Source organism: Cetorhinus maximus, chromosome 15, assembly GCF_964194155.1.
Source record: "Cetorhinus maximus chromosome 15, sCetMax3.hap1.1, whole genome shotgun sequence".
NCBI classification, from domain to species: domain Eukaryota; kingdom Metazoa; phylum Chordata; class Chondrichthyes; order Lamniformes; family Cetorhinidae; genus Cetorhinus; species Cetorhinus maximus.
The window spans coordinates 23,104,549-23,248,727 of NC_135893.1; the positions used below are offsets into that span (position 1 = coordinate 23,104,549).

At 45.2% G+C, this 144,179-nt stretch overlaps 3 protein-coding genes across 5 annotated transcripts in view; 2 read left to right on the top strand and 1 right to left on the bottom strand.

Annotated features, from left to right (window-relative positions):
* Positions 1–12,477: 12,477 nt before the first annotated feature.
* Positions 12,478–61,382, top strand: fam131c (family with sequence similarity 131 member C). 3 transcript variants are annotated; one of them, XM_078558096.1, is made up of 7 exons: positions 12,478–12,785; positions 35,700–35,815; positions 38,146–38,184; positions 41,204–41,297; positions 48,749–48,931; positions 57,323–57,433; positions 60,945–61,382. In XM_078558096.1, exons 1-7 carry the CDS (start codon positions 12,767–12,769, stop codon positions 61,286–61,288), a joined length of 906 nt encoding a protein of 301 aa, XP_078414222.1. In that variant the 5' UTR covers positions 12,478–12,766; the 3' UTR covers positions 61,289–61,382. The 3 variants fall into 3 exon arrangements, with proteins under 3 accessions (XP_078414222.1, XP_078414223.1, XP_078414221.1); XM_078558097.1 differs by lacking the exon at positions 12,478–12,785 and adding an exon at positions 13,163–13,280; XM_078558095.1 differs by lacking the exon at positions 12,478–12,785 and adding an exon at positions 27,253–27,341.
* Positions 61,383–63,506: 2,124 nt separating this feature from the next.
* On the bottom strand, positions 63,507–119,650 carry clcnk (chloride channel K). The gene is made up of 19 exons (XM_078558099.1): positions 119,539–119,650; positions 115,557–115,685; positions 110,832–110,960; positions 104,152–104,291; positions 103,358–103,435; positions 101,546–101,624; positions 93,758–93,883; positions 92,384–92,468; positions 90,725–90,826; positions 86,189–86,273; positions 84,651–84,824; positions 84,371–84,440; positions 82,749–82,859; positions 82,079–82,292; positions 80,716–80,849; positions 76,426–76,523; positions 71,701–71,784; positions 67,322–67,408; positions 63,507–63,816 (listed from the first exon to the last, which is right to left on the bottom strand). The coding sequence occupies exons 1-19, from the start codon at positions 119,648–119,650 to the stop codon at positions 63,763–63,765; spliced, it is 2,091 nt and encodes a 696-aa protein (XP_078414225.1). The 3' UTR covers positions 63,507–63,762.
* Positions 119,651–134,930: 15,280 nt separating this feature from the next.
* hspb7 (heat shock protein family, member 7 (cardiovascular)) overlaps positions 134,931–144,179 on the top strand; it is a 17,559-nt gene continuing 8,310 nt past the window's right edge. The window contains exons 1-2 of the mRNA XM_078558117.1: positions 134,931–135,287; positions 138,520–138,653. Coding sequence (XP_078414243.1) covers positions 135,089–135,287; positions 138,520–138,653 — 333 coding nt within the window. The 5' untranslated portion in view covers positions 134,931–135,088. The remainder of the gene's footprint in view (positions 135,288–138,519; positions 138,654–144,179) is intronic.

Here is a 144,179-nt window from a genome sequence, read left to right on the forward strand (position 1 = left end):
AGTCCATGACCCAGAGCCTCCAAGCAAGCTCCGAAGGAACCTCTGAAGAGGAATCTGATGGCATCCTTCCTGAAGTCCCGTCACAGCGCTCACCCACACCCTCTACCAGCGCAGAGACTCACATCTCGGTGGGTGTGTGCTAGCTTTAGAGTGGCCTCGGGATCATAACCCGATGAGCACATTGCAATTTTGGATCCACAGCAGACGGAGGCAGAGACTTCCCAGGTCCCCAGCACTTGGACCGGCCCATCTGACTCCCCTCTTCCTGTGACCTCCAAAGATCCAGCTTCACAGGCTGAGGAGGGTGCCACTGTCAAAAAACAAGACTCCGAAAGCAGGCCGGGGCCCTCCAAGTCCCGGCCCTCCAGAGGGCTCCCACCAAAGTAATCACAGACAGGACGTCACAGTCAGCAGGCTGCCTTCACATCCACTGTGGATGTCTGGGGAGCACCAAGACACAGCGGCAGGATTAGGAAAGTTAAGGAGAATTAGTTGCACAGCCTGGGCACGGGTGTTAATCACTTGTACATAATGTTCACTATTGTCAATAAACTCCCAAGAATGTCTCCCTGCCTATGGCTCCTTGTTCTGATGAGCAGTGTTCGTGTCATCAGATGTGAAACCTTTCTGCCCAAGATAAAGGCAAGTGTTTCAGTCCAGGGCCTCTTCCCTGTGCTCTGCATGGCCTTCAGACCAAAGTGATGGTCCAGCCTCACATTACTGATGTCTGCACCTCGGTTGGTCTTTGCTGCCAGAATGCAGTGGGCAGGCGCCACAAAGTTCTGTCATTCTCTGAGTGCTCTCAACACCTTTAAGGTGGGGCTGACCCCCATCACACCAGCAACTGCAGCCAGTGATGCTGTGCACCAGCTCCTGAAGGGCTGAGGTGCTGAAGGCGGACACAGCATCAGATGCGTCTAAAGTTTCATGGCTGCATCTCTATGATATGACCCTGATCACAGGGCACAAGTGAGCTGCCCTCGGCCAGACAGGAGTCAGACATTCTCAGAGGCCATGTGAAGATCTATGGAGTGTCCTCACTGCATGTCATCATCATTCTCCTGCAATCAAGCAACTATTAGGGCCTCCACTGCGTCTCCATGACAGAAGCATTCTCACAGAGGGTTTTGGTGCTGCAATAAGCCAGATTGGAGTCAAACGTTCACAACTGCGATGTGAGGATCTATGGGGACAGCTCACTGCGTGTCATCACAACCCTCCACAAATCTGGCAGCTATGAGGGCCTCCCAAGTGCACCTGCCTCATCTAGCCAGTGCGAGAGCCTCATCCCTGTCGTTGTCATCACCGAAGACCTCCTCACCCTCATCCCCGTCAGCGTCCTCCTCATCGGAGGAGACATGCAGCTCCTCCATCCCCTCCTCAGCTAGCCCCTCATCCCGTTGCAGCGCCAGGTTGTAAAGGGCACAGCACACCACGACGACGATGATGCGTGACCCTCTGTGGACTGTATTGCAGGCTCCACCAGACTGGTCCAGGCGCCGGAACCGCATCTTCAGCATCCCGATGGTCTGCTCCACCAAGTTGTGAGCTGCTGCATAAGCCTCATTATAGCGTCGCTCTGCTGCAGTCTGAGGCTGCCGCACGGGTGTCATCAGCCACGTCTTCTGCGGGTAGCCCTTGTCCCCGAGGAGCCAAACCTGCATCCTCCATGGACCCTGGAAGACTCCAGGGATCTGCAATCAACTCAGGATGTAGGCGTTGTGCACACTCCCTGGAAACCGTGAGCAGACCTGCAGGATGCGTTTCTGGTGGTCGCATACCAGCTGCATGTTCAGTGAGTGGAAGCCCTTGCGGTTGATGAAGTCCACCGAATATAGCGATGGAGGCCTGAGCGCCACATGGGTGCAGTCAATCACACCCTGCACCTGTGGGAATCCCAAGATCAGGGCGAATCCAATGCCCCTTGCATCCTGGCTGTCCCGGTCCTGGGTGAAATGCACCAACCAGCCATGGCTCACTGTCGCTCCTGGGCAGTGTGTGCAGGAGCTCCTGCTGCCCCTTCTTCATGAGGTTGCTGCTCCTGCCTTTGTGCGGCCAGGAGCCTCAGTCGCTCTCTCCTCTGTCTTCTACGGTCTCTGTAGGCCATTAGGCACACAGCTAGGTCACCAGGATCCATGATCCTGATGTGGTCCTCCTGCAGCATGAAAGAGTGAGAGAGACGTGGTTATCATGGCTGTACTTAGCACCTTTCCTGGCCCTGTGTGACTGCCCCTTAATACTTCCTGGAGACTGTTGGTCACCCTTCGGATGGGCAGAGATGAGTGCTCTGCATGGTTGCCCTGTTAACCTGCGACATGGGGGACACCGGTCCAAACCAGGATGTTGAGATTGCAAGGGGCTGTGAGCACCTCCAGCAGTGACTGCTACATGGCAGCATTGGCGAGGGGATTGTACAACGTGCGCAGTCCAACTGCTCTGCGGTCCAATAAAGGGGGGTGGCGGACTTGAAGTCTGTGCCAGATGGTGGAGGGGGGGGTGGGGGGGGTGGAGTGGCGGGGTGGAGTGGGGCTGGGTGGGGGGGTAAGATATAGAGCGCTTGGTTGGCCTTGCATGGGTGGGCAGGCTAGGAGCCTGACCCCGATCATATCACTGCGCATGATCTGTCTTATTCGCAGAGGCCTGGTCAGTTTATACAGGTGCCTCTAATGCGTGGCCACTTCCCTCACTTATCCTGCCTCCCACCTGCACTTGGGATGCAGCACCAGGGCAGCACTTGATCCCCCCCACCTCCCCTCAGCAGTCGCTTCCAAGGCTGGCCAGCACTTGCCTCTGGACACCATCCCCCTCCTCAGCAGTCGCCTGTGGGCCCAGGCATCAGTTTCCACCCCCCTCCCCCCACACTCAGTGTCCCTGAGGCCTGTAAACAATGGGTGAGCTGTGGAGAACGCCGCTGCTTACTCACCTCAGTTCCCCCAAAGTGAAGGCCCCCAAGTGCATGTCGCATGCGTGCTGTTGTGAAACACGTTGGCGTGCGTTCCCACTGACGTGGATGGATGGTACGGCGGGGTTCCAAGAGCCTGGCGGGATGGCCTTTCAACTGAATGCTAATGTATTACAATTAGCTCCCCGAATACCGATGGCGGGAAATGTAGTCTGCCGTTGGAGGGCTGAGCAGAAGGTCATGACCTGCCTTCACGCCGTCGTGAAGCGGGTCCCGGAATATTTTCCGCTCGCGCCACCTATCACGCCCGCTGCCAGCGGGCTCAGAAAGTTCCGCCCAGGGGCCTTGGGGTGGTAATAGGGAATAGGTAATTAAAATGCTCAGGTGAGGCAGCATTTGTAGAGAAACCGCGTTAAAAGTTTCAGGCCAATGGCCTGTTTTGCTACACTATGGCCAATTGAGATGTAAATCTGGTGGGTTGTAAATCGGACAGCCAATCATTCTCACCCATTTTATGCCACTGATGAACACCAGTTTCACCCACATTGGGTATCTGAAAAACCACTGGGATGTTACATGTTTTATACTGAAATCTGATTACTACAGCCTTGCCAGTCATGGAGGGAACAACGACAAAGTCCGGCCTGCCATGGGTTAAATGTTAGAGCACAGAAACAGGCCATTCAATCCAACAAATCTCTGCCTGTGTTTTTCTCCACATGAGTCATATAATTCCCTCTCAATGTCCTACTTGTCTCCCAAATTCTTTAAGCAGCCATCTCATTCTCTTTTAAAGGAATTTATGGACTGTGTTTCAACAGGAGTTTTTGGAGAATTCCACATTCCAACCATTCCCTGTGTAAAGATATTTTTACAACCCCCCCTTCAATTTACTTTGCGGTTGACTTAAATTTGTGTCTCTTGACGCTGTCTCCCTGAGCCATGGGAACAATCCATCACGATTTGCCTTATCTCAAACTATTAAAACCTTCATCAGGTCATCCCTTAAACATCTTGGTTACATCGAATGATCACAAAGCGAGGCCTTTAACACATGGAATAACCGGATTTTATGATATTAGGAGGAAGGCAGTGAGGATTTTCACTGCAGAAACCCTCATTGCTGATACTTGTGGATGAGCATGCACTGCTGTTATTTATCGGAGACAACTGGCATTGAATTTTCTCCAGACTTTTTCTGATGATGGAAATCCATTGGAATTGCAGTGAAAAATCCATCGGGATTACAGTGAAAGCTCCATCTCCATACATAAACAATGTACACTGTTGCGTTGTTATACTGATATAAAAGCACCCATCACTCATAAGGAATTGGATAAACACATTGTGGGTTCATTTATTTAGACTAGGCATGTGAGAATAGATAGAAAGCTTAAAGAAATCAGCAGCAGAGTTGTGTGCCTGTGCTCTGCTCAAAGGCAAAAGTGAAACTAAGACTGGATCGCATGACACACTTCCCTTCTAGTGATGGCATGCTGCTATCCCTTAAAGACATATTACAGCATCCCTTTCTTTTTAAAGGTGCTTCCCCCCTTCCAAAGAAGTATAACTATTTACAATACATGTACATGTGTAGTTATCATTACATAAGTGTATAGAACTGATACATCTATGAGCCTCTAAAGTGTAGAGGTAATCTACTGGTGTGCCTAGATCTTGTAATGGTAGCCTTGCTTGGAGATTTCTTTAATTGCTCACAGTGATCTGTGGGATTGTCGTTCTCAGATATTGTTCTTGATTGAATTTGGGATCTAATCATCGATGCAATAGGACTGCATGGTGGTTGAGGAGCAGGAATGGATCAGATTTGCCCTTGTTTACACCTCACCATTGTGCCTTTGTGTGTAATGACTTCATAGGACCATGGTTCTGAACAAACCCTTGCCACTTCAATTGGTTTCCACATACCTCCTGTGGGATCCTGGATGCAAACTGGTTGTCCCAACTCTAAACTTGGCAATTCTGTACCTTCATTTTTATCACACAAGTTGGTCATCTTCTCTTGCAGTTTTAAAAGTTGCTGTCTAATTTCTGAGAGAGTACAGTGGGTAAGAGTAGGTAAATTGGTATGCACTGGTCTGCCAAACATGAGATCTGCTGGTGTTGGAATAGTTGCACTTAAAAATGTTGCTCTCAGGTGTAACATTGCAATGTATAGATCTTGCTTGGTCTGTCTACATTTGGGAATTAGGAATTTCATTGGTTCTAATAGGCTGTTAGATTTGGGGTAATGAGGAGAAGAAGTAGTGTGATCGATATTCCACTTCTCACACATATCCTGAAACCCCTTACAAATAAATTTCAGACTGTTGTCTGTAATGATATCTCTAGGCACACCAAATAAACTGCAAATAGCACTTAGAGTATGCGCCACAGTTGTGCTTGATGTATTGTGCAATTGTCGAATAATGGGGTACTTGGTAAGGTAGTTGATGATGAAGTCAGTGCTGTGGACATGAATGAGGTCAGTTGTGATTTTGGAACTTCATGTGGTATCAATGGTTCTTTGTGCTGACTTGGCATGTGATCTTGACATGCCTCACACTTCTTGACGACAACTTCAATGTCACTGTTCATATTCAGTCAATAGACTGTCTCTCTTGTGAGTCTCTCATCCCATCTATGCCTATGTGTGAGTGATGAAGTTGTTGAAGAATATCAGGTCTCAAAGATTCCAGTACGATGACCTGCCTGTCTTTAAAAATGACTCCCCGGAAGATGCCTACCTCATCCTAATGAGGCCAAGATGCTCGCATGTGTTCGTGGGCATGCTGAATTGAATCAGGCCACCCTTCAATGATGGTTTTCCACAGTTTCTGTAATGTAGAATCTTTCACCGCTTCTTCTTGTAGCTGCTGGCATTTGTTTTGTGCAAAATGTACTGGACCAGTTGACGGATTTGCATTCTCTTGCAAGCGTAATGTTGCAGCTCCCTATCAACAGCCAATTTTGTTGAAACATTCTGGATATTTTGATGTTAGGTCGTGAACTGAGGCGATAGGAATAAATTCTGAGTTTGGTCAGCCACGTGATGTCTCACTCACTGATTCCATGGATTGTTACTAGTGTGAGGTCAGGGCATGCTGGTAGACCTATAATTGCTAGGTCTTTAGTTTCCACGATGTGAAACATCTGTGACACCCAGGAGGACTGATTATATTTGCACTCCATGTCTATGGATCCTGCATGCTGTACGCCAAAGGTTGTGCAGTAGTAGGTTTCACAATAGCCTTCCATGTCTATGGATACATGTTTTTTAGAATTCACAGAGGTAGTATGTTGGCACTTGCCCCTGTGTCAATCTTAGCCAATAATGAATAGTTGCCAACTTTCTTAGGGCAGATAATTTTAATCTTGGCAAACACTTTGGACACTGTGACAGCATCTATGTTTCCTATGAGATTGACGGCATGAAGCATGTGCTCACTGCTCTGTCTCATCATACACAACATCGTCATTTTCTGAAATAACAACAAAAAGTGCTAGAAGAGCTCAGTAGGTCTATCAACATCTGTGGAGAGAGAAACAGAGTTAACGTTTCGAGTCCGTATGACTCTTCTTCAGAGTTCTGACTGACTTGAAATGTTAACACTGTTTCTCTCTCCACAGGTGAGGCCAGACCTGCTGAGTTTTTCCAGCACTTTTTGTTTGTATTTCAGATTTCCAGCATCCACAGTACTTTGCTTGTATTGTCACTTTGTGGCTTGTCAATCACCTCACGTATATATTTCTGACGGGATACCAGGTCGTCATTCCTATTGCTTGAAGGGGTTGTGCGTGGTTTGTTTGGATCAGTCCATGGCTTTTTGTAGCTGTATGAGCCTTTGCTCTAGTGCACTGCTGCTGCCAATGGCCATTTCCGCCACATGCTTTACAGAATTGGTGATAAGCTGGGCATTTCCTTAGTGCATATAGAAGGCCACACCTTCTGCATGTCTTGCTAGGTTTGGTGTTCTAGTGAGTGCACCAACAATTGGGGTTGTACTTAAGTTTCGTCGACCTGCAAGGATTACTTTGTACTTACTTCCATCCTTGAGCAGCTCTTCGATGCTATATGTTTTGGGCTTGTCTAGCAGATCTTTCTGGAATGCTTCCATGACAGTGGATGTGATCACCAACGCAACAATTCTGTCTGCTAGCTCTGAAACTGAAAGATCACAGCACATACCTTTTCCTCTTCATCTGCTGACAAAGTGGTCTATGGATTTTGTAGGCTGTTGTTGAGATGACATCAACTCTGACTGATAAATACAGAAGTTTAACTTGATTCTGAACTGGTCCTCCAATGTAGTCCATAGCTTTTGGGGTTTTTTCAACGATTCTTATGTTAATCCTGACATGTTCAGCTTGTGTAGACCTTCATTCCCAATTGCTAGATGAATTTTTATAGCTTGCTTGTCTGGTTCAGATATATCTGAAACAAGAAACCATAGCTCTGCTCGCCGTTTAAACGCTTGTGAATTTGGATAGTAGGTCAGCTACATCCCAAGTTAAACTGGGATTTTGTGGACATTTTGAGAACATGCCTTTGACCTCCTTCTCCTATTGTTCCTGGGACGTGGGTTGCTGTAGCCACTTTCATACACTTCTCTGAAGCTCTGCCCACTATAATGACAGACTTCTCTGGCTTGATTTTCATGATGGTTTTGTTTGTTTTCTTTTGTTTGACTCTCCCTCACTCACTTTTGATCCAGCCCACACCCTGGTCACATGCTAACCCAATGCTGGTCCTCTCAGTGTGCTGTCCTACTCAGTGAACTGACAGGGTACGCACTGCAACCACACCATGAGGGAACTATCTTGTCACGATGATGGGAAATTGTGACTGATGGGGATCTACCTATTACTTCGCCAGCTAACCAAAAACATACTGAACTGTTTAAAGAGGATCTGCTTTTAAAAAAATGCAAGAAAAGACATTGACCTAAAAGGCTGCCATGAGTCACCTGAAGCTTGGGATTGTAAGTTGACCTTTTCTGGAAAGTTACTATTTGGATTGCACTGCTGACCTGTTGCTCATGGAATTCCACACCTGGGGGTGTCAAGGTCCGTTTCAAGAAGGGACTATTGAATGGAAAGCTTTAAAAATACAAAGTGCTGGACTTTAACCAGCTGTAATTCTGTCAAGACAATGAGAACTGCTAATCAGCCAGATAACCAACAGACGTTCATACCCCCCATGGAGGACAAAATAACCCATCTCATGTTAGTTTCAAACATCATGAAATGTGTCAAAAGTTTCTGAGATAAAAAATCAAAAATGTGATTACTTGTTCTGCAACAATGACAGCAAGACATGTTAATCAAATTCCTTCTTGGGATATACAGACAGGAGGTTTAATAATTGATTTTACCAGGCTAAAAACAGAGAGAGAGAGAAATCAAAGTCATCCGGAAACACTGCTGAAGGAGGCATTAAGAAATCTCTTCCTCTCTCTCTCTTTCTGAAGCTAAGGCTGTCTTCAGCAAAGTGGAATTGAACTTCAGTTCAATTCCAGGATTTTAAAGGAAGCCAACTAACTTCAAACGGGTGCAATATTGAATGATCTACACCTCAAAGCCAAGCAAAAGACTTAATCATATATTCTTTTAACTTTCATTTGGACTCTAATTTTTCTTACTTCTGAGAACTGTGTGCGTGTGTGTGTGTGTGTGTTTGTGTTTTTTATTATTTTTCTCAGGTTTAGTAACTAATAAACATACTCTTTCTTTGACTGGAGAAAACATGGTTTGGTTGGCTGTTTATTAAAAAGTAAATATATTTGGTTTGGAAAAGGCAATTACGGGGAAAAGAAATTTGAAAAATCCTTTACTGTGGCCAACCAAGGGGGCTGAATAAAGGGCAGCCAGGTCTCTCCTCCGCACCCGGTCATAACAATCTGCTTACCAGCTCTTTATTTGAGCACCAGCTTGGCATTGTGTCTTCTTTTCTGTGCAGTCACTATGCTGTGATTTCAACACTCTCCGACGCTGTGACTCCATTTCTGTCTGACCAGAACTTTGAGGGTTGTAGCACGATCTAAGGCTGTACCTGTACTTAATCAGGCTGTTTGGCCACCACTGAGCACCATGTCGTGTTGATATAATGATATAAAGGCACCAATCACTCGTAAGGAATTGGGTAAACACATTGCGGGTTCATCTATTTAGACTAGGCACATGAGAACATTTATACATAGGTAAGAAGCTTGAAGACACTAGCAGCAGAGCTGTGTATGTGTGTGTGTGTGTGTGCTGTGCTCAAAGGCAAAAGTGAAATGAAGATTGGATCACATGACACCCTTCCCTTCTAGTCATGTCATGCTGCTATCCCTTAAAGGCACATTACAACATACGCCGCACCTCCAGTGCAGCAGAAGGTCCGAGGGAATTCAGGAACCTTAACTCATTTGAACTGGGTTAATGCTTGCATTAAAACCATAGACAAAAGAACTTTCCTTGAGGAGTGCATTAGACAGATTCCTGCGATGAGGGGATTATTGTATAGGGAGAGATTGAGTAGACTGGACATATATTCCCTCAAGGTTAGAAGAGTGAGAGGTGATCTCATTGAAACATATAAAAATTTTAAGGGACTTGTCAGGGTAGATGCTGCAAGGCTGTTTCCTCTAGCTGGGAAGTCTAGAACTAGGGGTCACAGTCTTGGGCTAAGTGGTCGGACATTTAGAACTGAGATGAAGAGAATTTGGATATTTGGAATTCTCTACGCTAGAGAGTTATGGATGCTTCGTCATTGAGTATATTCAAGTCAGAGATTGATAGATTTTTGGCTACTAAAGTAAACCAAGGGATATGGAGATCGTGTGGGAAGATGTAGCTGAGGCATAAGATCAGCCATGGTCTTATTGAATGGCAAAGCAGGCTCGAGGGGATGAATGGCCCATCCTGCTCCCATTTCTTATGTTCTTATGCTCTAACTTAATGTAAATATGTTTGGTGTTCATCCGTTGATATCAACTGTAACAGAATCCAATCTGTTTGATGCCTTTGTTACATTTGCCTTCAGCAGATTGCTACTTTGACATGGAATATACAAAAAAACCTCAGAGAGAAGAAAGGCTCTTTAAAATTAATTAATTAAAATTTACTTCTACACATCATATTGAACCCTCTTATTTGAAATAGAAGGTGGGTGTGTGCACCTGGCACCTAACTTACTCCTGGCTGGTGTCCCACATTCCAAACCTCTGCTGCTCAGGCCTTAACTCACAGAAAGTCCTGTTCCCTTATCACCCCTGTGCTCACTGGCCTTCATTGGCTCTTGGTCAAGCAATGTCTATACTTTAATTTCTCATCCTTGTTTTCAAATCCCACCGTTGCCTTGTCCCTCCTTGTTGTAATATGCCTTTAAAGGATAGCATCATGACATCACTAGGAGGGAAGTGTGTCATGTGACCCAGTCTTAGTTTCACTTTTGCTATTGAGCAGAGCATAGGGGCACAGCTCTGCTGCTGATGTCTTCAAGATTTGTATCCATGTATAGCTGTTCTTATGTGCCTAGTCTAAATAAATGAAACCACAATGTTAACCCACAACCTTATGAGTGATTGGTGCCTTTCTATCAGTATAACAACACAACATAGTGGTTCAGTGGTGGTCAAACAGCATGGCAGCAAGATTAAATACAGGTACAGCATGGTGAACAGCCTTAAATCATGCTACATGGCATGAGATGACCCTTGACATTCTGGTCATACCCCACAGAGTCGCAGCATCGGAGAGTGTTGAAATCACAGTGTGGTGACTGCACAGGAAAGCTCTGAAGACGCAGTTCAGAGATAAAATAAAGGGCTGGTAAATAGATAGATCCCTTGAGGTGAGATTGCAGTGTATAGCCTGTCAGTAGGACAGTGCATTGAGAGGACCAGCACCAGATTAGCTCAGGACAGGTAAGTGACCAGGGTTTGGGCCAGATCAATAGTGAGAATCAAAAAGATACTGTCAGAATGTCCACATAATTCCCCACTTTGAATTGGGATGCAGCTGACCTACAGTCAGAGTTCAAAATGTTTAAACAGCATACAGAGCTAAGGTTCCTTGATTCAGGTGCGTCTTAACCAGACAAGCAAGCCATAAAAATTAACCTAGCAATTGGGTTTAAACCAAAGTTGTGCCAGTTTTCAATTCCAAACGTTTTGATAATGTTCTGTGATTGGACAACATTTGCTAAATAATCCTCATTGTGCTAAAAATAATGCTGACAACCAATTTAAGATTGTCAGTCGGTCTTGCAGAATGGTGCATTTGCGTGTACTGGAAGCTACATATATTAATACACAGGGGCCTGTTTTTGCAGACAGAAAGAACATGAACACGCATTGCACCTGTTCCAGCTAAACAAAATGTGATAGCCATTTGCTGGTTAATTCCTCAGGGCAATGTCTTGACAAATCAGAGTCAAGCTACCTGGTTTAGATTTCAAACAATGCTTGGCAGTTAACTGTCACTCACCATTAACTGGTGCATTCTCAATGGCAACTCATCTACCAATCAGTGTCCACTTGCTAACCAATCAGCATTCTCTTCTCATACAGTATAAAGGTGTTGCTTCCCCTGACATTGGTATTCTTGCGATTGTCCTGATGAGTGTAAGACGAAAAACTTCAAAAAAATGTCTTTTATCAGCAATACCCCATTATTCAACAATTGCACAACATGTCAAGCAGAAGTGACAAGGATTTGTTCAGAACCAAGGTCCTATGAAGTCATTACACACAAAGGCGCAATGGTGAGGTGTAACCAAGGACAAATCAGTTCCATTCCACCTCCTCAACAACTGTGCAGTCCTATTACATCTAGGACAAGATCCCAAATGGAACCAGGAACAACATCCAAGAATGACAACCCCACAGATCACTGTGAGCAATTAAAGACAGATCCAGCGAGGTTACCATTACAAGATCTGGGGATACCAGCAGATTACCTCTATGTTTCAGAGACCCATAGATTCACCAGTCCTATACACATGTAAACATGAACATGTATTGCAAATATTTATACTTCTTTGGAAGGGGAGAAGTATCTTTAAAATGAAAGGGGGATGTTGTAATATGTCTTTAAGGGATAGCAGCATGACATAACCAGCAAGGAAGTTGTCATGTGATCCCATCTTAGTTTCACTTTTGCTTTAAGTATAAATGTTCATATGTGCCTAGCCTTAATAAATGAACCCGCAGGTGTTTACCCAATCCCTTATGAGTGATTGGTGCCTTAATATCAGTGTAACAACACAACACTCCCTATCTCTGAAATCTTCTCCAGCCCCACAACAACCACACCGTCCCCCGCCCCACCCCATCCCCAACGATATCTGCGCCCCTCTAATTCTGGCCCCTGGTGTATCCTCAATTATAATTGCTTCACAATTGATGGTCATACCTTCAGTTACCTAGGCCCCAAGCTCTGGAATTCTCTCCCCACACCTCTCCTCCTCTCTACCTCTCTCTCTCCTCCTTTAAGACTTTATTTAAAATCTGCCTCTTTGACGAAGATTTTGGTCATCTGATCTAATATCTCCTTATATGGCTTGGTGACGTACTTTGTTTTATAATGCTCCTGTGAAGCACTATTTAAATAAAAGCTGCTATGGTTGATGTTGTTATTCTAGCTCTGCCAGCTATGGTGAGTGAGTTGCACATCCCTGCTTTGTACAGAATTAGCTGATCTGGATCAGTAGCAGGAGCAATGCAGTTGGTTTCAATGCCCCAGGCCTAAGGCGGAAGGAAATCAGGCAGGGCTCCTGATTACCCTTGGAGCTGCAAGATGGATGTGGATGTTAAATACGGACAGGATGGGCCTCAATAATCGAATGCCGTGCTGACAGTCCCCATCCTGGCTGACAAAATGAAGAATTGCCACTCCGGTGAGGTACCTGAGGGCTGATGGCACTGTTGGAACTGAACCTCAACTCAGAGTCCATAATCCTGAGGAGTCGAGGGAGGAAATAGAACGGGTATAAAAATAAATGATGGTTTGGAGATCCCCCTTGTTATTTGCTTGACAGAAATATTCACTGAATGTGTATGTGCTTTGACGAAGAGTATGTAAATCAATTTGGTTCACTTATCTATGAGGGTTGGAATGTTACAATGGATCTTTTAATGTCATGAATCACACTAGCAGAGCCACAATAATAAGCAGCCTGGTTAACTCCTGAGTGACTCAGATATTCCCATTTCACTGGCAGCCTAAAGCTCCTGTGGCACACGGACAGTTAAACTCACAGTTCATTATGCCAGGCTCGCTTTACTGACATCTTTCTTCTTCCAAAGCTGATGGGATGAAGGTCTTTGCCAGAAGCTGATCTCATCTCATTCTGCCGCAGCTTGTCTGATCGGAGTTGCTATGACCAATGAAGGTTTTTTAAAAAACATTTTCTGTAATCCTGTCTATTTGTAGCATGTGTGGGAATTGTTGCACATCAGGCAAGTGTGTCAGGGAAAGCCTTTGATACAGGCAGTGTAAATGGACTAATTTCAATGTGTTTCTGGAGGGAGAAGGAATTGGGGAATATAACTATAGGGGGGTGGGGGGGATAACCATTGACAAATGGACAGGCTTGTTAGGCCCAATGGCCTTTGCCTGTTCCTAAAAATACTTATGTTTGTGTACTGTTGAAACAGCACATGCCGCACACCAATGTAGCATGAGATAACACAGTGGGCGGAATCGTCCCCGCTTTGCACAATGTGTGGTAGCGGGCAAGAAAAAGGACGTTTAACCCGCTAGCCGCAATGGCAGGTTTTCGCACCATATCGTACCATTCTCGGCGTGTCCCACCTCATTAATAATGCATTCCTGGGAAACACGCCGGATCGCTGGCAGGATGACCTCTGATTCGCCCGCCCTGCAGTCACCTCAGGCCTTCAGTAATCCGGGTGGCATATTTAAAGGGTGCCCCCGCACAGGGCTGGCTCTCTCTAAGGGATTGGAAGCTGCTGCAAAGTCATGGCTGCCAAAGGGAGGAAGCATGCTGCCCCCAAATTTAACAACGCCTCCCTTGGTCGCCTATTAGATGCAAAGGAGGCCCGTCATGAAGTTGTCCACCCCTGCACTGCACAAAAGCCAGCAAGCAAGGTCACCAATCCAGCATGGTGGCAGCGGTGGACAGTGCCAATGCCCTGGAAAAGAGCACAATCACCCAGTGCCGAAAGAAAATGAATGATCTCCGTTCTGTCAGAGTAAGTCACCCCTCTCTTCACTCAACTCATACACTCACGAACCCATCACACATCCACAGGGATCTCACTTGCTGCCAGTTCAAGGGACATCACCATTCACTCTCTCACACACACCTCCATCTACCCTGTGGATCGTGTCTTCAACCCATCCATGGCACCACTCACCACTCACACATGCCAGGCATCCTTCTCATCTGGCCTGGCAGGCATCCTGTTTACATTCTCTCCACCTGTCTTTATGCAGGACAAGCTGGCACACAACAAAAGGAAGAGGTTGCAGACTGGTGTAGGAATGCCTGACATTAAGGTGCTCACAGTCTTTGAAAATAGAGTCATCCAGCTGGCCAGCAACGATCTGGACAGTTCCTGTGCTGATGGAGAGGTTGGTGGTGCTCAGCCAGGTGAGGATCCAGCAGTGTAACATCTGTCAGACAACCATACTGTGAGTGAGTCCCCCTGTTCCGCAGTCCCCTGCCATGCACTAATTATCTCTCCTTGCTTTCGCAGGCACATCTGGGGAGCAGCTGAGGGGGCCCACAAGCCAGGTCCTCGACTCAAGTCCCGAAGATACCTCGGAAGAAGAATTTCATGACACCCTAATTGAAGATCCATCACATTACTCACCCACACCTTCCACCAGCGCAGAGACTCACTCCTCAGTGGAACCTAGTTCTAGAGTAGCCTCAGGGGTCACAACCTGGTGAGCACATAGCACAGTCTGATCCACAGCAGGCAGCGGCAGGGACTTCCCAGGTATCTGGCACTCTGAGCACTGCTAGAGGCCAGAGATTTGCTGAGTCCGAGTCAGATGACGAGCCTCTGGACTCGGTCATGTCACAGTTGCTGGAGCTGCAAAGGCAAGCTCAGGAACATCAGGAAGGGATGTCCGCTGCACTCCTCAAATTGTAAGGCATGATGGAGGAGTCGGTCAGCCTTCAGTCAGAGGTGATAGGGCCGGCATACCAACGCACCAAAGTCAACACTGGTAGGATGACGGCCACCATGGAGACCTTGGTCCAGGGCATTGGTCCGGGACTACTCTGTGGGCTGAACTCTATCGCTAATGCCATAGTTGGCCTCCAACAGTGTGCGGGGCAGCTTGATCTCACTCCAGCTGCCCCTTCTCCTCAAGAAGTCAGCCAGGGGCCTTGGGGCATCCAGAGGGAGGAGGATCAGCAGGTGCACCCCTGAGGCCATCCACCCAGGTGACTCCAGGGGTGTCTGGCCAACCTGAATTCCCTCTTCTTGTGACCCCCGCAGCTCCAGCTCCATAGGTTGAGGAGGGTGCCACTGGCACAAAGCAGGACCCCGAAAGCAGGCTGGGGCCCTCCAGTTCTCAGCCCTGCAGAGGGTACCTGCCAGGGTCATCACATTCAGGGCGTAGCAGTAAACAGGCTGTCTTCACCTCCGCTGTGGATGTCAGGGGAGCACCAAGACGTAGAGGCAGGGTTAGGAAGATTAAGAAAAAGTAGTTGCACAGCCTGGGCACGGGTGTTAATCACTTGTACATAATGTTCATTATTGTAAATAAACTCTCAACAATGTCTCCCTGCCTATGGCTCCTTGTTATGATAAGCAGTGTTCTTGTCACTCAGATGTGAAACCTTGGTTCCTGCACAAGATAAAGGCAGGTGTCTCAGTCCAGGGCCTCTTCCCCGTGCAGTCTTTAACCTTCAGAGCAAAGTGATGGTCCAGCTTCACACTCACTGGACACGCCAGAGATGTCTGCACCTCGATGGTGCTGGTCATTGCTGCCAGAGTGTGATGGACAGGCATCACCGAGTTCCGTCATTCTCTCTGTGTGCTCTCAGCACCTTAGAGGTGGGGCTGGCCCCCCATCTCTTCAATATCTGTGATCCTGAAGAGCTCAGGAGCTGAAGGCTGCCAAAGGATCAGGTGCATTTAAAGTTTCATGGCTGCAGCTCTATGATATGACGCTGATCACAGAGAGCAAGCGAGCTGCCCTCGGCAGACAGGAGTCAGACATTCTCAGAGGCTATGTGAAGATCCAGGAGTGTCCTCACTGCATCTCGTCATCATCCTCCTGCAATCTAGTGACTATTAGGGCCTCTGCTGCGTCTCCATGACATGAGCCTGAGCACTGAGAGTATGTGCGCTGCCATCAGCCACACAGGAATCAAATGTTCACAGATGCAAGGTGAGGATGTCAGGACTGTCCTCGCTGCATCTCGTCATCATCCTCCACAAACTTTACGGCTGTGTGAGCCTCCTGAGCACACCTGCCCCATCTGTGCAATGGCCTTACTGCCGGTGTCCTCGCCTTTGAGGACCTTGTGATTGCCATCCCCTTCAACATCCCCCTCATTGGAAGTAATTTTTAAAAAACGCCGAATTATTTATTGTATCGTGTCTGTAATTTTTAAAAAAAGTTGAACACAGTGAATGTCCTCACTCTGACATTTAGGCTGGAATTTTCCAGTTCCCCCTGCGGCAGACTCCCCCCGCCCCCCCACCCTCAACCCCGGCGAGCCATTGAAATCTCCGTTCACATCCGGCCGGTGTGAGGGGCTGGAAAATTCTGGTCTTAAAGTTTTCTCCAGTTAGGGTGTGGGGTGTGTTAGTAAAAATGTTCTAATGGAATCCCTTAGAGATCATGGATTTCTCCATCACAAAAGGAGAGCCAACAATTATGCTCAGCCATGGAAGTAAGGTGTAGTTTTACTTGCGGCACAGTTATCACAGTCAATAGTGCAGTACGGCCTTGTAACCGAGTGCCCAGTAGGTGGGATGCTGCTGGTGCTTCTCTTCACACACACGCTGAGAGGCCCAGCCTTCAGAGGAAACCTGTATAAAAATGTTACGGGGGCCCATACAGTGTGATTTTCCCCAGGCCCCGCACCCTCCTAGGGACGTCCCTGTGTGGATGTACTAAGAACATCTCTTGGTTAAGTCTGAAAGCCCCTTCACGCATGCAGGGGAGTGCTAGCCACCACTTGGAAGGCCAGTGTCCTCATTGGCTGTCCGAAATCCCACCCATCTCCGCCCCACTGCACTTGGCCGACTGGCAGCAACTTTGCCCACTGGACCGATGCTGTGCTCCCAGCTCAGGCGCAGGCATTCTCCTAACCCACACTGCGTGGCTGTTAGCTTGAACCATGGGGGATATGGCCCAAACTTTATAAAAAACATCCTGTGAGCGCCTCCATCAGTGTGACCACCTTTTGCAAGGGGATCGTATAACTTGCCTAGTCGGTCAATTGTTCCGCAGCCCCCTAAAACGCACATTAATTTGCAGTCTGCGCCTTTGGGGTGAAGAATTCTGGAGTATTTGGTAGCACTTCCGTGCTTTTGCATTGCTTGAGTGGGCAGGAAAGCTTCAGAGCCCTGACTCCAAGCGTGTCAATGGAGCTGCTGCTGAACGGACTCAGCTGTGGATGAATGCTCGCTTTTGACAAACTTTTCCAAGTGCGTGGCTACTTCCCTCACCCTCCCCACCCTCCCTCACCCTCCCTCACCCCAGCACGTGCTTGTGTACTTCCTTCAGTCTGTGCTGTCTTGCCACCCCACCCCCGATCCCCTGGCCTGACCCACACTGGAGCCCCTGCCCCGGCATCGCACTGAAAGCCAGCCGGGGAAAAGCGACTTACCTGTGCTTCCCCCCACCCCGAATGTGCGGCGCCTCTTCCTTGATGTCCTACGGGCAATCCTCGTGAGCGCTGCGCAAGGTTGTGTGCGCTCACCTCCGAGTTCCCCTCGAAGTTCAGGTCATCAGGTGCATGCCTTTTACAGGTAAAGTTGTTCTGAAGCCAGGCTGACATGGGGGGTAAATTTGACATGGGGGGGATGATTCCGGCAAGCAGGGCTTATAATGAGATGCTAAAGTAATGAAATTAGGTTCCTGACGTGTGGCGGCATGAAAGGCAGCCCATTGTCAGGTGGAGCAGACAATCGCAAACTAGTTTCACAGCAGCGTAAAACCGGACTTTGGCCTTCTCGCCATTTTGTCCCCCTTCTCACCCCTCCACCTGCCCGCCATGACACCCAACACCAATGGGGGCCATAAAATTTCGGCCCATGTCACACAGGCAGCACAATGTCACCCACCAACATGGCCTCTGGCAGCCATCCATCTCGTGAGGCGATGGGTTGCACCTTGTTGTCAACCCTGTGTTCAGTGGGACTGGAGTGTCCTTTCCACAGCGCGAGCCTGGACAAGCTTTATGGAGGATCTGGGCTGCCCAAACACCAGGGTGCCCCTCTCAATATCCTCGGTCGAGTCCAAAGAAGGAATGCAGAGCGCTACGCTTGGCACCGGCTTGGTTGCAGGAGTTGCCAGAAAGATGGCAGAGTTAGGCATCGTGCCACTTCAGGACTCCACTCTACATTTCCTATCGGGAATTACAGCCTTTGCCTTCAACTGTCCCGAAGTATTCATGAGGCAGTGGAGCCATTTGCCCAAACTGGGAGTTTGGTTCATGAGAGCCAGGGTGTGTCCACATGCAGGTGGGCCTGCACACTGCATGTCTCTGGGGCTCAAACCTCCTCTGAGTTCCTCCGAAGCCTCGGGGGCCTCGAGGGACCCAGTTTCCATTTGTCATATGAACATACGAATTAGGAGCAGGAATAGGACACTCAGCCATTCAATAAGGTCATGGCTGATATGATTTTAACCTCATATTCCTGCCTACCCCCGATAACCTTACTTATTATTATTGCTTATCAAGAGTCTATCTGCCTTAAAGATATTCAAGAACTCTGTCTCAACCTCCTTTTGAGGAAGAGAACTCCGAAGTCTCGCAACCCACTGAGAGAAATAAGTTTCCTCATCTCTGTCCTAAACAGTGACCCCGAGTTCTAGATTCTTCCACAAGAGGAAGCATCCTCTCCGCATCCACCCTGTCAAGTCCCCTCAGGATCTTACATGTCTCAATCAAGTCACCTCTTCCTCTTCTAAACTCCAGCGGATACAAGCCTAGCCTGTCCAACCTTTCCTCATCAGATAACCCGAGGAAGCACAGCTGAGGACTTGCCGATGCAGAGGCTGAGCACTGACAGGGAGAGACTTACACATTTGGGTCTCCTTTGCGCATTGCCCCTAGTCAGCAGTGTAGGCTGGAAGTGAGAAGCACACTAGCACACAAAAAGCACAAGCATGCTAACCTCTCTTTGCCCACACACTACGTGCATCCCATTGATGTGCTGGGCACACAGACAATGCAATATCACTCAACAGTGCAGGACGAGATAACACAATGTTACACAACATAGTGTGAGGTAACACAATGCCAATGGGAAAATAATCACTGATCATTGCCTGAAGTGAGGGTGTAGTGACTGAAGCTGAACTAATAATTATTATCATGTTCAGAACTCTTGGCCCACATGATGCGTAGATAGTTATCACATTGTTCCAGGTCGAGAGTCACTCTTGAAACGAGTGGTGTAAACAGTCAGAAACTATGATCAAACGATAAAAGAAATTGCCAAGTAGCAGGCAGCAAAGTTTCTGAAGATCATTTCAATGGTGAGGATGCGATGCTGGCACAGTTCAATGTTTACTACATTTGTTTTGGCAAATAACACCATTCAGTCTTCCTTTCAGCACAACCAGTGTCACACATGAGGACAACCACAGTGTAAAGCAGGGTAATGTCACTTCCTGAACAGACCTGTCAATCACAGCACAACTCAGGGAGTTTCTGATTCTTTCAAAACATTCACTGTGAAGACCAGTTCATATCCCCGGCCACTCTTATTATTTTGTGGTCCGCAGTAGTTCAGGTCAATTTGTGCATACCATATATAGCATTCAAAACCGTCACAGGATTTTACCAGTGCACGTGTGGCCAATGAAGGCCACGTACAATGTTTTTAATCTCCGGCTATTGTTGGCAGGGTCAGCGTTTATTGCCCACCCCTGGTTACCCTTGAAAAAGCTGTGGTAAGCTGCTTTCTCGAATCTCTCAGTGTGAGGAACACTCACATTGCCGTCAGGGAGAGAGTTCTAGGATTTTGATCCAGTGACAGTGAAGGAACAGTGATAAAGTTCCAATTCAGGATGGTGTGTGAATTGGAGGGAAGCTCAGAGGAGTTGGTGTTCCCATGTGTCTGCTGTCCTTGTCTTTCCAGGTGGTAGAGATTCTGGGTTTGGGAGGTACTGTCGAAGGAGCCATGGCAACTTGCTGTATTGCCTCCTCTGTATAGTACACACTGCAGACATGGTGCACCAGTGGTACAGGGTGTAGATGTTTAAGGTGTGGATGGGATGCCAACCAGCGAACTGCTTTGTCCTGGTTGGCATTGAGCTTCCATCTCGACTTGTGCCTTTTAGGTGGCAGAGAGACACTGAGGAGTCAGGAGGTGAACCACTCACTGCAGAATGTCCAGCCTCTGAATAAACAGTAAAAGGCTGGTAAAAGGAGGAGTAGGGCCAATTAAGGACCAAAAAGGGGATTTATACATGGAGGCAGGGGGCATGGCTGAGGTATTAAATGAATACTTTGCATCTGTCTTCACAAAGGAACCAGATGCTACCCAGGCTATGGTGTCAGAGGAGGAAACCCTGTACTAGAAAGGTTCAAAATTGATAAGGAGGAAGTGTTGAATAAACTGTCGGTACTTAAAGTTGACAAGTCGCCAGGATCGGATGAGATGCATCCAAGGGTGTTGAAAGAAGTAAGGTTGGAAATTGCAGGGGCACTGGCCATAATCTTTCAGTTTTTCCTAGACTCAGGGGAGGTGCCAGAGGCCTGGAGAATTGCAAACATTACACCCTTGTTCTAAAATGGTTGTAAGGATAAGCCCAGCAATTACAGACCAGTCAGTTTAACTCAGTGGTGGGGAAGCTTCTAGAAACAATTATTCAAGATAGAATCAATAGTCACATGGAAAAACGTAGGTTGATTAAGGAGAGCCAGCATGGATTTCTTAAGGGAAAACTGTGTTTAACTAACTTGCTGAGGTTTTTTGAAGTGGTGACAGAAAGGGTTGATGTGGGCAATGCTGTTGATGTGGTGAAAATAGACTTTCAAAAGGCATTTGATACAGTGCCACACAACAGACTTGTGAGAAAAGTTATAGCTCATGGAAAAAAAGGAGCAATCGCAACGTGGATACAAAATTGGCTGAGTAATAGGAAACAGTGAGTAATGGTCAATCGATATTTTTCGGACTGGAGGAAGGTTTGCAGTGGAGTTCCCCAGGGGTCGGTATTGGGACCCTTACTTTTCCAGATATATATTAATGATCTAGATCTAGGTGTGCAGGGAACAATTTCAAAGCTTGTGGATGATGCAAAACTTGGAAGCATTGTAAACTGTGAGGAGGACAGTGTAGAACTTCAAAAGGACATAAACAGTTGGTGGAGTGGGCAGATAGGTGGCAGATGAAGTTCAATGTAGAGAAGTGTGAGGTGATGCATTTTGGTAGGAAGAACATGGAGAGACAATAAAAAATATGGTGCACAATTCTTAAGGGGGTGCAGGAGCAGAGGGGCCTGGGTGTATATGTGCATAGATCATTGAAGGTAGCAGGACAGGTGGAGAGAGCGGTTAATAAAGCATATAGTATCCTGGGCTTTATTAATAGGGTCATAGAGTACAAGAGCAAGGAGGTTATGCTGAACTAATATAAGATACTCATTAGACCTCAGCTGGAATATTGGGTACAATTCTGGGAACCACACTTTAGGAAGGATGTGAATGCATTGGAGAGAGAGCAGGAGAGGTTTACAAGAATGGTTCCGGGATGAGAAACTTCAGTTATGAAGATAGATTGGAGAGTTTGGGACTGTTCTCCTTGGAGAGGAGAAGGCTAAGAGGAGATATTCAAAATCACGATGAAGCTGGACAGAGTAGATAGGGAGAAACTGGTCCCGCTCGTAAAAGGATCGAGAATGAGAGGGCACAGGTTTAAAGTATTTGCAAAAGAAGCAAATGTGATGTGAGAAAAAACTTTTTCACACAGCGAGTGGTTCGAGTCTGGAATGCACTGCCTGGAAGTGTGGCAGAGGCAGGTTCAACTGAAGCATTCAAGAGGGCATTAGATGATTACTTGAATAGAAATAATGTGCAAGGGTACAGGGAAAAGGCAGGAGAATGGAACTGAGTCATAATGCTCATTTAGAGAGCTGGTGCAGACATGATGGGCTGAATGGCCTCCTTCAGCGGCATAACAATTCTGTAATTCTGTGACCTACACTAGTCGCCACTGCATTTATATGGCCGGGCCAGTTGAATTTCTGGTCAATTGCGACCTCCCCCCTCCCGCCCAGGGAGCTGATGCTGGGGGCCTGACAATGGTAATGCCATTGAAGGTCACTGAAGGTGGTTAGGAGGAGATGGTCGATGTTTAGTACTTGATTACCCTGCAACACAAGACACATGCAACTCAATGCATGTAATACAAGGTAATGCAAATATGAGACTCTTCAACAACATTACAATACAATGCTGCAGACGCTGGAAAATGGAAGGAAAAGCAAAAAGTGCTGAAAATAATCGGCGGGTCCGGCTGCAGGAAAGGGAAACGGAGTTACCAGCTGGGATTTTCCTGCTCTGTTCGCTGGTGGGACCGGCCCCTGCAGCGTGTCCCACCACAACAGGCCCGGAAATCCCCGGCCAACGTTTCAGCTCTGTGACCTTTCATCAGAATCGGCATTTTCTTGTTCAAAGGACAATGACTAGCTCCAAAAACAAAACAGGTGCAGCCCACACATAATGGATGTCGATCGTTCCCGTTGTCTGAGACACCAGCTGCAGGTAACTTCATGCACAGGAATGTCGTCTGTTCGGAAAAATGCACTCTTCCTTTTTTTAATTAATTCACCGGATGTGGGCATCGTCTGCTAGCCTGTCATTTATTCCCCATCCCTAGTTGCCCTTGAGAAGGTGGTGGTGAGCTGCCTCTTGAGCCGCTGCAGTCCATGTGGTGTAGGTACACCCACAGTGCTGTTAGGGAGGGAGTTCCAGGATGTTGACCCAGCGACAGTGAAGGAACGGTGATATATTTCCAAGTCAGGAAGGTGAGTGACTTGGAGGGGAACTTCCAGGTGGTGGTGTTCCCATCTATTTGCTGCCCTTATCCTTCTAGATGGTAGAGGTCATGGGTTTGGATGGTGCTGTCTAAGGAGCCTCGGTGAATTCCTGCAGTGCACCTTGTAGATGGTACGCACTGCTGCTACTGTGTGTCAGTGGTGGAGGGAGTGAATGTTTGTGGAAATGGTGCCAATCAAGCAGGCTGCTTTTTCCTGGATGGTGACAAGCTTCTTGAGTGTTGTTGGAGCTGCACTCATCCAGGCAAGTGGGGAGTATTCCATCACACTCCTGACTTGTGCCTTGTAGATGATGGACAGACTTTGGGGAGTCAGGAGGTGAGTTACTCGCTGTGGGATTCCTAGCCACTGACCTGCTCTTGTTGCCACAGTCAGAGCCGTCCCTAGGGTACAGCGAATTGGGGCAACCGCTCCAGGCCCCACACTTTGGGGGTCTCGCATTTCGACATCACGGTGTCAGATGTAATCCCGTTCCAAACTAATTAGCCTCTTTAAAGTGGGCATATAGCACATGGCTTCCGAGCTGCAGGGCAAATCACTCACTTGCCGGCCGGAATTTTATGGCCCCGTCACATCGGGAGGACGGGGCTGGGGCTGTAAAATGCAGAGAGGGATTCTAAACTCCATTGACTTTGGTGGGAAAGTAAAATCCCACTGTCATAAAATTCCACCTCCGGAGTTCAGAGAGTCTGTGCAAAGTCCGGCACTCGCTTCTGACCGATTCCCACAGGGTCCGTTCAAAACCCCCTCCCCCACCCCCATTCCACTCCCAGTAGCAGCTATGACACGTGACACTGTGGACATCCAACTCCATACGGCAATTGGAGAGCGGGAGAAGAGGCAGCGCAGGATAGAAGTACAGAGAATTAGACATTGCTCAGTTAGGATAGAACCCACCAGGTTTAACCCCCAAAGAATATCCAGGCAGCACAGTCCATATACGGACATCTCTGCAATATCGACATCCTGCAAAACTGCACCGGACCAGCTATATAAATACTGTGGCTAGGGACGTCCCTAGGAGGGTGCAGGGCCTGGGGCAAATCACACTGTGTGGGCCCCCGTAACATTTTTATACAGGTTTCCTCTGAAGGCTGGGCCTCTCAGCGTGTGTGTGAAGAGAAGCACCAGCAGCATCCCACCTACTGGGCACTCGGTTACAAGGCCGTACTGCACTATTGACTGTGATAACTGTGCCGCAAGTAAAACTACACCTTACTTCCATGGCTGAGCATAATTGTTGGCTCTCCTTTTGTGATGGAGAAATCCATGATCCCTAAGGGATTCCATTAGAACATTTTTACTAACACACCCCACACCCTAACTGGAGAAAACTTTAAGGCCGGAATTTTCCAGCCCCTCACACCGGCCGGATGTGAACGGAGATTTCAATGGCTCGCCAGCCAGGAAAATTCCAGCCCTGTAACTTTTAAGAAAAGAATTCTCTACAAAGTTTCCACACTCTTCAAGTTCACAGATTACAATTTGTATTTAGCACTTATAACATAACATCCCAAGGCTCCTCACAGGAGCATTAACAAACCAAATCTGACACTGAGCCACATAAGGAGGTATATTTGGGCAGATGACCTAAAGGTTGGTCAAGTAGGAAGAAAATTTGAGCATCTGAAGAAGGAAAGAGAGGCGGAGAGGCTGAGGGAGGGAATTCAAGAGCTTAGGGCCTAGGCAGCTGAAAGTACAGCCTAGGGGAGCCAGTGTAGGTCACCAAGTACAGAGATGACGAGTGAATGGGACTGGGTGTGAGTAACGGCTGAAGAGTTTTGGGTGTCCTCAGTCTTTTGGCAGGGAGAAGATGTGTGTGACAGTCAGTTAGAAAGATCAGAGTAATACCCTGTTGTGCCTTAGGATGGTGCTGCTGTATAGCGGGTGCCTCAACTCACAGCAATGGTCATGGAGACACTTGCTACTGCAGGAGGTGTAACCTCAGCCTCCGGTCCACAGGGTCAGGAACTTATATAGATTCCAGTGATCCCAGATGAGAGACTATGAACAGTTGATTCTTCAGATCCCTCTGCCTCCCTTCCAAAGCCCAATTTACATGAATGAGACTCTGAAATTCCTGTATGGCTGGTGTTGGAATGGAACCCTATGTGTACACAACAGGCCTAGACCCTATCCTTAGCTCAGTGGTAGCACTCTCACCTCTCAGGCAGAAGGTCGTGACCTCAAGTGCTCACTGCAAAGAATTGAGCACATAATCTAGACTAGCAAACTCACTCCGGGCCTGAGGGAGGTCGGAACTGGCATTCCTTACAGATGAGATGCTAAGCTGAGGCTCTGGTTCAGTGAAATATCCCATGGCATTATACCATGAAGGGCACTGGAGTTCACTGGGTATCCTGGCCAATTCTGATCCTTTAACTAACATTTCTTTAAAAAGTTATCAACAGGTTGTCTGGTTATTTATCTCATGGCTGTTTGTGGGGTCTTGCTGAATATAAATTGTCACATTTCCCTACAGTCACAAAATCGACCAAACTCAGAATATTTGATTGGCTGTGATGACATTTGCCTTGAGGTCAGGATAGGTGCTATACAGATGCAATTTCTGTCTTTCCCAAATCTCAAGGTCTAAGTCATTCCCATAGCCAGAGTGGGCACCCCTTAATCCACCAAATGAATTTCATGAACTGCCCTGTGCTACTCCAACAGTAAACATTAAAACTTTTTAACAAAAACAGACCATCTAGTCGTTATCACATTGCTGTTTGGAAGAGCTTGCTGTGTGAAAATTGGCTGCCACATTTCCTGCATAATAACTGTGACTGCCCTTCAAAAGTATCTCATTGGCTATGAAGTGATTTGAGATTGTGAAAGGTGCTATATAAATGCAAATCTTTTTTCCGTTTATCACCGTTTCATGCTCTCACAGGACTTGGGCATCAAAAGCTAGGCCAGCATTTACTGCCCATCCCTAATCACCCTTGAGAAGGTGGTGGTGAGCTGCCTTCTTGAGTCGCTGCAGTCCATGTGGTGTAGGTACACCCACAGTGCTGTTAGGGAGGGAGTTCCAGGATTTTGACCCAGTGACAGTGAAGAAATGGCGGTATTGTTCCAAATCAGGATGGTGCATTGTTTGGAGAGGAACTTGCAGGTGGTGGTGTTCCCACTTGTGCCTGCTGCCCTGGTCCTTCTGGGTGGTAGAGGCTGCAGGTTTGGGGGAAGCCTTGGTGAGTTGCTGAAGTGCATCTTGTAAATGGTACAAGCTGCTGCCAGTGTGCACCAATGATGGAGGAAGTAATGTTTAAGGTAGTGGATGGGGTGCCGATCAAGCGGGCTGCTTTGCCTTGGATGGTGTCAAGCTTCTTGAGTGCTGTTGGAGCCACACTCATCCAGGCAAGTGGATAGTATTCCATCACACTCCTGACCTGTGCCTTGTTGATGGTGGAGAGGCTTTGGGGATGCAGAAGGCGAGCCACAAGCTGCAGAATTCCCAGGCTCTGAATTGCTCTTGTAACCAAAGTATTCACAAGGCTAGTTCAGTTAACTTTCTGGTCAATGGTAACCCCCAGGATGTTGGGTGGAGGATTCAGCAATGGGAATGCTGTTGAGTGTCAAGGGGAGGCGATTAGATTCTTTCCTGTTGGAGGTGGAGCAAGTGGGGCCCAAGGCATTTGATCCCCAGGAATTGATGGACGAATTTTCTTCTGCTTCTGCCTTTTCTTCAAATCTTTTTGAGGGGCAATGGGACAAATTTCAAAAGCAGTTATTGAGGTGATGGTGATGGTTCCTTCAGCCACGAGATTAAGACGAGTTTTTCGATTGTGCCATTCCTTTCATTATCACCTTTGGGGGACGTCAGGACAACAGTTAAAAATGCACTTTTTGTGCTGCAACAGGTTGCACAATAGATCAGTGAGGATGGTAATCAATACACACAAGAGGTACATCGAAGCAAGGGCCTGGTGGTGAAGGAGTTAACGCCTAGATGCAGTGAGAGTGACAGCTCGGTGTCCCTGTCCCTGTGTGTTTGTGGCTGTCTGTTTCTCTGGTTTCAGTTCAGCTCAGGAGTGTGGACCAGGGGCACAGAGCCTGATAACACAGACGCCAAAAGCAGCTGCCTCAGCAAGCAGTGTGTTCAGGTACTCTGAGGAGGACCGTAAAATTATTAAACAAGAGATATGGTACGTTTTTTCGAAAGCTAACAGAGGATAGCCTGTGTTTCTCCTTCCGTTGCTCATTATGGGTGGCTGCATCTCCAGAGGTGAGTCTAGATTACGATAAATAATCACTTACTCCCAAATCAGACTGCACCCCTTGTTGTCTGGTTAAATTGAAACCCCCCCCACCCCTGGCCCTCGCTGTGGTGTTAAATGGCTGTTCTGGAACTGCAAAGAGACACTGTGCTATATGGTGGATTAAAACAATCTGGTTTGTTGTTGCTATGGTTACATGTACCAATGGAACAGGACCTCACTGCCAGTGTTAGCTCTTTGTCTGAGAGAGTTGCACTGAGCGCAGAAAAAAACACAAGGATGCCCAAAGCTACATTCTGCACAGGTTTGTTGGAATATTCTAGAATGCGCAGACACATTTTCTGTGCTCGGCTTTTGAAATCTGCAGTAATTTAATCTCCTGTCATTGTGGTCAAAGAGTGTGCCATGCTGAGAAGCCAAGGGAGTGTAACCAGTGGACACCATCACCAGCCTCGTGTGCCTGGCATTTATTGCACATCCCTAATTCCCCTAAATAAAACTGCTTGATACGGTTGAGTGGCCTGGACCCATTCAGAGGTCTGTGTGGGGCTGGAGTCACAAGGGCAACAGGTTTGTTTCCCCCAGGGGATATGGATGAACCAGTTGGATTTTTACGAGGGTCCAACTGCTTTGAGCTCACCTTTAGCTGGTATTTAGTTCCAGACTTTCAAAATCTGAATTCAGCTTCCCAAAATTGCCTCAATGACACTTGAACTCACGGTCTCTGTATAACTCATCTGCTTACATAGCAACCAAAGGGCTAGAAATTGGAAGGGAGAAATCTCAACGCTGCAAGACTCAGCATGCAAAGAGATCAAGGAAAATTAATCTGCGGCTGTAATGAGTTGAAGAGAGCAAAGGTGGAGATAGTGAAGGACGGGGAGAGTGAGCGAGCAAAGGGGAGTGAGAAGAGAGAGAGGAATGAGTATGGAGCGAGATGGGGAGAATGGGTGGAAAGTGAAGGGAGGAGGGAGTAAAGGGAGTGAGGGGAGGTTTGGGGAGTGAGCAAATGGGATGAAGTTAAGGGATTGAGTGAACTGAGGGGGGTGGGTAGGTCCAGGGGGTGTGACAAGAAGTTGAGTGAGGATGACATGAGTTACCACAAAATGGTGAACCATCTTGGGGAGATAATTGGACATGGGAAGGTGCATGAACAGATGATATTGCAAGGGTCAACTGTTTTAGGCCTCGCTCTCGGTGTTATTCCCGGGATTTTCTGGTTCCGCCCATGGCGGGAATCGTCACGGACAGGAGGGAAAATTTGATGGGCCAGGCAAAGGTCCATTGACTTCGGACAGGGATTTACGGTCACACGCGGGCGGGATTGGAAAATCCCGGACATTGGCTTTAAAAGAACTGAATGCTGCCCGCTTTGCATCCTACCCTAGTCCAATTTCACACAGGAGCTAAGTGATGTGTTCTCAGACATACCATCTGCTGAATTTTTGGGCTGCGCCGAGGTGGGGAATGGAGGTGGACAGAGCTCAGAAGCAGCAGCACCATTGGCATGCTGGTTTCCCAACTCTGTTCCTGTGCCAGCCATTTGTGCCAAGGCGGGTTCAGGACTGGCGGGGCTATCCACCCCCATGACCTGGACAGGACTCCTGGTACTCGCTGTTTGCAAAGATCCACCACACCCAGCCCTGTAGATGTCAGCATCTTTGCAACTACAGCAGGTCATGACACTGAACAGTAAGTTAAATGAACATGGCACCTAAGGGGCTGGTATCAGGATCCCACATGGAGATCCTTCATGTCCAGCCACAGGCCATGCTGCCTCTCACATTTTCAAATGTGGGTATACAGAAGTGCCTCGCCCATAACTGTGACGTCAGCACATTGTCCTCACCAGCATGTGTGACTTCAAGGGAGCATTCCAGCAGGGTCCTCTAGGCTGCAGACCATGCCATGACATTCTGGGGTGCTCACACACAAGCACAGTACACACAACCTACCAACAGACCCCCCGCCCTCCAACAACATAAGTCTATGCACTACTCGAGAAGAAGGTTCCAGCAGGTGGTTGCTCATGGGCATTGAGTAGCGCAGCATAAAGAGAGAATCATGATTCATCCATGTGCTTTATTCATTGTTGTGGCAGAATGTCCCAGGGGAGCAGCCTGAGTCTCATGGATTAAATGCACCCAGGTTCTGTGACCAAGACATGGAGATCCTGGTGCAGGAGATCAAAGGCCCTGTATCCAGCAGGTTGAAGAAACACTCTGGCAGTCACAAAGAGAGCTTGGCAGACAATTGCTGCAGCAGTGAGCACATCAGGAGACTATGGCCGAACGTGGATTCAGTGTTGCATGCAGTCCCACGACCTGCTGCACTCAGGTGAGATGTTTGACTGAAGCACACATTTGCCTCTGGTTTGGGTATCAGATGACTGAGACATCAGATGGGACACAATTGCCGCATATGTCACCAGCAACAAGAATGACAGAATGGAAATGACACTCTTGTGCGTTCAAGTGTAAATAGGGTGACACCTGAATGGCCACTTTGATACCTAGCCACATAGATGATGGTCATACATGGATTCATTGTCCCTAAATTTGTCTTTATTGTTCACCTGCAGAAGAAAAGAGCTCTAAATGCTAAGGCGATGGCCCCTACATGGGGTGAGGCATGCAAACTTCAGGGTGATTTGTCCAGTGGAGGAGATGGCCATACAGATAGCATGTGTGCCTTCCCAGGCCAGTGTAGGAGATGACAAATCACCCGTAGCAGGTTCCAAAGACGGTGTTAACGGCACCTTGAATCATGGCTTCACTGGTGGTGGTGATGGTTGTTCAGCACGGGGGAGGTGGATTAGGCATAATGGACACTTGCACATGATAGAGCATAAAGGAAGGGCTCCACGCCAAGGCTTCTGCTCATATGGCTTTTGATAATGACCTGTAACTGCATGTGTGCTGTCACTGAGCAAGGATTACACTAATTAACTCCTGTTGTGTCTCACACAGATCCCATCACCGCACGCCCAGCCCACAGAGCCAGAACCTCTTTCGGGCATCAGGAGGAGGATGAAGAGATGCCTGAGGAAGCACTGTCCCATCTGACCAATCAACAGTTCACCAACACAGATACTAACACTGCGGAGGGAAGTAGCTTGTGTTTAGAGTCAGTTGCACATGGTGAAGGTCACCACACCAGAGTGCAGGGGAAGGTGTCAGAGTCAGACATATCAGTGCACAGCTCCCCTCGGAGGAGAAAGGGCAGTGACGATGATGCTGCAGCTGGCATAGAGGTTGGGCCTCAGGAGTCACCTTATGGGGCACAGCACTTGAATCAGCAGCAGCACCAGATGTGCGGACATCTGGTAGAGTTCGCTGAGGCAATGTGAGCACATGCACTGCAAGTGGAGGAGTCCATCGCAGTAATGAGCTCGACCTTGTCTTGGGATCTCAATCACATGAGCTCCAACCATTAGAGACTGACCAATCTCATGCAGCCACACTCCCAGTGGATGCAAGAGCAGTATGAATTCCTGTAAAGGGATCAAGGCTCATCCAGTAGTCTGGAGCAATCCGTTTAGAGTATGAGCACTGTCCTCCATGGAATACATGAGGATCTGTGCACCCATAACAAGACCTTCTTGCTGGTGGCACAATGGATGCTGGAATGGATGACTGCTGCGTCCCAGCAGCCTACACCATCCAACCCTCCAGAAAGCCAACCCAGGGTTGAGGAGGTTATAGAGCAAGATGAGTTTGCTAGTCTGCTGCGAGCAGTTCTGCACACACGTCTTCCACAGCTTCCCAGGCCTCTCTGCCAGAGCCCTCACCTGTGGTACAAGCTCCAGTGACCACAGCTGCCCCTGTAGAATTGCAGGTCCCGCAGTCTCAGGTAGGTCCCCAACGGGTACCTGCATGAAGAGGCCGGCCACAAAGCTCCTCAAAGCCTTACAGACAGATTTCCTCCAACTCCTCTGAGGCAACACCGAGGGGGCACCATGTAAGACTGTTTGACCTCAAAAGGCACTGTGGTGTTTCCATCACTGATGGGTTCTCGTCGGCCATTGTATCTCACATTGTTGAGTATGTCTTTTCCATTTTCTGCAAAAACACTATATAAATCAAAGAATGGATGTGATGTATTGGTCTATATTTGCTCAGTGGTGCATATAATAACCATGTAAACATACAACTGCATGATTTTACCAGTGTCACTGAAGATTGCAGTCCACCCCTCAGTCACCAGGCAGTTGTGAAGGGTGAAGCCATGCATGTCCATCATTGGTCAAGTCGGGTGCTCAGTGAAACGTCCACTGCTGATAGAGGTTGATCATGAGCTGTGCGCCTCGCTGGCCAGGTCAGCATTTATTGCCCTTCCCCAATTCCCCTTTAGAAGATAGTGGTGAGGCGCCATCTTGAACAGTTGGTGTTGTAGGTACACCCACAGTGCTCTTAGGAAGGGAATTCAGGATTTTGACCCAGCGACAGTGAATAATCAGCGGTATAGTATTTGGAGGGGACTTTTCAGGTGGTGATGTCCCCATACATCTATTGCCCTTGTCCTTCTAGGTAGTGGATGTCCAAGGTTTGGAAGGTGCTGTTGAAGGAGCCTTGGTGAGTTGATGCAGTGCATCTTGTAGATGGAATACACTGTTGCCAATGTGCATCGGAGGGAGTGAATATTTAATATGGGGGATGGGGTGCCATTCTTGTGGACTGCTTTGTCCTGGATCGTGTCAAGCTTCTTGAGTATTGTTGGAGCTGAACTCATCCAAACAAGTGGAGAGTATTTCATCACACTCCTGACTTGAACCTTGTAAATAGTGGACAGGCTTTGGGGAGTCAGGAGGTGAGCTACTTGCTGCAGAATTCCCAGCCTCTGACCTGCTCTTACACCCATCGTATTTATATGGCTAGTCCAGTTCAGTTTCTGGTCAATGGTAACCCCCAGGATGTTGATAGTAGGGGATTCAGCAATGGTAATGCTATTGAATGTCAAGGAGCGATGGTTAGATTCTCTCATGTTGGAGAATGGCCATTGCGTGACCTTGTCATGCGATAAGTTTACTTTATGCTGCCCGGTCTCGAGTTGCAGCATTTTTCTTGGTGTATCCAAGATATCTGCACCTTCTGAGCCTCGACACAGGAGCACTCTTTAGATAGTGGTCAGGCCTTGGCTAGTGACTAGGTGACTTCTTCACTATCTGTGTGACAGCCTCCAAGAAACACTTGCAGGCCCTCTGTCACAGGGCATCTCATGGTCAGTCCCTCAAGACGGCTGAATGCTGACTTATCTCAGAAGCAAATTCAGCTTTAAACCTGATACCTCTCACAGCTTAGAATTCTTAACCTCAGGCCTTCAGAGCTGTCCACGTCTCCAGTAGCAAGCCGTGGAACATGCACAGTGATTTTTGCACCTTTAGATAGTGAAAATCATGACTTCCTGTTCTCGCCTAGCTTCTTAAATGGCCCAGCTGATTCGTAAATGCCACCTGTGCCCCCTTTCTTTACGCCCCACTCCCTTTCACACAGCCTTCAATATCAGAAATGCCTAGATTGGGGGCCGGACTTCCGGATCCAGGTCCCGCCTGCCATTTTGAACCCTCCACAGAGTCTTCCTGGCTCCATGAAAATCCAGGCCGCCACAACCCCAGCTATGGAGGGGCACAGTGGACCAGGGTTTGTATTCATCTGATGACCCCTGTTGGAAAGTGTTTAGGGTGGGAGAAGGAACAGATTTATCTGTGATCTTCCTCTGTTGAATGGCTTGCTGACAGTCACAGGTGCCAACTTTAAAGATTGGGCGAGCAGGACAAAGGTGCCCTGATTAACACTCATCTCGACAAGCTGTAAACAACTGATGGTGAAAGCTTACCAGGAAATCCCCAGTTATGGTAAAAGACAAAAACATTATTAATCTCCTAAGTCTAAGTAAGAGCTCAGCAGAATTAACCTCTATTAGTATCACCAATAAAGGGCATCAGTATCTTACCCCGAATCTTATGCCACAAAGAAAGATTCAAAGCCAAGTCCCTCTATGTCCAACAGGTAATTGTAGCACCAAACCCTATTTCCTTCTTGGAAGCTTTCAGGTGTGTGGTTGAAGGTATGTGAATCTAGGGTTGGTCTGTGCAGGAACAGGGGAGATTATATGATGCTGTGTCTGGGCTTCCTTTATTTCTTGGAGTGTGTGGCCACTATAATTCAGCAGATGAAACAGATTTTGAAAGAAAAATAATGAAAACAGGCTCATAGAGTAGAGGGAAAGCAACATATTCATGGGGAAGAATGTGTGCTGCATTGATCAAACACCAAACAATGGCATTCTACTTCTTAAATTGGGTCTTCAAAACATTTGAACTACAGCATCAAAATTCTTTCCGGCTGGTCTGTGTGACAGGGAAGACGTTTTAACATTGGAGGAATCAATGCCAACAACATGTTTTTTTAAATTCTTTCAGGGGACACAAGCATTGCTGGCTAGGCCAGCATTTATTGCCCATCCCTAGTTGCCCATGAGAAGGTGGTGGTGAGCTGCCAGGATGGTGAGTGGCTTGAAGAGGAGCTTGCAGGTGGTGGTAGGAACATAGGAACAGGGATAGACTATGTGGCCCCTTGAGCCTGCTAGATCATGGCCGATCTTTTACCTCAACGCCATGCTCCCACACTATCCCCATATTTTTTTATTCATTGGATTTGGGCATTGCTGGCTAGGCCAGCATTTATTACCCACTCCTCATTGCTCTTGTTCAGACAGCAGCTAAGAGTCAACCACATTGCTGTGGGTGGATCTGGAGCCAGACCAGGTAAGGACATCAGATTTCCTTCTGAAGGCGTTAGTGAACCAGATGGGTTTTTACAACATTCGACAATGGTTTCATGGTCATCATTAGACTTTTTTTACGAACCCGGGTCCCCCAGAGCATTACCCTGTATATCTGGATTATTAGCCTAGAGACAATACCACTACGCCATCACTTCCCCATATCCCTTAATGTCCTTGGTATCTAGAAATGTATCAACCTTTGCTTTGAACATACTCAATGACAGGGCCTCCACAGCCCCTTGAAGTAGAGAATTCCAAAGATTCAACACCTGTGGGTTGAAGAAATTCCTCCTTAGCTAAGTCCTAAATGGCTTACCTCTTATTCTGAGACTGTGTCCTCTGGTTTGAGGTGGTGGATAGGGTGCCAATCAGGATTGCTTTGTTCTGGATGGTGTCAAGCTCTTTGAGTGTTGTTAGAGTTGCACTCATCCAAGCAAGTGGAGAGTATTCCATCACACTCCTGACTTGTGCCTTATGGATGATGAACAGGCTTAGGGGGAATCAGGAGGTGAGTTACTCTCTGCAGAATTCCTGGTCACTGACCTGCTGTTGTAGCCACAGTATTGATATGGCTGGTCCAGTTCAGTTTCTGGTCAGTGGTAACCCCCAGACTATTGATAATGGGGGATTCAGCGATGGTAATGCCATTGAATATCAATGTTTGTATTCTCCCTTGTTGGACATAGTCATTGCCTGGTACTTGTGTGGCACGAATGTTACTTGCCACTCATCATCCCAAGCCTGAATATTGTCCAGGTCTGTGCCAATACATGAAGGTGGAAAGACAAGATACCACATGTGGATCATAATAAGATCATAAGAAATAGGAGCAGGAGTAGACCATTCGGCCCATCGAGCCTGCTTTGTCATTCAGTAAGATCATGGCTTATCTGATTGTAGTCTTAACTCCACTCTCCTGCCTGATTCCCACAAATCTTTGACTCCCTTGTAGATTAACAATCTGTCTAGCCACGCTCCATTCAGGTAAGTGAGGATAGCATGAAAAATTAATAATTATTTTTACAAAATAAAAAAAAGTTTGCATTCTTCATCCGCCATCTCCTCTCCAATATTTGATATCAATTACTTTTTTGATGAAACAGTAGGACAGTAAAAGCCATGGTCAGAGATGAAGTCATGCATGAGATGTGACTGACCTGGTATAACAGTGCAAGGTGATGCTGGATACACAATACCACAGCAGCAACTGTCAGCACTTCACATCACTGACCAAGGCAAATGCCAGCGATGGTTTCTTCATCTGAGATACCAATGTCAAGGTCACAGTCTATCCTGACCCATGGCTCCCAATGTCGAAGAGAGTGGGAGAGATTTAATAAATCAGGAAGTGGCAATTAGGTGACTCCACACTCTGGTTTTAAAAGCCGATTGATTCTGAAAGGTTGGGAATTTAGAACATGGTGGGGAAGTTCCTTGGTTTTGAAATCCTGGGAAAGAATGAATTGGAAGAGGAGGTGATGTAATGAGTCAGATGATAATTCTTTTGTTGCATAAATTTATGTCTGATACATGCATTGCTTACACTTATATTAATAATTTTAATTATTTAATCTATTCAGAAATCCTCACAAATACTTGTGAAAATCCCTCAAAAGCCAGTGATGTCCCTCAGATTCCAGTTGCTCAGGAGAAGAGAGAACCTCCACCAAAAGCTGAAGACCGTGAATTCAGTAAGGTAATGATTCCCTGTGACATCTCTGTATACGAGCACAAAATAATCAGTTAAAGGCAACAAAAAAACTACCCTTAACCTTCCATTCTACCTGTTGTACCAGTTACAAAATGGCTGTTCTCTAACGTTGCTATATAGCTCCCTACTTAAAATCCTTCAGTCAGTCCTTCCGTCTAGCCCACAACACTGAAACCGCCCTGGTCAAAGTCCCAACAACCTGAGTATTTGTGACTGTAGTGTATTCTAGTTCTCTTCAACCTTGCCACAGCTTTCACCACAATCATGCATCCAATTATCCTCTACCTCCTTCCCTGAGATCCACCCCCACAACATTTTTCTCTCTCATCTAGTTTCATTCTTTAATGTCCCATTGGAGCCTGCACCTCTCCAATGGTGGTTTCATCACACTTCAGTGTTATCTATAAGAATGAGATCAGTTTTCATCCGTATGTTGACTGGAGCCAACTTCATCTCTCCATCATCTCTCTGGAGATTTTGCTGTTCTGTTTGTTCAATATCAAACCGAGGATGAGCCAGAAATATTGCAGTTCACCCTCTTGTTTGAGCCCGGTGAGAATCTTGGTTTGTTGACCCCAATCTATCCCCTTTCCTGGATGCCTGCTGAAACTCAGCGTGGTTATCTTACTAGACTCTAAGCTGATCTTCAAATGCTGCATTTAGTCCACCACTAAAACCGCCAACTTCCACATTGAAATCATAGCAACATCCCTACTTCATCCCCATTACCACAGAAACCTCTATTCATACCACTGTCACTACCAGACTTGAATCTACAAACACCCTCCACACCAACAACCCAAGTTACACCCTCCATACACCTCAATTCACCCAGAGCTCTGCTTGCATCATATTCTATGTAAAATTCCATTCACCAATCACCCTGTCCTCTTTGGCCTGGCTTCCCAATTCATTACATCCAAAATCCTTCTCCTCATTTAATAACCTTTCTCATGCCATGCTGCACACTACCTTTGTTACCTCCTCCAGCCTTGGGTATTCTTGTACTCTGCGGCCTTCCAGCTCTGGTTTACAATCTCTCCTATTTCTCTGCTCTACTGTTGCCTGAAGTGAGACGGAAACACCATTTAGGTGAACAAGCACGGTCTCCGCCACACTTCCAATAAAATAGCAACAGCGAAAATGCGAGCAGCTCCGTGGAATTTTCTGGACCCACCTGGATGTCAGATGTGAAATATTTCCATTATCCTGAAAACGTTGTCAGCTCAAAGCTGGCTCCCTGGTTTCTGTAATTCATCCACGGTTGTAGACAAGAGGATACAATTTTACAAACCAGGAAGTTGAGAAACAATCACCGGTCCATATTGTTTGTCAGTCTTAGCTGGCACGTAAAATTGCACTCTACGGGGAGAATTTTTAGCCCCAGCGGGGGCAAGTGTGGAGGTGGGCAGTTACAAAAAAATCATGTCGTCAGCCAGCATACCAATACTCTGCCCTGGGCCAGTTTCCTGGAGCAGGATGAGGAGGCACAGGGTTGCCCACCCATGTGGCTGGTAGCCAACTGAGCCACTTCAAGGCCTACTAAGGCCTATTGTCAGAGGTGGACTGGAATTTTTCAGTTCACCTCCAGGCCTCTCGAGATGTCGGGAAACAGCCCCAGCTGCCTGGAGCTGGCCTCCCGGCAGCAGCCTGGGGGCCAGTGCTCCAGGCAGGCTTTGAGGCCCTCCCCGCCTCCCTGGCGTCAGCTGCAGTTGTCGGCCATCCAATGGTCCCATTGTTAAGGGCAGTTTTTATTTTGAAGTTAAAAGTGTTGCTGAGAGGACACTTTCATCTTGGGGTGTCCTCTCTCTCCCCTACCTACTACGGAATCCTGCTGCTTCTTGAGTGCTCGATGTATTCCGGCTTTGACAGCACAACCTGCCATAAAATTGGACATCAAGTCTGTCCTCTGGCCATTAATTGGCCAATTTGGGGAAAATCACAGCCAGGTGACTGTTACCCCCACAGTACGTGGTTGTGACCCCCATTTGACCCCTGCATTGGGGTCTAAAAGCCCATGGGATAAATCCTGCCCCACATTAGCCTCAGCACCTCTGGGAACCATTCCTTATCTGAATTACTATCCAGTGACTCCTGGTGGAAATTGGGAGCGTGCAGATATTGGGTAAGGAAATCTGACCCCATCCAGAGCCTCTGGGCTCACACATTAAAAATGCCTACTTGGCTGATGGAGAGAGAGTTTCTGATGCTGGTAGAATTACAGCAACGGTGAAGAGGGGAGCGGATTGCAAAAGGAGAATGAGACGTAATTCCACTGTTGAATTAATATTTTCTTTGGGCTTATTATGTTTCAGCAAGACAGGACGGATTTCTGCTGGGAGCCCATCCTACAGGTCAGCATCTCTTTCACCGCACGATACTGTCCTAAATGTGGTTAAATGCAGGACTACATTTAAAGAAAAGGAACAAACTGACCAGAACCCTCCTGATCCTAAATGCATTGTCTGGTGGAGTGCAGAGCTAGATAGTGCAGGAAGTTCCTGGGTTCAGCTCCAGCTTGTGCTTTTTAGCTATACCGGGAATGTAGGAGGCGTTAAGGCCTACAGCAGGAGACACTACCAAGGTAGACAAGAGGAGGAAAAACAAGATGAATGAATGAGTAATAGTTAGATGCCAAGCTTGAGCTTTGCCAGGTGCCGGCCATGGTTCAGTGGGTAGCACCCTTACTTCTGAGCCAGAGGGTTCAAGCCCAACCCCATAAAATCTAGGCTGCCACTCCAATGCAGAACTGAGGGAGTGCTGTACTGTCCGTGATGCTGCCTTTTAGATGAAGCATTAAACCAAGACCCTATCTGCTCTGCCAAGTGGGTTTAAAAGATCCCAAGGCACTATTCAAAACAAAGGAGTTCTCCCCCATGTCCTGGTCAATATTTATAGGAACATAGGACTTAAGAGCAGAAGTAGGCCACACAGCCCTTCAAGCCTGTTACGCCATTCAAAATGATCATGGCTGATGTGCTTGTGGTCTCAACTCCACCTTCCTGTCTGCCCCCCCCATAACCCTTGACTCCTTTGTCCATCAAAAAAGTAACTCCGCCTTGAATATATTCTGGGGAAGAGAATTCCACAGGCTAATGACCCTCTGAGAGGAAAAAAAATCTCCTCATCTCAGTCTTAAAAGGGAGACCTCTCATTCTTAAACTGTGTTCACTGGTTCTAGTCTCCCCCACAAGTGGAAACATCCTCCCAGTATCTACCCTGTTAAGTCCCCTCAGGATCTTATGTGATCATCCCTCATTCTTCTGAACTCCAAAGGGTATAGGCCCAACCTGTTCAAACTTTCTTCATAGGATAAACCCTTCATTCCAGGAATGAGTGAAGTGAACCTTCTCTGAACTGCTTCTAATGCAATTATATCCTTTTTCAAATAAGGGGACGACATTCCGGATGTGGCCTCACCAATGCTCTGTACAGCTGCAGTAAAGCTTTCCTACTTTTATATTCCATCCCTTTTGCAATAAATGCCAACATTCCATTTGCCTTCCTAATCATTTGATGTACCTGCACACTAACTTTTTGTGACTCACATACCAGAACACCTAGATTCCTCTGTACCACAGTGTTTTGCAATCTCGCTCCATTTAAACAGTAAACTGCATTTCTACTCTTCCTGCCAAAGTGGCCAAGTTCACATTTTCCCATATTATACTCCATCTGCCAAAATTTTGCCCACTCCCCCAAGCTACATCGCTAAACGCAGAAAGACCTGGACAATATCCAGGATTGGGCTGGCAAGTGGCAAGTAACATTTGCGTCACACAAGTGCCAGGCAATGACCATCTTCAACAAGAGAGAATCTAACCATCGCCCCTTGATATTCAATGGCGTTACCATCACTGAATCCCCCACTATCAAAATCCTGGGGTTACCATTGACCAGAAACAGAACTGGACTAGCCACATAAATACTGTGGCTACAACAGCAGGTCAGAGGCTAGGAATCCTGCGGTAAGTAACTCACCTCCTGACTTCCCAAAGCCTGTCCACCATCTACAAGGCACAAGTCAGAAAGTGTGATGGAATACTCTCCGTTTGCCTGGATGAGTGCAGCTCCCGCAACACTCAAGAAGCTTGACACCAACCAGGGCAAAGCAGCCCGCTTGATTGGCACCACAAACATTCACTCCCTCCACCACTGACGCATAGTAGCAGCAGTGTGTACCATCTATAAGATGCACTGCAGAAACTCACCAAGGCTCCTTAGGCAGAACCTTCCAAACCCATGACTGCTACTATCTAGAAAGACAAAGGCAGCAGATAGATGGGAGCACCACCACCTGCAAGTTCCCCTCCAAGTCACTCACCACCTTGTCCCTTCACTGTGGCTGGGTCAAAATCCTGGAACTCCCTCCCTAACAGCACTGTGGGTGTACCAACACCACAGGGACTGCAACAGTTCAAGAAGGCAGCTCACCACCACCTTCTGAAAGGCAATTTGGGATGGGCAATAAATGCTGCCCTAGCCAGTGAAGCCCACATCCCGTAAATGAATTTTAAAAAATTAACACATTGCTGTTGTGGGGTCTTGCTGCGCACAAATTGGTTGCTGTTTTTTGCATTACAGCAGTGACTACACTTCAAAAGTACTGTATTGGCTGTAAAGCACTTTAGGGCTGTGAAAAGCGCTATATAAATTAAAGCCTTTCTTTAAAAAAAGCCTGTAGTTTTTAAGAGAAAGAGGAGACTGATGGTGAGGAGTTATGTAGTTTGTACTGGAATCAGAATAGTGGACAGCTGAGCCTACAGTGAGGATGGGAGAGCTGACCTAAGTTAGGAAGGGGTGTTACAATAGGTTTCAACACCTCAGAGCAAAGCAGGGGAAGAAAAATTAAGCAAGATTTCCAGTCCTGATGGCCACCCAGTGACCCTGCTCAAATATGTGAATGTAGTATGAGAATAGAATTGGTCTCAGCTCTGAGATCCTCTTCTGTCTGGTCACACAAGCCATTTCGGCTCAGACTTGAAGAATGAATGAAGCACAGGAAAGGTAGCAGCTCCCTTGCGAAATTAGCCCAACCAACAAAGGGAGGAAAAGGGGAACGTTGCAAGGAATAAACCAATCTGAGCTCTTTCAGCCCCCAATCTTGACATTCTCAAAGCCTCCATGTCACTGAGGGATGCCAAAGATCATAAAATCTGTTGTCATGCATTCTAAGGCAGGTAGTTATGTGGTATTGCGAGGGGCGTGATACATTAGAATGGATATGTTTGGGGAATAACCTCACTGTATTAAACAGTCCATTAGTAATCTGTTTTAAGTTACATTGTTATGCGCTTCTGTAACGCACTTTTTACCTGAAATCTGATGATTATTCTGCAATTTTTTATAACTCTTCTTTCCTTTGGGATTTAGAATTGTTTTGGGAGCACAAGTGTAATTTTCTCTGGCTCTAAGCAAACTCTGAATGGCTACGACATCACTGCACTTGCGAGGTCATCACTGGTCGGTAGGTCATTATCAATTGTTTATAAGCCCTCCTGGGCGAAATTGATTCGAAACCCCTTCCACTCAGCCTTTACCATGTTGAATGTTACTTTGTCTGTGAGAAGTTTACCCTTCGCATGATCTTTACCACAGCCCAGGGGCCCCAGGGCTCACAGAGCCATCAAACCCATGGTGGGCCGAGTGTCCCTCTGGTTGGCATTCATGGGTAGATGCGTGCTACAGAATTACTTAGGAAGGTGTGGTGCTGGGTATGGCATGAATAGAGATGGCCCAAAAATTGTAACTGGTTTTCACATCAGGCCGGTTATCCCACTTTGATTGATGGTCTGTGATCTACTGTAGTCTTCCTCAACTTTGCTGCCTCCGATTCCAGGGACCAACAGGCATCCCTTCAGCCCAGCATTGCTAAGGCTATTAAAATAAGCTCATGGGCAGAATTTTGCCCTTGGTGGGCGGGCGGGCGGGCTCGGCGGGAGCGGTCATAAGCCGACCGCCACCCGCAATCGGCACCACACCGTGATTTCACGCTGGCGGGCCAATTAATGACCGCCCAGCGTGAAGCGCGAGCAGCAGTGCTCAGCGCTCAGCGCTCAGCGCTGCCTGTGCAGGGGGGGAGGGAGGGGGGGGAGGGGGCGGAGGGGGGAGGGCGAGCGGGCCGTGCACAAGCTTGGCGCATGCGCGCGAGTGAACGCTTCATAATCTCGCTGAGGCACGGAGCTGCCTCAGGGAGATGAAGAAATATATATATAAAAAAATGAAGAAAATAAAAATGTAATTAAACATGTCCCCTCATGTGACTCTGTCGCATGTAGCTAATGAGAAATTAAAGTTTTTATGTTATTTTTATTTGCTTTTAGGAACCTCATCCCATCTGTGGATGAGGTTTCCAAAAAAATACAAAGGCCGCTTGGCCTTTTCGCCTGCCTGCCTATGATTACTTAATGGCCTTAACAGGCCTATTAATTGTCGGCGGGCGCGCTGCTGTCTCCGGAGTGCGCCTGCCAACCGAATATCACGTGACTGCGCGTTGACATCGGCACGCTCAGCCCCGAAGTTAACGCACATCATTTCACACTCGAGCGAGTCGGGTGCGTGCCCGCCCGCTGAGCGAAATTTCTGCCTCATATGACATAATTCCTGTATTTGCATGCACCTGACTATGAATAGGTGGATGTACCATGCACCCACACATTGGCCCCAATATCGACAGAGGAGATCTGTGTCGGTGGAATCAGAGTTCCTGAGGGGAAATCCAGAAGTCAGTCTGATTGACAGGCTTGGCTTCCAGCCAGAAGGGGAACACTTCAGAGCAGGCTGCAGGACCAGGTAGGGAGCATGGATTGATGACCCTGGGAGTCTTTGTACAGGGGATAAGCTAAGGAGGTGGGGCACGAGGGAAACTCCTGCTCCTCCTGGCCCACATGCAGCGCTGTAAAAGTACTTACCTTCTCCCCAAAGCTGCCCACGCTTCATTAACTGGGTTCCCTGAGGCCTGGGAAGGCCAGCCACTGTTAAATCAGAGGCTACAGCCCTATTAAAATATTTAAACTACCAACCGCCTCCCGGGGGTGGCTATGAAATTTAAAAAATTTTAGCATCTGACCTGACCTCAGCCCACCCATTTTTGGGGGCTGAAATTCACCCCATCATTTTCGATGGGCCAAAAAAGGGGAAAAAACCCCCCCGGCATGAATGCTTCTCCCTCTTGTCTCCTGAAGATGCTGACTCTTGCTGAGGTTTAACTACACGGGGTTCAATGGCCTAATGCCTCAACCAAGTGACAATCCTTCACATATGAATCAGGATAGGGACTGTGGCAGGCTGTCCAGCTACAGCTGGTGTTACAGCTGAGAATGATCTCATTGTCAGCCAATATTCACACCCAGGCCCTTTCCAACAGGGTTCAGCAAAAAAACAGCCAGGAGCAAGATTCCTGGCTGCATTTTTGACCCTTCCTAGCCCAAGGACAGTTAAACACCTCAGCTGCTTTGGCCATGGTCACCCAGCTATCTACAGGTCAAGAAGCAAACCTGGAATCTTCTGATCACTACGGCTTGTAACAAATTGCCTTACCGAATGGCTCACTGAAGCACAGGTTTGTAATATGAAGTAACATCGAGGCTGTCTTATGTGTTTCCAACATAAAGACCAGGATTTTTATGATGGTGGGGTTTGCTTTCCCAAAGAGTCAGCGGAGAACATTTCCCCGCCGATACTGCCCGCCCCACAGCTCCAGCAAACGTTAAATGGCTGGAGGCAGGACTTCTGCCCCTCACTCAGGAGGCAGTCCCATCTTAAAAAGCTGCCGGCCACTCTGATTGGCTGGCAGCTCTCTAGTCCCTGCAGCGCCAGAAGCTGCAGTGGACAGAACTGGGACTGCAAGTAGCCCCCAAGAGCCTAAATCCCAGGAGTCCAGGACCAGGCAAGTTTTGGGGGGTCTCGGGATGGGGTGGGGCGGTGAGGCCCCGGGGGGATGGGTAGAAGGAGGTGAGGGTGTTGGTGGAGAGGTCAGGGAAAGGGGGACGGAGGACCTGAAATGGCCGGTCCTTTTAGGGGGGTGCCCGATGTTAAAAGGAGGCTGATGATGGAGATGCCCCTCCCCCATCCCTGCCCGGGGCCTGAACAGGGCTACTTTTTAGGCTTCCCCCACTGATCTTGAACTCCTCCCGCCAGCCTGAAAATTGAGGCTTGGCTGGAAACAGCCCTTAAGTGGTCAACAATTGGCCACTTAAGGACCTCTATTGGGGAAATGGAGGATGGGCCGGCCTAAGACCCACCCATCCCAGTGTAAAATTGCGGAGAGGTGGGGGCAGGCTGGAACCCGGTGGGAAGGCCGTCCAAGAAATTTTACGGCCGGCTGGGGGAACATAAAATGCTGTCCGAAATGACAAAAAGAATGAAATGAGAAAAATATTACTTTTTCTTATTCATTCATGGGGTGTGGGCATCACTGGCTAGGCCAGCATTTATTGCCCATCCCTAATTTCTCTTGTTTAGGGGGCATTTAGGAGTCAACCACATTGCTGTGGGTCTGGAGTCACGTGTAGGCCAGACGAGGTAAGGACTGCAAATTTCCTTCCCTAAAGGACATTAGTGAACCAGATGGGTTTTTAACAATGATCGATAATGGTTTCATGGTCATCATTAGACTTTTAATTCCAGATTTTTTTGCTGAATTCAAATTCCACCATCTGCCGTGGTGGGATTCCAACCTGAGTCCCCAGAGCATTACCCTGGGTCTCTGGATTACTAGTCTAGTGACAATACCACTGCGCCATCGCCTCCACTTAAAAGCATGTAGAAAGCCCAGAGCATCATTTGAGAAACAGGACAATGAAGTAGAATTACATTAGCTGTGATAAGTGTGGACAATCTATTGAGTGGGTCTGAACACAGAGTCCCCATACTGTTGCAGTGAGTGGTTATGATCTGGGAGGGACTGCTTGGAAGGGGAAGCGGAGGGCGGGGGGTGGGGGGGGAGGGGGTGGAAGCAGATTCTATAGTAACTTTCAAAAGGGAATTGGATAAGTATTTGAAATGGAATTTTTTGCAGGACTGTGGAGATTGGGCAAGGGAATGGAACTAATTGAATAGCTCTTTCAAAGAGCCAGCACAGGCATGGTGGGCTGAATGGCCTCCTTCCAGACTGTATCATTCTATGTCCACAGGTATAGGAGTGAGGGGAGCAAGGTTTTGTTAAATGCACCTTACAGGAGCAGTCTGTGTACTCTGTGTAATCACAAGCATATTCAAATAGTCACACAAATGACTGTAAATTCACCTATAAAGTTTTCTGTCACCTCCAGTTAGGAAGAATTACACACATACAGATGCCTGGCCACAGGTACGAGACATTGGCCTGGATTTTCTGGCTGCCATCTTGGCAGACCCCCCGCAGCGGGAGATTCGACGGCCCAGCCAAAAGCCCATTGACCTTCCGCAGGACCGGATGATCCCAGTGGCGGGCGGGGCTGAAAAATCCTGCTCATTGTCCCAGGAGAAAGAGATTGGGAGGGGAGCATACATGCAATAATTACATGCCCAACTAACCATGGCAGGACCTGCCAATCACCAGCATTTTTGAACAATCGCATGAGTTCCGGGAGCAATTATGCATGTAGTTCAGTCGGTTGCTTAGAGGTGTGTTCATGTTATGCAAAGCATTGAGGTGGAAGGGTTATAGGCCAACTGGCTGAGTAACTCAGTTGCCTTAGAGTTTCTTTGATTTAATATGCTGGAATTGTGACTCATTGGAGATTGACAGCATTGAGCAGCCCTGCAATTGAAAGCTGCAATTAAGGCAACAGTGGAATCCACGGGAAGTTAAATTGAAGCAATTTTATTCTCAAAGTACTCGGCTGTGGGTCTGACCATAAGGACAGAAGAACTAGAAGCAGGAGTAGGCCATTCAGCCCCTCGAGCCTGCTCCATCATTCAATACGCTCATGGGTGATAGTCCACTTCAATTCCAACTTCCTGCCCTATCCCATACCCCTCGATTCCTTTAATATCCACTAATCTATTGGCCTCGGTCTTGAATATACTCAACAACTGGGAATCATGGGTTTCTAGGGTAGAGAATTTCGAAGATCACAACCCTTTGACTGAGGAAATTTTCCTTCAGCTCTGTCCTAAATCCATTATTCGGAGTCTCTGACCCCTAGATTTAGACTCCTCGACATCCTCCCTGTTAAGCCTCATTAGAATTTTATAGGTTTCAATGAGATCACCTCTCAGTCTTCTAAATCCTAAGGAATAAAGGCCTAGTCTACTTGATTTCTCCTCATCGAATGCATTACTCCAGGTGTGGTCATACCAAGGCCATATGTAATTGCAGTTTACTTTTACGTTTGAATATTACCTGTTTTCCTAATTACTTGCCGTTCCTCCATGTTAAATTTCTGTGATTCGTGTACACGGACACCCTGAATACCAACTTTTCTCTCAGTCCCTCACCATTTCAAGGAAAATTGGCTTTTCTATTTTACCTACCAAAGTGGATAACTTCATACTGCGCCACATTATCTCCCACCTGTCACATCTGGCTCACACACTGAACCCGCCTATATCCCATTCCAGACTCAGGCCAGAGTTTTCAGGAATGAAAAAGACGGGGCCCGAAAATATTGGCACTGGCCAACATGTCAGTTTCCTGACGCTGTTCCCAGCCATTTGAGGGTAGGTGGGTTCGGGGCACAGCAAAGCTGCCCGTTTCCACGAGACAGGCATACAATTAGGTTCATTAAGATCCTTGTTGGGGGCATCAACAAGAGGCTGATTGGGATTTTCCAGTTGGTCTCCAGTTTCCAGGCCAGTTATAGCCTACCCGCCCAAAAATGACCCATTTATTCCTGCACTGTTTTCTGTCCATTATTTGAGTGATAATATTAACCTGTGTCAGCGTGTGCATTAAAACTTAAGCTAGGCAAGGAAGTCAGAGTGCAACTTTTGTGTGAGATTGGGAGATGATGGTGATGAAGTATGAGGGGTCTACATTGTACCATAACAAGGAATACTGGAGTCAGAAGTATGATGTGCCATTCCTTCGGTCTGGCTTGGAATCTCCCATCTTTCTGTTGAAGATTCCATGCAGGAAATTGTCTAGAATGAGGAGCATTGGATTTTCTTGACTGAAGAATAATTAACTGGGACTCGTGTAAAATGAATTGGTAATCGATTGACCCAGACATTTTAAACCTCAATTGCAAAAATGCAGGCCAAGTACAATCTCCTTATATTGACCCCCAGCAGTTGTAAATGCCATGAAATTCAGGAATCAGTGGCCAGGATAATAATAAATAGCAATAAAGCGCTGCGGGACGGGGCCTTGGGCCAGGAGGGTTCAGGTAGGTAAGGGGGCTGGGAGGGTGGGGGAGGGGGTAGGTTTTAGAGAGGGGGCCGGTAGGAAGGATGAGGGCCGTCCCGTGATCGTCAAAGTGCAGCCCCCCTCCCGCCTGTTAACAATCTTAGGGGAATAAATAGCTCTGTCTGCTCCCACCGGGTGCCCACGCCAACTGTTTTAAGGTGTGGGCAGCGTATTTTTAAGGTCAATTGACTTGATAACAAGCCTAATGGACCCTTAAGTACTTATTTAAGTATGGTGGGCAGGCTGCCAATTTTGGCACCCATCCACCCTTCGTTGTATGGGAGTGAGCTCGGGTGTGGGCGGGAAAGCAGTGGGGCATTTTACATGCCCCTCCACGGGAAATACCCCCATTGGGGGCGCAACAGCACCAGGAGTGGGGAAACCTTGAATTTTTAGGCCTGAGTTTAGTACTTTCTTCCTGTGTCTTTTTAGGTTTGCATTCTTTATACAGTTCAGCAGAGGAGGGGTGTGTCTAATTCCGATAACGATAGATATGTCCCTAATGGTCCAAAGCAAACTTTTCCTAAATCCAACGTGGATTCAAAATGCAAATCTATAAAAATGTTCCTCTCTTCTCTGAATGTTTAATTTCCAGCTGAGCTCAGAGCCTCAGGCCTGTGACTAACCTCACTGCATTCAGTCTGCTCATCTATTGCTTACATGACAATGAGGTCCAAATTCATACATGGCTCACTCAAAACAGCCAAGGGAAACACAAGTCATCCATCTGTATGTTACCAAGCAGAGCAAAGCATTGATACCAGTTGAGAGAATTGAATTCTCTCCGAGATTTATTTTTAGTGTGACACATGCCCATGTGATCTAGACTATTTGCCTGTGGTGTTGTTTCTGCTTGTGAGCAAAGTAACACCACACAAAATTGATTGTGGCACTTCAAGGGTAATTTTCTGACTGCACAGTGCCAAAGAACTGTGCCCGATGGCAATACATATCAGGCACATGTAGTACACTATTTTCCAATTACGATTTCCAATGACAGTAGGTTGTGGGTTCAAGCTCCGCTGCTGATTTAAGGGCATAATCTAGACCGACCCTTCAGTGCAACACTGAGCAAGTACAACATTGTCTGAACACAGCATGGCTGTTGAGAGAACCACAAGATGGTTTAATGCTTTATAACTGCAAGGCTTTCTCTTTTGCTGGTGTAAGTTTGACTCCTATTGGAATGTGCCACAATGCTCCCTGTCCTCTTCTGAGTTCAGCACCAAAGAAAATTAACCTGTTGGTGGCTAACCTTACTTTTGCCTGACAAATACTAATGAAAAGAAAAAGGTTAATCGAAACAGTTTTTGGTTAGTTTTATTAAAGAATGAGACAGCAAACAGAGTGGATGACAAGTGAAGGGAACTACAAATGGAGTTTTGTGCAAATCGAGAAGACTGTAATGAAGGGCCTGCGAATGAAGGGGTTGAGATTTACAGGACTGTAACAGGAGACCTTCCTTTTAACCTCATTTACAACGCTCGCCAATTAAAATTCAGATGGTCACTTCCTTTAGTATATAATGAAACATATAGATTGACTTTACCATTGCAATAAAGTGTGATATTGATTTTCTATTGCAGGTCTGGTTCAGACAGTAAAAGATCACATAACAAAGCCGACAGCTATGGCACGTGGGCGAGTGGCTCATCTAATTGAATGGAAGGGTTGGGGTGCGCATGGTGGAGGATGTAATCCATGCCCGATGGATGAAGCCCATTACTCCAGTCTCACTGATGAGCTGAAAGAGGCTCGTTTTGCAGCAGGTAAAATAAGTGAAATTGTTTTTGACACTGTGCCCCACTCAAGATGCACTGAGATGGGGGTGAAGCAGTCAGTTACACTGGCATTTCCAAGCCAAATGTCTACTCGATCAATATGGGGGGAGGTAGTCGATATTCCCCATCTTCTGTCTGACCCAATTTGATCCATTGTGATGCCGACTTTTCAAGTAGCTCAACACGGTCAAAGAATTTGAAACTGATGTAAATGCAAGATGTATGCATGAGCTGCTGTGCAGTTTCAACCCTTGATCCATTGATCTAAAATTGGACATATGTAAACCAGCGAGATGCTGTGCTGTGCTACAATGGGCCATAACTTCCGAGCTCTCCAGTGTTGGATTTGGGGGGTACCCCAAAGATGCACTGGGGAACCCCTCTCGGAACTTCAAAGATCAGGGTTTGCATAGCAATTGCCTAGAAGTGCAAACTTCCTCTGGGCAATTGCCCTGCTCTGGGAACCATCAGAAAATGTGATTTATATCGCAAACTTTGGATGGTTCTGGCTGTGTTACACAAATAGTTACTCACAAAAAGTTAGAAGAATTAAAACCTCTTCTAACTTCTGGGTAACTATTGTAAAGATACAGACTGGCCCCCACCATGAGCCGCCCGCCACACCCCCGATACCCCCAGGGGTCTCCCCCACCCTGCAGCTACATCCCCCCAACACGGTATACCCCACTGCAACCCTCCCTCGACTCCCCATGGAATTCTCCCAACCTGACCTGACTCGAACCCCCCCAGCCCCGCAGGCCCGACTCGACCCGACCCGACCAGGCACCCACCTCCCCCAGCCCCGCAGGCCTGAACCCCCCCGACCCGACCCAAACCCCCCAACAACGCTGTCCCAACTACCCCCACCCGACCCGACTGGACACCCACCTCGGCCTCCCACTGCAGGCTCTACCCCACCTCCCGACCCTACCGGACCTCACCCCAGACCTCTGAGACCCCCCCCAACCCCTCAAAGACCGACCCCAGCCCCAAACCCCAATATCTGAGCCCCACCACCCCCTCTGATGCCAGCACCCACCCCCCCAATGTCCAACACCTCCCCGCCTCCTAATGCCAGCAGCCCCCGTAACCCCCTAATGTCTGACCCCACCCACCCCCTACCTGATGTCCGACACCCCACCATCACCTCGATATCCAGACCCCACACCCCCTGATTCCGATAACCCCCCGCCCCCCATGTTCAAACCGCCCCCCACCACTGACTCTCAATGTCCAACCCCCCCATCCCCCTCTGATGATGGCACGCCCACACACACAGACACACTCATACACCCCGATGTCCGACCCCGCCCCACAACCCCCGCCCAGTGTCTGACCCCTCCTAACCTGGTGTCCCAACCCCACCCCCCACCCCCCCACCCAATGTCTAACCCCCGTCCCCCTCTGATCCTGGCACCCCAAATCCCACCACCCCCCGATGTCCGATCCCCCAATCTGATTCCCAACCCCCCCAACATCTGACACCCCACTTACCCCCGATGCCTGATAACCCCCACATCCCCCCAACCAATGTCCAACGCCCCCCCCCCCCGCCCCCCCAATGTCCTCCCCCCACCCAACCCCCACCCGACCTCCGATCCCCCACATCCCCCCCAAATCCTATCCACTTACCTTAGACACTCACCTCCTCCCCCTGGCCTGTCAATTACAATCCGACCATTAAATTTACCTGGCTTTACTGCAGCTAGTGCCGTAAAAAAGTGGACGTGTCCTTCTTCAATCCAGCTCTGCCGGACTGCGATGCTGGGCTTCGGAGATAGCCGTTCTGCCTGGATCTTGCCCGTCCTGAGTCGGAAGGTCGGGTGAGACAGGCACGGGAGAAATCTTGCGTAAGCAATGGGGCACAGAGTGGCAATCCAACACTGATTGTCACTGCCAGGAAGTTATGGCCTGATATTGATGTCCAGTCTCTCTCTATACCACTCGGAAGTGACCAGGGCCAGGGCTTCTGATCTTATGCTTTCCAGCTCCCACCGACTGCTTCGATGTGGCAAAATCTGCACTCAAAACAAAAGTGCAAAAGCCCAGCCCAGATTTTTTTTTAAACAGCCCGTCATATAAAAAGGAAATAATGATCGGCATCTTCCAGTCACACTCCATCAATTCCTGGGTGGAACTAGGACTGAAAATTGCGCAGAGGTGGAGTCTGTCATATCCCCACCCATTCCCGCACCTACCAGATTTCCTGCAGGAATTAACAGGAGAAGCCGAATTTCCGCCTAGGCTTGGGAAAACGTGGAAGCACGATCTGCACACTTGCGCAGCTCGCAAAATGCAGGCCCGACCCACCTGTCACTTTACGAGGGATTTTCCTCTTTTTTACACAGGGATTGTGCTCACAATGCATTTTGCAAATTGCGATGGAGTGTGTAAGGTGAGCTGGTTAGAAGGCCTGGCTCAGTTCCCCAGCACGGCAGCCCAGCTCCCAACATCATTTATAGGCCCCTAAAATTCACCCCATACCCCCACCCACCCACCCCATGCCACCCCACATTCCCCAGTGCCATCACATGACACCTCTATGTTACCATTTCACCCTATGCACCTCACATACCACATGCCACCTCTATGCCCCCATCCCACCCTGTACACCTCACATACCCCATGCCATCTCTATGCCCCATCCCACCCAATGCACCTCACATACCCCATGCCACATCACATCACATATGCCCCCACCACCCTTGCAATCTCTATGCCCCCATGCCACCCATCCAGCCTCAATTCCCCCATGGCACCTCACTTTCCCCATGCCACCTCTACCCCCCCATGTATCCTCCATAGCCACTCACCCAGTATGCACTATGCACAGTTCTCAGGAGCCATGCTATAGCAATGGGAATTATTTTAAAATCATTGGAAAGCCATTAAACCACTAACAATCTAAGAAAACCCTGAATTCAAACTCAATATGATTGATCTGGAGCAAATAATCCAAGGCAAAAATGTTGTAATCCTTCAAGAGCCTATTAGGTTAGTAAACAAACAAGAAACCACATGAAAGACTTGTTGTGTTATAGGCTCATAGAAGTTTCATATAGTTCTTGGATCAATAAGACCACCTATTGAGCTGAAGCTTTTGAAACCCAGCCAAACATTCATAATGGAACAGCTGTCACAATAAAAGCTTCTAGCTCCACTGCAGAATAGATATCCATTTCCATTTCAAAGCAGAGTGCCTGTCAATCAGTGGAGGGGTAAAGGTACAAACCATTTTTTAAACTTCAGAAGCATGTTCTTTTTTTTAAAATGCCAAATCTGCTAGTCCAATTGAATCAGAGCACAAAATTGTGACAGCAGGGGACCTTTTTTTTAACATTTTTAATACACTCTGGTATTTTCTCCATAGGAAAAGTACTGTAATGCATGTGAACAATTACACAATGCTGGTCAATGTAAGGGTCAACGTACCTTTGCAGGACAGATCCCTATGATGAATCACTACATTAAAAATACATGTACATTACAATATAGCACCTAATAGTGACAACGGAATGTGTCAAAATGTATCACACTTACCTTTCAGAATGTCCCAACTCCTCAAGGCTTTCCATTTTCTTCACAAACTCTCAAATCTGGCATGCTTTTGATGGACTTGCAAAACTCCACACCATCAGATGAAAATGGTGTGAGGGAGGAAACCCAATTTTCAATCCCCATTTAAAATGGGGAACTTGACCTCAATGGGAGATGGTGTGTGTATTGCGCACTAGGCATCCCCAACCCGCAAAAAGGCTAAGGGAATACGGCACGGGGTCAGGAATGCGGAGGAAAATCATATTTCCTCCAAAAAAACCAAAGTGTGGCCATTCGCACAGCAAAATGCGCTTCAGCACCCAGTCAAAGATTCAACCCATGTTCAAAAGTGCAGTCCATATACTAACTAGCGGGTGGATTGAAATATTTAAAGACTGAAATATATAATCCAATGTATTACAATTTTGAAAGCCAGTAAACCTCTGTGGATGAAGCAATTGCACAAAAAACATTTGAAACAAATATAAAATACAATTAAGCTTTACCAGCAGCTCAGACACCCGCCAGCCTGCCAAAGCACATCTTCTGGCTGGTCCCTTGGAGGATATTGGGGATTCCACCCAAAATATTTAGATAACCCTGACGACAGAAGATCATCTGAATCCGGGCATGGATCTGTGTGGTGCATGGCAGTCCTGCCTCGGCCAAAGAGGTTCACCAATTCCGTAAGTGCACAAGTTCTGGATTTATTGAAACAAAGTCATAGCACAGTGAAGAATGAAGAGTGGTCCCAGCATGATAAGGGCAGAAGGAGGCCAGAAAGTATTTGGGGACTATTTAGATTGGTACTCCTTTTCTACAAAAACCTTTAGGTCCCTGTGGCATTGCTGAAGGGTTTATATAAATTGGGCTGAGAAATGTGGCTAGCATTTTTGAAGCTTCTCGCCAGTAGGTGATCCATTGGCTCCCCCTAGTGAAACCAATGAGTAAGCAGCAAAATATTAACTACTCTCACTTCCATAAGGGGAGTTATTCTGCTCTTGTGCTGCTACACTACGTCATCGGGTATTTTGTTCCCTGCATGCACCAGGTGCATTAAAACAGAATATAAATATCGGGAAGACTGAAGCCATTGTCTTCAGTCCCTGCCACAAACTCCATTCCCTAGCCACCATCTCCATCTGCCTCCCTGGCAACTCTTGGAGGCTGAACACGACTGTTCGGAACCTTGATGTCATGTTTGGCCCTAGGCTGAGCTTCCAACCACATACCTGTGCTTATTTCTGCCATTGTAATGTCACCTGACTCTGTTCCCTGTTCAGCTCATCTGTTGCTCAGTCCTTTCATACCTGTTACCTCTAGACTTGACTATTCTATCGCAATCCTGGCCAGCCTCCCACGTTCTACTCTCCATAAACGTGACGTCATCTGAAACTCTGCTGGCCGTACCACAACTCACACCAAGTCCCGTTCACCCTCGCTGGCCTACACTGGCCCCCAGTTAAGCAATGCCTCGATTTTGAAATTTTCATCCTTGTGGAAATTTACATCCTTCTCGACCTGTCTGCTGCCTTTGATGCAGGTGGCCACACCGTCCTCCTCCAACACTTCTCCATTGTCACCCAGCTGGCTGGGACTGCTCTCACCATTCTTATCTATATAACCATAGCCAAAGAATCACCTGAAAGGGCTTCTCTCTCTTCTCTTCTGCTTCTTCTTCTTAAGACAGTCTCTTGGGATCGAGGATGACTCATTTCCACTCAAGCTCGATAAGTTCTGAATTGGCTGATAAGCCCAATGCACCATCTGCAGACTCTGCCATATACAGGGCAGGTGGTGCTTGGAGGGTCAGGTAGATGCATTGTTGGGACCTTTATGCGCTCTCTCCAATGCTGCAGCTTCACCTCTGTGTGTTCCTGAAGTGTGTTTGACGCCTTCCTGAAAGAATTTTCTCCAATTTGGTCAGTCATAAGCCAGGGACTCCCGTGAGACGGCAGGAATGTTTGCCCTCTTTAGGGATGCTTTATGGACACCGTAAGGTGTTTCCATTGTCCTCTTGGGAGTGTCCTCTACATGCTGTCCCTCAGCAACATCATCCAAAGGCACGTTAGATTTCACATGTACACTGATGACACCCAGCTCTACCACACCACTAACTCGCTCAATTCCTCATCTGTTGCTAAATTATCAGACTGCATATTCAACATCCAGTAATGGATGAACAGAAATTTCCTCCAATTAAATATTAGGAACACTGAAGCCTTTGCTTTTGGTCCCCACTCCATACTTTGTCCCTAGCTACCGACTTCATCTGTCTCCCTGGCAACAGTCTGAGATTAAGCCAGTCACAACCTTAGTGTCACATTTGATTCCAAGATGAGCTTCCGAACTCATGCCCGTGCCATCAATAACACCGCCTATTTCCACCTCTGTAATATCACTGACTTTGCCCCTGTTTTGGCTTGTCTGCTGCTGAAATCCTCATTCATGTCACAAGTCAGTGCTCATTCACTGAGTAAAGGAGGAATCTGAAGTGTTAGGGGGAAATTAAAAATGCTAAGAGAGAATACAGTTAGAATTTACTGAAAAACCCCTAAAATCTCCAGGCAGACATGGCTGCCAAACATATTAAGAGTTGAAGATTACCAGATGAACATTGCACAGCCTTGAGAGTCAGACTGGAGACAAAAGTATGACATAAATTAGAGAGCCCCTTTCCAGGTTGGAATCAGCCTTTCTTTAACATGGATTTATTCACAAAACCAGAGAACATAGACACAGGCTTCCTTTTCCTTCACCCCTCCACATATAGAAACCGGTTCTTGTATATACTTAAGAATAATGCTCAAACCTTTCCCCAATTAGTGACAGCTGCTTTCACTTATACCGAGAGCATGCACTTCACTGTGACAGGATGGCAGCACTAACAATTCATGCCTTTGTTACCTCTAGGTTCAACTATTCCAACAAATTCTTGGCTGGACTCCCACATTCCAACCTCCGTAAACTTGAGATCATCCAAAATTCTGCTGCCTGTGTCTTAACTCGCAGCAAGTCCCATTCCCCTATAACACTTGTGCCCGCCAACCTACATTGGCTTCTGTCAAGCAATGTCTGGATTTTAAAATTTGCATCCTTTTTTTTCAAATCCCTCCTTGGCCTTCCCCCTCCCTCTCTCTGTAATCCCCTCCAACCCCACAAGCCTCTGAAATATTTGCTCTCATCTAATTCTGGCCTCTTGTGCATCCCAATTTTAATCACTCTACCATTGATGGCCATACCTTCAGTTGCCTGGGCCCCAAGCTCTGGCATTCCCTCCCTGCACCTCTCTGAATTGCTTTCCTCCTTTAAGACACTCCTTAATACACGTCCCTTTGACCAAGCTTTAGGCCATCTGACCTATTATCTCCTTATGTGGCTTGGTACCATACTTTGTTTCATAATCCGCCTGTGAAGCACTTTGGGGTGGTTTAGTATGTTAAAGGAGCTATATAAATACAGGTTGTTGTTGTTGTTGTTGAAATCGTCTTTTTAGCATAACAAAAAGTCCCATGACGCTTTGCAAGGTGGAGAGGTTTCGGATAGCAAGCAGAAATTGGGAGAACAATTACAGAAGATAACAGAAAGGGTGTCTGAATTGAAGAGGTTTGGAGAGAGCTTTCGAACTGGTAAGAGACGTAGCAAATCCAAGGGGTTTACTAGTGGAATCGTTGACAGGTTCATCAGATGCACAGTTGCATTTTGCAAACAAGAAGGGTCACAAATTCCTGCCTTCCATAATTGGTGGAAATCCCAGGAAATTAAATATATATTTGACTACAGCAACAAGATCCTGGTTTAACTCTTTTAGAGTCAACCAAATAAACTAAATTAACAAAATGAGGGATAAAGTAAACATAGCCCCTAAATTAGGATAGCTGTAAAACCAAAGACAAAATTTAAAGGAAACTTACAAACATCAAACCAAAATGTAATTAAGAGGGTCGATAAAACACCCCAGTCCCCGCGGTGCCCATCGGGCACGGAAGGCCTCAATGGTGCCGGCAGACACCGTGTGCTCCCTCACCAGGGACACCCGGCCACAAACATAGCCGCGGAAGAGGGGCAGACAGTGGGATCGGACGACCCCCTCGATCGCCCGCTGCCTAGACTGGTTAATGGCTAACTTGGCCAGGCCCAGGAGTAGGTTCACGAGGAGGTCCTCCTCCCTCCCGGCCCTCCTCCACACTGGGTGCCCGTAAATCAGGAACGTGGGGCTGAAGTGCAAACAAAACAGTAATAAAAGGTTTTTTAAATAACTGAAAAGGGAGTGCAGCCTACCACACCCTATATAAACATGGTTCACGGACTCCACAAGACCACAAAAAGGGCAGGTATCTTGGGAGTCCGTGAACCGACACATCCTGTGATTATAGGGAACTGCTGCGTGCAACACCCTCTACCCCAGGTCCCCGATGGAAAGCGGGAGGACATCTCCGTAGAGGGCCCCCCCAACGGGGACTTCCGCTGCCGGATGGCAACAAAGCACGCCAGGGCATGTCCAGGTGGCGGGCGAGGGCAAGGAAGGGAAGGGTGTGCAGCAGCAGCCCGTACAGGAAACCCCTCTGCGCCATGCTAAAGGACACGGAGGGCATTTCCGTGAGACGGAAGATCCTGGTTTAGTTTCACAATCTGCTTCGTTCAGTTTGATTGGACTTTGATTTAGATTATTTTATTAATGGTGTCTAATTGAGGTGGAATTAGTGATTCTGATTTCTGTTTAATGGTACTGGGGTTTCTTGGTCCAGATAAATTTGCTTTGGTTCCTGTCAATTATTAGGCTTAATGTTGATACTTTTTTCTTTAGCATTCATTGGCTAATTCAGTCTATTTTTTAAATAGGCGTTGCTGAACAATTTGCCATTACTGAAGCAACATTGAGTGCGTGGTCCTCTCTGGATGCAGAAGAGGTGATTGGTGTCAGTAGTCCAAGCAACACAGTTGACTACCTCAGTAAGTCAAAGGTGTTTTTATTCTTTCCTCTATTTATTATCCATCTGTCATGTGCAGCATAAATATAATTATAAAGTTGGATTGGATGAAAAGGTCCTGCTGTACTTTGTTCTAATCCTACCAAATGTCTTTGCATTGCAAAATCATTCTGTTTCTTAAATGACTCCTCTCGTGGGTTCAACCATCTTTCCTTGCAATCCATTCCAGTTGTTGATCATTCTCTAAAGAAATATATCTGAACATCTGTCCTAAGGTTGTGGTTTCTGCTCCCGCATGGGAGGACGTCCCACCACTAAGGGCTTTTTCTAATTCTTCCATGGCACGTGGGCATTGCTGGCTAGGCCAGCATTTTTAATGCCCATCCCTAGTTGCCCTTGCGAAGGTGGTGGTGAGCCACCTTCTTGAATCGCTGTAGTCCATGTGGCGTAGGTACACCCACAGTGCTGTTGGAGGGGGAGTTCCAGGATTTTGACCCAGCGACAGTGAAGTAACGATGATTTAGCTCCAAGTCAGGATGGTGTGTGGCTTGGAAGGGAACTTGCAGGTGGTGGTGTTCCCATGCATCTATTCTACTTCTATAAGGTCCTCTCTGAGACCTCTCTTTTCAAACTGAACAGTCCCAGTATGGTAGTGCAGAACTTGAGTATTGCCAAAAAAAAAAGACATGCTATTGATGCTTTTCATCTTGCACTCATCAGGATAGCTACACAAGGTAAACCAACGAGTAAAGGAACAACAATTTATACTGCATGAGGAGAGAGTGCTGATTGGTTGGCAAGTGCACTCTGATTGGCAGAGGCATTGCCATGGTGAATGCAGCAGACAACAGTTAACTGTTAACTGCCAAGCTTTTGTTTCAAATTCAAACTAGGCAGGTCAACTCTGATTGGTCAAGGAATTGCCATGGGGAATGAACCAGGGAATGGCTGTCCCCTAAGCTTTTGTTTAGTTGGAAAAAATGCAATGTGCGGAAATGCTCCTTCTGTCTGCAAAGGACAGGGCCCTGTGTGTGAATATAGATGGCTTCTAGCTTGGGAGACAGCCATTTTTGGTTCATTGGTCTTGGCATTGCCAAGGGGAATCAGAGTCAACCTGATTGGTTTGAATTTGAAACAAAAGCTTGGCAGTTAAATGTTCCCTGCTGCATTCTCCGAGGCAACACCTCTACCAATCAGAGTCCACTTGCCAACCAATCTGCACTCTCCTCTCATGCAGTATAAATTGTTCTTCCATTTACTGTTGGTTTATCGTGTGCGGCTGTCCTGATGAGTCAAAGATGAAAAGCTTCGCTAACACGTCACTTTCTTCAGCAATACTCAAGTCCCAGCTTCTTGTTGCTCAGTGTAACCTTCTAACATGGAGGAAATCATGCAACAACCAACCTTCCTGGTTACCAGCACATGCACTGACTGTAATCATGTGATGGGTTCATTAGAAATGACAGCACAGAAAGAGACCTATATGGTGACCAGCATGTGACCTATTTGTAAAGAGTACTTTTGCTGCCAAATGCCGTGCATGTACAGTTTGAGTGTGTTACTCCATGATGTCATTGCGAGAAACAGAATAGGCAACAGCCAAGACCAAAGATGGTGCTGCCCAAATCATCACAGCACTGACGGAGTCCTTGTATCTGTCCTTGAGGCATCCTTAATGGCTCAGTAAACAACAGTTCCAAATCCACTAGATGGAGATGGTGTCACATTTTTAACACCCAGTAGGGCAGAAGTGGATTAAATAGACTGCTGCTTTTTGGATGGGCCAAATGGCCGACTTCTGCTCCTACATCTTATGGCCTTATAATCAGTGAGGGAATCAAGGGAGATGGGGTAAAGCCAGGAAAGTGGAGTTGAGGATTATCAGATCAGCCATGATCTCATTGGATGGCGGAGCAGACTCGATGGGTCAAATGGTCTACTTATGCTCCTATGTCTTATGGTCTTATTTGGAGAAAAATCCCAGGTTGTAACCTGTTTCACTAAATGTGTTACTTTCCCTGCATATGACCTTTCTCCAGTTTCAAAATGCATGTACAGTATTTATAGAATAATATAGTTTCTGAGGAAGACTGCATAACACCATGGCGTATGGCGTCACTGGGGGTAACCATTGAGCAGAAACTGAACAGAACTAGCCATAACAATACTGTGGCTATAAGAGCAGGTCAAAGGCTAGGAATCCTTCAGCAAATAACTCACCTCCTGACTCCCCAAAGCCTGTCATCCATCTACAAGGCACAAGTCAGGAGTATGGTGGAATACTCTCCACTTACCTGGATGAGTGCGGCTCCAACAACACTCAAGAAGCTTGACACCATCCAGAACAAAGCAGACCACTTGATTGGCATCACATCCATAAACATTCACTCCCTCCACCACCAACATACAGTAGCAGCAGTGTGTACCATCTACAAGATGCACTGCAGGAACTCACCAAGCCTCCTTAGGCAGCACCTTGGGCAAGGGCAGCAGACACCTGGGAACATCAACTGGAAGTTCCCCTCCAAGCCACTCACCATCCTGACTTGGAAATATACCCTTCACTGTCGCTGAGTCAAAATCCTGAAACTCCCTCCCTAACAGCACTGTGGGTGTACCTACACCATATGAACTGTAGTGGTTCAAGAAGGCAGCTCACCACCACCTTCTGAAGGGATGGGCAATAAATGCTGGCCTAGCCAGTGGCACCCACATTTAAAACTGCGCATGCGCGGGAATGTTCTGGCGGGCTGGGCCTGGTCTCAGTGGAGTGAAATCATTGATTATCTGCACGTGCTGGACCAGTGCGCATATGTGGACAGGTACCAGCAGCCATCTTGTGTTCGCAGGAGACACTGTGATTTGTCAAAGCTCCAGCATAGGTGTTTAGGGCTAAATGGGCGTTATTCTTTGCATAGTGGGCCTTATGCCTTTTTGTGGTCCTCGTCCCGTGTTTGGGCTTCCCTGAATGCAGTTAGCGCCGAACAATTTGCACTAAATTGTTTCAAAAGATCTGCAGACTTTGCACATACGGATCCTCTTTACAAATACAGAACCCAGCGCTTCCGATTCACCTTTACCATGGCAGCCATTCGTATCACCTAATCATTTGTCACCAGAGAAGGCAATGACATCGGCACTGCTTCCAATCAAGTGCACAGTCTACTACAAGTACTTAGCAATTTAAAATGCTGTGCTGATTTCAGGGAAAGGCAGCTGTTGAAGCAGTTCACACCAAGTTAAAGTGTGATTCTCTTAGCGATGAGCTTCTGGATGCAACTGCTAGAGGCAATTAACAAAGGGAGCTGCTAAGTGAGATTTTTTGTTTTTTTTAAAAATATGTTAGTTATTTAACTTTTATGAACAAATCCTGTTAATACCAACACACCTGCTGTAAGTGGTGGTAACTGTAACAGCAAAACACTCTTTGGGAATGAAAAGTGTCTGAATATTTCATAGAGTGCCCAGTGAGTTCCTCATATATAATCCTTTGTAAAGTAATGCTGGTTTAATGCAACTTTTCTCTTTTTTAGATACAGACGAAGTGTATCTTGAAGATCAGTCTCTCGGTGGATCGCAAGTCTTTTACTCATTGGATGTCGAAGGTCCCTGCACTGTCGTAACTCCTGTCTCGTCCTATGTAGCCAGCTTATGTGGTGAACCAGTACAAATAGACACTGTACAGCCTTCCCACAATGGATCCCTCACAGAAACCTTCCTGACTCGTGACCCTCCTAACTGCTTGTCTCTTCCAGAAACCACTTTCTGTGGAGCTGACTTACACAGAACACTGCAGCAGAGCACTGGCAGTCACCCACATCATTCACACTCCAGCAACAGCAGCTCCCTCATGGAAGATGATGTATTTTATAATTAGAACAAGAAATTAAGATCAGAAACTCTACTCTTGGACAAGGGAATTTACCGCTTCCTTTGCTAAAACTTGAAATTAAAACTGAATTGTCATTCCATTTTAACTTTGTGTGTGTGTGTGTGTGTGTGTATGTTCATTGGGATATGGGATGCTGGTAAATGGAATCTGACTGTAGCCCACATTGTCCCCAGAGTTCAGCAGGACAGAGCGAGGAGGTGGAGGAGGGGGTTTGGGAATCAGCAATGGTTCCTACTTTTCATCCCAACCAGTTAATGTCGCTGGATGTTGGGTTAGGAACAAATTGAGCTTCACAGTTAAACAGGCTACGGACACCCAGGCCTTAAAAGCCAATGGGGGTTCGACTGGTCTCCCACCATATCTCCTGCAGGAAATTGGTACCGCTTGCAGGGAAATGGCGTTCACGTCTAGACTTGCACAAATGAAATGATCAGTTGGGCAAGATGGGTACTCCTGCAAAAATCGACATCCCTGGGAGAGGAGAGGAGAAGATTAAAAGGAAAAAGTCAGGTATGTCTTGGCTACAACTGAGACCCCCCTAGTCCAGTATAACTTTGCTGTAATACAGAACTCCTCCTTTTAGATGACAAGAATTTGCCTTAAAAATAGAAATACTCTTGACACTAACCACATCTAACTTTTGGCACAGCCTACTCGTTGCCCACTGAATAGAGGGAAATAGTAGCATAGTGGTAATGTCACCAGACTGCTAATCCCGAGGCCCAAGTTAATGTTCTGGGGTCATGTGTTCAATTTGCACCACGGCAGCTGGTGGAATTTAAATTCAATTTATAAAACATCTGGAATTGAAAACCAGTCTCAGTAATGGTGATCATGAAACTATCAGTGATTGTCGTAAAAACCTACCTGGTTCACTAATGTCCTTTCAGGAAGGAAATCTGCCATCCTTATTTGGTCTGGCCTACTTGTGACTCCAGACCCACAGCAATGTGGTTGACTCTTAACTGCCCTCTGAAATGGCCTAGCAAGTCACTCAGTTTATGGGCGATTAGGAATGCTGAACAAATGCTGGCCTTGCCAGAGACGCCCACGTCCCATTAAAGAATACATTTCTTAAAAATTGTTTCTTTCATTTCTTTAGATCTTAAACCCGTAACCCCAATTAGCGCAATGTTAGTTCTCCCTCAGCCATGCAATATACAAAGCATTGTCGAGTGCGAGTGCACCAGGGTATGTGGTAAATGTCTGATGAGTGGCTGTGATTTACTATTCTGTGTGTATTGTGAATTGTGCTTGGAATTCAATCACACTTAAGTAAAAAAAATTAAACATCATTTAACTATTATTTTATTTCTTAGATTATTATAGAATGTGTTCTAAAATTCTGCAAACAATCTCAGATGTGAACACCACAGGAAGAGGGGAGTTTGGGTTGGAAAACATTTTTTAAAAAGCAGCTGACAAATTTTGAAACATGGAAGTGCAACATCTAAATATCCACAGCCACGCACATGGTACAACCCCTTGTTGTGGAGTAAGGCCAAAAGCCAGCACTGTCCACTGGTAGCAATGAGCACTATTTGGAAGGGTTTGAACTTCATTGACATTTGTAATGACTACATGGAAATAGCATCCCAGCCAGTCTCTGGGAAACACAGCCTAAAGGAAAACTGTCAAATGATTATTTTTCTTAAAGTTTTCAAGTCAAAGACCATTCCCTCTCCACTTCTACCCTTTCATATTGGATTGAGAGTTATACAGCACCAATAATAGAAGATGCTCCTGGCCTGAATACAAGGGATGGGTATTAAAGCTTATGTGTCTTACACTGTATAGTACCATATTTAACAAGCTTTGGGTGAAACATTATATATATGAGATGGCACTCTGAAGGGTTTATCCTCTTGTTATGGTGCCTCACACTCAAATATAAGTGGTGATGTCTTTGCACTGACATATAAACCCCTCTGGAGTTCTTGTTATTTCATCCTCCGACATAAGAGCATGTGTACCCCTGGGCAAAGCATTGCTTGGGCCAGTCTAGAATATAGTTTCCTGAATACTTCTTGACTGTTCCCAGTATATAATGGATTTTTCAGAAGAGTCACTCCAAGGTGCCCCTTCCTTTAGATAGCAGATCCTTCTGAGGAGTCAATACAAGATTTAACGTTACAATTCAATTCTTATAGTTTCCCCAAGCTGGAATCTGATTCAATAACCCATCTCTTTATCACTTTTTAAAATATATATAGGGTAAGTTCTATAGTTCACAATAAAGAGGAACTCAAAGCAACTTGCTGTAGGAATTTTAGCTTTTGTGAAACATTTTGGATTGTAGGAGGCACATCTTGAGTGCATTGCGTGGGCACTCAAACTTTAGTGTGTTCGTTGGTGTTGCTGCGGGAGCGTGTGATGTGAAATATCACGCTAACAGAAAATCCGAGTGAGACTTCACTGTGTTATGTAAAATGGTGCACAACTCTCCTCTTCTGTAATATTTACATCTTGACTGGGATGCGGCCATTGGCTAGATCTTCAATCACTTTCTTCAGCTGACGGAGAACACAGGGGGTATTAGTTACTGTGCAGCCCACAATGCAACAACAGTGAGACTACAAGACCATACAGTATTAAGTATTTGATCTCAACTTATAAGCGATATCACCATCTCAAGCAAACAGCATAAAAATAATGAGCATACAGTGGAAAATGCTCTTATCATGTTACATTAGTGGCATTTGATATGATTGCCTCCCCTTTTGTTGTATAAAGTCCTAGATCCTGGCAAGTTTACAGAACAATGTTTGATAATAGAATGTCCATCTGATTAAAAAAAACACTGCTGGAGACGTTGGTAAGTCTGACACAGGGTGCAAATAAACTTTTAGCTGAAGAAAACCATCAGACTGATGCATCTCTTGGAGCTTTATATTAGTAGGCACTCGTGTAAAGCATCACACTTCTGGGCATCAGAGAGGGCTTTAGAGAGGGTGCAGAAAGGCTGTAGAGAGGGTGCAGAAAAGATTTACAAGAACGGTTCCAGAGGTGAGGGACTTCAGTTATGTGGACAGGTTGGAGAAACTGTTCAACCAAGAGAGGAGAAGGTTGTGAGCAGATTTGGTAGAGGTGTTCAAAATCATGAGGGGTCTGGACGGAGCAGATAGGGAGAAACTGTTCCCGTTGGTAGAAGTGTCAAGATCCAGGGGACATTGATATAAGGTGATTGGCAAGAGAAGCAACAGCAACATGAGGGGCAACATTTTTACGCAGCGATTGGTCAGGATCTGGAATATGCTGCCTAAGAGTGTGGTGGAGGAAGATTCAATCACAGCTTTCAAAAAGGAATTGGATAAGCACAGGAAGAGAAAAACATTTCTGGGCTATGGCGGGGGAGTGGAACCAGCTGAATTGCTGCTGCAGAGAGCTGGCATGGAGACCATAGTCCGAATGGCCTCCTTCTGTGCTGCAAACATTGATTCTATGATTCCAGTAGCTGGGAAAAAAAATCCAAGTAGCACCCTACTGCTCTGAGAGAGGACTTGAGGTCCAGGAGGACCTGAAGGGAACATCATTTCAAGGTATTGAATGCGCCCCAACGGGGCAGATCAACACTTTTGGAGTGGTAATTGAGTCTCTTTGGATTAGATTACTTTGCCACTGTAACATCCTGGGGCTTGTACTATGTACTCTTCCATCCCTTAGCTGTCAAAATGTCTGTTAGCTCTTACCAGAGTGTAACACATGAAATTCCCAAGGTAACCCCGGATACATCTGCTTACCCCAGAGTTCTGCCTGCTCTTTTAAAAGGGAGGGACCCAGCGGATCTGGGTTTGACTCCAAACTCCAGTCAGCTTCCACTGGACTTCTACCTTAGCATCCCATTAGACTTTAGGAATCGGCTTGCTCCAAAATTAATCCTGGTTATTTTATAAGATGGTCACAGGAGATAGAAATCCATAGCTATACATCGACCCTGGGTGAATGCTCTTTTCTACTATCTTCATATTGATGAACCTAGATGAAGAGCTAAAGCTCATAGAGCATGATAACGTTGAGATTGAAGTCTATAGAGGAGAGCATGAGGCTGAGATAAACCAGAAAGAAGCAATTAAGTGAAGCTAAACTTGGGTTTTAAAAACCTGAAGACCATAGGAGGGAATAAGAATTGAAGGACAAAAGAAGTAGCATAGTTTTGAGGTCTTGAGTTATGGTTAGTGATGGACAGACTTGCATTTATATTGCGTTTTCATGGCCACCGACATATCCAAGCACTTTACAGCCAATGAAGTAATTTTTGAAGTCAAGTTAATTAAGTTTTGATTTCAAAAGACTGATGATGCAGGAAGGAAGATGAGCATCTGTGATGATATATTCACCATAATGATTTACCAAAACTTAATTATGTGCTTATAATTTTGCTACATGACATTTGCCCTTTGATCTGAGCTGCACTGTATATTTTATTTCGGATCTTCACCACTGATGACCCATGAGACATTGAACAGTCTCATGAGGGTAGTTAGCAACCAGTTCACTTCTGTTTAAATAACTAAATCATTTTCAGTAACTTGGGCTCCAATGCTTAGGGAAACAGGGAAGGAGCAGGGGAGCATATCTGTGGACGGGTGGGGGGGATACCCAGGAATGTGGAGATCCTGATGAATTCAAAGCAAGACCTCCGTCTGTTTTTTAAACTCTTGGTTCACACTCAGCAGCCGGCCAGATTGACAATTGCATGGGAAAGTGGTAGCAGATATGACCTTGTGGACTACAGCGGCTCAAGAAGACATCACACCATCATCTTCTCAAGGACAATTAGGGATGGGCCTAGCCAGTGATGCTCACATCCTGTGAAAACTGTTGGGGGTTAGTCCCCGCCAACTGGAAAAGATTGGAGGTTGGTGGGGGAGTCGAAATGGGAATGGGAAGGGAGGGCAAAAATGGGGAAGAGTGCTTGGCAGAATGTGAGTCGGGGCGGTGGGGAGTGGCGGAGTGATTGGACCGATAATGAAGAGACAAGGCGGACCAGGGGAAATCGCAAAGCAGAATACTCAGGATCACTGGTTTGGAGATGGAGGTCAACCAGTCTTGGCGGATAATTTGCTTACGAGGCCAGGATCTCATTTCTTAGCTTGATAGCTAGCCAACTCAATTGACACCTCATTAACCACCTTCAACATTCACTCCCTCCACCACCGACACACAGTGGCAGCAGTGTGTACCATCTACAAGGTGCAATGCAGGAACCCGTCAAGGCTCCTTTGACAGCACCTTCCAAACCTGTGGCCTCTACCACCTAGAAGGACAAGGACAGCAGATAGATGGGAACAGCACCTCCTGCAAGTTCCCCTCCAAGTCACTCACCACCCTGACTTGGAAATATATCGCCGTTCCTTCACTGTCGCTGGATCAAATTCCTGAACTGCCTCCCTAACAGCACTGTGGGTGTACCTACACCACATGGACTGCAGTGGTTCAAGAAGGCAGCTCATCACCACCTTCTCAAGGGCAACTAGGGATGGGCAACAAATGTTGGTTTAGCCAGCGACACCCACATCCTATGAAAGAATAATTTTTGAAAAGCTCAAACACTTCCCTGCTGGATCCAGCTACTCCCATCTCCCTTTAGCTACTGGACTAGTCAATATTAAATTAAAATCAAGCTCCCAGCCTCACTGTGGGAGCCGATTTAAATATTATAGTGAGGTGTCCCGCCTCTCGAGAAAGAGACACAGACGCATCAACGCATCACACCGCCGTAAAAATGGTGGCAAGTGCGTCAGCAGAGTGGTTTGGAAACTTTGAATTTTTAACACCACCCTCCCGATCTTCTCCCACCCATTGCGAAGGGTTAAAATTTCTCTCCCCCCGCCTTGGTCCCCAGGGGAGTCAAGTACCTCAGTCATTTCCTGTGCTGAATAGGACTTAAGTGGTGTCCTAAAATGACCCGTACCAGTGTCCAAACAAGAATAAATTTGGTGCTGAATATTCTGCATTTATAAGCAAATATCTTTTTTTCCCCCTCAAGTCCTAGGTTACATTTTCTATTTGTCTTACCTCAGTCCTGGTTACAAACCCAACCACCTTCCCTGCGGAGCTAACAAACATGTGCTGAAGGACAAGGAGATCAAAGAGTTTGTGCGCCTGAAAATAGATTACATTTTTAATGATATTTCTCAAAACAGTTTCACTGCAATTCCAATTTATTATTCCTGCAGGTGCTGCCTGGCAGTTCAGAGATAGAAAACGTTGACTGATTGCAAACCATTTGACACATTATTCATGCATTATAAACAATTCTGTGGTGTTGCTAACAGCAATAATTTCAATTAGCACACCAGTATGTCTCAAAGTGCTTCATACAATTAATTTCTTATAAAGTGAAGCGATGGTCGTTTGTCGACAAACACGTCAACCGTCCTGCACCAAGGATATACCATAAACAGCAATGACAGAAAAGAGTGGTGAATCGCTTTTCAATGGAGTTGCTTGAAAAAGAGAAAAGTTGGCCAGGACACCAGAAAAAACATGTTCTTCTTCAAATAATGCCACTTGAACAGGCAGATATTGCACCTAAAGGACAGCAGCTCCAACAATGCTGGACTTCTTCAGTATTGCATTACCGTGTCAATTTTGACTCTATTCTCAAACACCTTATTATCTATTCAGAGGCAAGAAAACAACCAACTGAACTAAGTGTACAGTATGGTGATGCATTTGTCTCAACACTTCTGCCCTTGCTCAAAAACTGACTTCTGATGTGTCATCAAGGAGAATGTGTCACTATTAATGCTGGTTCCCTATCATATTGGTGCATATGAAAAGGGGTTTTGACTGTCATTCTTGAAGTTCATGAAAGAAATGTAACTTTAATAGAATCAGACTTTGCATATGACAACGCAGGGTTTTAATGGCTTTGTAGAGCTTTCCACTTTTTCCTTTTTCAACAGTGCATCTTCATTTTGTGCCAGAAACTAACAACGTTAAGGATTATTATTATCGATATGAGCGATAGTTGCAATCATGGAATCTTGCCCAAGCAACCATGTTTAGTGAGATAGAATTGGAACGAAACTAGAGACTCTTATTCTGAATGAGACAACTGGCTCTGAGATACTGGGCTGGTTTTCCCTCTGGGAACAGGAAACAGAGGTCAGGACTGTTGCAAGTCCTTAACCTGCCCCGGAGGGGAAGCAGTCTCTCACCTATGAATTTCCCTGAGGCTGCCAATTAATGATCATGAGACAGATTCCACATCAAATTAAGAATTGTAGGCAGGCGCCTAAAGCTGGAGGGCCAATTTTAGGTCTCGTAGTTTGGAGAGGAGCAGCAGGCTAAAAGAGTGGGTAAGTAAAAGAGAGGGTGCTTCAAGATGGAGGTGCCTTCTCTCCAACTTTTCAATTACAAATTAGATTCAACAGCCAGGCCACTGCTGTGAGTGGGAGACCCCTTTTACAAGGCAGCCTGTGGCTGGTCCTGCAGCCAGGCAGGCAGTGAGGGCCTCTAGGCCTGCCAGGAACGTTGACTCCCCTGGCCAGCCTCCAGGCACCTGAACTAGCCACCAGCATTTAATGAACTTGCCGTATGCTAGTAGGTAGTCCTGCTGTCCTCCGATCCGGCCTCCACAAAAATGACCTGGAGCCAGGAAATCGGCATGCCGGCCAGCAGGGCTAGGTTTCAGCCCGGTCTGCTTGCAATCCTGGCCCCTGTGGGAGCTAAAAGTCCAGTTGGCCGTGTCTAATTTACAGTCTTTGAACACAGGCCATTTGTTTCCAGCAGAGGGCGAACAGTGGGAGCCTTAGGGGGCAACAAGACTTCAAGCAAATGTGAGACAAAGCTACAATTTCAGGTCATCGGGGGTGATTCCACAATCCATGCTCCCAGGAGACAGGAAATGGGGAAGAAAAAAACGGAACGGAATTTTACGCTGGTGGGATTTTACGGTCCCACCAAAGTCAATGGACCTTTTGGACGGCCCGTGGCACTTCAGGGCCCTACCCACACGGCGATAAGGCCATAAAACTCCCCCATGGGGTCCACACAGACAATTTCCTAAAATGGTCTTATTGTCAAGGGCAACTCTTGGATGGGAAGCCAAATCAGCCATGTCGAATGATACCTTAGACGGTATGTGTTTTCAGTTGAGCATGATAGAGTGCACTTCCAAGGGCACTGGCAACCACCCATTTTTTTTCCCTCTGGTGGGGCTGTCTTCACATGAGCTTAACTAGTGAATGTGGCTGGGCTATTTGACCCTAGAGAACTCTATTTCAGATCCTGATCTAAGTTCATCAGTAAGGCACGCTGGAGAGTCATCACTGATAGCTCAATGATGAACTTTGTCTGAATCTTCCACTCCACCGAGTCCTGAGACTGTTTAGAGGTGGAGAGTCATTGTGGCACAAAAGGAGGCCATTCAGCCCATCATGCCCATGCTACACTTCTTTAGCACCGTTGCCATTTCCCTGGATGAAATTATCGAAACCAGTGCAGCTCAGGTACTGTATCATTGGTTTCCACTACCAGGTAAACTTACTCACTGAGCCAGAAGAGAAACCTAAGACCAGACTGCAAACCCTGGTGTGGGGAGGGTCAAGACCATAATTAGCGAATGAAGTGGATTTTCACAAAAAGCTGCTTTATATCTCCAGCTTCTCCTCATCTGATACCACAGTTCCAAAACACCACAGCTCCATTTTAAACATCATCTGATTTTGTATCAGCAGTGTTTCAAAATGGTCAGGTTAGTCATCGTCTGATGGATTGAAATGTTAGGAGGTTTGGGCTTTGAGCTCATATGTACAGTATTTGTGCCAATTAGGTCATTCACGCGCTGTTCGATTGCAATGTCAAAGAACCCTGGCAAGCAGTCCTTTGCCCACAGCACTGCAAAGCAGAACTGCTGGGATTTAAGTGGCAGGTCAGATCAGGAGTTGGAATTCATGCTGACAGCTCCATGAAGCAGTCAGGCAACTCATACTTTCCTGGGTTTGAGTGTCAGACAGACAGCCGCTGGCACTCAAATCCTGATCTTTTTATTTCTGTCTGACTGTTGATCATATTTGTTTAAACGGTGAATACCAATGACGCAGTTTGGAAATTGGCTTGGCAAAGCTCCAGGAAGCTGATTTGACACGCTTCACTGAAGGGATCCCATTACTGAAGACCACCGGGTTGCTGAGAACTGAAAATATCAGGCAAAAAAACTGAGTAACAATATATCTCATTAACACACTCTCATGCATTTTCTAATTGGCGTTTCTTTAATGCTACCATTAGCTCAATCAAAACTAATATGGATGAACATGTTGTTCAAGTAATATTGATTGGAAAATCTAAGATCCTGTCTTTTCAATTTGTTCGAGATTATAATCTCACTGTGACTGATGAAAGGCAATTCTTCTTTCTCTCTGGGCCTGACTTTGAATGAGTCTTGGCACCTTTAATCAAGTTAATGGCTACAGGCACACAACATGAAACTTCCTATATCAAATCAGCACTACACTGGCAATCTTACTCAAAGGGGTCGCTGCCCCTGCTATGAAGAAGGGAGGTATTGCACTGGCACGATAAGTAATGCTCTTCTAAGGTTGCATTAATGCAAATTGTTAGGTCACGGTAGATAAACTTTAATTTGCATCTGACCAAAGCTATGTCTGATCTGAGAATGCTTGAGGCTGGCGTTGGGTTCCAGAAAGTGGAAGAAAGTAATCCATTTCCCAGCACTGATAGCCTTCATCTTGATATATACATTTATAAAATATTTAGAAGATGTCATGCAGCTGCCATGACCTTTCATAAACACAACCCTTTTTAGACTTGTTTGAAGCTTTGTGAAAAATCACACAGATCATAGCTCTTTGGGTCGAAATGTCAACTAATAGGCTCAAAGGACTTTACCCTCTACCATAGCATTTTGAAGCATTCCTTACCCCAAATGCCTTCCGTAAACTCCACAAAGTGGTACTCTGTCCACCTGTTCAAGTGGATGATAAAAATGCCATGGCATGATGTGAAGAAGGGACAAAATTCTTTGAGCCAATGTTCTTCCAAAGACCCACACTATGCAACATAGATAAACTGTTTATTTGTTAAATTACTGCTAATGGTATCTTGCTATGTGCCTACTTAGCAACTGTCACTGCTTACATGTAAAGGACTTTGAGATCTATTTTTGATAAATTTAATCAGGTACTAGATGAATTTGTCTTTCATTTTCCTAATATTACCAAATATTAAAGTTAAACTTTAAGGCTCACCCTAACAAAGTGAATATGACTTGAGTATCGCTGAAAGAAGACACATGCCGAAGCCTTTTAAAATTAAATTAAACATAACATGCAATATAACTAAAATGTGAACATGAATAGATCTTGATAATGAGCATCATAACCATGGTCCACTCAACATTACTCAACATTCTTATATTTATTTACCTGGTGCAATGATGTGCTTGGCGACAGCTGGAATGTTACTGGATCAATGTGGCACTTTTCCCAAAGGGTTATACCCACTCCTTTCTGCAAAGTAAAAATACACTTCAGACCAAGGGAGGAAAATCAGATGGGAGGGAACACATGCCCAAAGAGGGAGCCCAACTGAATGTCCATCTCTTAACTTAAATGGATGGAAAATCAAACAGGGTCAATTCTGGCATTGCATTGTTTCACTCTCAGTTTTACAGCATGCACAAGCTGTGCAGAGGAAATCCAATAAACCCAGATGCAAGAAAATCTGTCCCCATATATATTTTAGGAAGGCGGTATCATAGCGGTAATGTTTCTGGGTTAATAATGCAGAGGCCCAAATGAATGCTCTGGAAACATGAATTCAAATCCCACCCCCACAGTGCGGGGAGTTTGAATTCAGTTAATTAATCAGTCTGGAAATAAAATGCAAATCTCATTAGCAATGATCATTAAACTACTGGGTGATCTTAAAAACCCATTTGGTTCTTCCTTCAGGGGAGGAACTCTGCCATCCTTACCGGTCTGGCCTACACGTGACTCCACACCAAAGGCAATGTGGTTGACTCTTAATTGCCCTCTGACATGGCCTAACAAGCCAACCAGCTGTGGACGGCTCATCATCACCTGTTCAAAGGCAATTAGGGATGGGCAATAAATGCTGGTTTTGTCAGTGACATTCACACTCTGAGAAAGAATTTTTTTAAAAATAGGGGATTAACAGTTGCGGTTTAGGAGGGAAGTCTCTGATTGAATCATCATTTATGGCCTATAGATTGAGCAGGCTTGACTGGCTGAATGGTCCTTTCTTCACTCAGACTTTCTCATCTTCTTCCTATTTTAGCAGCTCTACGTTAACTCAACAAATCATTCAGAGCATTCTTTCAAAATCCTCCTTCCGTGTATCCCCCCTGTAAATCCAATGAAATTCCATACAATGAATGAATCGAAATGGGTTTGGTCCTTGAAATTCTATAGAATGAGGGAAATTGAAAAAGCAGTTGGTATATTATGCTTACATTAAGCATGTATTTATTCATAGCTTTTAAACTTAGTACATTTCAATCCATTTCTTAAAATTACAAATTTACCAATGAGATCCTCAGTGAGGCATGGTACATAGATGTCTTCAATTAGATCTCATGACTGAGATTGAAGGGATGATAGTCAAATATTGCTTTCATCCCTTTAGTTTCACTAAACTTCTAAGTATCAGTACAAACCAAGATTGGTCCTCATCCTATTCTTGTACTAACCAGGTTAGGTCTTCATCCAGTTTTTGTACTAACTAGGTTCAGTCCTGAGTCTGTTTATGCACTAACTGGATTAGGTCCTCTTCCTGTTTTTGTATTAACTGGGTTCGGTCCTCTTTCTGTTTTTGTACTAACTGGGTTCGGTCCTCTTCCTGTTTTTGTACTAACTGGGTTCGGTCCTCTTCCTGTTTTTGTACTAACTGGGTTCAGTCCTCTTCCTGTTTTTGTACTAACTGGGTTCGGTCCTCTTTCTGTTTTTGTACTAACTGGGTTCGGTCCTCTTTCTGTTTTTGTACTAACCGGGTTCGGTCCTGAGCCTGTTTATGTACTAACTGGGTTAGGTCCTTATCCTGTTCTTGTACTAACTGGGTTAGGTCCTCTTCCTGTTCTTGTACTAACTGGGTTTGATCCTGAGCCTGTTCATTTGCCTACACAGCAACAGTTACTGCAGTTCAGAAGTAATTTCTTGTATGCAAAGTGTTTCGAGGGCCTGGATCTTCCGAGCAGTGGCAATGATTGTTAGATCGCCACTACACTCATAAACTCCCCGACCCGATGCCACTTCACATTTCTTCCGTGGTCTTCCGAGCCCAGCTTTCCCAGAGAAACGCTGTGCTGTGTCTCTCAAGGAACGCTGTCGGCGTGGAGCTAAATAGGGAGAAGACAGGACACACCCCCTTTTACTCACTAAGATAAAAGCAAAATACTGCGGATGCTGGAAATCTAGAACAAAAACAAAAATACCTGGAAAAACTCAGCAGGTCTGACAGCATCTGTGGAGAGGAACACAGTTAACGTTTTGAGTCTGAATGACTCTTCATCAGAACTAAGGAAAAATAGAAGAGAGGTGAAATATAAGCTGGTTTAAGGGGGGGTGGGGGGGTGGGACAGGTGGAGCTGGATAGAAGGCCAGTGATAGGTGGAGATAGCCAAAAGATGTCATAGACGAAAGGACAAAGAGGTATTGACCGTGGTGATATTATCTAAGGAATGTGCTAATGGGGACATTAAGGGTGGAAAGCAGGACAAGCAAGGTACAGATAGCTCAAGCGGGGGTGGGGTGGGGGGGAATCGAAATAGGCTAAAAGGTAGAGATAAAACAATGGATGGAAATACATTTAAAAATAATGGAAATAGGTGGGAAAAGAAAAATCTATATAAATTATAGGAAAAAGGGGGATCGGAAAGGGTGTGGGGAAGGAGGAGAGAGTTCATGATCTATAGTTGTTGAACTCAATATTCAGTCCGGAAGGCTGTAAAGTGCCTAGTCAGAAGATGAGGTGCTGTTCCTCCAGTTTGCGTTGAGCTCACTGGAACATTGCAGCAGGCCAAGGTCGGACATGTGGGCGTGAGAGCAGGGTGGAGTGTTGAAATGGCAAGCGACAGGGAGGTCTGGGTAATGCTTGCGGACAGACTGAAGGTGTATGCCATATGGTAAGTTTAAATGCCCAGTCTTCCAGTCAGTGAATGGATGAGTGGATGATGAATGAATGGGTCGGTGGGTAGGGTGGTAGGATGGGTAAGTGTGTGAGGTGGGTGAGATAAGTGGCTAAGTGGTTAGATGGGTAGGTGGGTGAGGTGGATGGGGTTGGTAGACTGGGTAGGATGGGTAGGTGGGTGAGGTGAGTTGGGTGGGTAAGTGGGTAGTGTGGGTAGGTGGGTGAGTGGGTAGGTAGGTCAAGGGGTAGTCGGGGCAAGTCAGGAGGGGTAGTCAAGGCGCAGGCAGTTGGGTGGTGGGGCAAGTCAGGTCTGGTTGGGGAGCCATTCAGGGTGGTAGTTGGGTCGAGGGGGCAAGTAGGGTGTTGGGACCTAGGTCAGGTCTGGTCAGGAGGGGTAATCGGGCGGAGGGGGGCAGTCAGATCTGGCTAGGGGCAGTTAACTCAGGTCAGGGGGTAGTTGAGTTGGGTTGGGGACAGTAGTCAGGTGGTTGGGGGGAAGCTGTGTTGGGAGGTAGTCGCATGGTCAGGAGGTTAGCTGGGGGCTAGTCGGGTGGTTGGGAGGTGTAGTCAGGTCAGGGTGTAGTCTGGGGGTTGGGGAGGGGGGGGTCATTGTGGGTGATTGTGAGGGGTTTCAGGTGTGGAATTACCCAGGAGTTAGACCAGGTTTTAATCTGTCTAACATTTCCTGGGTAATTACACAAATAAGTACCATGGAACAGTCCGAAGTCGCTGACTCTAACCCAGAGTCAGAGACTTTCATGGAGAGTCCCGGGGAGCAGGGGAATTACTCATCGGAAGTTGAAACTTTCCGGGCAATTCCCACGAAAGTCTGTGCATCAGGACTTCTGCAGGGTCTCGACGCACATCTTCGGTCATACGTTAAGTCTCTGACAATCAGGAGGCCGGAGCCTTTGCACAAGATATTTCTGAGGCACATGATAGAGTGCATTATAAATGTAAGTCTTTATTTTTTTCTTTCTCCCAGTATAAATAAGTTATTTTTGAACATGTTGATCGGTTTTGCAATCAGAGACTTAGGGGACAAAAATAAATACAAATCTGCATCATAAAAGTACATTAGAAAACTTTCAGATCATGTAGGATCAAGCATGTCACAATGACATTGTAAATTCTGATCCATTTCAGAACATGTAGCATATGAATGAAGTAAAAGCTCATTCAGGTTCATTCTGAGCCTCAGAAGCCTTAGATCTTTGTATTAAAGCATGAAGATACAGAGCAGCAGTTTGGACCTGTGGGCTTTCCATTGCAAATTTATAAAAAGTAAAAAAAGAAATAGAGTAATAACTGACTTGCTGGCAGACCTCCAGTCACGAAAGGTCAGTCGGCGTACTTGTTAAGGTTTAAATTTAGAATTTTGGTCTGAGATGCCAACACACACAGTCAAACCTTCCTTTAAATCTGTGTAATTGCTGAGTCTGGATAAAGATATCTTGAATCCATGCTTAATCATGATTTTTTTTTCTTTATTCTTTCATGGGATGTGGGCGTTGCTGGCAAGGCCAGCATTTGTTGCCTATCCCTAATTGCCCTTGGACTGAGTGGCTTACTAAGCCATTGCAGAGGGCAGTTAAGAGTCAACCGCATTGCTGTGGGTTTGGAGTCACATGTAGGCCAGACCGGGTAAGGATGGCAGATTTCCCTCCCTAAAGGACATTAGCGAACCAGATAGGTTTCCTCAGCAATTGTCAATAGTTGTCATGGTGACCATTATGGAGACTAGCTCTATATTCCAGATTTCTTAATAAATTAAGTTATTAAATTCCACCAGCTGCCGAGGTGAGGTTTGAATCCATGTCCCCAGAGCATTATCCTGGGCCTCTGGATTACTAATGACTTGTTGCTAATTAGTCATTTAGTGACATTACCATTATGCCACTATCTCCCTCTATAGGCAGTAAAATATTTTATTTTACAATAGAGTGATAAGTATCAGAGGAGACCATTCAGCCCATCATGCCCCTGCCCAGCAGTTTGCTTACCAGCTGTAAGTTTTCCTTGCGGCATTTCTCTTCCCTTTGAACCTGAAGGAATTTGGCAACCTCACTCCTTTGAACAGATCCCACGAGCACCATGGATTCTGTTAACAGAAACAGAATTTCTACATATACTCAAGGACAAAATGCCTTTTGATGCACTCATGTACCATGGCAGCTACAGAGAAGGTTCTCTGAGGTCTTCCACATTCAAATTGTAACGTAGAATTAAAGAAATCATCAAAAATGTAAAATATTTGCCAGCTTCCTGAACAAGATGGGAAACAGTCAGTTCTTATTTCAACAACACAAGAATTTTTAGGCACAGGAAAAAGTTCATCACACCCAATAAGCCTACCCTATTTTCAAAGAACAACACAAACCCCCAATCTCTTCTCTCTCTGTTAGGCCTTAAAAATTAGTCTTACTTCAACCCCATGTAGAATAAAGGAAGAATGAACCTAAGGAGTGTCTGTTCAACAACCTAGTGAACTGCAGTCAACATGGTTTTAGAATAAGGACCAAACCCCCTTGATTTCTATAAGCAAATGACAATCCGAGTGGACTGTCTCAATGATGTTGTGATATTGTGTATTTAGACTTGTTTTACTTATGATGTTGTGTACTGAGCCATTTGAAAAAGTTCCACACAAAAGCAGACTATTAAAGTTCAAAAAAATATGATAAAACCTGAGAACACATAAGATGGATAGAAAACAGTGGGTTCTGGTTAGGGAAAGACTAGTGGAGGTGAGGAGAAATACTGAGCGGGAGTTGGAGTAGCACAGGATATATTATTGGAAGTGCTCCTGCCTGATATCACTGACTTGCGTTCAGAAGCCTCTGATGCAGAGATGCCAAACCAGGGTCAGTCGATGTCGATGAGACGAGGCAGAAATTACAGACTGAGTTAATATGAGTGGGCTGAACAATGACAGATTACATTCAATTCAGACAAATGCACACAGGAAAGAAAGATGAGCAACAGACCATATTCCAGGAATTGTACTGAAATAGCTAAGGAAGAAGCAGTTAAAAGGCTTTAAACATGTCTAACTAATGCTGAACAGCAATAAACAAAGTCATCAGGATTACATACTTAAAACAGCCACAAATCAAAGGAAGTCATGAAGTCATGATTTCTTTAGAGGCTCTGGTCAGACCACAACTTGAGCACTCTGTCCAATTCTGGGCGCTAAGAAACAAAGGGATTCCTGAGCACAGGAAGCAGTGTAAAGTGGAGCCACAAGGTTGATCCTTAATGTCAGGGGTCCGAGTTATGAGGAAATCATGGAGAGCCATTGGGGAAGAAATGTACTCGCTACTTGCGCAGCCTGGGCTGCTGGCTGGCTCCAGGGAACCAAGGCACATCTGTGGCTTGTTAGCTTGAAAAGGAGATGTCTGAGAGGTGGTTTTAGAGAAATTTAGGAGATGGTAAATGATATTGAAAAAGTTAATCAGAAACATTACTTTAAGTTAAAGTGAAGGAGGTGGAAAAGGGGACAAAAACTGTTATAAAAACATCAGAAATAGGAGCAGGAGTGGGCCATGTGGCCCTCCTCCACCATTCAATAAGATCAGGGCTGACCTTCTGCCTCAACTCCACTTCCCCGCCCCTTCCCATACCCCTTGATTTCTTTAGAGGCCAAACATAAGTCTCTCAGGATGTACTTCTTCAAGCAGAGGGATCAAGACATGGAATGAACTTCTAGAATGGTGGAGGAAAACCTTGGGACCATTTAAGAAATAATTAGATGGAGCAAATGAGGGGAGCGTAAATTTGTTCTAGATGGATGAATTAAGATTGGACAAATGGCCTTCCTCTTCTGTAAGTTTATGATCTTGTGAATCTGTCTGAGTTCCTCAGGGTCATGTCCTAGGCCCAACCATCTTCAGCTGTTTCATCAATGACCTTCTTTCCATCATAAGGTCAGAAGTGGGGATGTTCGCTGATTATTGCACAATGTTCAGCACCATTCACAACTCCTCAGTTACTGAAGCAGTCTATGTCCAAATGCAGCAAGACCTGGACAATATCCAGGCTTGGGCTGACAAGTGGCAAGTAACATTTGCGCCACACAAGTGTCAGGCAATGACCATCTCCAACAAGAGAGAATCTAACCATTGCCCCTTGACATTTAGTTGCATTACCATCACTGAACCCAGCACCATCAACATACATTGATCAGAAACTGAACTGGACTAGCCATATAAATACTGTGGCTACTAGAAGAGCTCAAAGGCTAGGAATCATGGAGCGAGTAACTCACCTCTTGACTTCCCAAGGCCTGTCCACCAACTGCAAGGCACAAGTCAGGAGTGTGATGGAATACACTCCAGTTGCCTGGATAAGTGCAGCTCCAACAATACTCAAGAAACTTGGAAACTTGACACCATCCAGGACAAAACAGCCCTCTGGTTTGGCACCACATCCATAAACATTCACTTCCTCCATCATCGACGCACAGTGGCAGCAGTGTACCAACTACAAGGTGCACTGCAGGAACTCACCAAGCCTCCTCAGATAGCATCTTCCAAACTCACGACCACTACCACTTAAAAGGACAAGGACAGCTGACACATGGAAACGCCACCACCTGGAAGTTCCCCTCTAAGCCACTCACCATCCTGACGTGGAACTATAATCACCGTTCCTTCACTGTCGCTGGGTCAAAATCCTGGAACTTCCTCCCTAACAGCACTGTGGGTGTACCTACACCACATGGACTGCAGTGGTTCAAGGAGGCAGCTCATCACCACCTTCTCAAGGGCAACTAGGGATGGACAACAAATGCTGGCCCAGCCAGCGAAGCCCACATCCCATAAATTAATATTTAAAAAATTATCCTTCCCGGGGAAAATATTTCACAACTTTATTGTTTTATGGTAAAAACATTCCCTGACCTCCACTCTGATATTTGAATCCTTCACCAGAATAAATGTCAAATAGGTCACCCCAAAGTCTCTTCTTTTCCAGAGAAATCAAACACAACTTTCTTCATTCAAGTTCCTGATACCTTGAAGTCATCTTTCTTTATCACATCAGTATAATATGAAGTAATTCAGTTTAATAGAATAATACTTCTATGATTAGGTGAACAGCTCTGAACACAGTTTTAATAACTGACTACCACCTTATTTAGCATCAATACATCCTCTTTAGTTTTACACCAGCCCTTGAAAGCTAGAACCTTTCAACTGAAGCAAGGGTGCAGGGTACAGAAAATAATGTCAAGTAATATATTTAATTTCATTCCATCATAAATAGAAGATGTCAGAAATAGACACCAATAGTGTACCATCTACAAGGTGCATTGCAGGGTTGTCCGATGCAAAAATATTGGTCACAAGTTCAAACCACCAGCAATCCAACATAAAAGTCTGCCGCAATGTCATGAAGAGATATTAATGTCTATAATATTATTGGAAATTATTGTTAAATTGGAATTGTAGTAGGGCCTGTGTCTGTGTGAGTGTCTGTGTGTGGCTTAATTGAATTAAAGCCAGCTAGTCTGTGTGCTTTGATGTATAGTAGTTTTGAGATGTTAATTAAATAAACGTAAGTTAGTTAGAAGGTTAAAAAGTACATTTGCATTTGTTGAATAAAGCATTCAAAAGAATGGGTCAAATCTTGCACCTAGCTAGAAGACGCCTAGCAATGTGTTAATTTTTTTCAGCTTACTAATAAAGTTGGTGAAATAAAAGGATTGTTGTTAGGAGAGGGAAAATTAAAAAACCCAGGAATACAATGGAAAATTTACATTCAAAGGGGAAGCTCGGTATGAACAGAAGGGAGTTTGTGTGTGTGTGATGCAGAGGCATTTAACATTTAACCAGCCTATAAGCCCTACAACTGTTTGCAAAGAAACCAAATTGCAAATGACTTCATTTTGAATTCATAAGGTCAAATGTGCTTTGCCTGGTGTCTGTTTAAAGTCTATGGGTTATTATTGCCTTGGTGAAGATTTATCTGGGAGTGATTAATTTGGGGATTTGTTTAAAACTTATTACGGTAGTAATTTGTAGCCATGTGTATGTGTTTAATTAGTTGTTAAATCCATAAATGTTTAATTTAGTTTTATATAAAAAACCTCTTGAGGCTCAGTGGTTTTATTCCTGAATTCAGAACTGCATCTCAAACATACCAATTGAAAATATAGCTTATGACAGTTGTTCAAGTTTCCCTCTGGGATTTAAACAACTCGGCCTTTACCAACTGCTGTGTCGTAACAGCAGGCATGTTAGGTTAATATTTATTATTGGAAGGAAAGTTTGTGCAGTTCTAAAGGTAATTACCTGAATTCTCTACAACAGGATATACATCATCAGAACACGAGGTCACCAGCCGCAGGATATCGGTGTAGCTGAAACTTTTGTCCAAACATGTGATATTGGTGTTCATGAACTCTTCCACCGTCACATTGTAAGAGCTGAAGAATAGATCGATATTATCTAACTATAACAGCAAGGTTCAGTCTGAGGCTGTTCCACTAGAGGTAACAGAATGAAGCTGCTAGGTAATAAGTGATAAATATTTGTTGTTCGGGTGTCTATAACAAGAACGTGTAAGAAGGAGCATCTCAGAAAGGACTACTTTGAGTGATGTGGCTTAGAGCACATTTGTTTCTTTTGTATCTCCACACACACATTTTTTCCCTTTGGGGAATAGTGGGCAATAGTTGCAGTTGCCTGCAATACTGGAAGTCAGTCAGGCACAAATAATAAACTAATTAGCAACCTGCTTAAACCATGTTACGAACAATCCTTCATTGAGCAACAAATCCTGGAGTGGGACTTGAACCTGGAGCTTATGGCTCAGAGGCAGGGGCACTACCTACTTAGCCACAAGGCCTCCTAGGTCACAATAAAAAAGATGTACAGAGTTTGAAAGTTTCAAGCGTAAGTTTAACTCCCAAAAATAGTTGGGTTTAGGTTGGGTGGGATGTTAACACTTTTAAAAATCTCAAACTCGATCCCAACACATCTCAAACCCAACCACTTGGGCAACCAACTTGCTCTGGGGAGATGGGTTGGCTATTTAAATATTACAATGAGGCTGAATTCCTCATAATTAACAGGTCTCAGGAATCCTAGCAACTAAAGGGATGTGAGGATGCTTTGAGGAAAAAGCAGATGCCTTTACAACACTGCTTGTGGGTCAAGAGGAGCAGAGGTGCTTCCTCTCGGGCCACCAAGTCTTTCTGCTTCCTGCCTGCCATTGGACACACTCTGGGATCAGAAATCAAACACCTCCCTCACCCCGCCCACTCCGCTGCCCGGGATCAGTAACCACCTCCATTCCTCCCAAGGTCCTGAACCGCTCACACAACCTGTTGCTGTCCCTAACCCAGCTGCAGACTCCCTACTTGATTCTGGCTTGTGGCCTCTTCCACAACCTTCCCCACCTGATGGCGGGTCGAGCATGTCAATCAGACTCGCTTTTGGTTAGGGAACGTGCTTGAAAGAAAAGGCACAAGCGGTGACATTAAAACAGAACAGCGTGTCAGGTTCTGAGTCTTCCAGCTAAAAACCCTGCCCCACTCAAAACCAGCCGAATAAATGTAGAAACCTCAGTCTTTTTGCTACCACGCCCATTATAACTCAGCACATCCATCAGACAACCCATCACCAGCCGACTGACATTAGGCGTGATACAAACCCAATGTCACTGCTCCGTATTTTGGGTAAATATGGCAGCTTCTTCACAATTATGGTTCCATCGTAGAAGGAAGGTTGGAACTTCTGTGCTATGGCATTTGCCACAAGTACAGCTAATAGAACAGGGAGGAAATGTGCCATCTGTCCTGTGAGTTCGAATACCAACAGCGCTGTGGACAGTGTGTGGGTCACAGCTCCGGAGAACGCTGCTGCCCCTGCCAAGACAAAAAGATTTACCTCATATCCTTTGATCTTACAGACAAGAAAGGGTACAACACCATATAGTGACCTATCAAGACAGAACTTTCATTGCTTGGAAGGATATACTTATGGTGTGAGGCTAGCAAAGCAATGCCTGGGTGCCATAATGACCATCCATGTTAAATAAGAGATTGCAACTGTACATGTTAGGAAACAATAAGCAGAGAAGGGTGTGACGGTGCATCCTACAAGTCAGTCATCAGTGCTGCTCCTAGTATGGTAGAAAAATCTTCTGACTGAGCTGCTCCAGACAGAGCAATAGGGCAATGCATTTAGAAAGCTTGCCTGCAATACTGGAAGTCAGTCAGGCACAAATAATCTTCAATCCTAAGGGACAGATCAGGAGACTTGCATGGTAAACAGATAGTGTAGGAGCATCTTTAGGAAATGCATGACCAGCACATACTTGCCTGCAAGGGCATATCCCCCAGGGATTATGGGGTTCAAGACTCCTTCTGATTTGATGCCATTAGGAAATATAAGAGCCATAACCTCTCCTACTAAACGACCTATAACAGCACCTACAGAATACAAAATGCAGAGGATAAATGTCAGGGCTTTATAAGCTATTATAGCACAATAAATGATAGATTTAAAGTTCTCCTGAGCCAAGCGTTACATGTTCCTCATGTGTAACCATCCTGGAGCAGGCTCCATGTACTCCATCTATAATCCCTTGGGAGGAGAGCTGTACATCTTCCTAGCTATAATTAACTCCGAGAACAGACTCTACATCCCTTGTTTGTAGTCACCTAGAGAGAGACTACATACCTTCCTTTTCTATAAACAAAACAACCATTTGTTCATCACTGAACTAAAGGAGCATCTTTAGGAAATGCATGACCAGCACATACTTGCCTGCAAGGGCATATCCCCCAGGGATTATGGGGTTCAAGATTCCTTCTGACTTGGTGCCATTAGGAAATATAAGAGCCATAATCTCTCCTATTAAATGACCTATAACAGCATTTATCTCCCGTGTATCTCCAGAGATGGCAAGAGGGTTTCATTCCAGAATTTGTATGAAGTAGAGACACATGGTCATATCTTAATCACAAATAGTACAGGGGTTTACATGGTTTACTCATGTCCTTTAAAGAAGGAAATCTGCCATCCTTACCTGGTCTGGCCTACAAGTGACTCCAGATCCATAGCAATGTGGTTGACTCTTAACTACCCTCTGAAATGGCCTAGCAAGCCACTCAATTTAAGGGCAATTAGGGATGAGCACCTAATGTTGGCCTTGCAAGTGATGCCCACATCCCATGAAAGAATAAAAATAGAAAAAATGAACCAGTTCATTCTACTTATAGGGAGGCTATGCTAGAACTGTATAAAACACTAGTTAGGCCGCAGCTAGAGTACTGCGCACGGTTCTGGTCATCACATCACGGGAGGGATATGACCACACTCAAGAGGGAACAGAGAAGATTTAGAGGATTCTGACAGAATTTTTGTTATAAAGAAAAGAGTAGAAAGGCTGTTTTCTTTGGAACAGGGAAAGCTGAGGGGAGAGTTAATTGAAGTGTACAAAATTATGAGGGGCCTAGATAGGATGGATAGAAAGGGCTTTTTTCCCTCAGCAGAGAGGTCAATAATCAAGGAGCATGGATTTGAAGTAATTGACAGCAGGAATAGAGGGGAGTTGAGGAGAAATTTTTTCACCCAGAGAGTTGGAGAGAGGGGAAGGAGGATTCCCATCTCACTGCCTGAAAGGGGCAGAAGCAGAAACACTCATTTCATTTAAAAAATACTTGGATATGCAGGGCTTAAGGGACCAAGAATTGGAAAGTGGGATTAGGCCGGATCGCTCTTTTTTTGGCCAGCACGGTGATGATGGGCCAAATGATCTCTCTTCTATGCCATGATTTTTCTGTGTTTCAGAATTGTAAATACATCAACTACTAATTAAAAAAAAGTACAGGTTCAGATTCAGATGGTTTGAAGATACCTCTTGATTTTAAAGCTCTGCTTTGTTCTATACATTTAGTGCACACGTCAACTAGGAGGAAGATTTATTTCCTGAACTTACCATATATAAGCACCGGCATGAAATATCCAGCTGGCATTGGCATTGTGGTCGCAAGAATCAGCATCCAAAACTAGAGATCAAGGAGAGACAATCAGCTTAGCACAAACCCACTAACATGGTTTTGTTTCCTGTTGTGTATTCATGGCTATGCATGCAGGTTGTCTGTAAATGCCTGTTTGATTGTGCCCCTGGGCATTGAATTACTAAAACTCATTTTGGGTCAGCAATTAATGCTGTGGAACATTTCAAGGCTGGGTGCTTAGTGAAAACTATACCTTACCTTCATGAATAAGAAGAACAGGAGTGTGCCAAAAAAAGTGAAGGATGGGTGGCACCATTCGATCCACAGATTGTCAGGATCTACCCTTGCCTGGATGTTAAGTGTTGCATTCAGAGAAAGCACACCCCAGGACCGGTGATCAAAGAGTGAAGAGAGAAGTTCCTTCATGGTGAGCTGCAGAGAACACAGTCAGAGATTATCCTTTCTACATCAAAATCATTTCTTCATTTGTCTTTTATGGAGTTAGAACAATGTGAAAGTTAGATCATTCCATTTGCGGGACAGATAAACTCATGCTATTTCAGTTTCTTTCCCCTATAACTTTGTCCCATTGACTCCATCACCGAGGTATTATTCAATAGGTTCTAGTGCCTCGGTCTCCAGTATCATTACCATAATGTTGTTGATCATGTGAGGATCTTAAATAACTGCCAGAAAGCTGTGTAACAATGGAGGATATAACACAGTTCCATTGTATCCTCACCTGTAGTTCATACACATGAACTTCTGGTGTATTGATCATAGTATGTTGATCAGGGAACCATGACTTGCCGATATTAAGTAGAAAACTCACATCATCTACAAATTCAGCAGCAGCCAGTAGAAATCATTAAAATACTAATCTGAAAGTAGTTGATTATCCCTTTAAAAAGCACTGGAGTTTGATTGTGTGTGTGTGTGTGTGTGTGTGTGTGTGTGTGTGTTTTGGGGGGTGGTCCTTCAGCCGCTGAATGTAGGTTCAGCCATGCCAGGTTAAGAAAGGACATTAGCTGGAGCGTTGAGGTCGAAAATGGTGCCGTTACAGTCAAATCGGCGTCGCACGCTGACTGATGTCACAATCTGCCCACTCTGCAAACATCCTGCGCTCGCTCTTAACAACCATGCTCTTGCCCTCACCAAATGGCACTGCACCAGAAATGCACACCACGGAGTAAACGCCGTTTTGTACACAAAACAGCACCCGTAGCACTGAGAAAAAAGGTTGCCACAGAGCCGAATTTGCAGCCCAAGGATCCATAAATCAAAAATCCCCAACAAGGCAGAAGAGCATAGATATGGGTAGATCATTTAGCCAGTCTGAGCATAAGTGAGGACAAAGCTACTACTAATACCAGAACCCTCTCTATGATACAGGCTCCATGCAATTTTATTCCGTTATTGAATTGCTAACAATGTGGTAGAAGGTGGGAAGCAGGCAGCTTGTATGTCTGGAATTACAGATTAAAGGTGGTTTATTTTCAGTTCCATACCACTTGACCCAGTGGGCAGAGGGATATCCATATCTGCTGGTAATCTAGTAGCTAAAATGCGTCAGGTAGTATGTGTGCTTCAATGTCTCTGACAGACTGGTGCCATGTGTACTTCTGAGTCTCTATCAATCTAGTTGGTATAAGAGCCTCCCTCAGAGACAAGTGGTGGTGCCACCTCTGGCTGAGAAAACCTGACGTTCAGTATCTACCCTATTCTATATATTACCTGGAAGTGACGCTGAATCTGGCTACAAGGCTGAGACTTGCTTCATGTTCATAAGTACTTACCCTGCATGCCATGAACTGCCCCAGACTGCCAGGGAAGGTGATTGACGCCAAGAGTAAGGTTACAAGTCCAGAGTACACTGCCTTCCTATTGATAGAACATTATTTGGATATTAGCTAATGTCTCATTCATTAATCTAAAAAGGTTTTGAACAATTATATCACAAACTAGCTCATCTGAGCTCCCAATTCAGTCACTTCCACGATACAGTAACAGTGCAAGTAAACAGAAAGGGACAAATTATCTGTCAGAGAATTATTTTCCACACAATGAGTACATCGGCTCTCACTGTGGCTGTCTGTTAATGAATACTTTAACTTCATCATATTGCTAATTACTAAATGCTTTACCCTCACTGCAGCTGTCAATTAATGAATACTGAAAGACAACAGACTGACCCCTCACTATAGATTTACTTGGAAACATTTCAAGTTTCACTATAATAGTGTTAACTCAAGCTAGCTTTCCAGTTGAGTCAGTACAGAATTCCTGTTGCTTCTTATTCAACATCATAGAAACTAAAATTGCAACCTTCACTGGTGCAGATTGGAAATCTATTTGTCATGCATGTCATTCTCTGTACACTCAAATTTGGCAATCCATTCTTTATTTCACTTAGAAGACATATGGAAAAAAAAATCAAACTCTAATTTTCTAACATCAACACCGGAATTTTTCATGGAGGCGGTGACTCTGCTCACTGGCTGAAAAGTTGGGGTTGACCTTGCTTCTGCTGGGCCAGGAAGTCACAACCGTATTTTACAGTCCTCAGGTAGTTAATTGCCTGAGGTTGTGGCTTCTGCTCATGTGTGGGAGGATGTCCCGCCTCTAAGAGATTTTTTTTATTCTTCCATGGTATGCGGGTGTTGCTGGCTAGGCCAGCATTTATTGCCCATCCCTAACTGCCCTTCAAAAGGTAGTGATGAGCCGCCTTCTTGAACCGCTGCAGTCCATATGGTGTAGGTATACCCACAGTGCTGTTAGGAATGGAGTTCCAGGATTTAGACCCAGCGACAGTGAAGGAATGGCGATAAAGTTCCAAGTCATAATGTTGTGTGGTTTTGAGTGGAACTTCCAGCTGGTGCTGTTCCCAAGCATTTGTTGCCCTTGTCCTTCTAGGTGGTAGAGGTCATGGGTTTGGAACATGCTGTCGAAGAAGCCTTGGTGAGTTGCTGAAGTGCATCATGAAGATTGTACACACTGCTGCTACTGTGCGTCAATGCAGGGAGTGGATGTTGGAGGTGGCGGATGGGGCGCCAATCAAACAGGCTGCTTTGGCCTGGATGTTGTCTAGCTTTTGAGTGTTGATGGAGCTGCACTCATCCAGGCAAGTGGAGCGTATTCCATCACAATCCTGACTTGTGCCTTGTAGATGGTGGACAGGCTTTGGGGAGTGGATTACTCCCCAAAGGAAGTGGGTTACTCACTGCAGGGTTCCTAGCCTCTGACCTGCTCTTGTAGCCACAATATTTATATGGTTGGTCTGGTACAATTTCTGGTCAATGATAACCTCCAGTGTGTTGATAGTGGAGGACTCAGTAATGGTAATGCCATTGAATGTCAAGAGGAGATGATTGGATTTTCTCTTGTTGGAGATGGTCATTGCCTGGCACTTGTGTGGTACGAATGTTACTTGCCACTTATCAGCCCAAGCCTGGATATTGTCCAGGTCTTGCTGCATTTGGACATGGACTGCTTCAGTATCTGAGGAGTCGCGAATGGTGCTGAACATTGCACAATCATCAGCGAACATCCCCGCTTCTGACCTAATGATGGAAGGAAGGTCATTGATGAAGCAGCTGAAGTTGGTTGGGCCTAGGACACTACCCTGAGGAACTCCTGCAGTGATGTCCTGGAACTGAGATTATTGACTTCCAACAACCACAACCATCTTCCTATATGTTAGGTATGACTCCAAACAGTGGAGCGTTTTCCTCCTGATTCCTATAGACTCCAGCTTGCTAGGGCTCCTTGGTGCCACACTCGGTCAAAAGCTGCCTTGAGATGCCAGCCAATCAGCTGGTGGGCAGGGGATGGGGAGCAGGGGTGGCCATTTCCATTGGGGCAGGGTGGGGGCTTCCATTGGGCACGGGTGCCCAAACAGTAGGGTTCCCCCTTCCTCCTCCTCTGAAGCAAGGCTGCCAGTGTTTACTTGGTGGTCTCACCACCTGGCGTGGGCACCCCCACCACCAGCTCTGATAAAATATCAGCGGTGGAGGGAAGAGACCCGTAAGTGGCAATTAATTGGCCACTTACAGTCCTCAATTGGCTGAGGGTTGGTGAGCTGCCAGACACCTACACCGCCGCAGGTAAAAGTAGGTGCTCCCTGCCATTCCATCTGGTTTTATGCCTCCCCCCACCTCCCCCCTGCCAGCGTACAGGGCGCATAAAATCCCAGCCAAATCTGACTAGAAAAAACTCATTTATAGGTTTGTTAGATTGCAGAATGTTGCTTTAATTGAGATTCACTTGCATAAAAAAAAGATCAAATTATTCCAGTTACAATATTGGAAACATGGTTTCATAAAAATTCCCACGAAGAGAAAATGACCATTAGACACAATGAGCCTTTTGCATGGATCAGACCCTTAGTTTTGTATCTTGAGTAGTGGTTCTCAAACTTTTCATCTGTGGACCACCTAAGAGGCAAAAAATACCCCACAGACCACCCAATGCTCCTATTTCACCCATTTTCACTTGCCACCACAAAACAACTCATCAGAATTAATGGGATCTTATGGAGACCATACACATTTCACTACCGCTTCACTAATAAATGTAATAAATGTATATGTATTAATTTTCAAATATTAAATATCATAAGTAAATTATTAATTCATGCCAGAAACAGAAGTATTAACATTTTCATATTATAAACATTAATACTTCAGTGGAATACATTTACTTGAACCATTCTAACGTGAGTTATAAAATCATCACAATAATCTTCCTCTGAGAAACTAATACTTACCTTACGTTTATATGAATCAAACAAAAACAACAGCAACATAAATCCTGCTTCTAGAGCAACAATGTTGTTGCTCGCAATTATGACCACTCGTGCTGTGCATGCAGGAACCGGCCTAGTCGTGTGGCGCCACGGGAGTGGTGGGGATGAGGGTTCTGCCCTGTTCTCTCATATGGCCTCGGCCATAGCACTCCATATTCGTGACTTGCACTTTAGGCCGGCCCATGGAGGACCCTCGCGGACCACTGCAGTCCGCAGACCACACTTATAGTACCGCTGTTCTAGAGTCTTAGACAAAATCAGAGCAATGTTGAACTTGTACAAGGCCAAGTCACAACTGGAGTATTGGATGGCGGGGTGGGGGCAGGGTACAGTTTTAGGTTCCCCATTATAGGAAAGGATGGAAACTGTGTAGCTTTAGTTCAACAGGATGCAACCAGGAATAAAGGATTACAGTTAATTTGTGACAAGAGACTCGGGAAGTTGGAGCTTTTTCTCTAGGGCTCAGGAGATTAAGAAATGATTAATAGAGGTTTTCAAGGTTATGACAAGGTAAACAGTGATAGATTATTTCCACTGATTGATGACCTGATGACAAAAGAGTCTAAGGTAATTACAGAAAGAAATAAAGGGTGTGTTAGATTTCTTTTATATACAAAAGGTGGTCATAATGTAGAATTCTCTGCTACATACAGTTGGTTTAAACAAAGTCCATAAACTCTTTTAAAAGGGAATTAGATGGTTGTTTGAAAAAGGAGGAGCATGAACAGCATGAAGAGTGGGCAGGAGCGTGGGGTTAGACTTGGTAACTGGTGGAAAAAACACTCAATAAACTTGATTGTCTGAATGTGCTGCTTCTGTGCTGTAAACTTTGCCAATTCTATAATCCTACTCACCCACATCCTTGCAATATCTGCCAGCATTTACTGACTCTAGAGTCACATTGAGCAGTTTAAATTTCTGTAGCTGTATCCTGGCTCTTCATTTTGTGCACTATGCTAAAATTCGTTAACCCATTAACTTCCTTTGCTGCATTAAATACAAAGGAATTTTTTCACAAGTACATGAACTATTATGCTGTGACACAAAATTAATTTCCTAATTGTATCTTGAACTCATTTTTCCTGCCCATTTAGATGGTCTGCTGAGGTAACTTATTTCATCACTCTATTACCCTTTGGCAGCCAATTGTTGCAAATGACTTCCTACTTTTTTCAACATTGCTATAATAATGCTATCAGGAATGATCTTTATGTCTATTATCAATTTTCACCCCAGGAAAACAGTAACAATTATATATTGCAGTAAAGAGAGACATGTTGCCAAAATTTTTCATCTTGCACTCATCAGGACAAACACAAGAATACCAAATTTCAAAGGATCAGAAAAATTTATGCTACACGAGAAAAGGGTGCTGATTTTTTGGCAAGTCAACTATGATTGGCCAAGATATTGCCAACATATCTGACGAGTGCAAGACAAAAAGCTTTGGAAGGTGTCTCTCTTTTCAGCAATATTCAAGTTCTTTACCACCAAGCGACTGTTTGTAAAACTTGTATTGCATTCTTACTCTGCTGCCACGAGTTTCAGGATGAAAGCATTTCTCCTGATGTATCCTACCAGCCTGCGCTGACAGCATAGGTAGACACAGCTCAGCATCCCACAGATGATCCTAATAAGGATAATAACAATGAGCAAATTAAGAATTTATTTTCTAAACTAAACAACAAAAGTAATATTTCAGACCTAAAAACAGTGTTGCACATTTTCAGATAGTCTACTTTTTCCAGGGACCTGCTTCAGTCCCACTGTCCATCAGAGTGGAGCAACTGATTTGTAACAGTGATTAGCAACCTATCAATAACAGTGTCAACCTCAGTGTGCTACAATCAGTATCTCAGTGCATCACATACAGCCCGATATTGTTAGTATATTACTTTGTCCCACTTGCTTTGAAGGGGGTAGTATTCAAATGTGTCAACCTGAGTGTACCATTCCTATTCGGAGTGCAATTTTGGCAGTACCTTACTTTGTCATGAATAGGGTCCTGCCAGAAACTGATAGTGTCACTTCTGGGCCGAGTGTAAAACTGTCAGTCATTATCTGTCCTGAGCGTAACAATGTCTTAGGAAGAAAGGTTGGACAGGTTGGGCCTATACCCATTGCACTTTAGAAGAATAAGAGGTGATCTTATTGAAACGTATAGGATCTCGAGGGGACTTGATAGGGTGGATACCAGGAGGATGTGTTCCCTTGTGGGGGAGACTAAAACTAGGGGTGAGAATTCTTTTCTGTCAGAGGGTCATTAGTCTGTGGAATCCTCTTCCCCAGAAAGCAGTGGAGGCTGGGTCTTTACATTTATTCAAGGCTGAGTTAGACAGATTTTTGATAGACAAGGGAGTCAAGGGTTATGGGGGGCAGACAGGAAAGTAGAGTTGAGACCACAACCAGATCAGCCATGATCTTATTCAATGGCGGGGCAGGCTCGAAGGGCTGTATGGCCTATTCCTGCTCCTAAGTCCTATGTTCCTATTTAAAAGTTTATTTCCAGCACCATCACACTTCACCTAGGAGAGCAGACAATGAACCAAAAAATAGGTCTGAACCCGAGCTACAAAGAGAACGAGCACTTTCAGAATGTTAGGGCCACTTGTTACTGCATCAAGGTCAGTGAGTCAGAAAAATTGTTCTTTGGGTAGTACTAAAATCACCACAAATGTATTTGTCATCCTTTTTTTGTTTTCACTGGAAGAATTATATCATTTTAAATGCAGTGATGTTATGTGCATGTGACAAAATAATGCCTCAACACATTTTAACATTATTGCACTTGCATTTACAAACAAAGCTGTGTCGCAGATTTATTCACAAAGGCAAGACATTGTATTTTCATGCATTGAAAAATGTATGAAAATAGTGAACAACTCATTTTCTCAGGGTCTGGTGCAATCTTTTATTCATACGTATTAACTTTTAATCTACCTTCTAGTAGATGTTCAGTGTTGTTCAATATTACCAGATATGCTTTACCACACCGTTCTACATAAACAAAAAGCACTCTAGGTCTCCATGTAACATTACATGGTGACTGCTACCCTAAGTAATCTGTGTGATAGCTTGTGGTCCACTCAAATGGCATGTGTGTAAGAAGCCATAGCTGCCAATGATTCCATTGCCATTACACCTTCTAAATAGGAACACAAGAGATAAAGCAGCTAAGACACCTCACCCAAGGACGATAAAGATTAACGTTTCTGGTAAATCAAATGGGAAGTCAACTTTGAATTTTGTCTTGAAAAGAGCAATGATTGTTTCTGTGGGGAAAAGGAAACAGTGAAAATTAGAAATACAATTTAACCTTGAAAAACCCTGGAGCAGGCGCCAATCTGACTTGCATTTCATGTAGCTGGGACACTTCCTTGGATTTCAGATTCTCTCCAATTTTCCTGACTTCCTTCCTCTCTTGCAGAGAGTGATACTCCCATAGGGATACAATTCCACAGGCAGTGGTACCTTGTTGAAGTGGACATTATTTGCAATGTGAGCATTGGCAGTGAGACCAGGCAGGCTTTCCAACTGTGCAGGACATCACAGTCAAACCTAATCATGTCCTAACCCAAAGCAGGAACCCTGCCTAGCTCTGTGCTTTCATGGGCAATGCCACTGCTCCATGGCCACACAATGGCTCAAAGCAGCCGCTTTGAGCTATTCCGCATATGACACTCGTGGAGAGCATCTGCTCACGACAGGTAATGACGAAGCTTTATTACCCTTCCCAATTCATTTTACAATCATAAAATCTTACAGTACAGAAGGGGACATTCAGCCCATCGTGCCTGTGCTGACTCTTTAGGTTTTCTCCATTGTTGAAATCAAGCATTCACTGGGTGCAATGTTGAAGATGGGCAATATTTGAGGAGAGATATATCTGGTCGGTTGATCCAATACCATTAGTCTTACACTATCAGCAAAAGTCAAAATTAACCCTGCCAGCTGTGGAATCCCGATCATATACCCTATCCCTGAATCACTTGCGTCTTTGCTTTTACAATTGGATAAATATGTCTATCTTATCTTTTTTTTATTCTTTCATGAGTGTCACTGACAAGGCCAGCATTTGTTGCCCATCCCTAATTGCCTTTGACTTGCTAGGCCACTTCAGAGGGCAGTGAAGAGCCAACCACATTGCTGTGGTTCTGGAGTCACATGTAGGCCAGACCAGGTAAGGATGGCAGATTTCCTTCCCTAAAAGACAACAGTGAACCAGATAGATTTTTACAACAGTCAATGATAGTTGTCATGGCCACCATTAATGAGACTAGTTTTCAATTCCAAATTTTATTAATTGAATTTAAATTCTACCAGCTGCCATGGTGGGATCTGAACCCCTATTCCCAGAGCATTGGTCTGGGCCTCTGGATTACTACTACGCCATATCTCCCCACTCACTTATGGACTGAAGAGTGTTTCAATCATGTGTTCAATCGTGTGTTTTTCAGAATAACGTGTTACTGTCAACAGAAAATTAGCAAAATGCAGATTTCAAATGGATGCGATGTAGAGATTCACAGCCTCCCGGGCAGTGCCATCATGTGATGTTTACCTTGTTCACTGTTGAACACAGCAAGAAGTCGGAACATGAATGCGCCACAGGTGGCAGCAAAGAAGCCTCGCCAATAGTTACGCACTGCAAAATGAGATGACATCACCTCCACACTGAACAGGACACCTGAGAAGAACAAGCACAGTTTATATTTCAATGCAGGGATCACAGGACAGCAGCAGTTTACTACTACACTGACCTGTAGCAAGGATCGGTGACACTAACATCGCCATTGCCAAAATGCCCAAGCCACTCATTGACATGAATGCTTTGAACATTATAGGGTCCAGTTTTAACTCTGTGTCAATGAATGGATTTTGAGTGAGTTAAAACACCCCCCCCCCCCCGCCACCCCCGCCACCACCACACCCCACCCCCAATAGTTTAAAAAAGAGCCCCATTAATTGCTGTCATTAATTGTTGGCTTCTTTCCTGCAAGGTGATTTATACAGTTAAAAGTTTCCAACTGACAGAAATGACATGACTTGAATATGATATAACAGTTAACGATAGTTTATTTTTCCATTTTCATTCATTTCCTCCCATTTTATCAGGTGTCACCCTTTGTGCATGAGCCCAGACAGGGAATGTAGGTGGGTGTTAGACATACAGAGTATTGCCTTAGACATTCTCTTGGGTCCAGCAGCGCTAGTCACTCCTGAAGATAGTCTGAGTGTCTTATGCTCAGCAGTGTGCCTGTACTCACCAATATCTAACTACACAACAGTGGAACCCAAGGCTCCTTGTGATCTGAACTGGGTTGTCAAGCCTGCGCAGGTGAGGTTCATGAAGGGGGAACTGGGAAAGCAAAGGCTAATTCAGAATTGTTAAACAGCTTTACTTTGTAACGCATAGACACACAGGGCAACAGTTAAAAATGGATTCACTAATTGCAATCAGTACACCTTCTTTTGCACTATCATACTAAATAACAAACACATTACATTTCAACACATCATTGAGTTGCCCTACTTGACTAAAACAAAATAACTCCTGACTAATTTCATTCACTCTCCCTCTGACCCTGAGGGAAGATTAGCCATGTGGCTTTCTGTTTTAAAACAAGACAGACTTTGCTGGGCCTGACTGGCTGCCTATAGTGCTGGGCTGAATTCAAGCCTCAGAGTGTTTCAGTTGGGCAAGGGAAGAACAAGAACAAGTACATACAAATATTGTCAGGGCTATGGGCCCTGACAATATTCAGGCAATAGTACTGAAGACTTATGCTCCAGAAATTGCCGCATCCCTAGCCAAGCTGTTCCAGTACAGCTACAACACTGGCATCTACCTGACTATGTGGAAAATTGCCCAGGTATGTCCTGTACACAAAAAGCAGGACAAACCCAACCCAGCCAAATACCGCCCCATCAGTCTACACTCCATTATAAGTAAAGTGATGGAAGGGGTCATCAACAGTGCTTTCAAGCAACACTTGCTTAGCAATAACCTGTTTACTGATGCTCAGTTTGGGTTCCACCAAGGCCACTCAGTTCCTGACCTCTAACAGCCTTGGTTCAAACATGGACAAAAGAGCAAAACTCCAGAGGTGAGGTGGGAGTGACTGCGCTAGACATCAAGGCCACATTTGACCGAATGCAGCATCAACAAACCCTACCAAAACTGGATTCAACGGGAATCAGGGGGAAAAATCTCTACTGGTTGGAGTCATACCTAGCACAAAGGAAGGTGGTTGTGGTTGTTGGAGGTCAGTCATCTCAGCTCCAGGACATCACTGCAGGAGTTCCTCAGGATAGTGTCCTCTGCCCAACCATCTTCAGCTGCTTCATCAATGACCTTTCTTCCATCATAAGGTCAGAAGTGAGGATGTTCGCTGATGATTGCACAATGTTCAGCACCATTTGCGACTCCTCAGATACTGAAACAGTCCATGTCCAAATGTAACAAGACCTGGACAATCCAGGCTTGGGCTGACAAGTGGCAAGTAACATTTGCGCCATACAAGTGCCAGGCAATGACCATCTCCAACAAGAGAGAATCTAACCATTGTGCCTTGATGTTCAATGGCACTACCATCACTGAATCCCCCACTATCAACATCCTTGGTGTTACCATTGACCAGAAACTGATGACTACAAGAACAGGTCAGAGGCTAGGAATCATGTGATGAGTAACTCACCTCCTGACTCCCCAAAGCCTGTTCATCATCTACAAGGCACAAGTCAGGAGTGTGGTGAAATACTCTCCATTTGCCTGGATCAGGGCAGCTCCCAAAACACTCAAGAAGCTTGACACCATCCAGGACAAAGCAGCCTGCTTGATTGGCACCACACCCACAAACATTCATTCCCTCCACCACCAACGCACAGTAGCAGCAGTGTATACCATCTACAAGATGCACTGCAGGAATTCACCAAGACTCCTTCAACAGCACCTTCCAAACCCATGACCACTACCATCCAGAAGGACAAGGGCAGCAGATAGATGGGAGCACCTCCACCTGGAAGTTCCCTTCCAAGTCACTCACCATCCTGACTTGGAAATATATTGCCATTCTTTCACTGTCACTGGGTCAAAATTCTGGAACTCCCTTCCTAACAGCACTGTGGGTGTACCTACACCAAATGGACTGCAGTGGTTCAAGAAGGCAGCTCACCACCACCTTGTCAAGGGAAATTAGGGATGGGCAATAACTGCTGGCTCAGCCGGCAAAGCCCACATCCCATGAATGAATTTTTAAAAAACATACAAATTAGGAGCAGGAGTAGGCCACTCGGCCCCTCGAGCCTGCTCTGTCATTCAATAAGATCATGGCTGATCTGACTGTAACCTCCCCTTGTTTATCAAGAATCTTTCTTCCGTGTTGACTCTGCCTTAAAAACATTACTACCTTTTGAGGAAGGGAGTTCCAACGACTCACTACCCTCTGAGAGAAAAAAGTTCTCATCATCTCTGCCTTAAATGAGCGACATCTCATTTTTAAACAGTGACCCATAGTTCTGGGATCTCCCACAAAAGGAAATATCCTCTTCACATCCACCCTGCCAAGACCCCTCAGGATCTTATATGTTTCAATCAAGTCATCTCTTACTCTTCTAAACTCCAGCAGATACAAGCCTAGCATCTCCAATCTTTCCTCACAAGACAACCTACTCATTCCTGGTATTAGTCTAGTAAATCTTCTCTGGACTGCTTCTAATGCAATTACATCCTTCCTTATATAAGGAGACCAATACTGTACATAAGTACTCCAGACGTGGTCTCACCAGTGTCCTGTACAACTGAAGTATAACCTCCCTACTTTTGTATTCAATTCCCCTCGCAATAAACAATAATATTCTATTAGCTTTCCTAATTACTTGCATACTAGCCTTTTGCGATTCATGCACTAAGACACCCAGATCGCTCTGCATTTCAGAGCTCTGCAATCTCTCACCATTTAGATAATATGCTTCTTTTTTATTCTTCCTGTCAAAATGGACAATTTCACATTTTCCTACATTATGCTCCATTTGCCAGATCTTTGCCCACTCACTTAACCTATCCATGTACCCTGTGTCCTCCTTACAACTTACTTTACTACCTATCTTTGTATCGTCAGAAAATTTATCAATCATACCTTCGGTTCCTTCATCCAAATCATTTATATAAATTGTAAAAAGTTGAGGCCCCAATACTGATCCCTGTGGCACACCACTCATTACATCCTGCCAACCAGAAAAAGACCCATTTACGGCTACCATCTGTTTCCTGTCAGCTAGCCAATCTTCTTTCCATGCCAATATGTTACCCTCAATACCATGAGCTTCTACTTTCCACAATAACCTTTCATGTGGCAACTTATCAAATGTCATCTGGAAATCTAAGTACAGTACATCCACTTTATCCACAGCACATGTAACTCTTTCAAAGAACTCAAATCAATTGGTTAAACATGATTTCCCTTTCACAAAACTATGTTGACTCTGCCTGAATGCCTTGAATTTTTCTAGGTGCCCCGCCATAATATCTTTAATAATAGCTTCTAACATTTTCCCTCTGACAGATGTTAAGCTAACTGGCCTGTAGTTTCCTGCTTTCTGTCTCCCTCCCTTTTTGAGTAAAGAAATTACATTTACTATTTTCCAATCCAATAGCACCTTCCCCAAATCCAGGGAATTTTGGAAAATTAAAACCAATGCATCAGCTATGTCACCAGTCTCTTCTTTTAAGACCCTAGGATGAAATCCATCAGGACCCGGGGACTTGTCAACCCGCAGCTCCAACAATTTGCTAAAGTGTCACTTCCCTGGTGATTGTAATTTTCCCGAGTCCATCTCCTTCCAACTCCTGATTTACAGCTATTTCTGGTATGTTACTTGTATCCTCTATAACGAAGACCGATGCAAAGTACCTGTTCAATTCATCTACCATCTCTTTACTTTCCATTATTAAATCCCCAGACTCACTTTCCATAGGACCAACGCTCACTTTGTTAACTCTTTTCTTATTTAAGTATCTATTGAAACTCTTACTATCCGTCTTTCTATTTCTAGCTAGCTTTTTCTCGGACTCTAATTTTTCCCTCCTTATTAATCTTTTTGTCATTCTTTGCTGTTCTTTATATTCTGTCCAATCTTTTGACCTGCCACCCGTCTTTGCGCAATTATATACTTTTTCTTTAGATTTGAAACTGTCTTTAACTTTTTTAGTTAACCACGGATGGTGGATCCTCCCCTTGGAATTTTTCTTCTTCATTGGAATGTAAAAAAAAAACCACACACTTGCAGACCTAGGTTTGAGGCCTAGGGTATTTTCACTGCCAGGCTTCATCGGCATGCCAGCAGTATGCTGGCTGGTCAAAGCAGGTGGAAAATGGCAGCCGGATGGGGAAAGGGAGACCATGACCTTTCTTGTAGGATCTGCAGAAGCACTCTTGCTCTTTCAAGAGTGGTGTCCCCTCCCCCCTCAGGCCCCAGTTAAAATCCAACCATTGTCCTATTAATGCACTCTGTTCAGAACCAGGATGGTTCTGGGGACAAGAGATTTTAGCCACAAGTTTAGGTTGGAGAAGCTGAATGGTTCTCCTTGGAGCAAGGACAGGAGATTTAATAAAGGTGTACAAGATTATGACAGGTTTAGCTAAGGTGGACGAATATAAGTTGATGGTACAAGGACTAGGGGACATAGATTTAAAGCACAGATTTACAGTTCTGAAGAAGAGTCATACGGACTCGAAATGTTAACTCTGTCTTCCTCTCCACAGATGCTGTCAGACCTGATGAGTTTTTCCAGCAATTTTTGTTTTTGTTTGACACAGATTTAAAGTTTTGGGCAAGAAATGCAGGGAGGATGTGAGGAAGAACTTCTTTTGTGCAACAAGTGTTAATGGCTTGGAACACACTGCCTACGAGGGTGACGAAAGCAGAGCAATCGATCATTTCAAAAGTAAATTGGACGGGGACTCAAGGGAAATAAACTTGCAGGGCTACAGGGATAAAGTGGGGGAATGGGACTGACTGGATTACTCTACGGAGAGTCAGCATGGACTTGATAGGCCAAATGGCCTCCTTCTGTGCCATAAAGACTCAATGGCCCGGATTTTCGCAGAAGCTTGCTGGCTTCAGAGCCTTTTGAAAATGGCAGGCAGGACCTGATTCTGGGACTCCCGCCCCCATTTCCAACATTGGCAATTTTTGCCTGCACGAGATAAGGGTGCAGTTAGTGAGCCCACACCCTGCACACCCGACCCATCCAGCTCATAGACCCCTGAAATTTTCGTGGAGTTGGGCCAGCTTCTCCATGACTCATGGTTTACAGCCACTTAGAGGAGTCATGAACCACAGCCTGGATTCAGGAGCCTTTTGAAAGGTAAGCTTAAAAGATCTTACCCATGCCCATTCACCCAAAATGCTCTATTAACAGAACCAATGAACCATGTAATAACAATGGTAAGTGTTGAAATACTGGGGGGAAAAACACCTGTTCATAAACCTGCTTTGAATAAAAAGTGCTGTTCCTACAACCCTATAAGACTGTCAATCAGATAGGGCCATTATAATATCAATAAGATTTATCCATTTCACACCTTTTAATCTTTGGCCAAATAAACATACATTGACAAAAGTGGTCACAGAAAGGATAACTTATTATAACCTCATAAAGATGTCAATCAGGCAATGTAAACGCTCAGCTTCAATTTGTCCAAACAGATCCCTGCTGAGCGAATGCATTTGAGAGTGTTGGAGTTCAGCCGAACATTCATAACAAGTCCAGGTAGCGACCAGATGTCTGGCCATCTTTTTATGCTAATACAGTTCCCAGGTGGAATCGGAAATTCCCAACTTGAGCATTTCTGTCTCGTTAGCAAAAGTCCGGCTCTATGACTCTGTGATGTAATAGGAATCTGATTTGCAAAAAGTTATTCATAATTTAAATTAAATCAGAATCATAAAATTATTCCCCATAGTCCAGCAGACGTGCACAGTGAGTATTGAGCCATACAGACTGGGAGGGTCAACCCCTAACTGGCTTTACTACCCTGAGTTAGGGAATTAGGTAGGGGAAGAATTGTCCAGTATACCCACTCTTGGGGCTAAGTTTTACGTGCCCCTGGCAGGCATGTTTTCCACAAGGGCACCTAAAATGGGGTGGACACCTATCTCACCACCTTCCTGCCCACTCCACACTCACCCCCATAATACAGGGGGTGGATGGACACCGAAATTAGCTGCCTGCCCACCATATCTATATGAACAATTAAGGGTCAATTAGACATGTTAACAAGCCAATTGGCCCTGATAATACACTGCAATTGCCAGAAAACATTTGGCATGGGCAGCAGGGTGGGAGCAGCAAGGCCCATTTTTAAACTGAAATGTTTAAAGGGCGGGGGTTACTCTTTGGGGGCTGCCCTTTGCTGATTGCGAGGCCACCCGCCCCTCCAGGCCCAAGACCCTAGATTTATCTGCTCCGCCGATCCAAGGCCTTGGGGTCCTGCCCTCACCAGTGGTCCCAGTAACGGGCACTGACACCTTCCTGGCGCTGCTGGGACTGATGGGTCTGTTGGCAAGTCAGGTTGGCCAGCAGCTTCAGAGGCCGGGACTTCTGCCCCAATGAGGGGTGTTAATGATCATTAGTGATGCCCACAGTGCTAGTGCACAGTGCACTGACAGGCTCCACACCTACATGCTTTCTGAGAGGGCACCCCGCCCCTGTATTATTCCGCCCTATGTGTGTGTTGACATTGGGTGAGTATAGGAATGGTGTCACCTGTGCTCCCATAGTTGAATATCTTTCTGGTAATCACTGTCAAGATCGACAATGAAGGGTGACAGGTTCCTATGGAACTGCACCCCAAGAATGGGGGAGAATCGGCAGAGAAGAGAAATGGTTTCAAAGATCAAAAAGGAGATGAGGGAAAGGGGAAATTTCCCTGGGCGTTCCCCCAATCCTATGCTGTAACTGCAGCAGAATAACCGCAGAAACCCCAGAAAAATGTGGGTTGTTTTTTCCACAGTTTCTACAGTTCTCCCACTTATGGTGAGCAAGTGGGAAACACCACCTTCCCCAGGGAAGGTCATTCATACCCAAGATCTCCTCAATAGAAGTAGAAGACAGCAACTCTAATGGCACAAAGTGTCATGTAACTCAAACGAACTCATCAGGGCTAGGTATGCACCATCAAACTTGGAGACAACAAAAGACAAACTGTCTTTTGCCACATTATATCTCCTTCCTTTTTGTCGTGAACATTATTTTGCTGTGAATGAAACCTCGCATTTCCTTCACCAGGAACGGGGCTTTTATCTGGCTTGCAGAGGAGTTACCTTTTTCTGACCAGTTCCTTACCACTGACAGGTGCACCAAAGCAACTTGCGACCCCAACTGCTGCTGCCGCCACCAGCATCTCATACTGCTTGTTCTTATTCTGTAGAAAAGGAATATATCACAGGCTGAAATAGCTTAGTCCTGTGGAAAGGCAGCTATCGTGAGACAACCCGAGTTGATTGAAACCACACAAGTTGAGGCGTTTTTGGAACTTCTTTGCCGAATTCATGAAATAACATGATTATCACGCACTCTGTTTATGGTAGCTGACAGTTCTACTGGAATATGGCGATTAGAAGGTGCATTGAGTTAAGTGAGGATGTGATTGCCCTGGAGAGGGTGCAGAGGAGATTCACCAGGATGTTGCCTGGGCTGGAGTGTTTCAGCTATGAAGAGAGACGGGATAGGCTAGGGTTGTTTTCCTTAGAGCAGAGAAGACTGAGGGAGGACCCGATAGAGGTGTACAAAATTATGAGAGGCATGGATAGGGCAGATAGGAAGAAACTTTTCCCCTTAGCAGAGGTGTCAATAACCAGGGGGCATAGATTTAAGGTAAGGGGCAGGAGGTTTAGAGGGGATTTCAGGAAAACTTTTTTCACCCAGAGGGTGGTTGGAATCTGGAACACACTGCCTGAGGGGGTGGTAGAGGCAGGAACCCTCACAACATTTAAGTATTTAGATGAACACTTGAAACGTCATAACATACAGGGCTGTGGGCCAAGTGCTGGAAAATGGGATTAGAATAGATAGGTGCTTGATGGGCTGAAGGGCCTGTTTCTGTGCTGTAAACTCTATGACTATGACTCAATGTGGCAGAGATTTGGAGAAATTTATTTTCCTCGAATTTTCACCCTTCTGTCCACTCCTGAAGTCACTAGTTCCTTCATGAGGGTACAGTTTCACAGAGGGGTGTGGCCCTCAGGTACCTCACCCAAGTGATCATGATTCATGCATGAACCGGGACAGAGCGTTTCCACAAGGTAACTAGCTTTGGGGACATCAGGCATCATTCTCTTCTTAACCAGCATCCATACAAATGCACTTTCAGTAAATGCTGCGGGACTGCAATCAGCAGCAGGAACCCGGGCTGACTTTTCCCTTTGGGGTTGCTGAGACCAATTATATTAGCTCTATCTTGGGGAGGTGATGGCGTAGTGGTATTGTCGCTAGACTAATAATCCAGAGACTCAGTGTAACACTCTGGTGACCCGCATTTGAATCCTGCCAAGGCAGATGGTGGAATTTGAATTCAGTAAAAATCTGGAATAAAAAGTCTAATGATGACCATGACCATTGTTGGTTGTTGTAAAAACCCATCTGGTTCACTAATGTCCTTTATGGAAGGAAATCTGCCATCCTTACCTGGTCTGGCCTACATGTGGCTCCAGACCCACAGCCATGTGGTTGACTCTTAACTGCCCTCTAAACAAGGGCATTTAGGGATGGGTAATAAATGCCTAGCCAGCAAAGCCCACATCCCAATGAATTTTTTTTTTAAATCACCACGCCAGGGAGATCAACTAACAGAAAGAGATCAAAGCTTCCTGATTTATATAGCTCAGAAACATTGACGTACAGACATGGTTCTCACATAAAAACAAAATACTCTGGATGCTGGAAATCTGAAACAAAAATAGAAAATGCTGGAAAAACTCAGCAGGCCTGGCAGCATCTGTGAAGAGAGAAATAGGGTTAACATTTTGAGTCCTTCTTGTACAATTTATCTAACGAAAGAGGTCAGGTTTCCCCACCTTGTCCACATACAAGCTCAGAGCATCAATCACATGATTTGGTTTAATGATTTACAAATTTCGCTTCAATGTCCCTCCTTACCTCATAATCCCTGGTGACTGTAGTTCGAATTCTTCCCAAATAGGTGGCAATCATGCTGGAGATGTGAACAAAGGGACCCTGGGGTTCAGGCAAGAAAAGTTATTTAATAAACTTTTCCTTCCTCATTCAATCGTCTCTGTTTTCCTCAACTTTTCACACTTCTGTCCTCTCCGGAAGTCACTGGTTCCCTCGCGAGGGTACAGTTTCACAGAGGGGTGTGGCCCTCAGGTACCTCACCCAAGGGACCATGTTTTCCATTAGATATTGTCCTTCACTCAAGGACTTATACTTGTCCCTATGCCAAAGCTCTAAGTGTTAATGGTGAGCATCACCAGGTCTTCTGGAGTTCTTTCCCTGCACCACCCCCCTCCCAACCCCACGACTCCCACCCCCCCGATCCGTTTCATCATCCTTTCAATATTTGCTCTCCCTTCTTGATTCTCTATCCCTCCAACACATACTCTCTTTTTCCTCACACCTCTCTAGTTCTTCCTCAATTCTCTATCCCTCCACCATTTTCTTGCCTCCCTTTGACCAAGATTTGATTCATCTGATCTAATATCGCCTTATTTGGCTCGGTGTCATACTTTGTTTTATAATAGCCCCTGTGAAGCGTCTTGGGAAATGTCATTATGTTAAAGGCGCTATATAAATATAAGCTGCTGTTGTTGTTCAGTTCTCTTTTCTTCCCTCTTGTTCTCCCAGCTCTGCAGCATTTGCACTATCCCCATCTCTCTCTACCGCTACACTCCTTCCATCTTTTTTCATATTATATGTTTAAGTCTTTAACTCACCACTTTTCCCAAAAATATTGTGCTTCCTGCTGCCAGGGAACATGTCAAACCTACAACCTTTGCTCCGAAGTTTTTCATAGTCAGATACTCCTCCAGAAGTACTCCAGTCAGAATAGTCTTCAGTTCTGGAATGCCTGAACCTGGATGAAAAGGGGCAAGTCCATTTGGATCAATCTCTGAAATATTACAAAGAGGAGCAACAGAACAGAAAGTCCTGGCACAGATAAAAAAATCAGAAATATCAGAAATATTTATACTGAACCCTAAATAATTCAAGAAAGTTTGTCCTAATCTTTCACCTTTCACTCTGATACCAATTTACTCACTCCACCATTGGTGGCCATGCCTTCAGCTGCCTAGACCCTATGCTCCGGAATTCCCTCCCTACACCTCTCTGCCTCCCTTTCCATCTTTAGGACACTCCTTAAAATCGATCTCTTTGACCAAGCTTTTGGTCATCCTTATGTGGCTCAGTGTTATATTTTGTTTCAAAATGTTCCTGTAAAGTGCCTTGGGACCTTTTATTATGATAAAGGAGCTATATAAATATAGGTTGTTGTTGTACTCTCTCTCCTTGAATTTTACTCCATTTTATACCATCTGAATCTCTTTAATCAGGTTTCCACCCTTGCCACAGCACTGAAATGGTCCTAACCAAAGTTGCAAATGATGTTCTCTGTGCCTGTGAGCATGGTACATTAATCTTCCTTAACACACCTATAGCCTTCTTCATGATTGACCAATCCATCTTCCTCTGATAACTCTCCTCTGTTTTGTCAGTGTGACTGCCCTTGCTTTGTGCCACTCTTACCTGTCTGATTGCAGTCAGTGCATCTCGAGCAATCGGTTCCCTTCCATTTCTGCCTCTGGAAACCCCCAAGGATCTAAAAAAAAAATTGCCTTCTACTATACAGTCTGATGCTCAAACCACCAGTGATTAAATCGTTCCTCATGATGCCTGTTCTGGATCACAGGGATATATCAATGCTCTGATTATTTGATTGAATCATTCTATTTAATGTCTGACTATTCAGTGAATTTTATTTCTATCTTACATTCAATCCTTGATCCAACAACAACATGCATACATGTGGCATCTTGCCGCATGTCTGTGGTCCCCTCCTGTCCCTCATCTATAAGCTGCCTCTTGGAATCATGGGGTAAGCTGCCACATATAAAGAGAAAGAACAACCGACATTTATATTGCATCTTTCATGACCTCAGGACATCCCAAAGTGTTTTACAGCCAACAAAGTATTTTTGAAGTGTGATCACTGTTGTAATGTAGGAAATGCAATAGCCAATTTACGCACAGCAATCTCCCAAAAACAATAAAGTGATAACAACTAGATAATTTGTTTTTGTGATGCTGATTGCCAGATAAATATTGACTAGGATGCCAGGGATAAATCCTCTGCTCTTTTACAGAATAGTGCCCACCTGAAGGGGTGGACAGGGCCTCTGTTTAATATCTCATCCAAAACACAGCATCTCCAACAGTAGCAGCATTCCCTCAGTACTACACTGGAGTGTCAGCTTGACTTTTGAACTCAAGTCCTGGAGTAGGACTTGAACCCACAATCTTCTGGTTCTGAGACAACAGTGATACCAACAGAACCATGGCTGACACCAGCAACAAAATTAGCTCTCGAAATGTCTTTGGCACTTCACCTGACTCTCCTTACTTTAAGACACTCATTAAAACTTATCTTTTTGACCAAGTGTATGGTCACCTCTCATAATGACTTATTCTTTGGCTCAATATTGGCCTGAATTTTTGCAATGACAGAGAGCTTCTCCATTGTTGCGAAAATGGTGGAAGAGGCTGAAATACAGAAGTCCTGCCATTTATATCTTTAAAAAGACATTGTGGAGTGTTAAAAAAATATTGTTGACATAATCTTGAAGGTTATTATTACTGGATTTGTGCTGCATGACTAATTTAACAACCTTCCATTATCACAGTTTGACCGCTCCAAGTGATTATCAACTCTTTGAATTGGGAGTATGAATTCCAATGCTTGTTTCTATATGGGATTAAGCATTTGAGTGAAATGTTTGTTCTTATAAAGGATTATGTGGTTGAAGGAATGTAAATGTAGTGAATGGGTATTTAATGAATGAAAGTTTTTTTAAAAAATTAAGTCTGCAATAGACACCTAGAACTTTATTTTAATTAATCTCAACATGGCTCCTGAGGTCTGTGCATGGTGGATACTGGGTTAGTTGACATGGTAGGTGTAAAGGAAAAGGGTTGTGGGTGGGGGGGCATAGGTTGGCACAAAGTTAACATAGGGACCATAAAAGACTATGGAGGTGGGTAGAGGGCCAAAGTTTGGCATTGGAGGGTATGAGGGGTTATGAGGGTGGGCAGAGGGGCATAGGAGGTTATCATGGTAAGTAGAGGGCATAAGTTGGCATTGAAGATATGAGGGGCCATGGGGAGTGGGTAGGGGGCATGAGGTGCATGGATGGGGCATGGGGAGTGTGTGGGGGCGGGGTGGGGGGGGGTGAAGGGGTGAGGGCTGGAGAGCTGTATTTTTAGCTTTAATTTTTTTTTAAAAACTTTGACACAATGCCAGAGCACTGTGGCAGGCCTTCCGCAACTGGCAGTCTCCACACTCGTTGTGGGGTTGTCTAGCCCGATTCCTCATTGGGGAAAGATTATGGAATTATCCTTAAGTATATAAAAACTGGCTTACACAGATTGAAGGGAGAAGGAGTCTGTGCTTTTGTGAATAAACCTGTGTTAAAGTGAGACTGGCTCCAGATTCATCCTTTACTCAATGTGTGAACAGTGACTTTAACACTCTTTACTACCTTAAACGTGCTATGTAAATGCAAACTGTTGTTATCGATTTCCCCTCTGTAATCCAGTTACTGAGGCTCATTGTTGTGCTTCAACCCCTTCTTCAGCTGAGTTCAGCCAACTCAGCAGACACTAGGGATCACAGTAAAGGAGGTTGCAAACTTAGAACTGGGATCACTTGTTAAAAATGAACAAACAATTGGTGAAAAAGTTATGTTTTAAGGAGTGTCTTAAAAAAGGAGAGTGAGCTGGAGATGTGAAGATGTTTGGAGGGGTCATTCCAGAGCTTGGGGCCTACCACAGCTGAATGACCAGGATTTCTGTTACTGAAATTGTAATTGTGTGAAAGGCGCTAAGGACAGGATCAAGCAGCTGTGATGGTCCCTGCAGTAGAATATGCTGCTGATATTGAGCCTACTGCTCCTGCTTGTAGATTGACTACTTGAGTAAAGTGCTTGAGGGCAACTGGTTCAAATTGAATTGATAGAGATCGTTATTCTCATTTTACACAGAATTACATGGAAGTTTCAACAAATTCATTTAATCCAGCACCACTGCACCTCACCTTCAGTCCCATTAGAAATCCAAAAGGGAAGACAATGAAATGTTTACTTTTTGTTTCTCTACATTACACCAGCAACAACACTTTAACAGTACTTCATTGGCTGTGAGACATCCTGAAGTCATGAAAGGCACTATATAAGTTGTATGCAAGTTTTTTTTGTTATTTTCTACCATTATAAACTGATATTTAATTTAAATGTTTAATTCTGCTCAGTGGTTCCGGGCTATACAACTAACTTGCTGCAGTGATGTGTAAAGCCTGTTGGGGGCACTCCATCCACACTTCACTGCACTTAGAAACCCAGTCACGTTGGAAAGGTTGACAGTGTGTCAAACATTATAACAAGTAAGGATAATCAATGCATTGAATTATGCAAATCAATATTGTAATTCTGATGGCAGTAATTAACCCCACACTGGTAACAAAACACACCGACTGACAGCATGCAAAGAAAATACGTTTTTCAAACAATTCTTGTCTATTCAGTGTTGTCATTCATCGTTGCCAGGCAATTGGTTGAGCACATCACAGTTAAATACAATCTTGACTTCAACCAATCTATGCGCCAACAACAGAGGTCACCGGATGGTGTTCAGAAGCAGGAACCCTGGCTGATATTTTTTCTATCCCTGATTCAGCAGCAAAGATGCTGAAGTTAATAAGGCTGAGATTAAATAACTCAAGGCTGACTGGCCATCAAACCTGCAACAGTCTGGCTGCCATATTGGATTGCACTCCTTTCCCTGGCAGCCAGAAGAAGTCAGTGCTGGCCCGACTTCAATATGCTGTTCCTCATTCTTTTTGGAGTACTCCTCCTGGTTGTATATTAAAGCTGGGGGCAGCTGCCGGACTACACTCGCCATCTCCCAATTTCCTACCCAGCCCTGACTCCCTGCCCAAAGTCCCAATCGGTTGACTGTGCTCCTCCTCTCAACTGGTGAATGCCTCCAACGACACAACAGGTGCCCACAATTGCTCGCAACAAGTTCAAATTGGGAAGTCACAGTCACTCAGCCCATCAGTTTTTGTCCAGTAGCTATAACTGTCAGAGAATCGCAGCTGCATGTCCAAGATTTCAAGAGATCCATTACCTGTCAGTAACAATCCCTCTGGGAAAGTTGGATTGCAGTATCATCTCAAATGTAACATCTTATTTACAAATCTTGCTATTAACATGGCTTTTGCCTAGCTTTCTCTCACCCTCTTTTGAAGATGCGGACTCATGTCCATCCTGTTTGTGTGAGCCTTCAAACTGGGACCCTACTACTACAACAACAACTTGCATGTATGCAGTTCCTTCAATGTAGAAAATGTCCCAAGTTAACTTTCAGGGGTGGGGGGGGGAAGGGAAACAAATAGTAAGAAAGTAAAGAGATGTTGAGCACAGGTGACTGAAAGTTTGGTCAAAACAGTGAGTTTTTAAAATCTTTTTTAAGGGAGAGAGAGAAGGGGAGAGGCAGAGGGCTTAGGGAGAGAGTGTAGGTTCAAGTTAGTGTGGTGAAGGGAGGAGAGGAATGCATAAAAGGCCTAAGTTAGAAGATCAAAGGGTGTGAGAATGGACATAAAGCTGGAAAGATAAAGGTAAAGCAAGGACCTGAAGATGAGGACATGAATTTAAATCTAATACATTGGCAGCCTTGAGTGAAAGTTGGGTCAGCGAGGACACAGATGACAGATAAGCGAGACTCAATGCATTTTGAACTAGTTGGAGTCAATGGAGCATTGGGGGACACGGAGGAGGGCATTAGAGTAACTGATCATAGAGGTGACAAAAGCATGGTTAATATGCAGATGCAAACGTCATCGCAAAGGTGGAAATATGCAGTCTTAGGAATGGAAAGGATATGAGGTTTAAAACGCAGTTCAGGGACAAACAAAATGCTGAGGTTGTAAATAGTTCAGTTCAATCTGAGCAAGTGGCGATAGAGAAGGACGCAGCCAGTGGCAAGAGGATGGAGGTTGTGGCAGAGTTTGAAAATGATGTCTGGCTTTCCTGGTGTCCAATTAGAGGAAGTTGAGATTCATCCTTGACTTGATGTTGAAGAGGTAGTCAGACAATGTGGAGGTGGTTGTGAAGTTGAGAGAAGTGGTGGAGAGGCAGAGCTGGGAGTCATCAGCATGCATATGGCACACCACTGTATTCCACTGACATTATTGTACAGGCAATGGTCACTAGCCAACCGCTGGTCCCAGCTGAGATCAGCACAAATCAGACTGAGAATTGGACCTGGGACCTTACTGGTCCAAAATAAAAACAGAAAATGCTGGAAATACTCAGCAGGCCATGGCAGCATCTGTGGAGGGAAGCAGAGACAACATTTCAGGTCTGTGACATTACTGGTCCATTTTTTAAAAATTCTTTTACGGGATGCGGGCATCACTGGCTGGGCCCGCATTTTGATTGCCCGTCCCTAATTGTCCTTGAGAAGGTGGTGCTGAGCCACCTTCTTAAACCGCTGCAGTCCATGTGGTGCAGGAACACCTACAGTGCGGTTAGGCAAGGAGCTCTGGGATTTTGACCCAGCGACAGTGAAGGAACGGCGATATAGTTCCAAATCAAGATGGTGTGTGACTTGGAGGGGAACTTGTAGGCAGTGGCATTCCTATTCATCTGCTGCCCTTGTCCTTCTAAGTGGTGGACGCTGTGAGTTTGGAAAGTGCTGTCAAAGGAGCCTTGGTGTGTTGTGGCAGTGCATCTTGAAGATGGTACACACTGCTCTGCCACTGTGCGTTGGTAGTGGAAGGACTGGATGTTGGAAGTGGTGGATGGGGTGCCAACCAAGCAGGCTGCTTTGTCCTGGATGGTGTCCAGCTTCTTGAATGCTGTTGGAGCTGCACTCAGCCGCACATGTATGGCTTAATGAGTATTGCATTAGACAAAAGTTGGCCACGGGAGAGTAAATTCAACAATCTGTGCTTCTGATGGGATGTATGCTCAAAGGTAGCAGGGGTCAAAGAATCAGTACTACAGTACTTTAGCTCAATTAACTGCACTCTCATTAATCACAGCTGTTGGCTGGGAATGAAGGGACAATTAATTTAGCTCAGCTCTTAGGAGACTTTTGCTAATGACATCTTTACTACACTAACTTTATCTCTAGTTTGAAACTCCAAATCTACTACTGGAATTTATGGATGGACTGCGGAGTATCTAACTCTGCATTTCAGTTCATCTTGACATGGGAACTTTCTTCCCAGAAGAGGGGATTGGCAGCTGTATTTTTGTGGCATGTTCACAGCAGTGATGGGAAATAGATGATACAAATACTGTTTGGTCTATAAATACACTGGTGGTGGCAGGCTTACCTCCTGACTGTGGTGACACACACTGAGAGAAGCCAGTGGAGAATGTGGTCATTGCGATAGGGTACACAGTCCAAGAAATGTACTGCAGAAGATTGCTGTCCCCTAACTGCTCGTAGAGCCATCGGTGAGCTGCAGAGAGATACAAAGCATGAGCAACTCCAAATCCATAACTCAGTAATGAAAAAACAGGCTGCTTCTGTGTCATGGTCAAATTCAATTTACAAATGTGCTCAAACTACCTTGCCTACATGCTAATATCGTTTCCACTGTCTGTATCAACAAATGACAATTGTCTGGTTTTAAACTAATAATTTGAGGAAATTACTACTTGCTCAGCTCTCCTTGTGCTAGTTCTAATTAGCCTCACAGTCTAATTGAATCTGTTAAAACTCACTGAGTATGTCATCTGGTTGAAAATTGCAGACTGCTGCAGCACTCAGTCACTTAAGGAAATACCAGACAGTAACTAATGTAAAGAGTTGCAAAGGTAGGACAAGGGCAGGAAGTAGGAGAGTGAAACATAGATTTAATTATTTACTAAACACATGCACTCATGATAATCAATGCAACTATATCATTTGATTTTACTCTATCAAAAACAACTTGAGAAGTGGATTTTAAAATGTAAAATTCCTGATTGCCTGGACATTCTCCAATTTTGACATGGATGCAGGAATCGTCAACACACAGGGTAAAATTGTATTCGTCATTTGTTGATACAGACAGTGGAAACAATATTAGCATGTAGGCTAACAAAGTAATTTAAGCACATTTGCAAATTGAATTTGTCACTGCCCCTAGCAGTCAGGTGATCTGTCTCCATTCTATTTTCTGTAAGGGCTTATTATGGGCATGCCTTGCTTTTATACTTAGTTGTTAATTGATAATAGTAGAAACAGCTTCATGGTGGATAAAGACACATCTATACAGATGTGAAATGCCCCACTCTGTGCTGTTAACTCATCTCAAGGAGGGGTCAGCAGTTGGAGATGTACAATTGGCCTCAGTGCCCTGGTGTAGAGAAGGAAGAGAAGCCCAGCCAGCCATGATCACCATCCAGTGAGTGCTGCTGGAAAGGGTCCATGTTTTTGTGGTGGACAGTGAGCTTGGATATGATGCCTTCTGCAGTCTAATAACTTGGTTCACATGAAGATTGCCGGTCTGGAGGAGGTGTCAGTGCTGCAAAAGGGTGAGAGTCTGGAATTTTCCTCTAAGGCGACTATAAATATGGCAGAATGCCTGAGTGCCTGAAGAATGAACCCTTTGCAAGTATCCTGACCTTCTCCTATTTTATATATTTCTGGTGAGCTTCCAGCAGGATTCTGGCTTGTGTTGGAGGCTGGGGAGAAAAATGCTTGCTGCAGGCTTCAGGCATTTGCAGCAGACACTTGGGAACGCCACCAAGTGCAAGTTCCCCTCCTAACCACACACCGTCCTGACTTGGAAATGTATCGCTCGCTGTTCCTTCACTGTCGCTGGGTCAAAATCTCAGAACTCCCTCCCTAACAGCACTGTGGGTGTACCTACACCACATGAACTGCAGTGGTTCAAGAAGGCGGCTCACCACCACCTTCTCAAGGGCAATTAGGGATGGGCTATAAATGATGGCCTTGCCAGCGACATTCAAATCCTATGAATGAAAAGAGAACGAGGCCAGAAGACCACAGGTATCTAATATTTGTACTGAAAGTTAAAATTTCTCCAGATTCTTCAGGGATATTAACATTTTAAAGGGCTTTCTGCCAACCCTTAGTGGTACTGGACACCAGTTAACATCCTGACATTTCTTGGGTCCAACATTACTATGGTAATGATGGGCAATGCCGCATACAACAATCACACCATCCTGGCCGTCCATTTTGAATTTTCGGGCAGGGGTATTCAATGTCCATCATCATCTCCTGCAGAAAATCCTAGAACTAACAGCAATCACCAGAGAGGAGGAGTGACTCTCCAGATGATATTTTGCTCCCAGGAGTTGCAGTAAGACGTGCCGTGTCAGGTAAATGTACGCCAGAATTTCCCAACTTTGGCGAAAGGGGCTGCAAACTTTCACGCTGAATAATGGTAGATGTTCATTTAGTAAAGCTATGTAAAGTATTTTCTAATGGAACTAGAGCATATAACTAAAGCTGAGTCACTACTGCTAACCTGTGGCTAGTCCATAATTTCTATTGGGCAACACTGCTATAAAGGGATGTGACTGCTGTAGGAAATCCTGCCCATTACCTTCAAGAAAGTCATGGAAAAACAGGCCAAACTAAAAATTCGAAACAAAAGGCAGTTATCAACAACAATAGGGCAGCTATGGTGAGTAACTTCCCCCAGAGATCAATCACAGGACCACCGCCTGGTAATCATATTTATTTGTGTGATATTGTAAAAAGGCCAAACAAGCAGCCCATCTTGTAATTAGTCACTTCTCTGGAGTTGTTAGTTTTCTTCTGCCAGAACTTTATTATTGTGCTATTGGGTTGGAGTTTCAATAACTCCCAAAGCTGCAAACATTCTAATTTTATTGTAACATATTTAGTTGTCCCTTACACCAGCTTCTTTCCATGCTGCTTTCTCCTAGAGTCTCTCAGATCACATGAGTATATGTCATTTCCTTCTATAACGCCACAGTCTATTACAGTTAACCCTTTATGGGACTTAGTCTAACATACTTGATTATACTACATCTCCCCAAAGCCACTGTTCAGATTTCAACGTTCTCTGACATTCCTAGAAACTCAATGCTTCAATCTTCTAGCCATCCTGAACATTTCCGTGTTTTGAAGTTTGTAGGAAGTGTAGCCTCTTCAGCTCTTAGGCAGATCATTTTTTTCTTTCTTTCTTCATGTTCTCTTCTCATTCTCTTTTCTCTCTCCTTCCTCTGGTTTTTTGAGATTCTCACCTTCTCTCACACCGATAAGCACGGTGTCTAGTCTACCATATTTTGCTCTCCTCTCGTTTATAGGGACTAAGGCCTTCTCATTCTGCTGTTGGTCCTCTGGATGCTGTTGAACAGAATTCAACTAGTAGATGGTTCAGCATCACCTGCTTCAGTTCTTCTTTCACTTTTAATGATTTGTGGCCTCTTGGGTCTCTGATTTTCACTCTAGCTCACTTGCTATCAAAGCTCTCCTGTCCTTTCTTACTGTTCTGTGTTCTGTTCCATCTGGACAATGTAGCTTTTTGTAGGATGGCTGAAGAACCCTGTTGTTTAACTATGGCTCAGCATCTGAAAGAATTGAAACTGCTGCTCCTATATCGAATTTAAAGTGTCTCCTATGTCCTTCTACCAGGATCTCTGCACTCCAATAATTTCCACTTCCTTCTTTAATCTCTCTCAGAAGGGTATCTCAATGTCTTGTGAATCTTCAACTTCATGGACTCTCCTTTAAAACTTTTTTTCTTTCTGAGTATTCTGCCCATTTTTTTTCACTACAGGGCTCTGCCTGAAGGTCTTTTTGCACCAATGGCATTGTGCGTCTTTGGTGGGACAATTCCCTCGCCCCTGCCTTTCTCTTCTGCATCAGCAACAGCTAGTCTGAGCTGCCACCATTAATTGCTTTTCATGCCTTGCATCTCTCCTCTCTATTTTCCCTTTATGTCTGACCAATTCAACTGTATCTGTTACTTTGGGATTCAGGCCATCTGACTCTTCTCTGACTATCGGTTGGCTCTGCTCCCTGATCTCGGCCTGTCTACTGAATTGAATCATCTTCACCAGAGTCAAGTCATCTTGGGACTGCAAATTACCTGATAATGCATCACCCATTACTCCAGCAATGATTCTGTCGTGAATTAGCTCCTCTTTCGGATTACCGTACCCTCAATCTTCTGCTAATCAGTATTAATCATTAATACTTTCGGATTACCGTACCCTCAATCTTCTGCTAATCAGTATTAATCATTAATAAATGCATCAATGCTTCCCCTGTGTCTCTGGATATATTTATTGACCTTTGCGAGTTCCGCGATGGTGCTCTTGTGGAGGTTGAAATATGTCTCCAGCGCATCAATGACTTCGGCATATGTGGCTTTACCCTCACCAATCCCCAGGGTAACTAAAATGACATCCACACAGTCGCCCATTGGGTACAAAAGTGTACTGAACCAGTCTGCCTTCACTGCAAGACCCAATACAATGCGAAATCCAGCAAATCTATTGTACCACTTTGGCCACACTTCAACCTGATTTAGGCCTGCAACTTTCTCAAAACTCTCAGGTAGAGATTTTTCTATCACTATTTTTTTACCGCTTGCAAACATTTATTATTGTGCTGTTGGGTTGGAGTTTCAACAACTCCCGAAGACTGCCAACTGCAAACACTGTAACTTTATTGTAACATATTTAGTTGTGAGAACACTCCTGTACACCAGCTTCTTTCCATGCTGCTTTCTCCTATGCTCTCTCAGATCACATGAGTATATGTCACTTCCTTCCATGACATCACAGGCTATTAGAGTTAACCCTTTGTGGGGTTAGTCTAACATACTACATTATACCACAAGAACAAGCTCCAGGAATATTGCATGTACCATGTTCTGTTAATTCTCAGCCAGGTGAAAATTCCACCATAAGCGGTATGACTATCTGTCTCAACTTATATGAAAGCACATTGCTGACCAACTTGTGGACAATTTGCTGTCCTCCTAGGAACAAGGTACATAGAAGGATGTATTACTGAAAAGGAAGACACAGCAAAACAAATAGTATAAATCTCTGTCCTTGCTTACCTTTGAGAAGCTTGACCACTGTGAAGTCCAGTGCAAAACTAATGAGAGCCATTAACACACCAAGAATGAAGAGAAAATACCAGTCGTCTCCTACCCGGAAAAGCTGGCGCTTGACAAAACCCAAACATCCTGCAGAACAGAATAAATGAAGCATGAAAAGTATTTATTAAGGACGCCCGCTTGACTGTCATTATTGAGACAGCTAAGTTTATAATTGACCTGAATTTTGTGGTAATAATATCAATGCTCACTGTTATTACAGCTCAAATCAGGCACAATGTCCAGCATCTGCACGTGCAGTTAAACACAGAAATTAGAAAGTTGCTGACAGATTTGCCCTGCTCCAAGTTTAAATACACCAGCACCTCACTGGTACTTTCGGCGTTAAAACGTATGAAGTTCCTGTACATACCCACAGGATACCTATTAAGCACCAGGAAATTTATGGCTTGTCCATTCAAGTTTAGGTGAACTTCTAACAACGTGATAATTCTTAATTGCTACTGAGCAGCCTCTCTGGCACTGAATGTTTTTTTACAAGTGTGGAGTTTCAGTCCTTCAGGTTTTAATTATTATTGGAGATTTTATAAAAGTGCAATGAATGGTGAGTTCCAATTGTTCATTGCTCACCACACAATCCAGGTTATTGTGTTTTGCTTACGGTTCAGTTGGCAAAAGCAGTAAGTAACTGAACTATAAAAACTTGAAGATTCCAATCTATGCTGCTGTTGTAACACAATAATTGGCTTCTCTGCCTTGAGTTGGGGAGTGGAAGAGTCACCCAGGGTTCCCATTCTGTATCTTTATCTGTTAAGAGATCTCTAACAGGGAAACTAAATGCATGTCGACATTGGCTGAGGAGATCGCTAGGGTTAGATCCATCACTTCATGTGGGTAAATACTCGACCAACATTAATAATCTGGCAACATACATGACACATGGCTACTTGGGTGGGTCACAGGAGGTCGGTCGATGGATGGCCACAGAATCGCATGTTAATCAATGCTGTTAAGAGAAGAGCAGGAGGAAAAATTGCTCCAAAATGTTACACAATTAAAGCCACCAAGCTTTGCAGAGTCACAAAACTATCTTTCAACTTTCTTTCCCCACCTTCACTTTACAGCTTGTGCCCTGTAAAGAAATGTTCCATGCATCCTATGAGGATTTCTTAATTAACTTAGCATTGGAATGGCATTATTTTAAGATATATGGGAATTCCTCCCAATCCCACATCTTGCTTGAGGCACACTAATTTTGTACTTTCCCCTCACATAGCCTTCTATAAAAAGTACGTGAGTACAAGATTTACAAACCTCACATTAAACTGGAGATTAGACAGGTAGTCTAGAGGCATTATGGACATAGTGTCTATCAGCCCTTAAAAGAAGAACTGAATTACAAGTTTTAGACATAGCCAATGTTGCACACATGGCGCCTAGTGGGTCTCATGCTACTGCAATCATGGAAATGTTATCTGAGGAATGTAACTGGTCATGGCTCAGTAACGTAGGTTCTAATGTTAGATCCCTATCCTGGAGATTTTGTTCAATTAAGTTTGAGGTCGGGGGAATTTCATTTTATTTGCTTGGAAGTTTTATTCTGGTCATTCACCTCCCTTGGGCAGTTATGTATTTGGGTAGATTTCACAATAGTGCAAATTACACGGAGTCTGGTAGAAGGAATGGCTTTCTCAGCCAAGTTAGTTACGTATTCCATCCACAACAATGGGAGATATCTGTACATTTAATACCTTGTTCCATTTGTTCATATGTTATATACCTTAAAACTGTGGGAACACCCTGAAGCAGGTTATTATGCAGAATGCCTCTTCACACAGTTCTGCACTAATTATAGTCAAATCTGGCTCATACATATTTCAATTGCCTGGATTTACATACCAATGACAATACGCATTAATATAGCATCATTAGCATCGTATAATGTTCCACAGAAGCATTAGCAGGCAACGTTTCACACAAAGAAGGAGACATTGGAATGGATAACTAAAAGCTTGATCAAAGATGAGAGTTTTAAGGAATGTATTAACAAAGGAGAGAGTGGTGGAGAGGTTAAGGAAAGGAATTCCAGAGTTTAGGACCTAGATAGCATACAGCATAGCTGCCAACAGTGGAGTGAAGGGAATGAAAATACGTAAGAGGCCAGAATTGGAGGAACAGAGGATTGTAGGGCTGGAGAAGATCATAAAGTTAGGGAGGGAAAGAGGCCATGGAGGAATTTGAAAAGGAAGATGAGAATTTTGATATCAAGGCTTGGGCATACTGGCGGTCTATGTAGGACAGCAAACAGCAGTTTGGTATGGGTTAGGCCATGGGCAGCAGAGTTTGGATAATGCTAAGTTTATGGAGGATGGAAGCTAATAAATCAGCCAGGAAAGCATTGAAATAGCTGACTCAGAAGCATGGATGAATGGTTTCAGTAGCTGGTAAACAAAGACAGCGGTGGAGGTGAGCAATGTTACGGTGATGGAAGTAGGCAGTCTTTGTGATGGTGAAGATATAGGGTCGGAATCTCGGTTCAGGGTCAAATAAGACAGTCTGATTCAACCTGAGACGAGTAGAGTTGGATACTGTCAACATACACGTGGAACTTAACATCCTATCTTCGAATGATGTTGCCAGGGTACAGCATGTTGGTAGGAAATAAGAAGGTGCCAATAATTGATGCTTGAGGGACTCAAGGTAATGGTGTGGGGCAGCAATTCAAGCTGTTGTAGGAGATTCTCTGGATACTACTGGACTGGCAAAAGTGGAACGAGGAAATTAATTTACAACATTGTTTTTCACACAATTAATCTATGTGGTCCTTAACTGCTGCCAAAATCCAAATTCTTTGAAATTATACCAAATATCAAATTCCCACTGTTTGTGATAGGAAAACCAGTTAATGCTTTGCACCTGCTGAGCTGGCCCAGTCCTGTATGATCTGATAAAAGTCGGCATTTAATAACCACTTAACAGATTGCATGGAGCTAGCTGCACACTATCAGGACAAGGTGTCACCTGTGGCTCAGTCCATAGCACCCTCACCTTTGAATCAGAAGGTTGTGGGTTCATATCCCACTCCCGGAAACCAAGAACTGTGATTGTACTCAAAAGAGTTGCAATCTGTGACTGTTGATAACTCGAAAGAATTATCAGGACGATCAATTAAACACATTTTTAGGTGCTGAAATGTTGGCCACATTAATTCTCAGAGTATGCCAACACAGAGGTTTGTGTTATTTCCCAGTGAAATGGTTACTCAATTTAAATGACTCTAGTTATACTTGTAACATCGTAGTATTGTGAAAATGAGCTCACCGTACTCGAATTGAACAAAAGACAGTAATAATGAAGATTATTTGTCTTTATGCAACATTGATACAATGAATTTAAGTCTCCTTTGGCTGTTTTATTACATTAAGAACAATTGGGCTCAAGCCCAACAATTTATCTGCTTTTGATAGCTATCCAGCATTAAAAAAAGCAGTGCAGTGCTGTACACCACAAAGGATGCCAAATCACTGGGAATCTAAGTTTTTATCCTGGCTGGCCAGTAAAAATAATCAAAGAAACTGAAGCAATCACTGTTCAAGCATTTACGCAATAAAATTCATGACATCAGTACCTCTGTGTATATCAGAATGGCAACAGGACAAACTTAGCACCGATTTAGGAATTATAAATGTAATAAGACGTCGTTATGGGGTGGGAATTTGCTTCTTACAGTAGACTAGAACTTTCTGTTGGCAATGACAACCGGTGGTGCCCTGTGCTTGGTAAACGAGCCGATTTGTCATGTTTTAAAGACCTGCCGTATGTAACAAATTACCATAAATACACTAAATAAGGGTGATTCTCTTTGGTCTGAACATATATCAAGTTCGACAATGCCACATGCGTCAATTAAGATGTAAGAATGCTCCATGATGACACAGCCAGACAGAATTCTAAAGCTGGAAGATTATTCGGTCTTACTTACCTGTCACATTCTTCCTGGTTTTGGGCCAAGGTCTCTGAACATTTTGCTGCAGAGGAATACTTTCCTCTGCTCCCAGGGTGGGAGCATTCTCTTGTCTCCATGCCTCACTCATTGCAGACGTGAGGCATTACCAGATTCCTGTGCCATTCACCACACACACACACACACACACACACACACACTCACTGTCCCTTGCAAACTGTCCCTTGCCTGGTACACCTGAACCACGCAGTAGTTTGCAGCAAACCTGGTTTAAACAGGATCAAAGCACCTGCACACCCCCCACCCCCCACATAGCACACATAACATTTACAGTCACAACCTGCCTGCCCTTGGAAGTCTCTTTTGTAAGAGTCAAAAGCTTTTTCAAAAGGACAAAAGTTGAAGGAAGTATTTGAAACCCAGCACCCAGACAACGCAAACATCCATCACAATCAAGGACAAGTTTATTTACCATTAGAACTCTATAATTTATTAAATCTTAATTCCCACTGCATTTTGGGCCAGTTAGGGACCATTGTTGAAATGTGCTTCCCCAGTTTGCTATCTGGAGCGTTTCTTTCTGAAACGTTTATGTAGAAACGTAAGAACAAAAGGAGGCCATTCAGCCCTTTGAGCCTGTTCTGCCATTCAATTAGATCATAAGGGATCTGGGGCAGCATTTTCCGGTCGGCGAGCAGGGCCGTGTGTCCTGACGTCACCCCGCGTCATTTAGATTTTCAGTTCAGCAGGCCGCCGAACTGTCAACGGCCTATTATGGCCATTAAAAAACTAATTAATGAACTTCATGGGCCTGCCCGTCCAACCTTAAGGTTGGCAGGCAGGTGAAGAGGCCAGGCAGCTTTCGGATAATGCATGAAACCTCATCCACAGGCGGGATGAGGTTTCATGTAAGATTTAAAATTTCACAAAAATTTTTGAATAAAAGTACCGTACATGTCCCATCTCATGTGACAGTTTCACATGAGGGGGCATGTCCTTAAATTTTTTTCCGCTTTTAATTAGGTTTTTAAAAGTAACACTGATCGCCCTGAGGCAGCACTTTGCCTCAGGGAGATCTGTGAGCTCTTTTGCCCGCCCACGCAAAATGGTGGTGCGCCCCCAACTGGGGGCGCTGATCGGGAACCCACCCGCTTGTGCCTGCTCCCACACATCCCCCCCGATGGGGGGAAAATGCTGCCCTTGGTCCTCAACTCCATTTATCTGTTTTTGTTCCAAAAACCTTGATACCCTATAACAAAAATCTATTGATCTGCGTCTTATAGTTTTCCATTGACCCAGCATCAACAGCCTGTTGGGGGACCAAGTTTGAAATTCCCACTACCATTTGTGTGATCAAGTACTTCCTAATTTCAAATCTGATGACTGGGCTCTAATTTTAAGATTATGCTCTCAGCCAGTAGGCTACGGTTTAATTTTAATTTGACACATAAAATGAGTCACAATATCAACAGTGATTAAGCGAAAATCTGGAGTTTTAATGCAACCACAACATCTAGATTGATGACCATGTAATACAAAATGGCCGCACCCACGAGGGAATGGGCACCCGGCCACAAGAGGGCGATAACGCATAATGGCGCTCTTTTCCTGGATTCCCCCACCAGAGGAAAAAGCAGTTCTCTATATTTACTCTATTGAACTCTTTAAACATTTTAAATACCTACACCTCAACTTTCTGAACTCAAGAGAATATTAAGCCAAGACACGTTTATGAAATCTTTAAGTAAGGTTAGGGATGTCACCCAAAACTGAATAGAGGAGGAAATTAGTTGGGGTGATGTGATTGTGGCTTCTTCTTAGCTGATGAAGATTAATTGAAGCCTGAATAGCCTCAGTAACTGATATCTTCATGATAAGGCACAGAAGCAGAAAAGTGGTCTAATTTGTGCATAACTGAAGACTGGTACGGTGGCCCGGACAGAACAGGGGGAATTTTCTGATTAGATTTGCCCAATTAACAAACAGCAATCTGGTCACCTCAGTCAAAAAATTAGGTAAGGCTCTGTAATGCCAGATCTCCACTCAGTTTTGTGCCCCCAGTTTACATCATCATTTGCAGTGACTACATCAAGAACCTGCCCATTTCTGGATGGTTGCCTGCAAGTGCTGCTAAACTGACATTATTGTGTTACGAGAACAAGAAATTGGAGCAGGAGTAAAACATACGACCCGTTGAGCCTGCCCCGCCATTCAATACGATCATGGCTGATCAACTTCACTTTCCTGCCCTCCCCCCATTGCCCTTGGTTCCCTGAGAGAACAAAAATCTGCCTATCCCAGCCTTAAATGTATTCAACGATGGAGCATCCACAGCCCTCTAGGGTAGAGAATTCCAAAGATTCACACCCCTTTGAGTGAAATAATTTCTCCTCATCTCAGTCCTAAATGGCCGGCCCCTTGTCCTGATACTGTGCCCCCACGTTTTACAATCCCACTTTACTGGCCTCATTTTCCATCAAGGTCCCTCCCCCCACCTCTCACTTGTGCTGTTTCATCTTCTCACCTTTTTAAAACGGTCATCCAGGATTCCAAGAAGCGGAAGAAAAGTTAAAGGGCCCAGCGTCAATGGGCGGAATGTTATGGCCCCGTCGCAGTGGGGGCGGTGGGAGCGAGGCATTTCAAGAATCCATTGACTTCGGCTGGACCGCTGAAACCCAGCACCGTAAAATTCTGCCCAATGTTTGGCAAGAGCAGCACTCACGATTCCCACCACTTGGGGATCACAGCCAATGGGAATATCGAAGATCAGCGGTTTCTCCTGCCCTCGCAGACTTTGGTGTCGCGTAGCCCAGAGGAGCCCCGAAAGGGAAGAGTCGTTAGAGTGAAACAATAGCATGTGTACCTTCACCAAAACGTAACACAACTCTCATAAAATAACGACAGAAGAACAATCGTGGACAAGCTTTCATTACAAGGTCTGCAAGAACCTGTGAAAGAAAGAGAGGACACTTTATAGATGTTCCACTCTAGCATCATAAATTAAGCAGTGCAGAATCCCAGCCAAATTCCATTTTCAAATTGAAGCACCAATGTTTATAAAAACACAAGAAATGACAGGAGAGGTGTGAAACCTTTCAAATTTAAGATGCCGATTAAAAATGTTCACCAAAAATTGAATCATGGCAGAAGGAACCTTAATGTATACAGGATATCCTTTACAAGTTTCAGTATAAGTAAAAGGACACAATAACATCGATATTTGGTCCACCACTTACAATAGGCAAACAACATTTGAGGATTCAAGTCATTTTCTTTCTGCTTTGTCAGGTTGCTATATTGACATTATATTGAAAGGGAAAAAGGCTCTGCTCTGGAATGAAGTTGCAGAATTTTCCACACATCCCAACATCCAGACGTAATCACCCTGATGGCACAAGATTGATTTTCCATGAGGTATACTGGTTACTGGGTTAAGCACTGAGGCTGACCTCAGCACTGTCTAACCTTCAGTCCTGATTATGAGGCATTCTAACATGAACCAACTGATCATGTCCTGAGACAAAGGATGACTAGAAACAACTGTCATTCTCTTGCTGTAACATTTTACTCCACCAAATGTATTTAGTGTGCTGCAGTCCCTCTTGTTAATTGTATCAACTGAGGTTAAGTACATACAGGTGGAAGGCATTGATTGGATGGTTACTTGAGCACATGTAAAGAGACACTTACTGACACAAGAATAGAGTGGAGTCTGGAGATATATACCTGCAATGTTTCGCTCTGTGAATTAATCTATTCCAAGATTTCTTCTTTCACCAACTGAGTTTCAGGAGTATTTAACTCAATATCCTTTAACTCAGGATATGCCATCTCACTAGATTTCCTGAACAGCTAACCTCCAATGGGCACCAATATTTCTCGGATCTACTATCTATTCATCAGATCAGATACCAAAAACTTTGGTCAGGCCCAGTTAACCTTGTCAGAAAGCGTTAACAAAAAAATGGGCAATTGCTTAAAAATTGGATGAGGTAGGTGGATTCAAGGATGATCATGTTATGGTTAACCTCACTGAGCATTGTGTAATGGATAACTTAAAAGTTTATTGTGACAACACCAGCTGCCGTTTCATTTAAGGAACTGACAACACCAGCTGCCAATTACTTAAACCTGTATTGATGTCCTTCTGTACCAAGCCTCCAGAATGCACAGTTTTGAAACATTTCCCAGCAAATTCAAAACATATCGCCCTAAATCCAATGTCATTCCACCCAGGTTCTTTCCTCTCCACAGCATACAACTTATCCACACCATGTCCTTCTACTCCACTCCTGTGGCACTACCACTCACTTGACTATTTCCACTCGCACTGTCCACAACATGTCTTTGGCATCAAATGGCAGGACAGGATGCACAATATAGATATTCTCAAAAGCTCCACTATAACTGGAATTGAATCCATGATCAAAGAGTTATGCTGGTCTGGCCATGTTGCTTGTATGTCTGATTGTAGGATTCCCAAAGCTGTCCTCTGTGGCAAGCTGTAGCCCAAGTATCATCATAAAGGTGGGCAAATTAAAAGCCATAAAGATACACTAAACACCACCTTGAAATCTTGCAATATTAAACCCTGGGGAAACACAGCCACTGACACCACGTCTGCCAGGCTGGTTTGATTGAATTTAATTCTGCGAGGTTGCAAGATCTGGCTGCTACTGCCAAGCAACTCATCTGTCTACCTTATCTGGCTTTTTTTTTAATTCATTCATGGGGCATTGCTGGCTAGGCAAACATTTATTGCCCATTGCCTAATTGCCCTGTTCAGAGGACATTTAAAAGTCAACCACTTTTAGGTGCAGGTCAATGGGACTATCGGAATAATATTTCGGCACAGACTAGAAGGGCCGAATGGCCTGTTTTCTGTGCTGTAGTGTTCTATGGTTCCACATTGCCTGTTTGGAGTCACAAGTAGGCCAGACCAGGTAAGGGCAGCAGATTTCCTTCCCTAAAGGACATTAGTGAACCAGATGAGTTTTTTTGACAATGGTTTCATGTTTATCATCAAACTTTTAATTTCAGTTTTTTTTATTGAATTCAAATTTCACCATCTGCCATGTGTGGGATTCAAACCTGGGTCCCCAGAGAATTACCCTGGGTTTACCTGGAATACTAGTCCAGTGACAATACCACTAAGCCACCACCTCCTTTTCTAATGCAACAAGTACAGTCCCTGTACGCATGTCCACGATTGAGCTCTTTGCCCATCAGCTCACCAGCCATAACTGAGACCCATCTATCGATTCAACAAGAAACTCATTTCAAAAAAAAGCTGCTCACTCGGTGCAGCTCTTTCCCACACCCCAGGGCTTCTCTTCCAAAGTGTCCTAAAACAATCAGATTTGTTTCAGAAAACATAATACGTTTCTGGAGCATTCATTGCATACAAAAAGCTGCCTCAGTGTTTTACAGGGCAGTGGACAAAAAGCAGGAAGGACAATGGAGAAAGAGTATTGACCAACAAAAGCACGCTTGGTGATGTATGTTTTGAGGAGGCTTTTTTAACACGGAGAGAGGTAACAAGTTTTTGATAGAGGGGTTCAAGGGGGCGATGATAATTGTGAGCCCGTGTATTAATAAGGTTGTCAGTCCTACTAGCAATCTATCCTCAGGGGTCAAGGTTGTTTACAGAATATGAGGGAGACTGTGCTCAGAGGCATTCAGAGCCTCATTGAAGTGTGACTTAATGCCTGGATTGAAAGAAGGACAATTAATAATTAAACTATTTAAAATGCAAATTGAACAGGAACGTGCACTGCATTTGCACTGCTGGCCTGATCACACTTCCTGAGAGAATTTTCAGATTTACACCAAATGCAGCATTTTTTTTTGCAGGTCAGTCCACACGACACCACGATGTGGACCAGAGCAAGCAGGGGTGTGAGGGTTGGGGGGTGGTGAGTGGCACATAGGGATGGGGCCCATAATCTACATTAGGGGCGGAATTTTCCATTTACGAGACTAAGTGCGGTGGCGGGCAGGTTCAGCGGTGCCCGGCCCGCTGGCCGAAATGGCGTTCGCGCCGCTAGTTGGCGGGGTAACCGACGCGCCATAAACCTGCCATTGGGAGAATTATGAACTGTTTTGACGCCGGCGGATTCCCGGCTTTTTGCCTGCCGCTGGACTCTCTGCTGCTGTTGCCCACCCCGATACCTGCCCCGGGCGGGCTGGGAAAGTTCCGCCCCGTGTGTTGCCCTCGCGAAACAAATCGACAGTTGTTTCTCCAACAGCTGAAAACAACTAGGAATTTGTGAGTTTGCCATGGCCGCCACCCACTGTTCTGATAAGTCCCAGGTCCAGGGCATTTGTCAGGGCTTTAGCAGACTATGCTCTTCCCTCCAATTGTGAAGAAGATAAAAAACTGAGACAGGTTTTTAAATGGAAAGCTTTGAGAGCACTCTTTTGCCAGGCTCTGAGGGTTTGAACGCTGGATTTTGTTTAAATCAAGTAAGACAGCCCACTGATACAGGGAAGCCGCACTGCTTGTGGAAGGTTTAATATTTTGTATTATTAGAGAAAGATAAGTTGTACTGAGTGAATTAAGTGAGTTCCATCCTACACTGTACTTCACTTCATCTGCAAAAATGTAGTGTAAATTCTTCATGACCAGCATTGTTTTGCCAAGTCTTCCTTAGTGTGCGGTAGGTGAAAGGTTTGGAGAGGCACATGTAATAGGATGTGCAAATGACATGCATACTCAGTTAGAATAACAGGGGTGGGGTGGTGGTTAGGACTGTAACATCCCTGGGTTACACTATTCTATAGTTGGCATGAGATGCCCAGTCTCTTTACAGGAATGAGGAGCACCACTAAGAGAGCAGGCAAGATGTTAAACCGCTAATGGGCATCAAAGGCTGCCCAAGGAACTCCTGTGTAATCTTGCAATTTTGATCAATTATTTCTAACCCACAATATAACTTTTTATTGAATACAAACCTGCTAAAAGTATTATAGGAGCTCAATATGCAGACAAATCAAGGAAGGTGTAGAGATTTTAGCCCATCCGTTACACCGAGAATAACAATGCCTTTATTAACCTCTAGGCTTGACAACTCGAATACACTCCTGGCTGGTCCCCACATTCTACCCTCCGTAAGCTTCAGGTCATCCAAAATTCTACTGCCCACATCTTGACCCGCACTGTAGGATTTGTTACAGGAGTCACAGATTACCCAAAAAAGGGGGTCAAGTTCATCAGTGATTTTAAAGCAGTTTATTAAGAGGCAACAGTTTATATATAATGCATAAGCTAAATAGACAGGAAAAACATATGACCCGTGACAGGTGAGAACGGTTTACCAGTCCCAGAGGACGAAAGAACAGATGACGCAGAGTGAGTGCTGATTTCTGTAGTTGGTGGTAACAGTCCTTTCTGCTGCCATCTTGAGCTAACCAAAGTGTGAGGAAGCTCTCGCCAGTCTTCCTCCAATTGAAGGAGGCTGGAATCTTCCCTCCCAAGTACCTGTTGGGTGCTCCATGTCAATCACTTGTTCGATCCCATTGACCCAATCACCGAGGGACAGATACTCAAGGTAAACCCTGCTATTTCAGTCTGAAACCCATGAAATCATCTCATGGCTTGCTAGGACATCCTGTTTAATCTTTACGCAGACAGCTGGTTTACATATGGGTCATGAGATCCAACCTTATCAGTTTTAGGAATGTCTTGTTTCAGAGCCTGTGCAAGAGACATGTCCTTGGCAAAGATACAGGCATGGATGCTGTTCTGTGTTTGTCGACCAGCAGGCCACTATGGAAGATTTCAGCATAAGAGAGAGAGAGTGAGAGAGAGACAGAAAGTTATTTCTATAATATTCAATAATTTTTAAAAGGTTTTATGAGGTGATTTTTACAGCGATTTCTTACAGCAGCAAGTCCCACTTACCTAACATCTGTGCTCACTAACCATTGGTCCCCAATCAAGAGTTGCACTAAGGGCCTATCTTGCAGTTCAATAATAAGGTAGCTTTTGCAGTCTTTTAAAACTTCTTTTGTGGTTTTACCTTAAATTTCAGTATTTCTTGTTTCTGTTTAAATGGTTTAAAATGCAAAGGGTGAGAAGTGGCTGGAATTTCCCGCTCCCGTTGGCGTCAGTTGTGTTTGGCAACGAGAGGGGACAATATGGCGAGAAGGCCAAAGATCAGTTTTATCAGTTTGTGATCGTCTGCTCCGCCCGTCAAAGGCGGGTCCCGTTTCCCACCTCCAAAATCAGGAACTTCATTTTAATGCATTTACATCTCATCATTGAGTCCACTCGCCAAAACTATCCCCCTGCGTCAAATTTACCTCCCATGTCGGTGTGACTTCAGAAAAGCATGATTCGCAACTGCCTTTAAAAAGCGCGCACCTGGCTTGCTGAACTTCGAGGGAAACTTGGAGGTGGGTGCACACAACCTTGTGCAGCGCTCAAGAGAGCGCTCGAGAGGACTGTCTGTGGGATTTCAAGGAAGAGATGCCGCACGTCCGTGCTGGGAGGGCACAGGCAATTCGCTTCTCCCCAGCTGGCTTTCAGTGCGGTGCCGGGGCACGGGCTCCAGTGCAGGTGGGGCCGTGGGGAGCGGGGGTGGGTGGAGGCAGGGCAGCACAGACAGATGGAAGTACACAAGCACATGCTGGGGTGGGGGAGGGTGGGGAGGGTGAGGGAAGCCCATGCACTTGGAAAACTTGTCAAAAGTGAGCATTCCTCCGCAGCTGAGACTGTTCAGCAGCAGCTCCATTGACACACTTGGAGTTGGGGCTCTGAAACATTTCTGCCCATTCAAGCAACGCAAAAGCATGAACGTGCCACCAAATGCTCCAGAACTTTTCAACCCTCGGGCTCAGACTGCAAATTAATGTGTGCTCTAGGGGCTGCAAAACAATTGGACAACTGGGCATGTTGTAGAATCGCCTTCCGAAAGGTGGCCATGGAGCAGTCAATTGCTGAGGCACTGACAGCCCCTCACAATGTCTTTATTAAGGTTTGGATCAGTATCCTCCAATGTTCAGGCTAACAGTGCAGCCTTGCAGTGCGGGTTAGGAGAATGCCTATGCCTGAGCTGAGAGCACATCATGCAGTCCAGTGGCCGAAACTACCGCCAATCGGTCAAGTGGAGTGGGGCGGAGGTGGGTGGGGTTTCGGACAGCCAATGATCTCACTACACACTGGCCATCCAAGTGGTGGCCAGCACTCTCCGGCATGTGTGAAGGGGCCTTCAGACTTAACCAAGAGAGGCTCTTAGTACACCCATGTTAACACAAGAGTCTCTCTCTTTGATCCTGCAGGAGGGGAATATCAGGATCTTGGAGCCTGGTGATTTAGTGGTATACTGCATGGCTTATAGGGAGCAGGGAAGATGAAGAGTGCAGAGGAGGTGCCTGGCTTGGCAAAAGGAGGAGCACCTCCCTCAAGATGAAGGGGCGACAGGGCCTGCTGCGCATGCAGCTGAAGATCCACAGAGAGCCGTCACTCACAGGCACCTTGCTAGACCCAGAGTCTATAGACGGCGCCTGTTATTCCTGTAGATGACTGAGAAACCAGTGTCGCCGAAGACTGCACATGTCAAGGGAACTGGTCGGTCACATATGCCACCTGCTTCAGGATTTGGCGCCACAGGGACATGGAGGGCATCCACTGCCAGTGGCTGTGAAAGTGAACTCGGTGCTCAAATTTTACACCAGTGGCTCCTTCCAGGGCTCCACAGGTGACCTGTGCAGGATCCCACAAGCCTCCACCCACAAGTGCATCCAGGAGGTCACAGACACCCTCTTCGAGAAGGCACACAACTTTGTGCATTTCGACCAAAATCAGGAAAGCCAGGACGCAAGAGCACTGGGATTTGCGACAATCTCTGGTTTTCCACAAGTGCAGGGTGCCATCGACTGCGCTCACGTGGCGCTTAGATCACCGTGGCAACAAGCAGTCGATTACATCAACCACAAGGGCTTCCACTCGCTGACTGTTCAGCTGGTCTACGGCGACCACAAACACATCCTGCAGGTCTGCGCACGATTCCCAGGGAGTGTCCATGACTCCTACATCCTTAGCAGGTCTCAGATCCCTGCCAGGATCCACCAAGGCTGCAGGGATGGCTCCTCAGGGACAATGGCTAACCACAGAGGATGTGGCTGATGATGCCTGTGTAGTGGCCTCAGACTGCTGCAGAGCGAAGGTATAATGAGGCTCATGCTGCAACCCGGACTTCAGTGGAGCAAACGATTGACATGTTGAAAATGAGGTTCTGGTGCCTTGACCAGCCCAGTGGAGCACTGCAATACAGCCCCCAGAGGGTGTCACGCATCATCGTAGCTTCTGCACACTACACAAGCTGGCGCGGCAACAGGGGGAGGACCTGGCTGAGGAGGAGATGGAAGAGCTACACTTCTCCGCTGATGAGGATGTCGTCGAAGGGAATGAGGGAGATGAAGTCCTTGAAGGCGAAGATGCTGATGGTGAGGCCATCACACTGGCCAGATGAGGCAGACACGCTCACGAGGCCTTCATAGCCATAAAGTTCGTGAAGGGTGATGACAGGATGCGTTGAGGACTGCCCTGACATCCTCACCTTACATCTGTGAACGTTTGACCCCTGTGTGGCTGATGGCAGTGCACATACCCTCAGTGCTCAGGCTCATGTCATGGAGACGTAGCAGAGGCCCTAATAGTCACTAGATTACAGGAGGATGATGAGAACATGTAGTGAGGACACTCCTGGATCTTCACATAGCCTCTGCGAATGTCTGACTGCTGTGTGGCTGAGGGCAGTTCGGTTGCACCTTGCAATCAGAGTTATATCATGGAGATGCAGCTATGAAACCTCAAGTGCACCTGATCCTTTGGCAGCTTTCAGCACCTGAGCTCTTCAGGGCCACACTGTCACCAGACATGGATGCTGAAGAGATGGGGGGCCAGCCCCACCTCTAAGGTGCTGAGTGCACACAGAGAGAATGAGGGAACTCGGTGATGCCTGTCCATGACACTCTGGCAGCAATGACCAGCACCATCGAGGTGCAGACATCTCTGATGTGTCCAGTGAGTGTGAAGCTGGACCATCACTTTGGTCTGAAGGTTAAAGACTGCACGGGGACTGAGACACCTGCCTTTATCTTGTGCAGGAACCAAGGTTTCACATCTTGAGTGACAAGAACACTGCTCATCATAACAAGGAGCCATAGGCAGGGAGACATTCTTAGGAGCTTATTTACAATAGTGAACATTATATACAAGTGATTAACACCTGTCCCCAGGCTGTGCAGCTACAGCTTCCTAACCCAGCTGCAATGTCACGGTGCTCCCCGACATCCACAGTGGAGGTGGAGACAGCCTGCTGACTGCTACGCCCTGTCTGTGATGATCTTGGTGTGTGTACCCTGGAGGGCCGAGACCTGGAGGGCCCTGGCCTGCTTTTGGGGTCCTGTTGTGTGGCACTGGCACCTTCCTCAGACTGTGGAGCTGGAGATGTGGGGGTCACAGGAAAAGAGGATTTTGATCAGCCGGACATTCCCGGGGTCATCTGGGTGGATGGCCCTTGGGTGTTGAGATGCTGGTCCTCCTCCCTATGGGTGCCTGATGGCCCCTGGCTGACTCCTTGAGGAGAAGGGGAAGCTGGAGTGAGATCGAGCTGCCCCCACACCCCTCTCGCAATAATACTGTTGAAGGCCAACTATGGCATCAGCATTGAAGTTCAACCCACGCAGCAGCGCAGGATCAGGTCCCCATGGCAGCCACCATCCTGCCAGTGTTGACCTCAGTGCATTAGCATGCCAGCGCTATCACCTCAACTGAAGGCAGTAGGTCTCCTCCATCGTCCCTTGCAATCTGAGGAGTGCACCAGACATCCCTTCCTGATGTTCCCATGATCGTCTTTACAGCTCCAACAACTGATTGAGGACTGAATCCACAGGCTCATCATCTGACTCAGACTCAGCAGATTCCTTGCCTCCAGCAGTCCTCCGAGTGCTGATGACCTTGGATGTCCCTGCCTCCGCCTGCTGTGGAACAGGTGGTGCTGTGCTTACCAGATTGTGATCCCAAGGCGCATCTACATCCAGGCCCCACCGAAGTGTGTGTCCCTGCACTGGTGGAGGGTGTGGGTGAGCACCGTGATGGGTCTTCAATGGTGCTGCCCTCAGGGTCCTCATCTGAGGTGCTCTTGGCGCTGGACCTGGGGTCAAGATTGCCTGAGTGCAATGTGGCAGATGTGTCTAGGAGGGAAAGTGGAGATTATTAGTGCTTGGCAGCTGTGCTACACTTAGAACAGTGGACTCAGAAGCGTTAACAGAGGGATGATCTGGTGCAGGATTCCACATCTTCTCCAGTCAGCTCCAACGCGCGACTCTCGAATGGAGTGAGGATCTTGATGTCCAGGACTCTACCCCCGGTCTGGGACCTCTCCCGGTGATTGTGCACAATCTTGTCCTGCATAAAGGCACATGGAGAGAGTGTGAGCAAGGTGCATGCCAGGCCAAATGAGAAGGACGACAGGCATGCGTGTGTGCCGAGTGGAGCCATGGATGGGATGAGGAGGCAATCTCCAGAGGAGATGAGGCCAGGTGGAGATGTGAGGGCAGGTGTGAGAGAATGAGTGGTGATGTCTCTTGAACTGGCAGTGAGTGAGATGCCAGTGAATGCGTGATGGGCTTGTGAGTGTGTCAATTGAGAGTGATGAAATGGTTGACTCACCCTGGTGGCACGGATGAGATTATTCATCCTTTTTCTGCACTGGTTGGCCAACCTCTTGTGCGCAGAGTTGGCACTGGCCACCTCTGCCACTGTCTCCCAAGCCAGAATGGGCCTCCTGCAGCCAGAGCGGGGGTAGGGGACAGTCTGGCGTTACTCCATGGCGTCCAGAAGGCATCCCAGGAATGGGTCACTGAATCTGGTGACTGCACTCTTCTTGGCTTTTAGGGCCATGCCTTAACTGGAGCAGCCCTGGGCCGCAAGCTTTGAGAAGTGTGCACAGTTGCAGTTTAAATATGGAGCTCAGAGTGGGGAAGCAGTGAGGTAATGGCAAGATGGGCAAATCGGAGGCCGCCCGCCAGCGAGATGGCATGTTTCCCGTGACTGCGTAATTTATGATGTGGGACGGGGACGATACGGCATGAAAATCCACCATTACGGTCAGCGGGTAAAACGTCATTTTTCACGCCTGCTACCTCACTTAGTGCAATTCTGACCAATGGGTTTGAATCTTAATATTTCCAGGCAGTATTATTATGACGTACCTTTTCTGAATGTTCAGCATTATCACTGGTGGAAAGTCAGAGTTAGTGCACTTACATGGACGTGGATACTAGTAAAAATTGCAAATGTACTAAACACGTGACTGATTGAAAACAATGGAAAAGAAATTCGATTGAATAGTGTAAAATGAGCTGCCAATTCATGACCACTCATTTTACACGACTGCTGAAGTCAAATTTCACTCCCTATATCTGGATCACTATTCTTTGCGGTTGTTAACAGGCTGGTTCAACAACTTTTGTGGAACAACGAAAGAAGCAAATAACAACTTTCGCTTCGGCCCTTTAGTTTTGGCCTCCACTGAGGTCACTACCTTCACACATCTTCACTGCCTCTTCTTACCCTGGTTACATGTAGCCGGTAAAACCTTGTTGGATTACCTACTTCTATTGAGGAAGAAGTGAAACCCAATCTGACCCTGCTCCTTAATCAAATCACCACACCCTGAGAGCTAACCATGTGTACTAGCACCCATTTCAAGATTAATCTGGTTTATTAAAAGTGTAATCAAACATCTTAATAGGTTGAAAATGTTTTGAGTGCTGTAAGTATCATTGCGAGCATTTTCTTTTTGTTTTTCCTACAAGTTTCTTCTTCACATCCCTCCGTCAACAGCAGTGCAGGATATCATAAATGTCATCTAGTTTTTTTTTATTTGTTTATGGGATGTGGGCATGACTGGATGGGCCAGCATTTATTGCCCATACCTAATTACCTACACCATTTCAGAGGGCATTTAAGAGTCAACCACACTGCTGTGGGTCTGGAGTCACATGTAGGCCAGGCCAGGTAAGGACAGCAGATTTCCTTCCCTAAGGGACATTAGTAATGGGTTTTTACGGCAATGGTCATCATTATGCTTTTAATTCCAGATTTTCTTATTGAATTCAAATTTCACCATCTGCTGTGGTGGGATTCAAACTCAGGTCCCCAGAGCATTAACCTGGGTATCTGGAGTACTAGTCCAGTAACAATATCACTATGCCAATATCACTATGCCACTGCCTCCCAGTCAGTCTGGCATCATTGTTGTGGGTCTTAGATGAGGTTGTCCTTGGTCAGGATTGATAGAGACTGCTGGAGGCAAGGCTGTTGGTAAACGTTTCCTTTTATTGAACATTCTAACTATGCACAGCACAAGGCTTAACACGAGGCTTCACATAGAACTATCTCATGTGATCTTACATCACTGATGATGTAGACTATCTATTTACATATTTAATATTAACCCTTTACACGACAGTCAGATCACTAGGAAGGTATAGTTTATTCACAGCTGCCTATTCAGATTATCTTGTCATCTTACAGGCTGTCCTTCCATGAATGTATACCATCACTTCTACTTTCTTTTATTTAATCTTCCCCTTCTAACCCGGTCCAGTGGGAAGAGTTCAGTTTCCTGCTAGAACTATATTCCTGCTGGAACTATATTGCCCAATATCCATCCATTTTTTCTGGTTGACATTTAGAAGAAGCTGTGCCTCCTTGGTAGTGAGTTTTATCTGTATCCCTGGCACTTTAAACACTTCTCAGTATGATCAGAATGGATATTTAGATTCAGCTTCACAAGGGCTAGAATTCCAAGCCCTAAGGGCCAATTTTAACACATTCAAAACCCATCCACATACAGAGTTCACATCGGGCCCTTTAACATCCAAGTTCAAATCTAACTCCTGAAGAACATCACATTCATGCTCCTGTGGACTACTGCTTTAAATGTGAGTTTATTTGAAATGATAAAGGCTTTTGACAGTGTATTGCACCATTTGTGGCAGAGGTTTCTCAACCTGCTGTGTTTTGTGGGGACGTTTAAATGAGTCGGAAACTTTCCTAAAAACTCCATTGACTGACCTGAAAAAGGTCAGGTCAGGCTTTTCTCAAAACTTCACAATTGTCCCAATCTGGCATTGCAAGTCTAAATAAAGAATTTTCCAATTTCAGGCCAGCGGAGCTGCAGCTTTAACAAGAATTACAGTGCTGGGATTCAAGCTGCTTTTTTAAGTTCTCTATCAAGCTGGGCTGGAATGCCTGCTATGAGAACACATTCCTGGATCACTCCATTTGTTTGGAGGACTCTGACGACCTTTCATCTGTTAGAATTTTCACAACTGCATGCCTGATGTGGCCAGAGCTAAAATTAACAGCAAGTTTTGACATTGGCAGTCAGGCTAGTTGGCAGGAGTCTGTATAAAAGCAGTGTAGAATACTCTCAGAGCACAAAAGACGATTTAGTCTTCAGAAGCTTATCCAATATTACCTGACCATCGAGGGTTGCTAGAAAGGAGCCGGTTAATTTGCTTTTTGAGATTTAAAGTCTATCTGCCTTCCATGAGTGTAAAATCCTCAACTGCTTTCAGATCTGAGCGTTGCTTTCACCAGAACACCACTTCCTCCTCCTCATCTTCGGGTCCGAGCTTGGATCAGTGCATGGATAAAACGAGGGGTCTCTTTGGGGACGAGTTTGAGAAGTCCTCAATCCTCCATGGGAGCTTCTTAAGGCCACGAAACGAGCAACTGGGATTTTCAGGCAAGTGAAATCTGTCCAGAGCAATAAACACTTCTATCAACACCAAACACGCTGAAGAATTGAAATGCTGTCCTAGTTTTATTACTTACGTTGATTTGCTAAATAAAATTTAAAGCTGTGTCTTACATCTGAAAAAAGTGCACATTGGAAAAAATATCTAATTTCACAGAAACAGAAAATAACGATCAATAAATCTCAAAAGTGGAGTGATTGGAGTGTACAGGGATCCTCTAGGGGATTATAGTTGTGCATGAGCTTAAAATCTTTGAAGAAAGGTAAATATACAATCGAGGCACATAAAGTTAATTGAAGGTATTTTGCAAAGGTTCAATCGATCTAATTCACACATTGAAACAAATGTCTTTGTAAGTAGCTATTTTGTGTTTGGCTGAACATGCAAGGTAATGCATATTTATGTATATTGATATGAATTCATTTTAGGAAACAACTTGAAATACCTAAACATGCTTATGCAGAATAAGAATAAATTTTATGTTTTTTTTTATACTAATCATGGCATAGGAAGCTACCCAATATACAAGATTAGCTGAAGACTTGAGCATAAACCAACAGGTCCCATTTTGAGATTGAGAGAGGACAGAACAAAAAAGTACATGGTAAAAACTAAGCATGAGGTGATAATGAATAGTCCTTTTCAACTAGCATTCAACCCGATTTAATTTGAGCAAGCTGATTGTGTGAATGAGTTTCAATCCCGCCTTGCTGTCTCAACTTCAGGCTGACATTCCAAATTTTAAAATGTTTGCTATGTTTAAAACCATTGCCCTCAGTCCTCTTTGTGGAGTTGCGTGTGTTGGCAGATAAAGCAAGTCTTAATCTGTTTTCTCACATTTCTCAGTTGGAGGGAACAGTTCAAGAATGTGTAAACTTATACTATGTACTACAGAAGACAGTGAGATGTAAATCCTTCTAATTGTCAAGTATAGAAATAATTAATTAATCGGCAAACATCTCCCTTAATCTGTGCTCATGGAAACCATAATAATGTATTAAACTCATTAGGATCACATGATAATAAAAAAATCTGAAAATCTCGAGTATGTTTGAATAATCATGACGCTTCGGTAAAACAAAATAAATTGATTTTAATCTCTGTCACTGACAGTTTAAAGCTTGTGCCCTGATTTTCAAGCTTGCAGATTATGACATATGTAATGAATGATCCAGTAAAGATCAAGTAACCTCATACACACAGAACCGTAAGAGTAGCAGAAGTTGCTCACGCACAGATATCCACACAGAAAGGAATTGGAATGAAATAAACATGACTGAAAAAGAAAAGAAAAAAGAAACAAAGAGACAGATATATTGAAAAAAATGGAGCATCCCTCAATATTCAGTAGGTGAGTCATATGGGAGATCACGTGGCACAATGGGTGGCGTCCTTACCACTGAGCCAGAAGCTCTGGGTTTAAGTCCTGCTTCAAGACTTGATGGCTTTGGAAGGTGTGTTCATAATGTGGCCAAGCAAGTTGATTATCAGCCTGTAAATCCTTCCAATATGCCTGATGGCAGGCGGTAAAGAGCAGAGGGGTTTTCTGGCCAGCTGTACTGCAGAGGTCAATGGCAAATCACAGCATTGCTCTGCCAAGCATAATTATGGAGCAATCCAATGGAAGTCCATGGTCACCAATGCCCTCTTAGGGCATGGGATCTGAAGGACCCATGTAATGTACAATCACAGAGATCAGTCAGGTTCCAGGTTCATCTGTGGCTTGGGTTGTTAGCCAATCTCAATACTTTTTTTTATTATTTTCATGGGAAATGGATGTTGCTGGCTAGGCCAGCACTTTTATTACCCATCCCTAATTGCCCTTGAGAAGGTGGCGATGAGCTGCCTTCTTGAGCTGCTACAGTCCCTTAGTGTAGGTACACCCACAGTGCTGTCAGGGAGGGAGTTCCAGGATTTTCAGCCAGCGACAGTGAAGGAACGGCGATATATTTCCAAGTCAGGATGGTGAGTGGCTTGGAGGGAACTTGCAGGTGGTGGTGTTCCCATGCACTTGCTGCCCTTGTCCTTCTAGATTGGAGAGGTCGCGGGTTTGGAAGGTGCTATCAAAGGTGGTTGTGGTATTACAATTAGCCTCAGATCCTTTTGTTCAGAGAGCGATGGGGCTAGATGGAATTTCTGCCCCTAATCTCTTTCCTGTGACCCTGGTAGAGGAGTATGTGCATGGATGTCCAATCAAGAGTCCAATGTGATCAGCCTCACTATTCAAACTCCCAATATACACATTGTTTAGGGTTACCCAGGAAAAATGGCTGCTTTGGTGACACAATGGAGGTCTGCCAACATCCATGGAACCATAACTTAACTACTTTCAGAAAAGGAAGTGGGAGTGGAGGACATGAGGATTAAAAAAAATTAGATGAGGAAACAGAAAAAAGATATTGAGAAACTGGGAGACAAAGAGGAACAAGATAAGAAAAATTGACAAAGAAAACAAGGAAATGGTTTTTAAATAACCAGATATCATTATAGACTAAAGTTCTGAAGAAGAGTCATATCGGACTCGAAACGTTAACGCTGTTTCTCTCTCCACAGATGCTGCCGGACCTGCTGAGTTTTTTCAGAATTTTCTGTTTTTATTTCAGATCTCCTGCATCTGCAGTATTTTGCTTTTACTCATTATAGACTGTCTGCTCTACTTTATTTAATTTTGCTGTGTTTGTGGAAGCAAATTGTTGTGTTGAGATTGTTCACCTACATCTTATCTCTGCCATAGTCTATATCTGTAGTAGTATAGTAAACTCCATTAAAGGCTTCTGAATTAGGTTTGGATAACTCATATTCCAAATGCATCTTCCTACTCATTTGCCACCATGTATTACTGCTCCAACAGAATGAAAAGCATCTGCACTCAGTAATCTGTCTCTGCAGATGGAATGTTAATAGGATGGAAAAGGTCACACTGCTGAGTTCAAATTAAAAGTGTCTGGGCATGATAATGACTCATGCTTTTTAACATATTGCTGTAAATTTCTTTCGCATGTTTGATACCAGATTGTTAGCTTGGCTTATCATAGCACTAATATAGAATTGACTCCACCATTAATTCTCAATACTAAGCATCTACATATAGGGACTTTCCCCTAGGACTGCATGCGATTATAATGGAGACTATCCAACTCATCCAACAATATGCACTGTCCATGTCACAAAATGCAAACATATCTGATGGGATTGTTCAATGTGCTTTGCCCTAAATAGGCCGCCCAGGAAACAAGGGGAACGTAAAGACCATGGGAGACAATTACCAGTTTACAGTAGATGTGAGCGATTTCTCACCTGAAGATATTATTGTTACCACCTCCAATAATCAGATTGAAGTTCATGCTGAGAAGGTAAGGCACCATTATCAAGCTCTTGATCCATACCTTTCACAACCTAGCATACAGTCCAACACCTGTAAACCGCCATATCCCTGTCTTCTGCTCACTAGGAGGCTTCTCCCTTTGTCCAAAGGAGATTGCTGCAAGATTCTTATCATCTGCAGAAAGAAAGACTTGCATTTAAAGAGTATCTTTCATGAGCTCAGGATGTCTCAAAGCGCTTTCCAGCCAATAATATACTTTTGAAATGTAATCCCTGTTGTAATGTAGGAAATGTGGCAGTCAATTTGCACACAGCAAGCTCCCACAAACAATAATGGGATAATGACCAGACAATCTGTTTTGTTTGGTGATGTTGATTGAAGGATAAATATTAGCCAGGACACTGGGGGTAACTCCTCTGCTATTCTTCGAAATCATGCCATGGGATCTTTGGCATCACCTGAGAGGGCAGACGGGATCTCTGTCCTCCAAAAGATGGCATTTCCAACAGCGTAGCACTCCCTCAGTGCTGCACTGGAGTGTCAGCCTTGAATTTTGTGCTTAGGTCTTTGGAATGGGACTCAAACCCACGACCTTCTGATTCAAGAGGGTGGAATCTCTGCCTTCCCCCTGTGGCAAATTCAGTGACAATAAGGTATTTAATTAAGCAGGAGGGTGGCGGCTGGGAACTCCGCCAACTTCTCACCTCCTCCTCAGTTAAACCTGTGGAGAGAAGACCCATGGATGCCCTTCCCACCCAGCGCCAATTGAGGCCCTTAAGTGGCAATTATTGCACTGGTGGGTGAGGGCTCACCATGCACGATAAGGAAATGCTGTCAGCCCCTGGGGGTGGAGGAGGACTGGGGACCTTCATTCAAAGGCACTCAGTGCCTGATGGAGGGACCCAGCATTGGGAAAGGGGGGTGTGAGTCACTCCCCTGCCTTTGTTGCTGACCCTCACATCTCTCTTCCCCATGACTCCCACTCCACAAACCCCCTCCCACCATCACTCGCCTGTGGCCTGGGTCCTGGGCCTCTGGTGGGTGTCATTCCGGCAGCAGTCACCACCTCCCCGGTGGCGCGGCTGTTCAAAAGAGCTGCTGGACTCTGATTGGTTACCAGCTTTGGGCAGGCAGGACTTCTGCCCCAGGGTCCTGATCCCTGGGAAAGGCCTGCTGGTGGCCGGTCAAGTGCCTGATTGGCTTTCCCAGAAAGAGGCAATGGGAGGGCGGGTGCAGGTTCTCACCAGCTCTCCAGTCAGCGGCAAAGACCACCATCACTGGCACAATATTCCCTCCAGAGATAAGAGTGCTACCAACTGAGCCACATCCATGAAATACTATCAGTCACATTTAAATAACCACTAAGGGACAAAAAATATGGCAGAAATGTGAGGGGATAGTACAGAGGTGTATTACCTCCACATCCCAGTATCACCACGCCCAACCCACCCTGCCCTGCCATGAAATTTGATTCACATTGGGTTTTTAATTATCTTCCTTAGATCTTGAACTCGATTTGGACATGCACTTTTTCTTTTACATAGTGGACTTAACAAAAAGCAAATCACAGAATCACACAATGCAGAAGAGGCCCTTCGGCCCGTGGAGTCTGCACAGATGAGCTCAATTTCATCACTTCTGAAAATAATCCGGACCCTCAGCACACTGGCCACTTAAATAAGGTCGAAACTAAAAAAACATGCTTAATCTCAACTCCTCATTCCAGCAACCAACACTAGAAAGTCAGCCTCAATGTTCACGCTAAAAATTACACGTTCCAAATGGGTTTTAAGCCATTTTCAGCTGAAACCAGGATTTTTCCAAAAGTGCCAAATATTCCTAGAATCATAGGGCAGAATTTCAGCTTTCCCTGCCGCTGGGTTTGCAGGCAGTAGCAGGGTTGGGGGCGGGGTGGTGGGTAGACCCTGTAACATTTCTTGGATGGCGTTCCCATCAGACTCCCGTTCACCCCGACCTGTCCGCAATTTTACAGTGAGGTGGGCGAGGCCTAGGCCCTTGCCCCAATTGAGGCCCTGAAGTAGCCAATTAATGGCCATGAAAGGCCTGTTTCCCAACCAGCCTCAATTTTCAGGTTGGCCGGAGGAGTTCAGGGACAGAGCTGGATCTTCAGCATTTTCAGAGACTGGTCATAATCCCTCAATCTTTATTGCTACTTTGAATGTAAACTCATTGGACAAAATTATCTGCCCCCACTCCGGCCCCCCGCCATTGGTGGGAGTTGTGGCAGGTGGGATGGACAATCCCGCAGGAACTGTAAAATTGGGATCCCAACTGCAGGAATCGACGGCTGCAACTCGTGGTCCCGACCATCATGGTGGGATAATGGGGAGGGGTCGCCATTCCCGCCAGAGGCTATCAGGAATCCCCAACTGGAATTTTCCCCTACCATCCAATCGTTCCCGCTGGCGCGATTTCACATATGTCGGGACTTACCTGGATGAAGGCCTGGGGCAGCTTGCGGAGAGTGGAAGTGACGGAGGCCTCCAGTGACCATGGACCCTGGGAGATCACATGCAGCAGTGGGCGCGTGGAGTATCTATTGCATGGATCCTCGAGCAGCAGCTGTCCAGGCGCTTTTTAAATAGGTGCCCAGACATAACAGTGGGACGTGGAACATCCTGCCCGCCACACTGTGTAAAACATCAGAAAACCCCCGGCTGCATAATTAATGAGCACAGCATCGCACGATTCGGCGCGATTTCCCAATGGGATCCACGGCAGAAAACACCCTCGCTTCCTGCCCCCACCACGGAGCGGAAAATCCCGGCCATTGTGTCTTTTAATACCTAAATGTCGTTTAGGGAAGGGAACCTACTGTTTCATCGTGTGTTTGGTGTCTAGATGGGGTTCTCTGGGGCTCGTCTAGTCTCCCAAAGTGAGCTGCTCGAGCCTGGGGCTTGTTAAAGTCATTACTCTTTATTTACAGCTACTATACACATACCAGAACCTCTGCACGAGGCTGGAACTTCTCCTCCATCCAAATCTCTGTTACTCAGTCATGTGATGTTACATCATCATTACATCAGCATCATGTGCTTCTCAAAGGGTCGTGAATCTGTGGGATACGCTACCTCAGAGTGCAATGGATGCCGGGATGCTAAATAAATTTAAGGAGGAGATAGACAGATTTTTAATTAGTAACGGGTTGAAAGGTTATGGGGAGAGGGCGGGAAATTGGAGTTGAGGCCAAAATGAGATCAGCCATGATCGTAATGAATGGCGGGGCAGGCTCGAGGGGCTGAATTGCCTACTCCTGCTCCTAATTCTTATGTTCTGATGTTAACCCTTTACTCTACGCCTACTTCCCCTTCTTGGTGTGGCTTATGTATGATTCTAGTTCCAATGTAGTTGTCTCTTAATACCATCTATAGCAGGCTAGCAAGCCACTCATTTGTAGAAACAAAATTGCGAGAAGAAAGCTCACCACATTTCAAAAATGTATTCTTGGGATGTGAACAACATTGATAAGGCAGTATTTGTTGTGTAGCCCCAGCTTCTCTGAGGACATTAAAAGTCAACCGCAAAACATAGGGTTGAAGTCACAAGGAATTTTCAACAGTTCTGTCACACCCTGAAGTACATTAGCGAAATAGCTGATTGCTTCCATAAGCCGGCAGCTTTCTCAGTAGTTTCCTGGTACTAGCCCACCCATTACCAAATTTATCAAATCCAAGGGCTGGATCTTACAGCTGCAAATCAGGCATAATCCGACGTCATCATGCCAGACCCCGATATTACCGAAGACATGAAGGAACTGAGGGCATCCTGGCTAAGTTTGCAGATGATACAAAGATAGGTGGAGGGACAGGTAGTATTGAGGAGGTGGGGAGGCTGCAGAAGGATTTGGACAGGTTAGGAGAATGGGCAAAGAAGTGGCAGATGGAATACAACGTGGGGAAGTGTGAGGTCATGCACTTTGGTAGGAAGAATAGAGGCATGGACTAATTTCTAAATGGGGAGAGAATTCAGAAATCTGGAGTGCAAAGGGACTTGGGAGTCCTAGCCCAGGATTCTCTTAAGGTTAACTTCCAGGTTGAGTCGGTAGTTAGGAAGACAAATGCAATGTTGGCATTTATTTCAAGAGGACTAGAATATAAAAGCAGGGCTGTGCTGCTGAGGCTTTATAAGGCTCTGGTCAGACCACATTTAGAATATTGTGAGCAATTTTGGGCCCCGTATCTCAGGAAGGATGTGCTGGCCCTGGAGAGGGTCCAGAGGAGGTTCACGAGAATGATCCCAGGAATGAAAGGCTTAACATATGAGGAATGTTTGAGGATGCTGGGTCTACACTCGATGGAGTTTAGAAGGATGAGGGGGGGATCTGATTGAAACTTACAGAATACTGAAAGGCCTGGATAGAGTGGACGTGGGGAAGATGTTTTCATTAGTAGGAGAGACTAGGACCCGAGGGCACAGCCTCAGAGTAAAGGAAAGACCTTTTAGAACAGAGATGAGGAGAAACTTCTTTAGCCAGAGAGTGGTGAATCAATGGAATTCATTGCCACAGAAGGCTGTGGAGGCCAGGTCATTGAGTGTATTTAAGACCGAGATTGATAGGTTCTTGATTGGTAAGGGGATCAAAGGTTACGGGGAGAAGGCGGGAGAATGGGGTTGAGAAACTTATCAGCCATGATTGAATGGCAGAGCAGACTCGATGGGCCGATTGGCCTAATTTCTGCTCCTATGTCTTATGGTCTAATGGTGCCAAAATCGGATACTCGTCTGACATTTTGAAAAAAAACAATTGACAAGCTATTGAGCTTGTTAAAGACCCAGTTGACTTCAATTTTTCGTGACACACTCGGTTTCTCGGCAGTCGGATGGGAAAAGGTTTGGGAGTGAATTACGTCAAACATGAGTGGGGCGGCACAAGGGCAGATGAAAATATATGCAAATGGGGCCATGATGGCATGGAGCAGCAGAGTCTGCTGGTATAGGTGGCAATGTTTGGATGTTATTGGATTCTATTTATTCACCGTTTTTAGGCTCCAATAACAAATAAGGCGAGATTGAGAGGGCCTTTGAATTGGTGGCCGTGACTGACTTCCGGTTCATGGCATGAACCCTCCCCCGACTGACGCCCAGCCTAGATGCCTGATTGGGAACAACCTCCCTTCCCAACACAAATTGGCCACCTTCCCACCGGGCCACCGTTAATTGGCCGTTTGATGCTTGATTTGCCAGATTGAGACAGTGGGGGCGGGAGTGAGGGGATGGCACACTTCCCACTCCGCCTCCCTCACCCTGCTGGAAAGCGTAAAATTTAGCCCGATTTCCCATAGTTGGAATATGGACTCACAAACTCTGGGTTGCTGGGTTTAGCCCTATAATGACTAGGCTACTGTACCAACTGTGTAAGGTCACTAGAAACAGTTGATAAGTACAGCCTTGCCAGTGTTGCTGACACCCCAAGAGCAAATTAAACAAAAAAATACTTAAAGTGTGTATGTTCTGCTTGCACAAAACTGGTGCGAAACATTATTTTGGGAAATTGAGCATGCACAGCACTGACCCTTTTATCTGATCATTTTAG

Bases quoted from the DNA above. Each gene is read 5' to 3' on its own strand.
- fam131c (XM_078558095.1), top strand. From the start codon at position 27,320: ATGGGTGGCTGCATCTCCAGAG. The intron at 41,298-48,748 runs GTAGGTCATTAT...TTTCTATTGCAG, and splicing joins TGCGAGGTCATCACTGGTCG to GTCTGGTTCAGACAGTAAAA. The intron at 57,434-60,944 runs GTAAGTCAAAGG...TCTCTTTTTTAG, and splicing joins CAACACAGTTGACTACCTCA to ATACAGACGAAGTGTATCTT.
- clcnk (XM_078558099.1), bottom strand. From the start codon at position 119,650: ATGAGTGAGGCATGGAGACAAGAGAATGCTCCCACCCTGGGAGCAGAG. The intron at 115,686-119,538 runs GTAAGTAAGACC...TCTGTTCTGCAG, and splicing joins AACCAGGAAGAATGTGACAG to GATGTTTGGGTTTTGTCAAG. The intron at 82,293-82,748 runs GCAAGTATGTGC...TTGTCTTGGCAG, and splicing joins TGGGGGATATGCCCTTGCAG to GGGCAGCAGCGTTCTCCGGA.